The sequence below is a fragment of the Ischnura elegans genome, chromosome 6 (assembly GCF_921293095.1).
Source record: "Ischnura elegans chromosome 6, ioIscEleg1.1, whole genome shotgun sequence".
NCBI classification, from domain to species: Eukaryota; Metazoa; Arthropoda; class Insecta; order Odonata; family Coenagrionidae; genus Ischnura; species Ischnura elegans.
The window spans coordinates 33159390-33303568 of record NC_060251.1 but is presented as its reverse complement, the minus strand read 5'-3'; the positions used below and the strand labels follow the sequence as shown (position 1 = coordinate 33303568).

At 36.3% G+C, this 144179-nt stretch overlaps 5 protein-coding genes across 5 annotated transcripts; all 5 read right to left on the bottom strand.

Moving 5' to 3' along the window:
* Positions 1-16185: 16185 nt before the first annotated feature.
* On the bottom strand, positions 16186-36920 carry LOC124161328 (cuticle protein 7-like). The gene is made up of 4 exons (XM_046537641.1): positions 36881-36920; positions 24508-24704; positions 19851-19991; positions 16186-16845 (listed from the first exon to the last, which is right to left on the bottom strand). Exons 1-4 carry the CDS (start codon positions 36918-36920, stop codon positions 16582-16584), a joined length of 642 nt encoding a protein of 213 aa, XP_046393597.1. The 3' UTR covers positions 16186-16581.
* A 77-nt stretch (positions 36921-36997) lies between these two features.
* Positions 36998-42679, bottom strand: LOC124160312 (cuticle protein 19-like). The gene is made up of 3 exons (XM_046536142.1): positions 42621-42679; positions 41617-41787; positions 36998-37935 (listed from the first exon to the last, which is right to left on the bottom strand). The coding sequence occupies exons 2-3, from the start codon at positions 41785-41787 to the stop codon at positions 37687-37689; spliced, it is 420 nt and encodes a 139-aa protein (XP_046392098.1). The 5' UTR covers positions 42621-42679; the 3' UTR covers positions 36998-37686.
* A 47589-nt stretch (positions 42680-90268) lies between these two features.
* LOC124160299 (spidroin-1-like) lies at positions 90269-101841 on the bottom strand. Its single transcript, XM_046536130.1, has 4 exons — positions 101743-101841; positions 95202-96315; positions 92673-92959; positions 90269-90721 (listed from the first exon to the last, which is right to left on the bottom strand). Exons 2-4 carry the CDS (start codon positions 96313-96315, stop codon positions 90500-90502), a joined length of 1623 nt encoding a protein of 540 aa, XP_046392086.1. The 5' UTR covers positions 101743-101841; the 3' UTR covers positions 90269-90499.
* Positions 101842-113025: 11184 nt separating this feature from the next.
* On the bottom strand, positions 113026-119538 carry LOC124160297 (cuticle protein-like). Its single transcript, XM_046536127.1, has 3 exons — positions 119362-119538; positions 117896-118024; positions 113026-114198 (listed from the first exon to the last, which is right to left on the bottom strand). The coding sequence occupies exons 1-3, from the start codon at positions 119374-119376 to the stop codon at positions 113395-113397; spliced, it is 948 nt and encodes a 315-aa protein (XP_046392083.1). The 5' UTR covers positions 119377-119538; the 3' UTR covers positions 113026-113394.
* Positions 119539-130498: 10960 nt separating this feature from the next.
* Positions 130499-134743, bottom strand: LOC124160298 (cuticle protein 19-like). The gene is made up of 3 exons (XM_046536128.1): positions 134648-134743; positions 133241-133360; positions 130499-131439 (listed from the first exon to the last, which is right to left on the bottom strand). Exons 1-3 carry the CDS (start codon positions 134660-134662, stop codon positions 131206-131208), a joined length of 369 nt encoding a protein of 122 aa, XP_046392084.1. The 5' UTR covers positions 134663-134743; the 3' UTR covers positions 130499-131205.
* Positions 134744-144179: the final 9436 nt, after the last annotated feature.

The following is a 144179-nucleotide window of genomic DNA, read 5'->3' as shown; positions in this document are numbered from 1 at the left end:
CGGGGTGATTACCACCCTTTCGCCTATCAAACAGATCTTCGAGCAACTGGAATTGATTTGTGGCATTGATTTGAAGCGTGGCTTACGAGGTGTGGCAAGGTTGTTAAGTATTTCTCAGGCTCGTGAAAATTGGTCCGAGTGGAATCTCGGGGAAGTTGTTGAGTGGACGATATGGCGAAGTGGCTCCGGTAGTGGTTTAACGTTGCAGCTCCTACTTTCAGTTATTTATTGCGATGGCATTTTTGCTTTTATTTTAGATCCACAGCTATTTTGTTTCGGCCTATTTTTATCTCTCGCTTCTTTAAAGAGTAAACATTTTCATTGGAAATTTTAAAATTTCATTGCATTGCTAAAATTTAATTCATTAAATTAATTAATTAATTAATTAATTACTTAATTAATTTCATTGAAAAAGTAATATTCTATCGAAATATGAATTTTATTTATTATTCCGTTAATTTAAATGAAATTCAATAACATGTATCATTATTTATAATTCATTTTCTTTTTTCAATGATGTCTTGGCTACATGCATGCTGTGTGAAGTATTTATTGTTATGTCCACGACATGCCAAAGTAATTTATTCTAAAAGGAATTATTTCTCCGACATAATACTTCATTTCTATATCTGTTCATATCTTTCATTAAATTTAAAATATGCATGAAGATAATTATGAAATTGTTTGTTTCATCGTTTGTTAAAATCGACATGTAGGATTAAAATAAAAAATGAGTGTTCATACTTTGAGCTTCTAAAGGAAAATTGGATAAAATAATTTTTCTCCTAGATGAACTCGAGTAATTTGATGTGACGATGAGTAGTAGATTTGAGGAGCAAAAGATAACTAACCTCTAATTCCTTGCCATATTCTACTTTACAGCTTAAAGGTTATTGCTGTAAGATTCTTCTTTGTGTCTTAATGTATCAGGGTGGTGAATTTGGTGATTTAGCAGAACGATTGTGAGGCTAGTTCTAACATGAGCATTGTATTTTTAATTTTTATCATTTTTTCTTCAATGACGTAAACATATTTTGGTAAAATTTCATTCTTTTTTGTTTCTCATTTGACGTTCATTCCTCAAGGAGATAATCAACTTTATATAGCAAAGTCCAGAGGAAATCGTTTTATTTGGTTTATAAAACAGAAAGTCCTTCATTTTAATTTAAGTCGTGGGCATACATTGCCTGTTCAAAGACCATTTATTATACGTGGCCCTATGAAATTATTATTTTCAAAATATCTATTGCCAACCAAAGTAATTAACGTCTTCTTTTTGAGTTTATCAAGGATAAAAGTTAGTGACTTCTTTATTTCAGTGTTTATCACCTAGTAATTCAATCAAAAATCACTATAGAATTATTGGTTAAGAATTTTCATATGCAGTGTTTCTCCTTGTTGAACGTGCGATCTTCGATTACAGGCAATCATTTAATAGCCACAGCAATTGCGATCCCTCTCAGTTCCTTCCTCGGGGATCAACATTGACTTTTTGCGGTGTTGACCCCCCGAAGTGATAGCATGGCAACGACCTCTTGTTGAGGCTATTCACTGCTGAAGAAGTGTGCATCATATTTTGTTAATTAATTTATTAATCTACAAGTAGTCCCTAAACATATTTGGTCTCGGAGTTTTATCATGGGAACTTCTCCCGTATTGATTTTACCGCCTGAGGGAGCAACATTGATTTTTTCATTGAAGACTTCGTTAGATGCCGCGGGCTATTACTGCCTCAAACGTAATCGAATGTCTTATATTATATGCATCGATTGCTCCAGGGTCCCCCTTACCCTCAGGGAAATATATATGGCCGAATTGATCTCTCATAGCAATAGCTAAATTACACCCTCATGTTTGGGATAACCACTCAACATAATTTGCGTAGTTTAATTCTCATAGAGAGTGTAACTGGTATCAGTAGCTGCAAAAACTTTTGGCTTTGAATAATACAATTTTCCATTTTACGTTTACTGGATTTATATGTTTACAAAATATACCTATATAGTTTATAAAATATATTAACAACAACGGACCCTGTTAGATTTACAAGGTGTAGCCAATTGTAGGCCTTTAAGTAGAGAATTGTTTTTGGATGACTTTTGCTAATTTGTACGTTAAGACAGTGTTTCAATTAAATTAAAAAAGAAGAACTTTATGCTTTCACATTAGTATTTATTCACGACCATGGTTTCAACGTTAGACGTCATCATCAGGTCCTGACTGACCCGACGGTCAGGACGGTGAATAAATATTAATGTGAAAGCACAAAGTTCTTCTTTTTTAATTTAATTATGAATCGCCTTCACCAAGTTACCCCTCAAACAATCAATTTTAAACAGTGTTTCAAAATAATAACCTCCCGAGATGGTTTTGCCATAAAAATTTCTCGTTTTGGATAGTTACAGCAGAAGTTTTGTATTGTACACCCACCAGAAGATAAGCCGTATTCTAAGGATTCTTCTTTTGTAAGGTTTAACTCTCTTACTAAGGTTTAAGCATAAAATATGCAATATCGGATTAATATTTCTTTTTTCATTGTTATATTTGCTGTGAATACAATTCAAACAAATTTCTTGGTTTATTTTGCTCAGTTCATCATAACACTAGACCATCAATTTATCACTATATTAAATATATTACTATATTTTTATATATTATACTTATATTCCGACGGGTACTCATTTAAAATATTTCTCCTCCTGATTCAGCAGAATTTATGAATTTGAAGGAGTACATTACTTTGACAAAATTGCGCGATTAACGTAATGTAGGTACTTAAACAGACGCTTACTGTTTGCTCAAGAGCGCTTCTCATATGTCCCTCGAAGCATTGTTGCAGAAAATTCGTAGACCCTTTTCACGTAAATTTATTTCTCTCGGAATTTTCTGAAAACGATATTAGGTTTTTGAATTTCAAAAGAATATAAGCATGAATACCTTGATGTCTTTTTTGCTGTAGTAGTCATAAAGGGTTTCGCTAACTTGTGATTCCTGCCTGTATTACGCTTGCCACTTTGGATTTCAGCATATTCAATTTCAAAGGAAGTTATCAGACGGGGTTCCGTTATGAATTTTCGCGGTTTTATGTAGTGAAATATCTTTTAATAGACGCTCAACCGATGCTGGAGGGCCCTTCTCAATTCGTTCCCCGAGGCTATCTTTCTTGCGGCAGTGAATTCTCGCAGCGATGGCGTAACATTGCCCCGTTGTTTTGGCCGGTCACCGCAGGAGTGGTGCGTAATTGAACGGTCGAGAAACAGCTCGGCGACTTCGCTTTCTCCGTCGCCCATCGGAAGGGAAGGACGGCCTTAATCCACGGACACACTCACGCCTCGGCAAAAAATGCACCTTTCACCGCTCGGACCAAGAGAGGAAACACCGCCTCTCAGTCGCTGCGGTAACCGCAGATGTCGTGCAACTAGCAAGACTCCCACGCGGAGATTTGAATGCTTGGATGGTCAGTCGAATGACATCTGCATTTTTAAAGTTCTCCAGCTCTCATTTTATTCTGTCAGATTTTCCTTACACGTCTTCGGCTGCAGTTCTTTTTAGAAATAAATTATGTACACCTTTCAATCCTTACCTGCCATACAACTTCGGATCTTTCCTCGGGTTGTTCTGTTCCGTTGTCTGCTCTGTTGTTCAGTTCACGGTAGCTTCAGGGACAGGAGTTAAGCCTCAAGTTTTCATGCGATGGTATACGCGTGAAAGCACCAATCTTGAATTTATTTTATTTCATACATACTTTATTTGCCTTAATTTTATTTTGTTGCATTCACTCATAAGTGTTTTATTTATTCCACAGTTATTTCTCTGAAAAAAAATACTTACAATTATTTATCGATGGTAAGCCATTTATTATGCACTATTTTTTTCATGAGCTCAAGGATCCCTCATGGTGAATTGAAGGCCTAAATTTTGATGACACCTGCTATTTTCAAGCCCTCTATGCCTCATTTTATTCGGTCAGTTTTATCGTACAAAACTTTGAAGTTTTTGCTATCAAATAGTTAATCTACACTTTTCAATTTATGTCTGCTATCGAACTTTGAACCTTTATTCGTTTAGTTCCATTCAGTTGTAACGAGGGCTACAGGACCAGGAGATAATCCTCAAATTCTCGTGCTAAGGTTTAAGGATATTAGCAGTTACCTTGCACCTATTTCACTTATTTTCTTGTTATATAGGCTAAAAGTACAATGCAAAGAAAGAACTTCATTCTTTTTCCTTGTAATGTAGGACAATTTCATAGATTTGAAGGCTTAAATGGTCAATTGAACGACATATACATTTTCCCAGTCCTTTTTCTCTCATTCTATAGTCTCATATTTATCGTACACACCTTTAGTTACAATCTTTTAGCTAATAAATGATTTTTCCAACGCTTTTCTATACTTGTTTGCTGTTGAATTTCTAATCAATACTCGGGTAGTTTTGTTCAGTTGTCACGGAAGTTACGTGTCCAGGTTATCAGCCTCAAGTTCTCTTCCTTGGGTCAACACATAGAGACATAATATTCGATTAATTTTACTTGTTCCCTAGTTATATTGGTTGTGAATAAAATTCAATCAAACGTCTTGGTTTCGTTTCTTCGTGCTGGATGACTGCAGCAGCTAGAATATTTCTTATTCTGGCGACTGATGGTGATTTTAGATGGTTATGAGTTCAATTTATATTCCTTAACTGTGATAAAATGTGAGCATTTCCGTATTTTTACTTATCTGCAAAAAATTATTTACAATTATTTATCGAAGAAAGGATATTAATTATTCACTACTTGATTCTTAAGCAAACTGCAAAGGCTATCTCGAGTTGCTTCAATCCTCCAGTTTAGTCTTTAGGATTGGCCTGCAAACTCGTAGTTACTACTTTTTTAGTTAAGAAATGTGATCTTTATTTATCTGCGATTTTCAATCTTGGTCCACTATAGATTTTTATCTTCACTTGTCTAATTTGACTTGAAAGATAAAATTCTGGAGAACTGCAATAACGTCTTTTTATTTTAGATGAAATACTTTTTAATAAATTTAAGGAAATTGGTTGAAATTCAAATAGTGCCAAAAATGACACTGAATATTATTAATTTAACGCAAATCACTTTCATGTTACCAGTTGTACCTTTTCTAAATTTGACCCTTAAAACAAGCATCTTAAAACCAACATGCGTCCCCATCATATTTACGGATCATCTTATGATTCTTTGCAAACGGTGATAAATGAACCTGACTCCACATCTATTGAAAAATATATACTTTGTCCATCTCCTGTAGTTGTGGTGAATGGACACAGCAAAATCCACATACGATAGGCAATTTTTTAACCTCTCAAGCGAAGCCTGCCGTGTCCCGCATTGCTGAATTGACGTATTTGATTTGTAGGGCAACACAAATAACAAACCTGCCCCAACCGTTCAAATATCTCGCGTCAGATATGCGTCGTGGGATGTGAGTTGTAAGATCTCTCTTTTTCACAGCAAGCGTTGGATTTGAGAACTGCGCAAGCTATTACCCCCCCCCCCCCCCCAATGGACGCTTTAGGACGAATGGAAAATTATTTTATCCTTCGAAATTGTGAATGAGGACCGTCTATCAATACGTGAAGATTTATTTTCAAAAAATGTGCCTGGGGCATTGCAATGATGCATGACGCTGATTCCCCTCTTTGTAAATCCTTGTTGCAACGTGTGCGTTGGAAGTAAATGCAAATGAAGGCCGGATTCAAGAAACAAATATCAATAAATTATGTGTAGAAAGCACTTGGCGTGTGATTCCAGAGTCTTGACGTCAATAATTGTGGTGAGTGTTTTTAGCTATAAAGTGTCGTGGAATTTATCCAGAGTATCTATAAAATTACCCGTATAACCCTTTCTTAACAACCAGCTCATCGCTGATCACCAATTTTAAGTTTTTTTTAATGGAATGTTAACGAAATATTGGGCGTTTAATCACCATTTACGGGTGATCGGATCATCGGAAAATATTCTTTTGCTAACATTACGATACCTCCACTGCAAAAACGCTAAACAATCGCCCACCGAATAAAAACCACTCATTTAGTACTACTAGTGGCGGAGGTATTGATTACATTCTGCCCCAAAAAAAACATTGGATCATCGCCAAGCAAACTAATTGAGATCATGACACAATTGAATAATCAGCTACGATAAAATCTTTACATTCATCCTTCTACCATGATGATTCATTGCATATACAGTAGGAAATAATGTTAACTGGTTAATTACTACCCACCGTGAGGAGCGAATGACCAGGGAAAATTAGTGCGTATCATAGCAAAATTAGCTCGAAAACTAGCTTTGCGTTCGGTCAAATTTTAATTAACGTGTCAATTACCATAGAAATTTGGAACGCGAGGTGTCGCAGTCATTTTTTATGCAATTTCTTTCGTGTTCTGTTAGTTGAAAACGTGGCATGGCAAGAAATCTCGGGATAAAAGTTTACTTGGCTTTAAGAAGTATTAGAGAAGGAAACTACGAAAAAGAAAAAGAAAATACGATCTATAACTACATATTCATCCACGCGGTTCGTCAAAAACTGCTACGGGCGTACAGGCAGTGTTACCCAGATGTTAAACGACTTAGGCTGGAAAGTCTTAAGCTGTCGCTAGGCTTAGATTGCTAGAACAGTTTAGAGTAGATGTCTTTGAGAGAGACACGGAGAACCTAATAGCAGAGCCCCAATAAATTTCCAGGCCGACAGGAGCGATAACTTGTGAGAGATATTTTGCCGATCGGATGGATATGGTAATTCGTTTTTCACCGAACAATAAAGGACTTGAATAAATGCTGGTCGTAATTTCGTTGAAGCATTTCCTTTTTATATGTGTACACGGCTGGGGTCCTAACATCCCCTGCTACACGCAATTTAGGCGGCTTTCAGGGCAGCATGTAGATATAGGAGTAGAAAATTTATCAATACGGCGGGACTCTGATGAGTTGGATAGATTAGTGGCTTCCCACCCGATCGGTCCGGGTTCAAATCCCGGCGGTAATAGATATTTTTTTTAGAGACTGGTTGACCATGAGTGTTTTAGAGGGCATTTCAAGTGCAGCAATCCGTCCGTCGGAAGGGACGTTAAGCCGTGGTCCCCTTGGCGTCTTTAGTCGAGAGCAGGCTAATGCCGACGCCAGGTTTCACTTCCTTTTTTAATCTTCCTTCATGGGGCAAATAGTATTAGCTGCCGGTTGCCTCCTCCAAGTGCCATACCATACGATCAATGCGTGTGAGAGATATCTCCGCTGGATTTCAATGCCTGGTGTGCAGCAGTTAGCTCTGCAGACCCAGAAAAGAAAAACTGATTTCCAACAGTTTTGAACCTAATTTTAATCTAATCTGAATCCTTAAAATGTGATTTGACTCGGTCTTTACGCTGATTTCCACTGTTTTCCAGCAGACAGGAAAGTGATTTGAATCTCATTTCCATTGAAACAGGTTTGCAACGGTCTTCCACATGGGCTGTTTTTACACTGAATTCAATGTCATTTGAAACACTTTTCCTTATTTATTGATTTGAAATTGTTTTCCAAAATTGCTTTCCAACTGATACTTGAGTTGTAAATTAATTTGATATACTCCTGAAATGAGTATGTAGAAACCTTTCCTACACAGGTTTCGCTACTGCATTAATTGGATAATTAATGTTCTTGAGGTTTCAATTAGTATATTTATTTCAAAATCATGGTCAGAAATAAAAATAATGACGTAAATGAGGAAACATCCACTTCGCCGTCCTGCACAAATTCACAGGTAAAGTTATATGAAAATTAAATTTACAATACATAATCCACATTCAGTGTACATCATTTCACCCGTTGGAATTCATTATCATTATCACCAATGACGGCACATAAATTAAGCATGCAATTTTAAATAGCTAACACGGCTTCTTCTCTTTAAAAGCTAACTTCGCCTTTATTAAAATATAGCCGGCGTGGTGCTGCCAACAACCTACGAAAGATAGCAAACAAAAGATGCAACTCCGATACCCTGATAACCCGATTTTTTTCTAACTGGCATTAGCATATTTGCATTAGGCAATGTAGTCGATTTTTTGGTACAAGCTTAGAACAATCAGCGCTTGTAAAGATACTGTTTTTCATTCAGGAAAGACTTGCCTGAGCCTAGATAGAGTGGTAAGGGCAAACACTGCGAAATCAAGCCGCTTTTTCCGGACTTTTCTTATTTTTTCAAAACTTCTTTTATAAGATAATAATATTAATATTTTTCCAGTTTGAATTCTATAAGAAATGAATATTTAACGGCTTTTAAGCTAAAAACTCATTATAACAGACAATTCTTGCCAGCAATATGATTATTGTTTCGTCAAGATCATGTTTAAGGCTATATATTCGCAAAATTTTATATTCTGCAGCTTCACGGTGGCTTGTTTGCTGCGTCAACCCCTTAGCACCCTATTTTATATGTTATGCTATTTTATAGTACACATAAATCTTATTTTCATATTCTTCAACTGTCATTCCTTGAACGTAAGATTTGCAAATACATTAAATCAGGATAAATAGATCTTCATCGATTATAAATATGTTAGCTAGCATCTATGCAAAAGATAATGGCGACATGTGATATAACAGCGAATAAATTTGTTTATTCAATTTGCAAAAATAATTTGTTTAACTTATGTTTCGTGTAAGTCAACCAATTTTTTAATATCAGTGAGATTTTTTCGTATTGGCGCGGTTTCTTTATAAATTTCTGGCCATATAAAAACTAATATTAGTGAACGTTGGTGAACAATGCATCATTTCCTTGCTATCAGTATTCAGGTATTACGACTCTGGAATGCTAATTTGGACCATATATTCTGACATAAGGATTCGGTCTAATTTGATGATGTATATCAAGGTCAGTAAAAGTCTTTTACTGACCTTGATGTATATCAATGCACGCTAGCGCTGCCTCGTGAGAAATTGTTGCACTAACTTAGCAGATGTCGGAATACTTTTTCAACGCGCGCCTCGTTAGTTCCACATTTTCCCTGGTCATAGCGCCACCGTGTTCATGAGTTCCACTTACGTTTCAGTGCACATTGAGTGGTTGAGTTTCGAAAACGGCACGCAAATTGGGTCTCCTTCATATTAATTGGCGGCCAGCATCTAACCTTAGGAAACCTTTCTACGAATTGACACAAGTTTTACTCTCCGAAAATTTGTAGTCAACTTATCATTTGTGCAATATTTAAACATAAGTAGTATTTTTTTCTAACTACTGCATAACGATATTATAAATTTTAAAATGAGTTTTTTCATTCCTCGTGACCTCTATTTCCTTTTTATTTTGAATGGTTATCGGAGTGAAGGTATTTATGATGATTTAAATGAGAATTTTTGCCAACATTTCGCTATAATTATTAGTATTTTTATTATTATGTAACCGTTTCAGCTTAGAGAATTTTTAATTATTTTGGCTTACTATTTTCACTGCATTGTTATGGACTTACCTTTTCAATTCGCAATAAGTCCCATTTCATATACAAATCTTATTCTTTTCTTTTTCCTTTCCCGCTTACAAAGCATTTTCCCCTAAGTTCCTATTGAGGTTCCTCATCCGGCATCAATTGAGAATTGATCCCTACCTCGCTTCTTTTTGGAAAGCAAAAGCGTTACCATCCCTGCAAGATTGTTGCTATTAGGTAAACAAAAGAATGATTCAGTGAATTGATAAACTGTTGGCATTAATAAATTAAAATCGATAACTGATATGCTTTCAATTTCTCTGAACGAATTTACAACCAGGAGTGCGTAGAATTTTTCGAGCTGTATTCAACCGTGATTTAAATGATTTCGCGTGCGTATTAGTCAAATTTACTCCTTGCACCATTAAAAATAAATAACTAACCGAGGGCAGATTCTTAATCTCATTCGAGGGAAAGGACATGATGTGGAATCAGGTTGTCGGACACATGCTGTGCCGGAATGCTGGGAGAAAGGAAATCTCGGGTGAGACTCTGTGACGCAATCCGTTGGTACACATCCTAAGAGGAAGACTAGTGTGAGTGTGCGTTTGCGGATTTTTTGCCTGTAGTCTCCGCTTTTGCTGAAAGACTCGAGGAAGCTGCATTGCGATTGTGGTTTCACTTCGAGATTTCTCGCTTAGGAAACGCGGAACGCATGGTAATAGTTCATTTTTTTGCACCACATTTTGCTAATAATCCTTCGATAAAAGTGCACCTATCCTTATGAAGCGTGTAGTCACTATCCAATTCGTATTTTCGCATTATTAACCTTAAAATTTTACTATGCCTTAGATTCGTGGACCAGGCTATTCTAATCGGCTATTTTAAAGGTTGCTTGTAAAGATGCCAGGTTTTTATTTCCATTCGCTTGTTAAACCATGCATCAGGAAGCGGCCTGACTCGATAAAAATTGCCTTGTGAAACATGACATACGTGGGAGGAGGATAACTTAAACTTGGCCTTGAAAATTTCAATTTTTCTAAGCGATGGACCCTGTATGGAGATTATATTTTTATAGTCAATCTAAACAATTGCATTTTTATGGTTTTCCGGTTTGCGTCAAATTTGAATTTTATTAACCTCACATGCCTATCCTATCATTGTGTTGAAGATTTATATGGATAAATTAGAGTAGAGATTACATCCGACTAGGACAGGTATGTCAATATCACATCTTCTGGGTAGATATCTCTCCCTTAATTTAACCCCGGACAAGGTATCTAGCCAAGAACTCTTTCCACTCTCTTGCAATTCCCTTAAGTTGTGTGATTTTCCATTCGGGTATGAGATTTAAATTCCCCGGCGATTTTGCTAGAATATTATCTTCTTTAAGGAAGTGTTTTCCTGGTGATACAATGTAGAAGAATAGAAACCACTTTTCCCGTTTATTTTCTTTCTTTTCTTGAAATGGTAGATTACTATTCAGCCACCAGTTACAATTTAATTGAATCGTTTGTAAGAAAGAAAAAAATGAGGATAATGTGAAGCCATAATTATCGCTTTATTGGATGGAGAAATCCGCAGTACCAGTTTTTGCTTGTTCATTTGATTCTCTATCTTAAATTCAATAAGTTGCAATCGGTGACAATCTGGTTTACTTATGATAGTCATGTGTGATCCTATCTGCTTGGGTTAACTTCAGTGCCTGAGGAATATATTTTTTTGCGCCAAATGCTGTTTAATAAGTTGAATGGATAGATGCGTTACTTTTTCCCCTTATGAATTAAAGTGATAGGTATCACTTGAACATCTCTTTCTTTTCCTGTTATCTTCGCTTATTTTCAATGGATGTTTACATTGTATAACGTTTCATTTTTTTGCGCATTTAATTTCCCCATTCGTCGTCCTTTCTCCTTTTTCCACTCTTGCATGCCTAAGTATTGAACATTCTTGGATTGAGTCTTTCCAGCAAACGTCTCCCAGAATTATTATTTTTAATTGTTTGTGCTTGATATCGTGTTCAACAAACATTCATTACTTGAATTTATTCTGACGGAAATATTCTTCTTTACCTCATATTTAAACAAATGGTGCTAAAAATTTCAGGTTTTTATTACATTTTCCGCTTAATTTCATCCCTGAGTTTGATTTTGGCGCTAATAGTACTTATAAACTACTAAGTGTGCACAATATTTTTCTGAAGTATTATGTTTGGCAAGGATGTCAATCTTTGATGATTTTAAATAATTACCGTAGTTCCAGATTATGTATCAGTATGATTATTTTGGCAACTAATCCACTTGTTTCTTTTACGCATAAAAAATGAAAAACTTAATATTATCATGCATCTGAAAAGTGTGTAAATTTTGGCACCCTTTTTCTCAAAAAATATAATTTCCCTGATCGCTTGTTATGAATTTCAGTCAAATAACTTCGTGTCCGTAACCTGAGAGTTAATTTAAATAGATGTAAAAGCATTTAGGTCCTGGATAAATATAATCCTAAATAATCGCGTTTAATGAACCGAGCCCGATTGAGGAGATTGGTTGAAAGTCTCAATGTGCCAGACTAATTTCGGCTATAATAACGGTGAGGTTTTTAAAGTTGACTTACATACTCATGAAAAAACTTCTAAAATATATTTGGTATTTGATAGTTCTCATTATTTACTTATATAATTAGGCTTGAAATTTCAAACTTCCTGAAACGTTTCCGATATAATATTTTTTCTAGAATCTTGCATAATTGCATCATTCACTCTCCTTTGGATTTCAATAGTTATTAAGGAGAAGCTTGAGAAATAACTGCACACATTAAGGGAATATCATGCTTTTGATTACTCTTACTCCCTTATTGCCTTTATGGTTGAAATAAAGAGGTAATTTGATTTTGAAAAAATGTTATGACATTTATTATTCAATACAAATGAAGTTAAATTTGTACATACGTAGGTATGTATTAGAATGAATATATGTATTTTTTCTTGCATGAATCCTTTGCAATTTTTCATCATTATTGCTCTACAATCCTTTGATTTGTTGCACGTTGTTCTCCACTTATATCTTAGGTCAGGAAATCTTTTCATGATTACCCATGTGTTCTCATTTAGATCCTTTATAACTTGTATTGCTCATGCCAGGACTCGTTTTGATAATTTTCTCATTAGTGTCTTTCGAGGATAGATCTTTCCAGGATGTAAAGCTATATTTTTAAAAGAAACACTTGTCATTACCTTGTACCAAAAATTCAAATACATTGCCTTATGCAAGTTTTGTATGCCTAGTTATTTGCATTTACTTCAAATTTCCTTTTTCCTATTTGAACTTCATCTTTACTAAAAAAATTGATTCATTTTACCAGCACCATTCTTCTATTTCGCGATTAAATATTACTTCTATTCTTGACTTCCCTTCTGCTTTCAATGACCATGGCACGCTAATTGGTACTCATTTTTTGAGCGAGGAAGGACCTACTAAACCACTAGTTTTGAACGGAAAATTATATATTTCTAAACAGATAGAAACGGTATATGCTAAAAGTTGCTTAATTTAAATAATTTATTATTTTCAATCGTTTTGACAATTTATTTAATGTAAATTTTTCTTAGCGGTTGTATTGAAATGAATAATATTGATATTGCTCGTTAATTACCAAGTTATTGATTTTATGAGATGGGTATGAACGTATTCATTTATGACATATTTTTCTATCTTTCCAGGATTTACTTCAAAGTGCTATTCCACAACTGCAGCCTTAAAATCAGATGAAATCTGCCCTCTAAATCTACAGAATAGAGATTTAAGCGACTTTCTGGTGAGTGCACCAATATTACTTTCTTTCTTTTGAAACTTATAATTAGTACGTTCATTTACCAGCTTGCTACCTGGTCTTAAACCAGTTCCAAAGTGAGCAAGTGATATCAGTCGTTCAGGTTGTAATCGTTTGTAACTTCGTAGGCGGCGAAAGAATATTTTTATTATTCTCTACAAGATATAGTGTTTGATATAATTAAATTTTGATCATATCTCTTGTGGCCTTCTTTATTCACCTACTGGTGTGCTTTTATCTTTCGCTCTAGCATTGTTTAAAAATGTTCTCTGATTTAATTTAGAAGATTAACATCTTAATCACGGTAGAAAGTTTGCTAATTGCCTAATGCCACAATCGTAGGGCCACGATAAGGGACTGTTCTGTAGCTGTTGGTTCTCCTAGACTGTTATTAATTATTTAACAATTGGAGATTGGTATCTAACCTTATTCTTTCCGGCCTGAAAGCCCCTAATTCAATCGAAAGCCGGAAATCATCACTATGCGTTCATTAAAATATTAGATATGATGGTCGTAGTTGATACACATTTAATCAATATCGACTACCTACTTCCGCCATCGTCGGTCACTCTGAGAACCAGAATGAGACACTTCCGGTGTGACGTGAAAATCGAGTGCTAGACGTTTTCAGCCGTCTTCCTGATTCCTTCGAATATCTTGTACGTGCCACGGCGAAAGTGTAGAGCACGTAGAAAATTCGTATTCACGCAGTGAACTCCGAGGCATTTTACTACTTCATGCATGCGCTTTCTCTTGGTCACAAGATATGTCCCTCCGATGCAAAGTGCTTTTCATGCCGGGATCCCCAGAGGATATCCTGCAATGCCATCGAGAGTCACGATGCGGAAAGAAGGCATTCCACATCCTCACGTGCTTTGATGGAATAAAATGGTATGGTGACGTTTCTGTTCGCATTCTTGTTGGAATTCACGACGTTGATGAATGTACTTTCGCTCAAGATTCTGTCCGGTTTGTTGTGAAATCTTCGGTGGGAGATTCTATGCTGTAATTTTTTAATCAATGTTATAGCTTTTTTAGGAGTAGGATGTATTCGATACTTCCACTGCGTAAACGCTCAAAAATCGCCCACCGATTCAAATCCGCTCATCTAGATAGCCCTTATAGTAATAGATGAGCGGATTTGATTAGGTGGGCAATGTTTGAGCGTTTATGCAGTGGAGGTATCGTATTGAATGTAATCAAAATGGAAATATATAACCTTTGAAGGCGTTATTTACTCTTTGTTGTTTTTAAAGTTAGCTAGTTTTATTTTTAGCTGTAATGTACCCTTTTGTCTCCTGTTTAATCTCATAATTCCGTTTCAGAAATAGTAGGAGGTATATGTCATGTATATCTTGCTGTATTCCTCTCATAGCCTTCATTTCGTTCACAAAAGAGATTCATTAACTGGTGAGTGAGTATTTTGTTATTGGCAGGCATAGTAGGTGTACAGTTTCCTACTGCTCCCATTTCCCTGTTTCCCATCTTTTTTCACTTGCATAGTCTCTTTTTGTAGTGTATAATCTGAGGCGAATTTTTATGGTTTTCTTTTTGATTTGTTACGCATCAAGTAGAGTTTTATAGAAAATTTCTATTTTTGCACTCTGTAAAAACAGAAGTAATAGTCATGTAATTAACAGTACAAGTACACATAGGGCATAAGCGTTAGGTCATCTATAAGTAACAGATATTTAATGACAGCGCTTGGCACATGGCCAAATTTTCAATTCTATGGTTGTGCGAGTAATAGTATATCGCAGAAAAATTTGCCCTCGTCCAAGTAATTTTTCCAAAAGTATATTGTTTAGTTGGAGAGGTTTTTAGTTTCAATGGTGAGGTAGTGCACTTCGTTTCGGGTTGTAAGACCCCGTCAATATGAGGCTATTTGATGGATATAATTTCTTGATGTTTTCTTGGTTTTGATAAGCCATTGTTAATGGCCCTATTTAATTACATATAAAAACTCCATTTATTTTCCCGTTGATATACCAGCCAAGCATGATTGTGTGCTCCTTTTATCGCTATTAGAAACTTACTAGTAGGGTGGAGAGACAACCTTTTCTTTGGGATGAGCATTAACGGATTTTCATGGGAGAAGCCGATAGCATTAACAGTCTAATTTTACTGTTGATGATTAATAATGAGGCTTCATCCCAGCATAAACATATTGGTGGTAATAATGGTGAAAATGATCAAATTGAATGGTTTTTAGCCATCATTTTGAGATATAAGATTAAAATTCCTTAGAATTGCAGTTTTCAATTCATCTACTAAAATAAATTTACTATGCACAGCGAAGTTGAAGGATGCGCTTTTTTCATTGTTTGAGAAGATCCAAATATAAGTTGAAAAATTATAAGGCCCGGAGTACTAGTTGGAAATTTTACATGCTGTTAAATCGTTACATAAATATAGATACTCAGTTTGAAGTGGATAAAATTGAGAAAAACAATCCACTGAGGAAATGATGAGGTGAAGATGCTGCAGGAAATGGCTTGTTGTTTGCGAATTTGGCTAATTTCATTGGAGTAATGTGAGAATTGAGTTCCTTTCTAAGAGAAGTATTAAATCTGGGAAGAGAGGAAAGGGATGTAATAAATTTTGTTAGATTTATACATACCGGTAGAGGTTTTAAGAGGCCGCGTGTAGACATATGTCTATGGAGGCAATCCTCACTCGAACTAACTTCATACGAAACCTCACATGCACCCAGCCGAAAGGGCTTCAACACTGGTATACTATATGGAAAGGTGAAGAGCTTACCTTGTAGTATGCCATTGTTTTGTGACGATAATTATTCATTTATCTCCTAAGATTCATGGAACTGTGTGATCAGTGGCCCAAAAATTATCGAGTACGTCTCCACCCTCAACTGGAACATGATGATGAAAATCGTGGCTGGGAATATGAAAGATTTCGTGAAAGCTCTTTAAAGCGTAAAAATGATTTATTACGTCAAAAATTATCGGTAGGGTGATATAAGGAGGGTGCATTTCATTTATTACATATGTACATCAGTGCGACAGCGTATTCACAGAACGCGACTGCACATTAAAGCGAAGGGTGAGATCGGGAGGTCAGCAAAGCTTACGGGGTCCACCGCCGACGTCTCGGGGCAGCACCGAGTCCTATGACCTTCCTTAATAGGCGACGCACTCTCGACCTCAAGATCGCGTCCGTATTAAAAAAAAACAATTGACTGCCGGAGCGCGATACTTTCAGGCGAAGATGACCGTCGGAGTCGACTCGTACGGGGTCAGGAGGTCATTGCTTGGGGGTTCCAGAAACTTCCGGAAGAATGCGCTGGTGGTGATGGCGGGTTGTTCAGTAGTGGTGCACGGGTGCAGCGATGGCGTGTGCGATGGGCCGCACCACTTGCGGGTGCGCTGCGTGTCCGCTCCTGTGGACGACTGCGTTGAATCCGTTGTGGCCATCGGCTGTGTACTCAACAGTTCGGACTGTGCCGTCGGGTTCGTGGAGGCTGTAAGCTCCCTTGACAACATCTCCGTCCCTCTCCTCGTGCTGGCTCTTAATGTCTCCCGTGTGGTGATCCTGGACTCCGTACTCGAACTGGTACTTGGGGTGCGCCTGTAAGGATAAGCCTATGTGTTTAATAGTGCGTCCCACCTTCTTCATAACTCTTTATTTTGAACTGGACCTATCATCTTGGCGACATTATTTTTTATTTCGAAGTTTTTTTAATTCAACAACGATGACAATTTAAAATGACATTTCCATCAGGTGAGTACACTTTTAATTATTTTCCAAAAGTAAGTGAGTAATTGGAAAATATATATCGTAGGAATCACCTTCCATTTTATTGCACAATCATAATAAATTCAACCGATTTAGGCTTGATGTATTGGAAGATTAGCACAGGCGCGCAGCTAGGAAATAAGGCCAGGGGGCAGGGTTGGGCGCAACGAATGCTGGGGGGTATGGAATACCCGCCTTGATAATCGGGAGGTGCGGGGGCCCTCCCCCAGTAATTTTTTAAGATAAATACCTAGTTTAAAATAGTTTTACGGCTTTCTGAGGCATATTTTATTAATCCTTATACTCTTCTATAACTAATATTTATGCAATTAATCAAAATGGATTAAATTTAAAAAATTTTATGAGCCTTTGAGGGGAGTTTTATCCCCTAAAACTCCCCCTCGCTGCGCCAATGGATTGGCATATTAAAATAAATGGTCGTTGCATTTTTCCTCAGTTATTGAAATGCCATGTGAATAAATATTTATTCTATTTTATTATGTCATGTTCCCCTGTACTGTAATTTCTTATACCAGATAATGCATCTTTGAGTCGAAAAGAGCCGTACGCATTAAATAATTATTGAGACGTGGAAGTACCTTTTATTTCAATAGCAGAATCTTAATGACAAATTATCCCTTTGTGTAGTGTCCCTATGAATCAGTCTACCTTTTAGAGATCAATCTAAAGCATAAAATTACTGAAAATGATCTCAGGAAGGTAGATTCCAGGAAGGTTACTCGGGAATTCCACCGGGTCAGGCTATGCAACTCCATCTCGGCCGACGCGACGTTTCGATATACGCGTCGTCCATCGTCATCGAAACGTCGGTCAATATCGAGTTGGAAAACCTGACTTGGTGGAATTCCTCGAGTAACCTTCCACGATGTAAAATAACTTGTGAGCTTTTTCCTTTTTTAATCTCATGCACATCCGTGCTTAGTTTTCTTTAAGCATTGACTATGGCCCTAGAGCGGTGGAAAATATGAAACAAAAGCTTATCAATTAAAATGCTTACCTAGTTATTTTTTAACGTTGCACAGCAATTTTAGTATTTAAAAAATTAGGTTTTATAAAATTGCCCGATAAAGCTGATTTTTTTTCCTGTGGTTATAATATCGTAACGCGACATTTGAGTCTGCAGAACTAGCTCTAAGGTATCTTCAAGATGTTAATATTTAGGACAAAGTGAATGCTGATGGGATCATATGTTGAAGTTAGGACGTAATAAATCGAGGTTAAGTTAAGGGGTGCAGTGGAACTAGCCATTTAACAGGTACAATTTCGATAATTTGTTTATGTCCCTGTAAGACGAAAGTAGAAGGATTTGTGCTTGATGTATCCGAATCGATTTGAACATGCCTAAGTAAAACTATTATCAGATCGTTCAATAATTAGCCTTTTCCTCATCCTCAACCTTTGATTCAGATAAACCAAACTGATCGAGTCTTATTGTTACAGACTTTTGGCAAATATTCTGAAAATTCATATTTGTGGTGTCATTCCATTTTTCCCCCGACCTTAATTATATCCACTTCGTTGAATGTCCTTACGTGCCCATCTACACCAAAAGCATTTCCTCTTATACGAAATATTGTACTATTACTCTCAATATTTACCCCATATTGTTTTATTTATTTTGTGTGAATCTCGCTTTTACTTCGTTTGGAAGATATATGTTTTTAATGCAGAAAATTTCCGTTCAGAACTATCTTAATTTGTATAATATGCATAAACTATATTCTGTGAGATCTATGCAATCTATGAATTATTGTTTTGTGTTTCGCTTATCGCTACACATTTTACAATTGGGAACAGTTTGAAAGACCCTCAATTGTTATTTCATCTAATTTATGTTTAAATAGTAATGAAACCAATAAAGGCTCATTATTAGTGTAGGTCCCGCTGAAATGTGTTCATATTGACTTTGGCGTAGGAAAATAACATTGTTAATAACATTCTACTTTTCTGGGAAATGGGGAAAATATTCCTTGACATGGCGGGAAGGAGGGAAAATTTATAAGCCAAAAAAGTGAAGGTAGCGGGATTTTAAGGAATTTAAACTGGAAGGTGAAGGCTCAATAAAGACCATGACAGAGTCAAGTCTGTAGTCAATGAGTGGAGTTAGGATCATTGGCATCCTAATTAACGCGCAAAAAATGCATTCTTTCTTCCGCAGAGATTTCTGAAAATTTTTCTGGCTATGGTCTTGGACGGAGGAGAAAATGTTAAATTAACAGGGAAGAGAGGTAGGAACAGGATTCAGTTGTAGAGAGGTTTCATGCAAAAAGGAGGATTTGGGACAGGGAAGTACTATTGATATTTGTTACTTCCTGTCAAATTCTGTACTAGCAGATAGTTCCTTTTTGTATTGAAAACTATAATCCATCCCCTGGGAAATCCCGTTAATATGTTCACATAATTCACTGTAAACAACGCAAAAGGAGCAGTTTTGACATGAAGGGTGACAGAAAAGGTTAAGTCTTGTAATACACTCACTTAATGGGCTGTATGGTTTACCCCAGGTATAATTCTCTGCTCCGATAGAATAAATGAAATTATCATAATGATCATGCCCTTGCTCGCATAGGAATAAGATTATTTAACTTCAAAGACTTATAATTGAATCTATACATTTGTGTATTGCATCCTACGAATAACGTACTATGCAATCAAGGTAGAAATTGTATAGTATTGCATGTAGGTAGTCTGCGAATATCCATTTTAAGCTAACCTACATTCAGCGTCTGGGAAATATACGAGTTTTATGCATTCATATCAATTATTATACGTGCTATATATTTTAAATTGAGAGATGAGCAAGGGGCGCGACTTACGTAGTAGTCAACAGCGTGTGCGGCATGTCCGACGACTGCGGGGGCAACGGCGACGTGTCCTCCGTATCCGTATCCATGGTGCTGCGGGAAAGCGTGGCCGATGGCCAAAGCCATGGCGACGACGGCAAAGTGGGCGATCATCTGAAAGCAAGAAGACAAGTTTACAGTTAGGTACGAGCGCATTTCTTTCACCGAAAATGTTAGCGTCTAACACGATTTTCAAGTCCACTTGGCAGATAATTATAATGAAGACTTTTTTTAACAAGCATTTTGGGTTGGTATGCCTGTTTCTTCAATTATTTCATGGAATGGGATTTTCATGTAATTATACATATGTATTACTTTTGAGGTAAATGAGGAGGTTGATGGCTTCGTCAGATTTGAAGATGCATAAAAAGAGGCGGGCCCAAATACTTTCATGAATGGACATTTCATTTTTTGGAGCTCATAGCCTCAATGATTTTTGTCCCCGTATGAACAGGTTTACAAATGCAAAATAACAAAGATTTTCTCAAAGCACTCATTAGGTAAAACTCCTCTCGATTCATTATAATCACCAATAATGGTTTACTTTGACGATACTTTCACGCTCAGCCGCATTTATTTTGACTAACTATTTAGTGAGAACGTACTCAGTGTCTTCAGATGTGTGTAAAACCAAAATAGTGTGGGAAAAATTTAGGCATAAGTGGATGTTACACGAATTTATTGTGCGCAAACTAAAAGGATATAAACAAACTCTCCCTAAGGTCAATTTGTTTTCATATATTGTTTATGGAAAGATTATAGTCCATAGTTGGACTCTCAATTTATATCTAAAATGTGAATTAATTAATTTTCGCTTTCTAACCAAATATCATCGAAGCGTTATTGCATTAATTAATTTTTAAATTAATCAATACAGTAACGGGAATTAAAGACCGCTAATTTTCCAAAATTATATGTTTCAAAAGACCTGAAGTTATTTCGTTGGAATTTAATAGGAAAGTTCTTGGAGTATTTTTTTAGGACATGAATTAATTTTGAGAAAAGTAAAATAAATTCACTGAGGTGTGAAATTCCTTTTGCTCGTTCACCGTAACTAACTACTGTCACTTAGTGTTTCAAGCTGAGAATTTCTTCTGTGAAAGTGAGTGCGTTAAATTCTCTGCCAGAACGGACGTTACGAATGTTTCAAGTTGGAAAGAGTTGACTAGCACTTACAAACTCTATTCGCTAGTGTTGCTGATATGCAATAACAGGTATTATGCACCCTCATTGCGGATTGATAGCAATTATTTCACCATTTGACGCATTTTTTTAACATTTAGGCATTATCGTTTAGGTTCTAACGCTTTGCATACATACGATGGAAAAAGTTTGCTCCGTAAAAAGGTTTTAACAGGCTGTGTTCCTAAAATGAAATAGGTTATTTACTTATTAATTAAACCAGAATAATTGTTCTCTCAAGCAATAAGTATGTTTTAATATCCTCACCACCTAATTGAAATTCCCTTTTTGCAATTGAAATTGTTTCAGCATCACCTTATTGAAAATAATATAATTAACTGGAGGAGAATATTTTAACTACTGTAAGCATTTTTAGGTAGCCTTAATCCCAGAATGCTTAGTGTATATTATTGAATGCATGTAGAGTCAACTGTGTACATCCCCAATGCATACCTTCCAGAACTTAGTGAAGAATTTGGTTCGTTCGAGATACTTGATTCTGATGCTCCATATTCATAGTTTCTTTTACAGCAATAATATCATAAAAATCCAAACAAATATAACTCTCAAAGTAATGAGTAATACGTCTCTGTTTTCAAATCTGCTATAATACTTGTATACCCTCTTCTATGACCAACAAGAGGGGAAAAAGGCTAAACTTCTAAGAAACAATGATGAATTCCCCAATAACATGGAACAAATTAGTATTCTACGTGCTGTGGGTATTTCTTTTTCCTATGCAAGTTATGGGAGAAATCCTATACTACGGTTCTGGAATCCACAAGGGCTTCTACAACTATAATTCTTGTGTAAAGGCTGTTTAAAGGCATTATTTTTTTTGCTTGTGATTAAGTCCAGCAGTGAAATTGTAATTTCGTCGCATGCTTTATGCTGAAACAACATGAAGTAGATTGGACGTTTTGTATGCAAGACATCTCTGTCTGAAGTATGATGCTTTCATGTTCTAGGTGTGCATTTAGGGTTCAAAGTGTGACACAGAAGTCATGAGCATGTCGGAAATATAAGACTGTGGTCTGAGAAGGGTAGAAAAATGATTAAAATCGTGGTTGAACATGCGCACTTCTGCTGTGCTCGAGCCTCAAGGTGGGCTTATTGTCCGCCCTATACCCTGGGTGGCAAGCAATATCCCCGAATTTGCGCCTCTTGATATTTTATCAAGTGAATGAGAGGATTTGTAATGAGCGCTAAGGTTGTTTATATGTGCGCAGATGCTGAAAAAAAAAATTTTATTCACAATTATATTTTAAAAGTCGTTTTGGTTTAATGCGACTGAGTATTTAAAAACGAAATGAATAACGGTAAATCGACTTTTATCCAACAAATCGTCACCAAGCCTCGGGAAACTATCGTAGACATAAAAATCTTACGATTCTTAAAACCTTTGTTCGGTAGAAGCTAAAGTCGGTGATTAGATTTAGATTAGAACTTAGAATGCAAATTTTTAAGGTTATTTATTGAGTAATGATATTACGTAGCTAAAACCTATCTGTTCTGACGCACTACATCTACAATTATTAATAATGGAACAATTTCAAGTTTACATATCTATGAATGAATTCCATGATAAACGTCAAACAAATAAATAATTAAATGTTTCTCTATACCAGGGGACTCTAAAATTTTCTATTTAAGGACCACCTTATATATATATATTCCACGTTTATGCGGAACGAAGGAAAAAAAATATTACAGCACGGTCTTTTCATCTAATTATGTATATTCTCCGTTAATTCTGCACCTACAGTGATAAATGAGGTGTCATTTTAAACGCTGAATCAGTGGCTTTTAACAAAAATTTTAATCTCGTCTCAAATTTACTATTTCCGAGGAAGAAACGATTTTCGATTCCACATCGTCGAGATAGTAGAATTTTCAATTTCGAACTTCGGACTTGAGACTTCGGCATATGCATATTTGAAATCTCCATGAAAAAACAAGGTCAACCCTCTTTTCCACGTAACCCTCTTGGATTGTCCATAATTTAATTCAGAAAATTATCCTGCTCAAAAAAAATCACTGTCAACGTTTTGTGTGAAGCATGCGATTTACATTTTAGAAGTCGATTACTGGCTAGAGTTATACCGAGTTCCTACTTTCTTTTTTTTCTCTCGTACGGTATTTATGTTTTTCTTAAATAAACTCACAACAAAAAAGTTACAGACATTGCAAATTCCAATATTATCATTAAAGAAGTTATGTAAATTGCATTCCGTTATTCAATAACAGACATAATGATTGCTCCAACTGGTACCAAACTCACTTGCCTGTATTGTATTAATCTGTTTTGTATATTTTTGCAATAAAGCATGTACTTTGTATTATACCTTCTTCTGTATTTAAGACCACATAACACCTTTCCTTAACATACGTATTCCTTGATGGGGTGAAAGTGCGAAATTTTTGCATGGGTTACCCAGTAAAAGAAATGAAAAAATCGGAGACAATAATATAATACCCACAAAAAGTAGAGAAAAAACATTGAAAATTTAAAAATTTTTTGTTGGAAAAGGATCAGAGGTAACTTAATGGATTCTTGTCTTTAGTTTTATGCAACCGAATTAATGTGACCAATAATGTTGTCATTTTGACTTCAAAATTTCATTAAAATCAGGTCCCAGATTAGATGAGCCAATTGTAATAATTTTAAGAAAACACACCAGGCTTTGTTTGACGAGCTGAATGCAACTATGCGTCGGGCCGGATATGTCCCGCGGGCCATAGTTCAGAGACCCCTGCCCTAGACCGGCCGTGAGAACCACTGGCACAGCATATGGATTTGAGCTATTCTTATATTTGTCACAATGTTATTCTAGTGTGTCGTATTTACATACGTGGAATTGTTATAAAAATATTAAACTTCAGGTTAGCCTTGCCCATTTTAACTCTGCTAACCACGGTTTGAAGGATATCTGTCACTATCAAAGTAACTTGAAAGTCACAGATATATTTAATGGCCGTTGTATTTAATGATGTATCTTTTTATGTAGGTGATGGTAATCATAGCTAGTTCTGTTGTAATAGCTTTGCACATCTTGAAATTTCTATCATGTTTATTGGTTTGATTCCTTCCAATTCTACTTTGGTTAATTTTTTGAATAGCTTGAGTCATATGTTCTAATATTTAAAACAATATTAAGCCCTGGAGATGAGTTTAAATGTGCAAAGCTATAACAACAGTACCGGTTAATTTGATTACCATCTCCTGTATAAAAAAACAAGGAAACCCTGACGATTTACTTATGTTATGAAACTCGAGTCGCGTTTTTTTTTTCAAATATAATTTATTGAGCCTAGCAAAGACATTCCTTTCATTTTTAATTATTCTTTTCATTTAAAAACGATAAATAAATTCTACGAAGTTACGCCCGAAACAATAATATACCATTTTCTCCAGACAAATTTTCCAAACAACCCGCTGTCGACTCACCTTGTCCGGACTGACTTCTATGTCGAGAGCGTAGCCAATGTTACCGGTGTTCTTCTCGTGTATGGACTGACGAATGCACCCCGTGCGCTTGTTATATATAGTGCACCCCCTCTCGACGGTACATCGCCTCGGGTGACCACCACCACTACTGCCCGGTGAACGGGTGGGTCGAACCACGTGGAGGAAGACGTCGATCGCTAAGGAGTGGGGAGATAGGTGTCTTAGGAAATGATCGGAGAAGGGGAATTGTAGGGAGGAAGCAGAAGAAAGCGCCGAGGAGTCAAAGGGGTTGTTCAAAGGTATGAGGAAGAGGGCAGGGAGGAACATAGGCGGGGATAGTAGTGTCCACGACCTACGCAAGACTCGACACGAGTCTTTTCAGAACGGCGTTCATTCAAGTAAGACGAGTGCCCACGACAAAGAACATATTGTATGCAATTCCTCTGCGAGATAACGAATTTTCTCATGCATATAGCAAGCTTTTTCCACACTTTCCTTGTTACTTGTTTTTACTCTTTACTTCTACTTTGTCACTTGTCATCTAGTCCAGGTTAAATCTTGAAACTTTATTTAACCCAATTTTCGATTGACTATCGAGCTAGAATGTTCAGGATAACTCAAAACCAGATGCCAATACATTACTACAGTGGAACTTGGTTATAACGTCATCAAAGGGACCAGAAGATTTTTAACGTTATATCCGAGTGACGTAATAAAAAAAGCAGCCTTAAATCTGAGTGAAAGGACAAAGTAAAAACGCAAATGTTCTGCGATATACAACACTTTTTATTGAAATCTACTCGTATCTAATATTTATAATAAAAAAATCGTTAATAAAAAATGATATTCACAATTAAATATTTTACAGCCTAATAAAAATCTTACTTTACTGTCGAAAAAAATCTGTGATCTTCTTTTGAACGGTCCTTTCAGAAATATAAATTCTCTCCTGTCAACATACGCGATGCTCGCACGGAGGTAGGTAGTGATGTGACTGATGATCTACCGTAACTAACGAAACTAACAATACAATACAGTGTGCTTGTGTCAGTGACCTTGTAGAATGTAGGGGTGGGAAGGGATAAGACCCAGGTATGCGGGACAACCCCCGCTCCCTCCAGACACCAATTAAACAAAAGAGTTGCATCCCGTCACCAGCTCAACGTCCAGCTTGTGACCTGTTTCTACACATGGTTTCTATGAACTTTGGGATATAAAACAATCACACTACCGCTTTTGCAACCTAAGAATCGCAAAATTTTTGACACTATACCCGAGCGTCGCAATATTTGTTGACGATATAAACGGGTTTATTGCAACATAAAATGTTCAATTTTGGCTGGTCTGTATAAAATGTGACGTTAAACCCGAGTTGACGTTACAGCCGATGCCGTTATAACCAAGTTCGACTGTATAACAGTTTCAATATGATTTCAAATGTATTTCGATATTTATTCATAATTAAAAATTAAAAATGGAGATAAGTTCAAAAATTGAGCACTAAAATCCGATGGTAGCGCTGTGATCACTTAAAGGAACTAGAAAAATTGAGTGATAACTACAAAGTTCATGGGATAACTATTGATCAAACATTTACTTTTATTCTTTTAAGTTCACTATGACAATGTTTTTTTATAAACATTTATTTTTGTTTTGCATTATTCTTGTTTACGGCCTGTAAAATAGGGTGCACTTCGTAGACGAGGGGTGGGTCGCTTGGTTATTTTAATTTTTAATGGCATTGATAATGAAGGGATAAAAGGCGGTGATTAATCACCTTACTTTTTTCATGCAACAATTACACCAATTTTTTCCTCATTAACGTCTTCAAAACGGGAGTGTTCCTCATAGAAGATGCGCGGGGCACCCGGTATTTACATTTTTAATTAATGTGATAAGGAAACACACAACGGCGATAAAATCAACTCGCACAAGCAGTTCCTTCGTTTCTCTAATCTTAACCTTCCGGTACAGCTGCAGTAGTTACTGTTCATCTCGTTTGTACGGTTAGCAAGTAATCTGCTTATTCATGTTTTTAAAAGAATTCTTTTCCTAAAATCATCGCCCGAAAAAATGAGCAGTGCGTAATTCACGAGTGAGTAGTACATGATATTTTAGGGTTCATGCAATACGCACGTTTTTTATGCATTTACGCGAAATAATAGCCAAAGGACACTTTCAAAAACGCATCTTTACTTCTTGACGGGCCGTAATGTGTCGTTTTTTGCAAACAAACAAGCTATTATCTTCATATTTTTAGAGTAGACGACGCAGAGTAAGATGTGGTTTAGATTCAGGTAAATGACATCCTAGTCATGATTTACCTGCAACTCAAGTGCTCATTTTATCCTTGAGAAAATACTGAGATAAATAAGGTTAAGAATGGTATTAAATCGGTAATCGAGTCATCTCTGAGTAAAATATCCTTTTATCCAAGAAAGCAAGCGTTTTTAGGTACTCCTCGAAAAGTTTGAGAAGCAAACTCAAAGAACTTGCTTAAAAAGAAGCGTAAATTACGAAATATGTAACAAATTTTTATCTTCCGAATAGGTAGGAGAGATGGAAAGTATGATAAATGTGAAATCGTGTCCTGTCGTAAGCGGTGTGCTATCGAGCGTGACAATATTTTCATAATAAATAATGCTATTGCAAAATTACGAGTGAAAGAGGTCACACAGCTCTTCCTACGGAAATCGTTCCCAAATATTTCTGCGTTAATACCTAATGCAGCTATGTATCGTTAAGGAGAGCAATTAAAAATAGCAATTAAAGAAGCATCTATGTCAATCGAAATTCTTCCCTCATGGGTAGGTTAACTACTTGGGTATTTATTAACCTTTTTAGGCTTTTTTTCGAAAAGAAATACGAATAAATTTTAACTAATAGCTAAAAAAATACATTACCTACTCCCTTAATTGATTAGCCTAAAATTATCCCATGCGAAGAAATCTGAGGTAATTTCTAAGAGGCAATTCCATAATTAAAATCAGTAGTATTTTCTAGGTGGGTTCAATACACCCTTTTAATGGGTTCGACTGAGGAAATTCTTTGAATGAGTTAATTAAATTGCTTTAAAGTTTTTAATTTCACTTATGAAATAATCGAAATCGTTCAGTATGGGTTAATGTTCCCAAGTTCTTTTTTTTATGGCATTCTGAAGGCTGAGTGAATTTTGTCATTCCCCATTCCCACGCTTTATAACGGGAATGACGTTAGAAAATAATCTTTATTTTTGGTCAGTTTTATTCATCCATTTCACAGCAAGCCAAATTTTTACCACGGGGTAGTCCTTATTTGTTCTTAAAAAGAGGGTAAGTATCATATTTAGTGGGAAAATATCATATTTAGAGGTAAAATATCATATTTAGAGGGAAGATCAAAGTAAATAAAAATGATCAGAATTATTACCCCTGCTAATCTGGGAATCTCAAGCTATTTTATCCTAATTTTAAACCGTTTAACCAAGATCTATTTTTCATCTCTTTTATTACTCTAGCATAAATGTAAAATGAGATTACATGAGATATCTAACATTTAACTGGTAATTAGAGTTGAGCACGCAATATTGAAGAAAATATGCTGGGAAACCACGCCTGAAACATTCACGCCTGGGATATTGTGAGTTCTCGTCTTCCTTCGTCAAAAGACACCATTAGTAATTTACGTGCCACCTAAAATTTCAGTAAGAATGTACGTTTAGCGATACATCAATGTGACGAAAAGTCTTTGTTAAGGGATATACTGCATGTTTCATCTATTTAGGAAAATAAATGCAGGTCCTCTTCATTCAGTGTCGACGCCGGTTTGGATGAATAAATTAATGTTGACAAGCACGAGAATGGAGGAAAAAAACGATTTATTTTATATGAAAACCTATGAATAGTCATAAATTTCCACTAGTAGCGTACTATTTAAAAATGAAGTCTTGTCGTTAGGTGAAACGTTAGAGTTTGGTCCTCAAACTAATTACGCAAAATGCAACTTATTTTGGCCCATATGACCCCAAAACACTCTTCTGTCGTCCATAAACACATTTAAAAAAATCCATTCCTGTCACATTTAACCGGGCTACAAAAAACGAAGGCTGGCGCCGTAACGGTATTAAGTGTATGCTGCGGAGTGCAAACGCGGAACGCTCGTATTGCAAATTGTCTAATGTTGCATAGCGTATATTTACGCCGAATCTCACAATCGCCCCATTAGGGCTCAGCAAAATGACGTTTTACTGTTGCAGTATAATGCTCTTTGTGTCGTACGTCGGTATTGAAAGTAGAGCCCCGTCGGCGCGTATGGTGCAAGAGTGGGTTAGGAGGTTTGAAGTGGGAGGATACATGACACTGTGGCCAGGCGGAAGGCTACAGGGCTTATGCAGTCCCTACAGGTGGGTGTGTTGTGGGGCAGTGGTTTCCCCCCACTGTGAGGAGAAAAATCGCATCGTCGTCGGGTGGGTTAGTAGACACTGGAGAAAGGACTTGGGCGTGTGATGTAAGAAATTATCCACGCGCATGACTTCCCCTTGGCTCTCAAACGGCCTCCCTTTCTTCCACCTCAGTCCCTCCATACTTTTGTCGAAATAGTGAGAGGGAGGTTAAGAGACAATTGTGGAGGTTGGGTGGGTTTTCAAGTTCTAGGCTGTTGTTTTTTCATCATCTCGCTTTCATTTCATGCCTCAACCAGTGAAAATGCTTTTTTTGAGACTCAACGTCATTTTCCGAGATATACTCATGTCAAATAAGTTTGGAGGCCTACCAAAGGTTTTTTAGTTACTTTTATAATTGGTGGTTAAGTGTTGCCTTTGCTTTAGGAATGTATAAAAAAATAGGTCAACTTGGATGAGATGTTCTGACAGAGAGAGGATGAAAAATGGTTTGAATTGAGCACTTACTCATGATGGATATCTTGAGTTTCTTTTATTTTTTTGAGATAAGTTAAGGCTGTCTTTAATTCTAAAATTTTCTTTTACTTGCCATGGTTTTATACCTTAAAATCCAAAATTTTTCTTTTTAATAAGACATTAAATTTTCCTTAAAAATGAAATATTTTCTTTTCGTGGAATTTTTCTTTTTTGTATGAATGGTGATGCTATCTCAGGACTATCGCAGCAACAGCGTTACTTTCTCTTTACACTGAAAAAAGGAAACTTTATGGTGAACAAATATAGAATAATTGCATTTTTGTATGAATCAATACTATCTCATCAGCCTCTTCATTATTTTGCGACTGTGGAGCAAATTGGTTTTCATTGACAAGTAACGTATCTCGCGAATATATTTGATGGTGTACTTGGATAACGCAGCTCAATATATTTCGCTTGCTTCTGCTTTCAGCTTAGTAGGCATTCAAATTAAAACATCAGTTGTAATGCATAAGCATCATTATTTTATAAATATATGTTACATGCACATATTCTATTATTTATCCTCTTGACGATTCCAAATATATTTTACAAAATATTTTTTTCGATTAGGTGATCTTCGATTTTCAACATCTATATTTTGTTGCAAAGCGAGTCCTAAGCTTTTAAAATGAATGGAGGGAAATGAATTTATAATTAGGCTTCTTGAAGATCTTTCCCCGAAGACGATTGTCCTTTAGTACAATTTTCACCTTCTCTAAAATACCTGATTAGGAATTCAAATTACTCAAAATTGAGGAAATTTGATGCAATAGGTATTTGTGTAACTACCTACGACAGGATTTCAGTTGAATACAACACCATAGTGGGCCCATAACAGCAACCCGCTTTGCCGTATTCTCCGTTGTAAATAATTAGAAAATATAAGGAAATCGTTCATGGAAATGGTCGAGCGTAGTTTTCCTCTAATTTGTAACGGACGTGGGCTATTCCCTGCTACTACTGTAGAGAATTGATGCGTTTATTTCCTGGTTGGGGCGTTTACTTCAGATCATATCGACGGATAAAATTAGAAACAAGGAAGTACACCGTTGTATGGATTAGGAGAAAACAAAGCGGCTTTTCTCTGTGAAATAAGATCCAGTGGAATAGCCCAAACTTTGGGGCAAAACGAATTTGTAATTAGCATCATAGAAGGGAAAGTCCAAGGAGGAAGTTTTACAGATGAATGAAGTCTTACATTCTTATGAATGATGCAAGCGATTATATGACTCAAAATAACTTCTATCGTCTAAAATAGTTTGTCTGTACAATTGCAAGCAGAGGAAGGGTCAAACCCCCTATGAAATTTTTGTTTAAGGCAACCCTTTTCCCCCGAATTATTTTCTGTTCGAGACCTACTGGATATAAAAGCAGGCAGTGGATAAGACCCAATTTTACCCTTAAGGAGAATTCAAATCTTATTATTATTAATTAAAGGAATATAAGGATTATTTCGTTAGTTAATTCGTATTTACTTTGAATTTTATTAAGTATAAAATAAAATAAACATTTGTAGCAATTGCAATTGTAAATAAATGTTGAGTTTTTAGGCTTCATCTACTTTCGAAAGATTATTCTATCTGTGCCATTGCCCGTACGTGTGTAAGTGATTCCAAAGCGGTCCATTGAACTTCATTTAAATGGAAGTGGTTATGCAACTTGGCTGACATTAAGAGTTTGCTTCTAATAGGGCACGGCTTGATTGACTCGTTCATTTTTCTAATGCGAAGGAGTAGCTAGGTTTATTTTTTTATATCAAGACTGGAAATAGCGATTTCATACCAACTTCAATCCCCATGTCTGGCTTTCACTAGCTTAAGTCATTCACTTATTAGCAGTAGACTTTCTATGAATGATACATGGATTGTTTGGATGAATTGATTACCTGAAAATCAATTTATTTGGGATCGTTGATACTCTGTAGCATTTAATATTAGTTGTCTTTAGCTGAATTTCACCACTTTTTATGTTGTTTTACGAGTGACTTTTAATACAGGATATTATGGGTCAATTCACCCAAATTCGACCAGGTGTCTGCCCCTTGGGTCACCGGTTTCGACCAAATTTGGCAAATTTCTTCTATTTTAATAGAAAACTAATATCTTAAAGTCTTTCCGTAATTCATGCAACGGTTTACAAGGCATTGCAACGTTGTGAAACTGCAATTTTACGAAAGACGTCATTAGACGCCATACCATCAGAAATAATGAAGATAATAAAGCACTCCATAATTTATTTTAATGGTATTGAAGTGAAAAAGAATTTCAATGAATTGTTTCGGAAACTAATACGCTTTATTTTGTTTATATTGAATCTTTCATTATGAAGAATATCACAGATTTTCAACGAATTACGCCGGATTTTCTAACGTTTTATTAAAGATAATTAGTTTGCTATTTCATAGAAGTTAAAGAAATTACTAAAGTTGATTAAAAATTACAATTTTCAAATCTATTTTTGACGGTGCATCGCTTTTTCTCATTTCATCCTACTATCCCATTGTCCTCGAAATGGCGCAAGCAGTCGTAATGCACATAGGTAGGTATTCAAGATGCTCACGTAGCGGGTGTAATGTTTCCCAGTGGCTAGAATTGTGGTATGCGTAATAGAATGAAATAAGCGTAAAACAAGATGAAGTATGCGTATCTTAAATTCCAGGAAAGAAGAAAGCTCTATTTTATTATGTGGAGAGAAAGTAGTACGCAAAAAAAGAAAAAAAAACACAACTCCATATCTCCTAATAGGCAAAGAGCTCCCACTGATTACATTAATGCCCCGTAGTATTACCTAAGCTGCATAAGATTTTCATATTGAATATCTCCCTATGCTTGAGTACTTTTAACCCATTTCTGTGCCTGCAACAAAGTAACTTTCTTCATGAATAAATTGCGAAAATTCTGTGTTGAAATCGGGTAAGTATAAATATCAAAAGTGTGCATTAAAACGACATTACTTTTTGATAATATTAATAATGTCGTCTTTATTTCACAAGTGAATTTAGGAATAGATAGTCCTCTCTTACAATTAACTTGTTAGACAATCACTTACATCCATGCCCTGCATGGTGGTTAAACCACCCAGGTGGGATTCGAACCCGCGGCCTCAAGGTTAGCAGTCGGGGACTTGACCCCGGTGACACCGAGGCCGGCGAACTGAAAATTATAATTGTACGGCGAATTATGACTGTATAAAGGTCCTACATTCTTATATTTGAATTTATTATATGTAAGCTCTGTCTTTTCAGCCAATTTTACCTAATTGTACCGTTTCTGTCCTCGTCAGTTTCTCCTTAGCTATATGCCTACTTCTTTTAGCACTGAAAAACATAAAGTACTCCTTTTTTTTAGACCTGTGAATTCAGGAAATTCTTTGTTCAATTATAATCCCTGAGAATTTAAAACGACCTCATATCATAGTAATAGCCCAAATAATTTCCCGAAGTATTTTCTACTTATGTCTGCTTTTACCATATTTATTTGGTAAAGGCTGCCACTATATTGCCCATTATGCTTTAACAGATCATTGAGTACTTCCTGATGCTAATGATACCAATTTCCAAAATAAATGAAAAACTTCTGTGCACTATTTTTATTTCAATACTTGGATCCTGTGCACATCGATATTTGGATATTGATATCTTTAGTTGTAAAACATTAATTTTTAAGTGGTCATGTAAAATCGCCTGATAGTCAAAATTTTCCTGGCGAAAACATTGCTTATCGGTACAATATATCAAAGATTGAGACACAGTTCACTTCCTTTGTGGAAACTGGGCAAACGAAAATAAAGTATCATCGGATCAATCGCTTAAAAACGTCATTCCATTACGTCACATTTCTGCGTCCGTGTATTCTCCTGTGTTGAAGTACTTATGATCATTTAATTTTATTTTATTTCATGTTGGGATGTTTATGAAACGCTTTATTTCTTAGTGGTAAACACTTGTCATGCCGTGAGCCATAGAAAAGCTGTACGATTTATCTAAACTTGACATTGGGCAAGTTATTGCAGAGATTTGCTTTAAGTTGTACTTTCTGACTAATTGTCGTTTCTGCGGTTACACTGGCAGTAAAATTTGTGGCGAATCATTACTGAAAAATGATTTAGTTTCATCGTATAAACTGTATATATTCATTATTACAGATTCAGTGAGTGCACAATATTTTTATAAATTATCTTCTTAGGGAAGATTTCATCTAGTTTGGAAATTCACTTAGGTAGGCTTTTATTAGGACAATGTTATATTACTCTGTCGTGGAAAGTTTTCAGTTTTATAAGCTCAGAAAGAAATATTTTCATTATGTGGTGATTGTAAAGATGCAGATATATTTCAATTTTTTCTGCATCGGCCGTGCTGCATTTTGCTCGGTTTGGTGAGATATATACATTAACCTTTTTAAACTTTTATCTTTGTGCTTGAGCATGTATTTAATTATCCTATTTGCCAATCAATTCATTGCTATATTCTTTGGAACATAAATTGTCTTTGGTTGTAATTTTATTTCATTTTTTGTCTCCTTGGAAGCATCTATTTCTGGGGATTCAGCTGAAAAGAGGCTTTGAAGTTCTAATCACACGTGTACGGACAGAGTAGGTTTTCTTCTGGCAGAGGCAGATTCATCGAAGACTAAGCTATCCATTTATATGATACACTGTCAATATGAAAGAGAATTTCAAAAGCCTTCTATTTCTTTTTGTGGTACCCCTTATATTTGGTATTTAATGAATTCTAAATGATGGGAACCTTGCATTATCATCACTATCCTTTTAAAATGGGTAGTTTTTCATAGTCATTCTAATATTACATGTTGTTATCATCCTAGTTCAGTGATGTCTTTCATATAATATACCATAAATTTGAAAATGTTTGTTAATATTTATCCTCATACTAACTTCAAAATACATTAATCTCCAAGTGAAAGTACTCATGCCAGGAAATTCCCTTGAGAATTTGAGATAGCTTTTCCCTTAGTTTTTCATTCCTCATGGTTCGCCGATTTTGCCTGAACTTTTCTCTTTATTTTCACATATTATATCTCAGCTGTAAACAATCGCGGCATTATATTCTCTACTTAGGCTTTAAGAGAAAAGAACGAATTTATTTTTTCCAAACGAAAATTAAAATACATTTTCTTCAGTTTCGACTCTGCTTCCGGCGGAAATGGCAATACCCAGGAACGCCTCAAGGGCTTACAGTCATCGAGAACTTTCCTTAATATCTCCTTATAGTTTCCTCCGAGTTGATTTTTTTACCTCCCAAAATGACCGAAGCAAAAACAGGGTTGAAAAGATTTCTTAACGATCCATCTATGTCCTCCCTACGATGTGATATTGCAGAAAAGCTACCAGCAGCATTTGAGATGATAATAGATTAGAGAGGAATGGATCAGTTTGAATGGAGTATTTTTATATTCCAGTACTTTGGGAGTTGTAAGGACGACTAAGACATATTTTGAAAGTGATTTTAACATTTTTTAAATGAAAATGATGGTTGTAAATTCAAAATGAGGGTAAAATCGTTTATCTATGAACATAATAGTGATAATATAAAGACTGCAGCTCCCAGACAGAATGGTAACAAAACAGAGGAATGGTAGTCACATGAAAGGTATGGATAGAATTGTTCAGTCAGCATTGGTGAAACTCTGATCAAGTCAAATAAGAGCTATATTTTTGTTCTTAAAGCTTGGAGATAATAGAGGAATGCGGATTAACGACTTTAGTTTCACGTTTAGATTATGATGAGCCTTTCGTCCTGTACGTATTAATTTTCTCTTCGGTTTTTTCTTAGGGGAAAAGGCTAAGGAAGATGTACCTTATATGTAAAGCTTGATGTTGGAGTCAAGCGAAAATGATTTTAATAAAATATGGAAGTAAGGGTCCTAATGGATTCAGCTTAGGGACAACAAATTTGTTGGGACATGAAGAATCTAAGAAAGGCTAAACCACTTAAATCCGTGCGCTATACGGGCACCAGGAATTGGAATTCTGTGGAGAACTATTTCCAGTAAAGAAATACATTTCTTACGCGAGTAATCAAGTGTAGGACAATGTCAGTTGATAGATGTTTACTGAATATAAAATATTCGGGACATGAACCTTTCTAATTGTTGGTGACACTAAGATCATTTGGTTTTTAGCAATGACTAAAAGAATAAAATTAAAAGTGAAGGGAATGAATCGCAACAGTTTTTGATTGAAAAATTTGACAATGTATATCAATGGCAAATAAAGGAAGCAACTATATATGAAATTTATATATTTTTATAATAATTTTCAAATTCAGTTATGGAAAACAAAACTTATTTACTTTTGAAATTGATATATTATTTTTATTTATGCATCCGCAATAGGAACGAGTCGTGCTGCGGAAGTTGATTATTTGAACAAAAAGTTTAGATTTTGATAATTAATTTAACGCCTCATCAAGTAATATGATCACTTAGCTTGAAAAAGCCAAGCGCTTCATGATCAACTTTACCCTTAAATCCGTGTTTGTATTACAAGAACAGTATTTGCTGAACAAGGTCTTTCGAAGGTCTGAGTGAATTTCTATTTTGGGGTGGCCATGCCATCGCTGTGGGAAAATTCCGGAAGCGTTTTCGAATTCATTAATCTTCGTCTGAATTTATTTTCTGCAATTATATCCTCTCGTTTCGTTACCTTATCCATTGGATAACATATGCAAGCGTCACTGCAAGCATTGGAATCAATCAAATTTCTTTAAAAATTTTCATTGCAGTAGATTTTGGCATAAAAATATATAAAAAGAATAATGGACAATTATTGCCATTATAGGTACTGCGTTGTTCATTTTATGCACTTCGTGTGAATGAACTGTTGTAAAAGAAGCCCTAAACCCGCTGGATTCTAACTATTAGAGTTAATGTTTATTTTTCCTAGGAGTTTTATTCGAGGATAGTATTTTTTATTCACTATGCATAGTTGTAGTACGCTCTGAATAAAAACGCCATAGATAGATTTCTTGAAAAATGAACTGTAAATAACCTGAAATTCAAGATTATAATAATCAAGCTCCGTTTAATGTAGTGAGAATGAAGAGACCTAGGTAAAATCTTGATGAAAAAAATTACATTGGATTAAAATTTGATTTTCTCTGTGAGAATTTTAAAGTTATCGAGTTATATTTGTCAGTTAAAGCCAGATGGAATGATTAAGGCCAAGATCTCTCTCCATGTCGGATCAAAATATTAATTTGCAGAAGATTTAGATGCCTGCTACTGAATTTTCATTCCCGTTTCGAATCATATTTACCCCATATAATGTTTGCTATTCCTTCTTCCAATTGCATTTTTTTACTCTTCGATTCCACATCATACTTGTAACTTTATGATCATGAATTAAGTGAAATACCTTTCGTGAATAATGGCTGTGAAGAGCTATCCGCTGCTTAAATATTTTCACGTTAAACTTTGGCACAACTAATCTTAAAGCCTTAAAATCACTAACACTTACATTTCAAGGGTAGCTGCCTCCTCCTGATGGCTTTATCCATCTTCGTTTTGATTTTTTGGGAATAGAATTGCAAGTCGTACATTCACTCCTGGATGATTGAAATGATAGAAAGGATAGTTTAAGTACTTATGAGAACTTTATTTGTACAGTAGAGCTTTCAGCTCATTCATGAAATGCATTATATACAGTGATGCATTCTTCAAGAAGACAGGACACCCTGTGAAGTAATTGGTTGGATGGGTGTATCTAGTCATCATGAAACACGGCGATCTGGCTGGTAGCCACTTGACGGTCGACGCTCGAGGGGTGAGCATCCCGAGTTGTCCAGTGAAAGTTCCGCACCGGAAAGATGACATCTTGCGGATTACGTCGACACTATCGCGCGCGCAGTCGACTGCAGACGACAGTCCACTCGGGTGAAAGAATTTACAAGATGTTGAGAGCTTTAATGGATGGGGAATGTAGATTGTCTTTTTATGGGGCGATATCAACACTTCCTGACGTGGTGGGATGTGATACAATGCGCCCTCGTTATAACGAGACCCCTGCTACAACGAGAGTTGGCTTATGCACGACAAGTACCCCGTATATCAAGTTTTCACCCGATTTAGCGAGGATGTGCTCAGAATAGTGATATTTTGAATGTTGTGGCTCGAAATTGCGAGAATAAGTTGCAGCGAAAGTTCGTTACAGTGAGTGATATTTTAAGAAACAGCTCTCGTTATGACGAGGATGCACTGTATTTGAATATAACACGTCTTGAATGGGTTCATGCGTGGCCCGGGTTGAATTTTCGTCGGCTGTTCTTAGTAGTGGTTGTAGATGGGCTGCTGGTGGACAACCTGGGGATGTGCGGCGTGTCCGCTCTTGTGGACGACTGCGTTGAATCCGTTGTGGTCGTCGGCGGTGTATTCGACGGTACGGACGGTGCCGTCGGGTTCGTGAAGGCTGTAGGATCCCCTTACGACATCACCGTCACGTTCCTCGTGCTGGTTCTTGATGTCTCCGGTATGGTGGTCGGCAACGGCGTATTCGAATTGGTATTTGGGGTGGGCCTGGAACAGAGAAAGAATGTTGGTCAAAATAAATTATTCATCAATTCAAGTGATATTATTTGCTGCCTCAGTGACGGCGGACTGTGGTCTACACCTGCTCACAGAAGAAGTCACAGGTTTGAATCTCTCCACCATTGGGGGGCGACGATATTAATAGTATTTCAACTTGTTTATTGATTTTGGTCTATGTTTTTATTACATTATTTATCGAGGTTTAAGAAGTCGTTTTTTTTTCATTTAATTATTACCATGCCATCGAAACCAGCGCATATTGGATTTTTACATCCGGTATGGAAAAGAAAACAATTATAGGTGCACAAACACCTAACCTAGCAGGACTCGAATTCGCGACCTGTTGTATAGTAGTCGAAGATATAACCCCACCGCCACGAAGGCCGGCAGGCCATGTTCATTAAATGGTAATAAGTTACATTGAAGGAGACTGCTGCGGCACCAAACTCGAAAATTTCTCTTAGCTGGTGGAACTTTCAGATAACGAGTCCATGGGGAAAGGTAATAAAAAATGATACTTTGAAAACCAGGTTTTATATATTAATACCCCATTTGTTAAATTACACTTCCTAAATTTCAAATGAATAACCAATGCTCATCTTATGAAGTATAAAGAAAAAATAAAGCATGATTTCGATAGACCCAATATCTCATTTTCGTTTAAACAATACATTTGATTAAGAGCTAAATAAAAATGTAATATTTGTTCAACCGATTTGAGCTTAAAACACTTTAATAGAACTGCTGAGTTTTCTTTCGTATTCGATGCATCAGGGTGAATATTTCCTACAAAACAAGGCTGTCGCTCTTTGAATCTCCAGCTTTAGAGAAAATTAGTCAAAAATCGTGGATAAGGTATTCGGTTTTCATGACTTTCGTGAGTTTTTATTTTATTTATTGATGTTGCTATAGGTCGCCTATTTGTAACTTATGAAAAACCATGAAAATTTGAACTTTACCCGTGTTTACGGTATTGAAATCAAATTATTTCTAATATCTAGGATTAAATGTTACCCCAAAAATTATTCAACACCATGCAAAAAAATTCTTCGAAGTTCTTACCTTTAACTCCGTAAAAGATGTATTCGAAATAGAGATGAAAATTCGCAGTAAGAAACTATTGAGATCCGGCTTTTTTGTTTCTATGCTCAGTAATGTCTCTTTAAACCTTTTTTATGCATTAAACTGGAGATAGTTCAAAGGATTACGATTTATATTCACTTTGAGAATTATTTTATTCAGCTTAGTATTGTCTGATAGCAAGTTTTTTGTTTTAAATCTTGCTTTGAAAATTCCATACTTGTTGCAGTTATAACAAGCTCATGCATTTATTTTTCAAATATCTTTCACTGTCTTACTATCTGGTTGGAACAGCAAAAACGTAAAGTTATGTTCTAATAACTAAACTTCATTATAATTCAAACAATTAATAATCAAAAATCATTGTAAAGTCATTGTAAAATGTCCTCTTTAAAAATAATAATTTTTATTGAGCTCTTATTATTGGTGTTTGGAGTGAATTCTCAATAATATGTGAAAACATTCTGGATTCATAAGGTACTCGCAGCATTTCCTAAGCAGAGAATATGTGGTAATGTGCTTACATTAGTTATTTTACCGGAATTATTCTTGCTAGGTACAGTGTAACTGAGCCTTAATGGAAGATTTCTCAATTGCTGTTCGCAAATTGTCAATGGTTTCATTGCTTCCTTTGTGACTTATTGCAATTGGAGATGAGGTAAACATGCTAAGAATGCGCGGGCTAATATCCTCTCATATCGCCAGTGTGAAATATTTCGCGAGGACACGTTCGAGAAAGATGAACTGGAAATGAAAGCTGTGAAGACAGGCAGCAGGTGTTTGATGCCCAAGTGGTCCACTTCACGAGAGATTCTTTCGAGCCAATGAGAAGGCTTAGCTTTAACCTTGCTTGCTGCCGTGAACTTAGTCATCTGCGACGGAATTTTCACTGTAACCGGGGACGCAGCCTGAGCTGAGGAAATTGAAGGAGAGAGTGAACGAATTGCTCCTTTCCCGTGCATATTGATTGGGGACACGACGAGAGAGTAAACTGAATTTATGACGCATTTCCTACCATGCGTCGTGCTCTCTATTCCGCCTCGACGAGTTTGATGGCTGTTATTATGGTATTTCAATACGTTTTTCCGATTTGGTGTTGTAAGACTCCGCCCGTAAGAAACGCTTCGTCCTTTCCAAGAACGCTTGGTCCGTGACTTCGAAATTTCAGCCTTAACGATAGGTTTTTTGATGGGTACGATTCATTGAATTCTTTGAATATGAATTGTTTTCATTCATCCTTGACCAATAAAGGGAAATCATGTCCGTAGGTATACCATCTACACAGTCCTTTCTCTTTCTTGAATTTTCAATTTAGTTCTAAATGCTAGTGATACCTTTTCTATTAATAAGACACAAAACTCCCTCTAAACCAGTCATTTACCTTGACAAACTATTTGTTTAAAATAGGATAAATTTGAAATTTTTAGGGTATTTTTAAGGGATGAATCCCTGCCAACATTTGCCTATATATTTACACAGGCGTTTCTTCTACTCTTTTCTTTTACATTTCACATATAATTATAGCTAACTATAATACATTACATTTTAGATACGGTTGTAGTTAAGGATAGATTAGAAATTTTGGTGAAATGTGGTACATTTCCTATTCGCTTGTTAGTTAAAGATGGTGGATTGAATTTTGCGAAATTAACACTTTTAAATAAGAGAAATAAGGGCTGTAATTTGAAAGGTGCGTACTCTTCATTTACAGGATGTCCAGTCCATCATTTTAAAGTTGATTTATTTTGAAACTCTGATTGTCATTGAATTAGCCAACGCAATAATGACGTTTTTAGAGATCGCCAAAGAAAAGGATGCTATAATTGTCATAGCCTACTCATGTAGAACTGAAGCTGTCACTTGGTAAATGGAGAATCATGATTCTACGTGAAAAAAACATTATTGAGTTTTGGCATTACTTTTCTTTCTGATTTTTGTCTCACATACTTATCCTTTCATTGATGTTAGTACGCCTTCATTTTCGTTTAATGCACCAAGCTTACGCATATAGTATCCCGAACGAAAAGTTTTAGAAATAAATATTAAGATGTAATAAATATTTGCGGTTTTATGAAAGACAACTGAACCATTATAGAGTTATTATAATATCCTGGGGTACTACTGAAGCAATGATTGGAAGGTACACCGAACTTTAAGGACAACATTGCGTATATTTTTAATATGATACTAGGTACCTCTTCTTTATAAAGAACTGAGTCAGAGGAAACGAAAGGCCGTACTTTTGATGTAATTATCTGTTTTGAAAATTAAATCGTCCAGAATCTAATTGAAGTGCAGGTTAAACAAATTAGCATCTAACACTATTTCCTCAATTTTCGTAGAAAGTCGCTTTTCCCTTTCAATTCTTTAACCAGCAAAAATGCTATTGATTCTGTTTTATAAAAACAATTTTTATTTTTTTAACAATCACTTTAAAGTGTAAATCTATCGAGTAAGAATCCCAGCTATATCAATTGCGTGTCTATTAAATATATTTTATAAAATGAAAAATTAATTCTCCGTGTACCTAGCTTGAGGAAATAGGGTCAAAATGCGCTACTATATGCCGTGTATAGCAAGGTTACTCACATAGTAGTCAACAGCGTGTGCGGCTTGAGGTGCAGCGACCACAGCGGCGTGTCCTCCATAAGCGGCCTGGCCGTATCCAGCATAGCCTCCGTAGCCGGCGTATCCTCCGTATCCGTGCTGAGCGCTGGCGATGGCCAAGGCCATGGCGACAATAGCGAAGTGGGCGATCATCTGTGAAGTGGATAGAATAGAGCACTGAAAAAACGTTTCATTTGGACCATTTTGGTATGTTTTATCTATAAACTCTCTCCTCCTGACGTATCTCTACTGTTTTGACCTGATTTTGACATTTATTTAGAGTATGTTAGTATTTTAAAATTTTATTGGGATATTAATTTTTCTTTACATCTAGGTCTCTGATAGTAGGAGCCTTATGGAATGGTAAAAGAAATTAGGTTTAAGGTTGTAATTCTGTGATTTTTACGAAACATTTAAATAAATTGAGGGTGAATCGTTACATTTCTAAGTCATTTGGTTATTCAACCACAAGGTTCTATTGGATTCGTTTGACTAGAGCTGGCCAGGTCTTAAGTCACTGGCGTGTAGATTTCGCACATTCATTTCCCTGGTCCCCCTCGCGATTCAAGGAAAAAATTAGGGGTATTCTAAGATTCCCATAGTTGAACCAAGACCCTTTCACAAAGAAGTTGATACAAAATTATTGTGAATTGCAACAGTCTACAATATAAAAGGTCATGATTACTATCCTTGTTTAAACTTTAATGAAATTGAGAGTATTTTTTCACATGGCAATTGTACCGAGGATGATGATAAAAATGCTTGTGCTCTTTGTGTTTATGCTTATATAATTTTGAGCCAATTTATACATTTTCTATTTTGTTTAAAAATTAATCCTTTAGGAACGTATTAGTTTTAAATAAATACGCTGCGTGTGCTTAAAATACTTTCACTTACAACCGTGTAAGTATAGTTCCTAAAATAGGACTTCTCCGTAAAGTGAATTAGCACCTGCTAAATTCTCGCTATTCGCATCCAAGCCTCACCTTTAAATGGCTGTTAGCAGTCCGCTTTCCTTGTGAACACTCCTGGAAACAACTCAAGACTGACTATATCCCATCTGTCGTCCTCTTCCTTTATATATACACACGGACCAGAGAAACGCCTCTTCCTTCCCACCCCTCTACCCATCATGAATGGCATTGCGACGAGCGAAAAAAAAAGAGAAACAAAACAAAAGCGACTCCCGGCCTCATAAATGAACGGAACATTTGGGCACTGAAAGATTTCGGTGGGTTTTGGTGGGGAATATTAGGGGGGGTGTTGAGTTGGGGGAAAAATCTTTCCCCCACTCCTTTTTCCCTGTTCCTGACTGGAGAGAACCGGAGTTTGGAGGGGTGGGGATCGATGCCAGATCAGTCCTCTCCCGAGAGCTACGTGGTCACGGTGGGCGGGTCCAGTCATTCTGGAGCGACTAGTGGAGGAGAAGGGAACCAAGGAGCACGGAAGCATTGTTATACGAGTGGTTCCTAATAAAAAGAAAAGGTCTTCGCGTTTTTTTGGGTAATTTCGCAGCCGGTGGGAGTTCCTTACAGGTTTTGGTGTGGGGGGAAGTTCCCTGCTCCACAGGTTGCGACACCATGCGTGAGTTTGTGTGTACTAAAATTTTTCCGAACGTTGCGACCGCGCGTAGGTGGTTATGTTTTGGTGCGAGCCATCGGAACCGGGTATCATAAAACTGTTAGAGTTTATCTTCTAATTAAAAGGATTTTTGCGATGTAATCTAACACTTATGAAACTAATTATTGTAACTAATCGATTCTTCTGCTCATAAATGTTCTTTGGTCTCTGCGCTGGATGTCTCGCAATTGATCTCCAGAAGAATCCCTGGGACAAACCCGGATAAATCAGTTGGGCATCTACACGATAAAGTACTGAATATTTTGTTTATTTTTCATTGACAAGCTTTGCCCCTACGTATAGCTGGTTATGTTTTGATGCGAGTCACAGAGGCTGCTTCTCATCAAAATCAGAATTTATTTTTTTTGTTTCCTTTGCAGTAAAAGGATTGCTATGATATAATTATGTTCATGTGAAACTACTTATTATAATTAATATCGATTCTTGCACTCAAAACTGTTCTTTGGTCTCTGCGTTAGATGTCTCGCAATTGGCCTCCAGAAGAACCCCTGTTTCAAACCCACATAAGCCATTTGGGCACCTACACTCTAAATATTTTGAAGTAGCAGTTTACCAATTGCCCTTAATGCGCTGAAAATTTTGTCATTCCTTTTAAATTTTCTTTATTGAATTTTTTATATCAATAACATTACAAAAAACAAGAAAATGTAGTCTAAGTTTAGGATGTAGCGAAATTGTCCTTAAAATTGTACATTTCCGCAGGTTGCGGCACAATGTATGATTTTATGTGCTTTGACATTTTAACCATTTTGATGCATAGGTGAAGTTTTTTTCTGTGTAAATCACCAGGATCGGCTATGATGAAGCTGTTGAAACTTCCTCAAGTGTTATGCAGTTGTAATGAGGTTTACGAAACAGGTGTTACAGGGTTAAAAGCAGAAGAATTATTTAATATTCAAATACTAGCTGACAGGATAATTTACAGGACACCTGCGTCTAACCACACTTCGGGTTGTTTAACAAACAATGTTTATCGGTGATGGTGATAAAGCTCAGGGTTGTGGCCGCCGAGTGTATTTGAAATCATTTATTCCGCATGAATCTTTTATTCAAAATCGGATTAAACCTTACGACGCTTGCGCCATTTATATCTTCTGGTTGCAAATTTGTCTATTATGTCTCCTGTTTCCAAAATTCTTTGATTTTTAGAATATTTTTCACCCATAAAAAAACGAAAATATAATTCGATTTTGTGCGTAGCGTAGCAGCTCTTGATACTTAAGTATTACTCAGCAGAAGAAGAAAATAACCGCAAGCTTTGGTTTATTTTGCGACCAGTGTGAGTCCTATTCTGGTTCCTGGTGGTTTTCCCGTCTCCATCCCGGCTGGTTGCGACACAATGTCTGAGTGAGTGTGTGACGAATATTTTTTCCCCGTTGTGACACATTTAAGGCAATGTTTTGGCGAGATTCTCAGACCCTTGCTTCTCATCAAGCTCATAGAGCTATCCCAAGAACGATAAAGTTGCAGTCTTATGTGACTAACACTTCCAACTCTTCTAATTAACCGATTAGAATGCTCATGGGTTTGGCGTAGTCGCCAAGTATACTTAAGCTTACCCGATGAACCTTTCGTAAAACCGCAGGCAAATGCTTCTGAGACTTTGAAATTAAATCATCTCAAGGTGTATATTTCTCTTTTTTGTACCTAAGCTGAGAATTTCGCTTATTTTTTATTCCTTTTCTGGTATTCAAAAATTTTAGGTATGAAAATTTTTATACTGACAATGAGAAGAATATTTTTAATAAAAAGATAATTTCAGTTTGTTCCACGAAACTCTTAACTCACAATTTAATAAATTTTTGACATTACGGGAAGATTATCGTTTTTTTAATAATTTTGCATTCGCACTGTAATTACTGCCGTTGCAACGCGCTAGGAATAATGTTCTAGGTAGGATCGCATTTTACGGTTCACATCAGGAATCAAGAGTTTTGAATTTCCACAAGGTTGATAAACTTGCAAGCTTATTCTGCTAGAACCTTTCTCTACTCATTAACTTGTTGAAATACTCATGGATGTGGCAGTGTCGCCAAATAGATGTGAACTGGCGTACTACCCGAATTATGTTAGATCTGGATTTAAATCCTCCTTTAACTTCCTTTTCAAATTTCCTCATGTGGCGATATTTTCCTTTACATACTTAATTTCGGAATTGTACTGAAATTCAATTTTGTCTAAACGTCTCTATTCTTTGTTTCATTATTTAGAGCATAGGTATTTTGAGCTTAAGAAACCACTTTCAATTTTACACGTCCTTAAATATTATTGGGAGCAAAATAGGAATTTAATCCTAATACTTGTCTCATAAATAACAGAAAATAACTAATTCATGATTTCAAATGGGGATAATCACTAACTATTGACGTATTTATATGGTGCTCAAAGTTCTAGGCCACGAACCTGGTGGTTCTGGGTTCAAATCCAGGTAAAGCTATACATCTCACGCGCTTGTCTTTTTACCATCCACATTTTCCTATACTCCTGAGCTGCAACATAATATGACTCTCAAAAATGAGCGAAAAAAGGTATTTTTCCCAAAAGATATATTTTCTGTGTGCTTTGGATATAGTGCACCAGAGATCTTCTAATTTTCTTTCCTCGATATATTGAAATATCATGAAAAGGAGATATTTATGGATAGACCGATCAGAAGAAAGACCAATGGTGGCCAAGAAAAAAGAGAAGGGAATGCCCTCATCGGTAGGACAACCTGGTAAATCTGTAGGTCAGTTGAAAACTGGTTCAAATCTGAATGACTATAATAGCGCCATCCTATACTATAGCGAAAAATTCTTACCTATGTCGCACACGGAATATGGAATATGTAGGAAGACGGGAAGTTATCCAGTCAAGGGAATTTTTCCGAGGTTTCTTCTCAGGTCGGTACTAGTATATGTTTTGCTAGTTGTATGAAAACCCTAACATAATGTTACTTCATTTATGTGAAAACGAAGAATAGGCATAGAATATTAAAATTAATAAAGTATTTTCCACTTTAGTAATTTATCCTCGACCATGATTTTAACTACTCCATGTAGTTTTTACGATCATACATATGACACCTCATTCTCGAAAATATGATGGTTACTGAAGTATTAACGTTGAATGTACAAAGTACATTTTCATTTTGTGGTTCCATAATGTAAAGCCTCAAGTGATAAATAACGGAATCTGAAGATTTTTATGGAATGATTCGTACAGATATATATTTTATCATAACCGCAAACAGCAAAATTGTATGGTCGCTGAATCTTGGTGAATTGAGTTAACATAAAGTTTACATATTTACCCAAGTAACGCAAGGGTGGTCTCAGCTACTTCATATCAATCGTGGGGGACGCATTTCAGAAATAGTTTTTCTAGAGCTCCTAATAAATTAGGATTCATTTGGCGTGTTTTGGGGGGTTGCCAGGGCTAAAACCTCAAGGACAGTTTTACCTTGAACTCGTCAGGCCCAAACTCTAATGCGCCGCAAGCATATAGGTTGCGGTGGAGGAAGATATGTTTAATATTATTATTACGTTTTTATAATAATTTATAATATAATATAATAAGATTAATACGCAAAAAAGTACCGCCTAAGCGATTTAACAAAAACTGCAAATAAGGAGCTGAGAATGTAACAGCTCAACCAAAAATTAAGTTTGGAAATTGAACATTGTCTCGCCTGGCAAAGATTGCTTGAACAATTGAAAACAGAATTCTTTCAGTGGGATACAGAGAATATTTAACCACTCTTCATTATTTTACATGGTTAGAATTGGGTAATTCAGATATTGTTGGCTAAGTTCTAACAACACGTATCTCAAAATTTGGCCGGTATGAGTTAATGGAACTAATACTGTTAATATAAAATAAAATACAAGCAAAAAAACACTATGTTTATAAATGTATGCTTCTTTTTCAGTATTTTTGGTTTTCATTTTCAATAAGAATTATATAGATACAATTTAAAAAATGAATTTTTTTGCTCTCCTAAAAAATTGCTAGTTTTGAGATACGTGTTGTTAGAACTTAGCCATCGAAATATAGCCACACTCATATCGAGGAGGCTATCTAGGCGAGTATTTACGTAGGATTAAATGATATTTACCGATTTTCCACCTTCTTTGGCAGTAACGGGAGTAAAAACTACTATAAAATTAAAATGTTGACTTCCTCTACCCCAATCAGAAAGACTTCTGCCACCATTGATTGCAAATGTTTAATATTCCACTCACTTCAGACGCCTTGCAAGTAAAATTCGTCGTTTTTCGGTGGGCCAATAACCATGTCAAGGTTCACACGAACTTGCATGGAGAAAATTGAAATATTTTTGTGTGCATGCAACTCTGTGCTCTCATATATTCCCACGGTATTCCGCAGCCTACGCTATTTGCACATCCCACGCAGACAATACGGATGCGTTTTTCCCAGGCCATTGTGATCTTGCTCGAGATCGCACAAAGAAATGGTATCATTTATGTTTAGAGGTAGTCTTCGCGCTTCGGAGAAAAATTTGAACGAATTTAAGAAGAGATTGTGAAATTCTTTTGTGTGAGCATGTTTCATCAGATAACCGCCAAACTATACCGCCAATTATATTTTCAGGATGACCGCCTAAATTTATTTATTTATTTTATACATCAGCAACAGTATATACACATATTATATTTTTACAATAGGGTGGTTTTACAGTGGTATTGGCGAGGCTTGGACGTGGACAGCAGCAGAGAAGTCAAGAGTGGAAGCATTCGAAATGTGGTGCTACCGAAGAATGATGAAGATAAAATGGATTTACCGTGTGAGTAATCAGGAAGTGCTAAGGAGAGTAGGAGAAAAGAGAAGCCTCCTAAAAACATTAAGCAGAAGAAGGGGCAACTTAGTTGGCCACATTTTGAGGCACGATGGTCTGATGAAGACAATCGTTGAAGGACAAGTGGAAGGGAAAAAGGGCAAGGGACGGCCCCGAATGAGTTATATCGGACAGGTTATAAAGAATGTAAAAGAGAATAAATATGTAGATATGAAGAGATTAGCGGATAGGAGAGAGAAATGGAGAGCTGCGTCAAACCAATCTTAGGATTGTTGACTAATGATGATGATTGGCTCCGAAGAAATTTTTAAAAATCATTAAAAGTAAAAACAGTAGCCACCATAAAACAATATTAGAAATATTAATAGTATCTCCGTAATTCTTTGAGCTTATTTAAACGTGAGCTTTGACCGAGTATCAGCAATACGATTATGCAATATTACCCATTTAGAATTTAACTATTTATGAAGCTTTATAATAACACATTTACGTCCAACCTTAATTATTTAATTTCCTTAAAAATCCATAGTATTAAATAAAATTTCGAAAAGGCTGGATAACCTAACCAAAAAAAACGCTTTCTTAGTAACAGCATAGTTGAATCACAAATTTTTACGTTGCAATGGCTCACTAACTAAGAATTAACGTCCCATATTTATGGACAAAAAATGCTTAAAATTGTCTCCTCTTCCTCCTCCGGTAGTATTGCAGATTCCTCATGAAATACTTTACATTTTTGCTGCGTAATTATATTCGGAGTTGGCCAAAAACTGATCTGGGGGAAAAATATTTCCACATCAAGACCAAAGTGCCATACCCGTTACCACGAAGAGATACAGGTTTTACCAGGAGAGTTCCAAATTTGGGCTTCTTGTCCCGTCGTGGCCGGAAAAGAGCTTATATGTGTCACAATTATCAAGGTGGGTTTTTTAAAAGAAATTTTAGAAATTTGGCATTGTAATAAGTAGATGATCAAATGCCTACGATCGATTTTACCTATATACGATATGGGCCATTAGCATTTGTTTATTTACGCCTTATAATGTAACATTACAACTTTTGTGTTCATTTGTCTGTATTTTCGTTATGAGGGGCGCACATTTTGCCAATATTTACAAACCGCAAATATTTTATTGATTAATTGCTACATGTTACGCAGGCTTTTTTCATTATGCGTTGATGAAAAAAAAATCCCTACAATACTTCCTTAATCCATTATAAATAGTTGCCGCATCACTTTTGAACAAATTATTCTTTTATTTGGACCCCTTTTTCGTGTCATAAACTTATAATGACTTCACGGATAATCTAAGAGAGGTTGTTAAGTGTTTATGGAGTACAGATTTAGCCAAAATAAGCTTCAGTAATGGATTTGTAGTATGTAATTAATAGTTTTAAGGATAGGGTTTGAATACCAGGCAAAAAGAAGCCTATTAGAAATACTACTGTAATTAATGGATCTTGTCCATTTCTTCATTTTGCCAATTAAGTCAAATATTGCATTAAAAATACAGCAATTCGTAAGAAGCGATATTACAAAAAATAACGAAATTCTCTATTTTTATTTTGCTTTCTTCTACCAAAGTAAATTGAAAACAGCTCGGTATCTATATATGCCGCCTATTTCACTTACAGTGAAAAATATTTTCTACTGTGCTGGTTTAAATATGCTCAGGATTTAGCGATTCATATTTTAATGCTTTTCAAATGTTCTCTGTTGAATAACAGTTGGCAGTTGAATATTTGTTCATTAGGTCAAAAACGCAGATACGTATTGTAAAAATGACTTGGCTAATGTTTTACCAGATATATATTTAGTTTTAGGGTAAAGATGAATTTCCTTACAAAAGCATATAGTATTGAGCGAATTATTGCTCAGAAAATGACTAAAATTGAATTTATTCTAGGTAAAATGTGAAATTATAAATCTGTCATACTGTTATTAATTGTGAAATACCTGTTTTAAGCAAATTATGAAGCATATTTGACGAAAGAAATTAAATATTAGCTGTATAAAGACATTTTTGATTTTTCGGTACGGATGACTTCATCTGTCATCACTTGATACCCTCCGATTACTCCCCATCCCTGTTATCATATATGAGTGAATGTCTAAATAATTCAAGGAATCGTAAGAGTGTAAGCAAAGGACAAGACATGCCTAGTTCCTCATCAAGGTTTACTATGATTGATTACGTACGATATATATCAAACTATGCAGAAGTGCAGTTACGACAAATACGTGTATTTCGATTGCATGCCTTGTCGTAAATGTAAATTTTAACACCTGGTAATAAAATTTTGTGGGTGTGCATGAGCGAACGGTGAAGGGCCTTGCGTGAGTTTTAAGAATGCCCCAATTTGTGACATTAGAAATCTATCCTTGCCGCTTTATTTTTCTCTTTTAGAAAGCAATGTCATTTTGGAATTCACTCGGCTATTACCTCAGGCTTATGATTTCGATCGGCACCTATATAAACCTCGAAAATTTGTGTTGAAGGAACATTACTTAATCGTATCAATAAAAAAATTTGCAAAATTTGTTTTTTATGCGCAATCATTCATCATTAATCAAGTATTGGTTTTGTGTCAAGTATTACCTATTGCGTCACTTGAAATGAAAATTAACGGTTTTTGGCTTATTTTGTCTTGCTTCCTTGCGTCAGTTATTGCATATCGTGGCATGTGTCCGGTTTTAGCTGTTTTTTCTTACTACATCCGTTCCGTTAGTATACCTGTAGGTCAGCTTTCTTGGTGATAATAATAGGTAGCCGCCAACTATGCCGTTCGGAAAGTGATTTAGCATTTTCAGTTTAAGGTAGCATTGTTGCAGACGCCATGAGACTAAAATCTATAAATTTTAAATTGATAATTTCTAAAAATTCAAATTTTCCCATAAGTTTTTAATTGCTAAGATACACCTCTAGGTTTGATTTTGAATTTGATAATGGTAAGGATTTGAATGCTGCGCTTTAAAATAACTGTGTAATTAACTCAGTATAAATCGTCAAATGCTATATTTTGACTGTACTATACCAATAATATTTATACTATTCATTTTTAGCCATATCGGAAAATTTGCGAAAAATGAAATTGTACTTCTAATGCATACCGTGTAGTACCCCTTCAATTTATTCATATCGTCGTTATTTTGATAGTGTTAACCTTTGAAAAGGAATCTGAGTAAACGAAGTTGAGGTATTGAGTTGAAATTTTAAGTGGTTGAGGTATTGAGCTCAACTCTAAAGAAAACTAATTAATTTTGGTACGGAAAACCTTAGAGAATCTTATAACTTAAATCGTGCAAATACGCTTCTTAAATTATTTTCACTATCAACTTGCTTATCGTACTCGGACATTGAATACTTGAATACGATGTGCCTTAAAGTGTGTATACACACACTTCGGCAAGTATAAAACTTTCTTTTAAATGGAGATATTGAGGAAGGTAGGCGTATGTTTTAGAGAGTGTGATTGATAGCTTATCTCATTTATACCATTGAAAATGGTAGTGAGGTGAAGTGGAGAGAAACCCAGCGTCGGTATTGGACGACTACAGGGTCCCGAGTGGAACACGAATTGACGGCCCATCCGACGCATGGATTTCTGTGCTTGTAGGGCCCTACCAAAAGGACCCAAGCAGAAATCGGGCAATCTCGGAAAAATCTCTACCACAAACGAGACTTAGACTCGGGTCCACGGTATTGGTGGCCAGACTAAAAACCACCGCAATAATTTGAATACCCACAAGGGAAATAACCGGTCCCTTACTTGAAATGCGTGAATACTACTCTCCATTGTCTAAATTCGAGGTTGCCCCTACCTTCAACTTTCCGTTCCAACGTTTTAGTTGAATCACAATCACAATCATAATTCACTCAAGATTTCGGAATCTTATGATGTCACGAAGTATGACTGACCTACTACAATTCAAGAGTTTGAACATTCTCAAACAGTTTATGTACTTTAGAATTAAGGGCAACAAGGAACTATTGTTAGTTTGCCTGCACTCAGTTTTTAGTGTCAGCTATTCAGGAATGATTCATTTTCATTTTGTAGACCATATGTCACGAAATGAACTTCTAGGTGAAGATTCGCAAATCATTGTGTTGATAATAATCGAAATAAATGGAAAAAAGGCTCTTTTGTAGGTCGGCATGATTCTTATTGCCTTTTCACGTGTTCAATGTCCTTTATGGGTGTAACAAATATATTACCAGCTTTCATTTTGCCAGCTCATTAGTGTAACGGAGTGTCTTTAGTCAATATCAAGCATATAGGATTATTCTGTTGACAAATCCGGCTTTGGTTTCACCTGATCGTGAGTAATAACGCGCTCTTCTACATTCTGAGTTGTCAGAAAAAATGTTTTTTAAATAACATAATTTACCTTAACTGTGTTTTAGCGGTGAGAGGAAGGGGTTTACGGTCTCATTGCGTGGAACTCATTAGAGGAGTGGTTATCATTCATGAATGATATATGTCATTTCAATTAATAAGACAGGAAGTTCTTTTGAAAAGAATAACTGGCCTTTTTAAAGATCTATCATTATCCGCTTATCACAAATACCATAAAATATACTGCTTCATTTTTAGGCTCAAAACCTTATAAGAATCCTATTTTTGTTATTCATTCAAACAAGGGCAATTATCCGTGCCGTAGCTCTTATACCTCTTTGATACATAACCCAATCACTGAACACAGACAACATAAATATCTAGCCCGTAAAAACCCATTCATTTACAAGCTTACTCTACTCTACCGTGCTTCTATCCAATTCAGCGTAATGCATCTGCTCTTAACCACGTGGCCCATACAATACTTTACAGTAGAAAAAAGCGCATCATCTGGTAATGCTGGAGCAGTAAGTGGCAGCTTTCTCTTCTTGGCTTCTTCCATTAATTAACAGTAGGCCACCAACCATTTTTTTGTCGCACCTTCCGGGCGTTTAGGATGGAATTCGAAAGAAGCCTTTTGAGCCAATTAGTTCCAAAATCCTCCTCTTCCGCATAATGTTTGATGCCGCACATTATCAAATTTAACGGTTATCAACTTTAATTCTCGTTTGAAGAGCAGTCCCTACAAAAAAAGTCGAAAATCGTTGTTAGCCGCTCAATAAAACTGGCAGGATAATATTTTTTTCGTTCTTCCAGGGCAATATGAATGTGCTTGTTTGAGTTCTGCATGATGGGTTTCTTGCCTCCACTTGTCATAAATATTTTATTTTAACATATATGAGGCGATTAAAGGCCTCGTTGAAAACGAGAAATGATCCTAAAATAGGGTGAATAGATAGAGTGAGAGGGCTATGATATAAATTTTTAGAATTACATTCCTCTTGCATTAATAGAATATGCCTCCCAAGAATTATTTTCACCTACATCAAATTAATGTCCCAAAAACGACTGAAAAATCTTTTAATGGCACACAAATTTTAACTGAATATGTATGTACCCTAATGCTTGAATTTTTTACTCATTATTGGTGGCGAAAAAACTATTTTGAAAATTGGAATTGAACGCCAAATATTTATGAATTTACTTCTGCTTTATTTTTAAATTGTTCGAAATAAAATGTTGAGCGAAGAACCTAATATGAAAACCTAAGAAAGAGCGAAGAACCTAAGAAAGAAATGATCCTAAAATAGGGTGAATAGATAGAGTGAGAGGGCTATGATATAAATTTTTAGAATTACATTCCTCTTGCATTAATAGAATATGCCTCCCAAGAATTATTTTCACCTACATCAAATTAATGTCCCAAAAACGACTGAAAAATCTTTTAATGGCACACAAATTTTAACTGAATATGTATGTACCCTAATGCTTGAATTTTTTACTCATTATTGGTGGCGAAAAAACTATTTTGAAAATTGGAATTGAACGCCAAATATTTATGAATTTACTTCTGCTTTATTTTTAAATTGTTCGAAATAAAATGTTGAGCGAAGAACCGAAGGTAATGACGATCTGAAAGAAAATGAACGGATAAAAATTACCTATAGCTCACCCTACGTTTCCTGATATTTGCCCCCTTCCTTGAACTTTGAATTTATGTATTGCAATGAAATTTAAACGAATATTTTTAATTGAAAGGTTTTCGTTTAGTTAGCTATTTCATGGAAAAAATTTATAATCCATATTTTCCCCTTTTATGTAATTACATGAAGTTGGTGTCGCACATATAGGTATAAACTTTGAGAGAAATGCAGCTTGCTACTAGCTAATGTCTTAGACTAATTTATGATTACAAAACCTGTAAAATAGTACCATTAAAAGCCAATGGGAATGAACTCCTTAGGAATAAAATTTTAATCTTTTCGTGGACATATAAATCATTCACCATTCATTTAATATTTGCCATTTAATTTATAATGCACATTTATAATGTTGAATAGCTAATATCAAAATCATTTAACATTTCATCAGCAGCTTCGATATGAAAGTATGGAAACTGAGGGAGAGAATAATATCGTGTGAGATGTTTACTCATGATTATTTTTTTGCTGGAAGCGCTCGGCACAGTTGACCTTTCTCATCGCACCCGTGCAATGCTGTTATATTTTCAAAGGAGGTTTTAACCGAATAAAATCTGGTAAACATGTTGAACTTGAATTGGATGTTCACACTCGGAAAGACGGCCTTGCACTTGTTGCTTGCTTATATGGATTTATCTTGATTTTTCATTTCATTCATTTGTATTGAAATTACCCGCCATTCCCTATTCAACTGAAGTCGTTGTTTATTAGAAAAAGTCATTGTAATGGATGACTCTAGCTTCAGAAATGGAAAACTTTCTACGCGAAAGAACTTATGCTACCTAAATATTTCTAATTTCGAACATGCTGGAGTATTAGACAATTGGAAGAGAGTAGTCTTAGCTTCTAGTTAGTCTTCGCTACTAGTCTCCTAGGATAATTCTTTATCAGGGTATAGGTACACTACAAAATGCTGGGGTCAGTAAAGTCACTTCGTCAAACCGCAAAATTGCTTCTATTTGATGGAAATATTGTAGATATTTTTTTATAATATCGTGTCGGGAAATAGGCATGTAATACTATAAAAATGGGGGACCTCTAGTATTAACATTGAGTGGCTGTCAAAGGTTGATAGTTAGATGCATCAATCAAAAAAAAAATCTTTCATTTTACCAGCTTGGTGATTCCAAGTTCCATTGTTGTTCGTTAGGTAGCTGTGTTGAGTAAAATTATTTGTTCCACAATTACTGCTCCCTTTGTTGATTGATTTTTAAATATATTATTTATATTTTTGGATATTGTCCAAATTATTCAATTTATAAGTAATGGTGAAGGTAAAAACTTCTTTGCTTGTCTGGCTAAGTTATTGTATGTTTATCTTGTGCTTACATTGGTCCCTCGATGCTTGATTATAGTCCTGCGGGTATCCAATGAATCCGTAGGATGGTAGTTAGGAAAGGTTGACCTTCTTCATGACATTCATGAAGAAGGTCAACCTTTCTCTGCTCTGTTTTCCATTTTATAAAATCAATGTATAAAATCCAATTCAAGTTCAGCAAGTTTACCAAATTTTATTTGGTTGAAACTTCCTTTGAAAATATCGCAGCATTTCCTCCGAAAGTAGCAGTGATGCGATTAGTAAGGTCAATGTAGGTCGATCTCGCATATACATGACCCATAAACAGGCAAGACTTACGCGAACATTAGCATATGATTAAATTTTTACAAGTATGTTTGGCGTATTTAAGTAGTAGTATTATCATCTTTGAGCGAATCTTTTCTCTATCACTATGCTTCCGATCTCAGAGAGTGAACTGCAGCTGGCATCCACCTCTACTAGCAATTTTACTGACCTCGAGTTTTCCAAGGTAGTTTTGTGGGGGTAATTACGCAAACCTAGAGGGGAATGGCCACACTTCAGCGTGTCATCGACAATCGATTAAGAGGTGCGACACCTACCGCGCGATACGGCTTGGAAGGGAGTTCTCCCTTTCCCTTGCATATTCCTCGAGGCTCAGCATTTCGTAACGAGGCTGAGGAGTACGCGCTCGGGCAGTCGTTCAAATCCCTTTCGGATGCGGAGCTCGGGCAGGTTTAGAGTAATAGACCCCATACTGAACTAAATAAGGAAATGCGATTTCGGAATGGTGAGAAGTTAGGCATTTTATTTATAACTTCCAAGAGGATTGTTTATAAAAATGATCGTATGTTTGATGTATTAGTTAACCCCCTATTAAATGTAAGCACAAGAATCCCAAACCCGGGTATACCTCAGGAAGTATATTTCCTGCCATGGACCCGAGCCCCACCAGAGCTCGAGCAGTCGTCTTTGATTCCGTAAAACAATATTCCGTTCACTTTTCTCTTGAGCTTCTTAGTCTTCTTGTATGGAAAGTGCTGCCGTTTAGCAGTTCCTAAACCTAAGTACTTCTAAATGTACTGGATTTTTTAAATAAACTATCAAAAACCCTGATTTTCACATAACCTGCGCATGAAAATACTACGTGCTCCAAGTGGTTAAATAACTTTTGCATATTAAATATTTCATGTAATTAAAATTGGAAACTCTCCAGAATTTTTTCTTGCAATCAACGCACTATATATAATTATCTTTCCTGAACTATCATCAGATAAATTGTCATACGTATTTTACTGTATCGAAAGATTACGGGAAAAATGGAAAGGACTGAGATAAGTAGTTTAGTACATGTCCTGTAATAAATTATATAATTTCAGACGTGGAAGGGTTAACTAATTGGTAAGTGAATTTAGTGTAGACCTGCGTCTAGCCAGCCTATAAATGTCATAATTTGATCCGGGAAAAAATGCAATAAATCTGATGGTGTCTTCAGTTGTAGTGTGAGCTTCGAACCAAAACCTGGCTGTCCCTAAAATGGCAATATATGTCCTCGTATTAATTATTGTGAGTAAATGCAGGCGGAAACGTAAAACGTAGCCGCGCATTTAATGTATTCCTGAATCGTTACACTACGCTGCAAAAGCAATGCATATTTTATTCAGCCACATTTTACGCCCACACGCCTCATGGTGATGATTCCTCATGATGATGATTCCCACTTAATTGTCTCCTACATAAGATACGATAGTCTAATGAAGACCATCGCCGAAGGACAAACAGGAAAGAGAAACAGTAGAGGAATGTCGTGGATTAATGTTTGGATTAGGTTATGAGTACCTACTGTAAAACGTAGGAGTTATGTATAAATTAAGGAGCATGCTAGCGGACCGTGGGGTTCTGTGTTAAAATCATATGCGGAATCTTTATACTTCCGTTATCAGAAATCTGCGATGCACAAGATAATCTGAGGAAAGAAACGCGTGAATGCCCTTGCGCTGAAAGCGTGATGTCACACGCCTGTGCCGTTTAGCAGTATGGGGTGAGGTCTACCACCACGCACCAAAAATAACCTCGGAATTCTTTCAATCGAAAGACGATAACTGTAGGAGAATAGTGAGGAATGCCAACTCAAATCAGTCTACAGATTATAAACTTAGGATGATAAGTACAAAAGTGTCTATTACGATTCTTTCTACTAGGCGACAATCTCCGTCACTACTTTTAGAACCCCTCACTATGTCTCCCACACCCTTTGCTCCAGTGCAGACGTGACATAACACGCGCCACGGCCGCCCGGTGTGAGGGAGTTCCACAGGAAATAAGTAGGGCGGTCCCTTTCATTAGTGCCCGAGGCGCTGGAGGAGTGACCGGCAGTGAACGGTCCGCTTCGCCGGGAGAGAGAGAGTGTGGGGGTCGGACTAAGAAAAAAATGAAGAAACTGGAGTAGTAGTAGCAGCGGCGGCCGGAGTCTTGCCTGCTGTTCTAAATATTCTCTCTCTCTCTGCCTTCCTGTTCCATGTCATAACCCAAACAAGGCTCTTTTCGTCCCACTGCGGTGGGAAAATAAAGAAGTGTGCCGTTATGCAAGGGCTGTTTTCTTAGGGGATGAGGCGCCGTAGGCAAGGAAGCGTTGCGCGCGAAGATTAGCCCCTATTCGAGTGTTTCCTCGTTGCGTCCGTATATTGTTTTCAGATATGGTCATTCTACTTTTGTCTTCATCCTGTTTTTGTTAAGATAAACTTATATTCCAGGAGAACCATCCAAATTAAAATGTTCTTAAAGGGGTCTTTCCTTCGTTCCCGAAATTAAGATGGAATGTTATAATTTGTAGGAGAAAGATTGTTTTTACGAATCATGTCTTCTCCATTCAGTCGTACCCGCATTGTTTCTATATACGGTTATTCTACTTTTGCCTTCTGCTTTTTTGTTAAGATAAACTTATACTCGGGGAGAAAGTCTAAAATAAAATTTTATTAATGGGATCTTTTCACTCTGATCCTAAGTTATTATGGAATAATATAACTTGGTAGAGAAAAGTAATCATGTCGAAAAAATACCATACCCATTCAGCCAGTTTTGATTGTAAAATTAGTAAGTTAATGCCCAGTTTTGATAAGTTGGTGACGTTATTAGGCATCCGGCTCAGTTACCAGGTGGGGTAGAATTTTTCACGTAAAAAAGGAATCGCTCACAAGAGTGTTAACAGCGATAAACTAAGTGAGTTCCACATGAGAGGCCGAGAAGCAGCAAAGAAGCAGTGATCATCTTCGGCATATGTTCGTTGCGTTATCAGCTTATTTGCGAGAGGGTAAAGATCGTCGAGTAGTAGGCAAAAGTTGGAAAGTTACAGCCCTATCTATTTAAGCGCAATCGCATTTGGAAATAAGTAGAAAATGACGAATGAGCCCATTGATCCAGGGAATGTATTTTACAGATTCTTGAGTGGCAACAAGTTTTCCTGCTCGTCTCAATTAATCTTAAAATGTGCTTTTATTGCACATACCTACTTTCTTAGACTTGAATTGTATTTTTCACGTGGTTTTTGTAGCGTATTTCCTTAAATGTTGGAGTCATCATCATTAGTCAACAATCCTAAGATTGGTTTGACGCAGCTCTCCATTTCTCTCTCCTATCCGCTAATCTCTTCATAGCTTAAAATGTGCTTTTATTGCACATACCTACTTTCTTAGACTTGAATTGTATTTTTCACGTGGTTTTTGTATTTATTCTCTTTTACATCCTTTATAACCTGTCCTATATAACTCATTCGGGGCCGTCCCTTGCCCTTTCTCCCTTCCACTTGTCCTTCGATGATTGTCTTCATCAGACCATCGTGCCTCAAAATGTGGCCAACTAAGTTGTCCCTTCTTCTGCTTAATGTTTTTAGGAGGCTTCTCTTTTCTCCTACTCTCCTTAGCACTTCCTGGTTACTCACACGGTCAATCCATTTTATCTTCATCATTCTTCGATAGCACCACATTTCGAATGCTTCCACTCTTGACTTCTCTGCTGCTGTCAACGTCCAAGCCTCGCTTCCATAGAGAAACATACTCCATATGTAGCATCTGATGAATTGTTTCCTTACTTCTATGCTGGTATTTTCAGCTGTAAGAAGTGTAGTAGCTAAATTGGTGAAGTTTTTGGCTGCTGATCGAAGGATCTCCAGGTCATGTGTCAGGTGAAGGCGTCGAGCACCCCAAATCAAAATCCTAGAAACAGGAATTTGTCCCCATCAGTACGTTAATTTTACACACCAAGTCTGGGGTGAGCTCTATTCTTACTCTACAGAGCAAATCCCCGGGAGGGACGGTGCTCTACAATGTCTGCGGTGTGTTCCTACCTATTTTTTTTTCTTGAACATTAAGGCTTGTTGTAATTATTTTGTGCGTTATTTTTTTATGGCATTGTAAGAATAATCGAATGTACTCATACATTCATACCCGCACTCATGACATTGATGACCAAGAACATTTTTCACTCCTTCCCATTTCGTGTTTAACGCATGGAAAAAATAGTAAAGATAACGCGTAGTAAAGTTTGAGGTAGTTTTGGTACTTTATGGAAAAAGAATTTTTAGTATTGATCACTGCTCTTTTGTGGACCTTAATTTTGTGCACCTAGTTGTTTATCGATGTAGGACAACTCCAAAAGACAATTTTAACTTTCCAAGTTCTCATAGTAATAAAAGTAATGTGGGCATCCTAGGATTTTCCCTTGCTTCATTTTTATTTTATCTTGGACAGGAATTTGACCTACGTATGATATTTAAAACATTTTTGTCATAAATATATGTTTAGCTTTATATGAAGATGGATTTATCCCAGCGGGACAGGTGTTACTAATTGATCCAAAAACTCGGATGCTCACGACGCATACTTCACTGCATAAAGCTTTTTAGGTCTAACTTGATTTTAAAAGAGTATAAAGCAAATATATGTTTTTGATGTTAATTACTGGAAAAGACGTAATTTAAAGGCGAAGCAGCAATTTTAACAACATTTTATGAAATGCAATAGTTCATCATATACATTTTTCCGCATTAAATGCGTGTCCAATATTATGACTACAGATATAAACTTTTACGATGGATCTTAGGAATGAAGCCATTTCTTTTAGTTTTTCTGTATAATTTTACCATCACTTTATTCTGCGAGCGTATTATGACGGATAGACGTTTAATCTTTTTTTGTTCATCCGATAAATTCGTTTATGTGGAGTTTAGTTCATCAGATCTCACATTTTGTGCGAAATTAACACTTTTACTACCGATTTTCTGAACCAGTTTTCGGGGTGCTGAAGATGAGATCAGGTAAAAGGTCTAGCCTGCGGAACCTTCCTCTGTGCGGCCGTGCGTGGCTGTTACGGCTGTTTGCCTTTCATCCTCCCGCAACTCTTTTATTTTTTCTTCCCATCGTTCCGCGTCTTGATTGCCTATCCTTTCCCAACGAAAAGGCCGAACGTCCTCGCCGAAGGCGATGTTCGCACCCACGAACTTCGCCACGGCTTCTTTTTTAAAAAGGCGTGATTCTTCACCACCTGCTTTCCATCGTCATATCAATCGCCTTCGGCGTCCATTTTGAAAGTCTTAAGCTTCCTATCAATCGCTTTTTCAACAGTTTTATACATCAGTTTTTTGATGACTCTAATTTATGACCTGACAGGCTCTCGTTGATGAATTGTTGGCAGGTGATCATTAGCCGATTTTTGCCGTGTGTTTCAATCCGTCTCACATAGTAGTATTTATGGCGTCTAAGACTCAATAAAGCGTATTTAGTGCGCCAGAATGGGATTTACTTCTATTTCTGGATTCGAAAGAAATGTGAATGTTATGTTTTTGCCGTTTATTTTCACTCGTTACCCGTCATTAGAGCGACTTCTATTGTAACCTTTCTAAATTCAACGATTACGCTATTGCCTGCAGATTGCTAAGTGTCTGTGTGTGATACATAATTGTGCCTATTGGAACACCGATTGGCCTAAAGGCTTCTCAATCATACTAACGGCTAAGTTTTTAGACTCCTTCTCTACTTTATTGTCGTAAATTTTAAACGGTAACCTATAGTTAGAGTAGTTCCTTTTGCAATAATCTCGAAATTACACCTTTTCACAATTCCTCGTTAGTAAATGGGAGGCAATAAATGGTTTAATATGGTGCCTTCGTTTACGCTAATGCCTACTTTTATTGGATGGATTTACTGGTATATGGATATTGGATGGATACTGGTTCTAGATGACAAATGACTTAATGAAAATCTTCCATTTACGCATTGCTGTTATTTTCATGATATCTCTTTCAGGTAGAAATGGTTCATTTATATCCATCGCTAAAAACTTACCCCAAACGAGAATATTTTTGTGGTAGAGTTATTTGATTTTAAGCACGCTCTTCGTCATTAGTTACATTGCATGGCAAGATTTGTGGTCTATACTGTACAAGCTATTTTACGTCTTCTTTCATCGTTTTTCTTTCATTGATGTACTTCTTAAATCCTCAATTTAATTTAAATTGTAAGAGGTGCTCATATTGTTTAGTTTTAGGTGTAAACACCAATTCAAGTGATGATTTTATTTCCATTTAAATTATTTTTTGTACCCAGAGGGAAATTCTATAGTAGCCAAAAATAGGCCCGGAGATGATAGGAATCGAACTAGTTTCCTCAGGAAACTAATGTGTAGCCGAATACGAAGATATCATGCTCTTAAGAAGAAGAAAACGAGAAGAGATAAATCATGCTCTTGAGACATCTTTTAGGTACATAAAGAAGTCATAACCCTTTCATCAAGTACATTTGTATACACTGTACGGGCGATGCTGAATCCATGAGAAATTGTGCTAAATAATTTTTATGAATGAATGATAGCCATTCGAACTAGTTCCGTCTTGTTGAAACTCGTATTTTGATATTCTCCTTTAGCGTTTTGCAATCGAAAGTCATTGAAGTTAAAATAAATGAACAATAACTTATTATTATCAACGTTATATGGATCATTTTCGTGATTGAGATTATAGATTCAATTTTTAAACGCATCAAATCCTAAAAACGAAGTTATTAATATCTATCAATACCATACGTGCTATAATACGTGCTACATGTACTGTCATATATTTACTTCGTGAGTGTTTCTAACTTTCATTTGGCTATCAGCATTTTGTGCAAGTACACTTATAGCCAATAGCTTTAAATGCCACCGCACACAAAAAAAACAAATGCTGCTCTCTGGAGGTAAACGAACATTGTCAGGAGAATTCTTGGCTGACGTTCTGCTAATAGGCTGACTTGACAGGATTGACTCTTACAAAGCTTTTATCTAAAATTCTCGGGAATCATTTTTAAAACTAAAATGATGTTTCTTTTTCAAATAAACATTAAGCTGATTTCATTTTTACTTGCATTGGATGATAGGATAGACCTGCAGGTAATGGAAATCTAGTTTAAACTACTATTAGCTTAGAATACTGAACGCTATACTTTCCAATCTTCATTCAACTTACTGTCGTTAGAGGCCAAAAACTAGAATATGGTAAAAAAATTAATGGACAGCCAATGAATATTCTATGTATCTGGAACTACTCATCAGCGTGTAATAACTCCTGCTTTGAATTTCTACGTCGAAGAATCTGTGGAGCTCGGAAATCATTTTCTGAAACTGGATTTCGTGCTTCCATTTTTGATCATTAAAAGTACTGTGACGACCAAAGTGCCTCCCTTCGGAATGCATAAGGAGTTCTGAAAGTCATTCAATAATAATTGATGGTCAGCAACAGGTTTCTTATGGTTTAAGTGGAACTGCTTCGCGACTGGACGACGTATATAATACATGAAATGTTCTGGTATTTCCGCTTTGGCAATGAAGTAAGGCAACATAAGATTTAACCGTGTTCTTAAGCATAGGAAAAAATTTCTCCTCGAATGATGCCATGCTTGCGGAAAAAACTGCAACTTTATCACCTGGATACAATAAATTACGTTATTATCTAATATCATCCTTATATTTCTAACGCATAAAGCATTCGAAATGTGGTGCTACCGAAGAATGATGAAGATAAAATGGATTGACCGTGTGAGTAACGAGGAAGTGCTAAGAAGAGTGGGAGAAAAGAGAAACCTCCTAAAAACCTTATGCAGAAGAAAGGACAACTTAGTTGGCCACATTTTGAGGCACGATGGTCTGATGAAGACAATCCTTGAAGGACAAGTGGAAGGGAAAAAGGGCAAGGGAGGGCCCCGAATGAGTTATATAGGACAGGTTAGGATGTAAAGGAGAGGAAATATGTAGCTATGAAAAGATTAGCGGATAGGAGAGCTGCGTCAAACCAATATTAGGATTGTTGACTAATGATGATTATGAAATAAATTATACTATCTCATTTTCTTAAAGCGAAAATTTATTTCCGTCATTGCTTTTTTTGATTGGAGATAATGAAAGGCACATATAATTATTTGAACCAATCCTATCATATATTGTTCGAACGAAGTTCATTGGAAATTCATTAATTACACTTAATGCATGCTATAAAATATTTGGCACTCTCATTTGATGAAATACACGAATTAGAAATTCTGTAATCAGACGTGCTGGTTCTAAGGAAAGACCTCATAAGGATAAAAGAATCATAATTTTGCATTAATGTGACCATCGATATTCTATTCAAAGTGTGCTTCCATTTGTTTAACTGAAATCGTGCCCGTCCAGCATTTGGGAGATGCTGCTTTGATATTTTTATCAAATATAAATTTTCCGTGCTCTCGTTTGTTTTATTTTTTAGGAACTGTCAAATGTATTTATCGATTGAGGCATTATTGCATCGTTTTAGCCAAAGGAGCCGAGATAAATGACGTTTATATCTTGAGCAAATACTTTTAAAAAATTTCGTCACCATGCTCAAACATAATTTAATAAGGAGTTTCAAGCTTCAGCAGTGACGAAACTTACCTGTTCTATGAATACGATCGTATTCTCGTATTAGAAATATTTATCTGCGTGATTTATAAAATGTATTTACAAAAATTAAATTGCTTGAACTAGCTGGTTCACAGCATTAAACTAATTGTAAGAATATAAAAATTATACTCCAGGAACATAAAAACATTATTCAAAAGTTGCCACCCACTCGCTACCTACTATAACCCGATTTAAGTTTTCAATTTATTTGCATGCCATTGTGATTGAGCTCACATTTTTAGATTTTGTCAAAATCATTCCAAAGCACAGGGACTTTTATTCTGTACTTATGCTTTCTGAACCTTAGTATATTGACCATTTATTTGATCAAATACAATTACGATGAAGAGAAGTTCTTTATTATTGATTATTGCGCATCTTTTTACATTATTCGTCATTTTAGAGAAAAAAACAGAATTTTGTTTTCATAGGTGGCTTTATTGGAGGGACTTTGGGGCACGTGCCCCCCCCCCTCAGACGGTTAAAAAATAGATTTTAAATACGGTTATCATTTAGGTCGTTTTATATTGTGTCTTAAGGAGCCTCAATCGTTTAATTTAAAATTATTAACTTTCAAATAAAAATATAGCCAATAATTTCTACTGTAATTATTGTATTATTTTTTTAATGTCAAATATTTGAAAACATATCAGACCCTTGTGCTCTCCCCAGAAAAAATTCTGGATTCGCCCCTGGTTGTTTACTTCTAAGGATTCAATTAAAAATAAAAGGTCTGAAATTAGGAAGGTTTTATCTCTGAAATATTTAAATTTATTCCCCTTTTACAAATATTTGCAGCTACGGCGAAAGAAAATAGAAATTTACTGTGTTACTAAGTAAAGGGAAAGCTACCCTGTGAGGAATAATAATTAAAAATAATGATAATGATATTGATTGCTATATAAACATCTTTAAATAACTAAAAAAACATAACTGAGCTTTAGTTGACACCAGAGTCTTCTGTTAGTTCGTTGCATTACCTTCAGAAAAGAATACTACTACTCTGTATACTATTTAATAAAATGCCGTTCACTTCAACAATTTTTCAAACCATTTGTGATGGTGTTGATGCAATATTCCCATTTTAAACGATAATCAATTTTTACTACAAGGTATTTCTTTTTCTCATCTCATTCCAGTTGAAACGGTCGCAAAATCTCATGTTATTACAATTAGAAGAATATTACACAGCATTAAATTCCATGAGGAATCGATTGCGTAAATTGAAATATGTTATTTTTTATTTCTCGATTAGTTTCAATCTATTGATGTAGCCAGTGATGGTCCAGATTTTAGGAAGTAATCAGAATTTCAATGATATCATTGATTTTGCTTGCATGTAATTTATATTTTTTCTTGCAGACGTGAATTAACCTGTCGAAGAGAACATTGCCATCGAAGCAGGAGTCGGTTTTCGCGTCCGCTCTTCGTTTTTAAATATACCGCCTCCCACCCGGAATGAGAAATTTCTTCGTCACTTTTAGCACCAGTCTCAACTTTTCCCCGCGAGATGGGAGCTGGTGCTACGTATTTTCACTATGTGTGTGCCTGCTATGTAAATTGCCTTGTGGACTGAACAAAATTATTTTCTTTCGATTTTAATTAAAAATAAATAAATGTTACAAAGGATAAAAGTTGTAGTTGACCAAACAAAATCGTTTTAATCTGAATTAAGGGGATACAAGCGGAGACAGTAGACAATCTGTAAAAATGAGCAAAACTATATATATTTTAAATATACTTCTCATTCCTACGAAAACTTAAATATTATTTGCCAACCTGTTTTGGTTTCTCACAGGCATATATTTCAAAATACTATTCTAGGGAATCTTTGCATGTGTCCACTGCGCATCTGAAGAAACACTTCTATATTTCATATTTATTTCGTTTGGATAGAATCTCAATTTTTGTAATAGGAATTATTTTACTTCCGTGGAGAACATCAAACCAAATTTGAAGTAATCTAAGTTGAATTTAAAGGTTTTTCATTATCTTGACACCTTTGATTTGGATTGAAGCGAGAGAGATTATAAATGAATCGGTAAGTTAATTTGTTGGAGAAAATTTTTTCTCAAAGCTATTGCGTAAAAATGACTTCAAATTGTATAGCTAGCTTCAATTCCTCTCATGTTGTTATGTTTTGTGTATTTTTTTCAAAATCTCATTGATATGGTGTTTAAAGTCATATTTTCATTGCTTCTCTTCGTAATTTCAAAATTATTATAAAACTTTTACGCTGCTTAAGCATTCATATATAATCAGAAAACGCAAATACCAGTTCTTCACATCTAATACTATAAGCACGAAAAACATAGAGGCATGGTATAGTCTCGTTATTTTTATTTTGACTCTCTCAGTCTTTCAAGCAACAGCTTCATATAATTAATATATGTTAAATGCAAAAACTAAAATTCAATAAAGTCCGTTACCTGGATATCTATACTCGAATGATAAAAATACATATAAATTCAGAGGTAAGGAAAGAAAGGGATAGGAACATGGAATAGAAAAAGGACGAGGACAATGGTGCTGTGGTAGATGGAAAAAGAGAACTTAAAGTTTTTTCATTATCTTGACACCTTTGATTTGGATTGAAGCGAGAGAGATTATAAATTAATCGGTAAGTTCATTTGTTGGAGTAAATTTTTAAATTAAAGAGGGAGTTTTCTGTGTATAAACCCCCGCCGAAATCATGGTAAATATAGTCGTCCTGGTAGAGCACCTGGCCGGCAACCAGGAGGTTCTGGGTTCGAGTCCCAGTCAGGCCGCAATTTTACCCTCTGATTTCTGGTTTTTACATCTACCACAGCACCATTGTCCTCGTCCTTTTCTATTCCATGTTACTATCCCTTTCTTGCCTTACCTCTGAATTTATATGTATGTTTGCGCTTAAGGTGCCGTGTGAATGAATGAAGTAGCGAATAATAAAAATTGTATACGTGAAGACAGTGGCGTAACTATGGGGGAACGAGGGGAAAGATAGCCCCCCCTCCCCCCCCCAAAGCCTTATACAAAAAAATTATTTTTTAACTTGCCAATTTTTGGCGTAAAATAACTGCATCTGCTTAAATTAAATTTTAATTGATAAAATGATGTAAAATGCATTTCCAGACATCTAATTTTTCAAAAATACTCCCGGAAACCTTTGCCTGGGGACCCCCTCCCATTTCCCTCCATCCCCCAAAAGCATGTTACTAGTTACGCCACTGCGTGAATAAATCATCAGAGCACGGTCTAGGGTGAGTTATTGTCACAATCCTCGATGCAGATGTAAGTTACAAGTATATCCTGTTCCATAGGCAATACAAAATAGAGTAACTTGTAGGAAAGTTGATGGCATCGTCAAAAACATTCCATTTTTCAATTGAAAATAAATTTTTCTTACATTTTGATCCCTTAGAAATCAAAAATTGTGGCTGGATGGTTCGTCTCTCCTGTTATTTTTTATTTGACAGAAAATCGGTAATCAATTTATCAATCCTCTTCTCATTTTGTCTGCAGTTATTTGCTTTTTTTTTGGTAAAATAGCTTTCTCAAACCTAATTTGGTGTAATATCGTGATGCATGTAGTAAGCAAATTTTCCAAGGTATTTTCTCGCTTATCATGCATTGCCGTGATGCTGATATCCTTAGGCAAAGGTTTGGAGTTTTTGTTGCTAATTAAAAATTACATTCATTAGGATATCGACTTTATTTTTCGACTGATATTTGCAAAATCTAACCTTCAGTTAATGTATCTGCCGTATCTTGGCGCAGCAAGAGGACTTAGTACAGGAGAAAATATTCATTTTTGAGAATGGCATTAGAAAGTTCGAAAAAATAACTTAAAAGACAAAATCGTAATCCTACAATTCAAAATTTCCCCGATACAATTAATTATTACGATTTATAATCATAGAATAAGAATATAAAAGAGGGTATACACTCTGGACACTCTTTCCGTCGAAGGTACTAAGAATTAAGAGCTAAGTTGGTAATTTTCTGCAACATTCAACTTTTAATATGGAGTTGAAGTAAGAGCTTATGAAATTACTGACAGAACTTTTTTGCACTCTACATATTAGTGCTGATATTCCACTTAGATATATTCGTTGGTCTTAAAATTTGTTGTCTTTTTGTTTAGTTTATTTTTTTAGTTTTTTAAATCATTATCTCATGGATCATTGGCTTAAATATGTATTGCGTTTAATAGTCATTCATATTTCCAGAGTTTGTCATTGAATGATCCATGTATTTGCCCCCACGATAAGCCATTGCTATTTTTTTCACAGGCCTATTTTCCCGCGGATGCTGATCAATGGCAAATAATCAGATCCGACTAGCAGCTCCGTGATAACAAATCGTGCAACTCCTCCAGTATACTTTAGAGGCCAACGCTTGAAGTTACAAGGTAAGAAAGAACATCCATCCTATTAGGGGTGAATGTTAGGTTTATTTTCAGACCAGAACTTGTTTACCGTCGAAATTTTGGTTGCCGAGGTTCATTTAGTTGAAATAGTGTGCGGTAGATAGTAGATAAGGAATTTAGGACGAAGGGAAAATGAACTGGTGACTCGATAAGTTCACGACACATAAATGGCTTAAATGGAATTGATTATGCGTCTTTTGCGGGTCACACGTATCTTGGTGAGTATTTCTCTGTTTTCTTGTCTCTGTAATCCGTTTGCATTTCTAACACACCGTTGGCTTTAATCACTCAACTTGCTCAGTCACTCAAATTGCGTATCTCTGAGTTCTTATTTGACACCAAATTTGAGGATTTGTTTATTTTCTAGCTCTTAAGTCGCATGAATTGTGTTTTTTAAGCTTTTAATGTGTAACTATTGTTCTTTTCCCCTTTTTTACTGCCTTCTTCGTGTCTATTGTAAATTGTTTCAACTACGGTGCGTAAAATGCTCTGGCAAAAAACTTTGGATACTTTCGTCCCTCATATACCCTTGGAGAATATATGATTGGTAGGAGGGATTTAAATACCGCTTCAGGTCAAACTTGGCACCCTTAAAATCCCATTTTATTTATTCCGGGTGTCCCGATAGCTTAGCGCTTACCTCACATGTCTTTGGTTGCCGTGTAACTCTTGAAGGTCAACAGATTGGGAGTACGGGAATGCTACTCCACCATTGACTTAGTAACCCTCGAAAACGAGGCTCCACACATGTTCTTCAATGTGTCCCTGTATGCTCTACTTGTGATCTTAAAGTTGACCATCTTTTTGGTCTAACAAGGTTCACGAGAGTTCTCACTCGGGAAGAACATTAGAGGAAAACGGACATAGTAGTAAAGAAATCATGAAGAGAATTTCCTCAGCTAAGGAGGCGTTCATGAATAGTAAAGGACTGATAAGAGTATCAATATGTAACATTTTGAAGAAAATATTGGTTAAAAGTCTGATTCAGATGGTATCGGTTTGCGTTGCTGAAAGATGGATGCTGAGAAAGGAGGACTAGAAGCATTCGAAATGTGGGTGTGGTGGATAATGGAGAAGGTGAAGTGGAAGGGAAGAAAGAGGTGTGATAAAGTGATTGACCGGTGGTAGAGGAAAGAGAACTCTTCGGTGAGATGTACAAAGGATGGAGGGTTTGAATTGCACGAGTATTGTGCGGAAAGGTACATTAATGAAGAGTAGAGGAGTTATGAAAAAAATCAAAGAGAGCAGGCCCTAATATGATTTTAAGATGGAAGTCCAAGATGGGACTGGAGGTAGCAGGAGTGACTATCAAATGTTAAATGTAAACCTAACTTAACCGTAGAGTACTTCGATAAAGGTTTAGGTTATGAGTTTTACAAAGAAACGTGATTTTACTGTTTACAGAAATGTCCAGAAATGAAATAAATGACACTTCGAAAGAGAAATCAAGAGTTGATGATTGCGCGTTCCGGGTTCCACAGCCACGATTGTTGTTTATGCGTGATATAAGTTTTGAAAGCCTTTGTTTGTTTGAAGAAAGTTTGCTTTCGTCTTCAGGTCGAAGGTGAGAAGCCAAGATTATTCCTCGCCGTCCTTCCGCTGAGCGTTGATTGGTCAGCTCAATCCTCCGCTCGTGCTTATTGGGTAGTCACGGCCTCTCTTTACACTATCGGTCTTACGGATTTCTAAGTCTTCCCTGATCTGCCAAAGACCATGGCTACCCTTACTGCACGCGTGAAAGAGTATGCTGGCCATCAACGCTCAGTGGAAGAACGACCACTGCTATATAAGGCGGCGAAAAATCAAAGCTTCTCACCTTCGACCTGAAGATGCAGCAGGAGGGCTTTCGAAATTGTTGTCCGTCGTAAACAATAAACGCGGCCAAGAACCCGGAACCGTGCATTAACTATGAGCAACGCCGCAGAAACATATGATAAATTAATAAATTTTTCGATCCCAATGCATTAAACGTTTAAATGCAGAGGAAAAATCTAGACTTGGACGCATATTATGAATTCAATCTCTCTGTGGAAAAGTGGACTTATTTCAATGTATTACTTATGTATCAGTGAAGTAGGTATTGAGTGGACTTCGGGCAGGGTGAGCCTCTTGTTGCTTACCGGAAAAAAAACGATGAAAACAGATACATACATTTTCGGATTGCCACTTTTTCATGGCTACGGGCCCAATGTTTGAGTTACCATGGCTTTTTACGCATGGAGACAGATCAAAATATATAAGTCATTGATGATTTTTTTCCGGGATAGTTCCGCATCGACTCATTTTTGGTGGTCAGTAGTTTCGGGTGCGTTACAGCTCCCGTCTTCGGGTCCAGACGGGAACCGGAACGCGTCCAAAACTGTCGTCCACCAGAAATGAGTCAGCGTGGAATTAACCCGGAAAAAATCGTCCATTTAGTCACCGCGGAAGCCTCCGTGACTATTTAACTTATTGTTTAACACTTGACAAAATTCATAAACGGTATGGTTATATTAACGACTGGATAATATTTCACGCGTTACGCTATGCAAAAATTACTCTTTGCAGACCAATGTTGCCTAAATTATGCAGACTATACTTTTGCCTGTGTAGACGATGCAAATTTCTACATATAAATATGGCAAAAAATTTTATATGTTCGCAAAGATTATTCAATTATAGTCTAAGTGATTCCAAATAAGTAGATGCAGTTTTTAACTTCATCTGCCGCCTACGTGCTAAACATCACCTGTGACATTATTCACACGGTATTCTAATAACAATGTAATAGCGATGCCAAATATTCACCCTTCGTTAAATCAAGTAACAGAAATGACTGAGAATTTGAGGAAAATCATTATTGTATTGTATTTTCTGTGTCACAACAACAAGAGAACAATTGATATGAAGGGTATGAGAATGAGTATGATTCATAGGTCGTACCAAGTTGGGGGAGTGCTTTGCGTAGATTTTAGGCTGGGAGCACAGTATTCCATGGTAACGGGTTGATGCTGAATAACTCATTTATGGGAGGATGTGGTAATTACTCCCTGATTAGATCCGATCGATGCAGATATATCATAAATTGGCCTGAGGATAGAATGTAACTGGAAATGTGGCTGGGTTTGATTGGAAAGGAGGATCGACTTAATACGTAACGATAAGAAAACAAATTCTGAATATTAAATGAATCAAGCAAATCATAGAACTGTTACGGATGATTTAAAAGCCATACTGAATCAGTTAATTATCATATTGATCAACCACTGCTGCTCAATATAAAGTTATATCCTACTTCCAAATATTGAGAGCTTCAGCTTTAATATATGGGCATTGGATAGCACTGCATGAGTTATATAATGCATCATTAAATATGAATATCAATTGATTTTTTTATCAACTGATAGTGTCTTAAAAATTCGCGCTACACGCCTTTTTGGGTGGCTTGCGTCATAGAATGTAGATTTCGTTTATTCCTTACGATTGCTAAAATATGTCCCTTTCTTGCTGGCGATGGTTTTCACTTATAATTTTGTTAGGTAAGGAAAACAATTTAATTGAACATTCACACTCAATGGTGCGTCAGGTAGTACGACTCACTTTCAAAAGTTTTAGGACTAATTTTATGGTGCCACCCTTTTTATGGTGGTCCCTTGTCGAGGGAATTTAGTTTCCCTTACTCCTTATATTGCCCTTGGTTACGCACCCTCAATATTTTGTTTGTCGTGAAGATATATGCTCTCAATTGGAGAAGTTACTTAGTTATTGCAAAATTAACATTCTCTTTCATTTAATGCTGGATTAAATAACTATTTTGTGTTCATTTACCACGTACTTGCCCTGGTTTTCACTTTTGCATATAAGAAGCCTGCATGGCAAGGATTTGCGGTGGCCTGATGGAGAACGCATGCTGCTGGTAGAATTAGTTCTGAGGGATTGGATCTCTGTCGTAGGTTACTTGAATTATAATATTATCAGTTCATTCTGTATTTACCTAGAGGTCTATAAGCATCATAAATTTTTTGCAGTAGCTATATAAACTTTGTGTACGTTTTTTTTTATTTTGGAATTGGGCATTAAATGTTATCAGTTGGGCAAGAATTGTCGGTCTCGGTGGCGGCGGGGACAAGTGCTCGCTTGCCACACGGAAGGACGCGGGTTCGGGTCCCGTCTAGATAGGTTGCCCATTCCAGGACATGGCTGTGTGTGATCGTCTGTTCTTAATTGTTTAAAAACCTCATTGTGCTGTTTTCAGAGGTAATTGAGATCAATAGAAAGTAAAAAAATAAAAATAATGCAACTTTTTTTAGAGATTGTTACAATTTGATGGTAAAGGATTTGCAAAAAAAGGGTAAACCGGGGATAAAGAGTGGATAAAAATTCCGCTTCGGTGTTAACTCACGTGTTTAAGACCAGCACCAAAGGATCGTACACATTATTTTTTAATTGGTAATTTATTATTTTGTTTAAGTTTCAGTTGGCTTTAAATATTTTCTGTAATGAAATCTTTGCTCACCACCCCCTTCGTGAGGGAGATGTTCATGAATTTCATGTCCATGAATTCAGTGATAAGAATACATACCTTCATCAGTTACGGCAACGGCGCTAATCGACAATCCAAATATTACGTCCGCATTGCTGCTGTGGGAGTAGACGTCCAGTTGTTTCTTCATAAACTCAGATTTTTACTCATTCAGCAGGCCAAGTGTTTTTGTCACATGTCTGTGCTTCTAGCGCTAGAGCTTACACATGATCTGAACACTGGATTATTTCGGTTTACGTAAAGGTCAAGAGCGGAGATTGGACTCCACGTTACCTTTTCTGGTGCACAATACCAGAGTATTTGATTTACTTAGTGGCCATTCCATTAAAAAAACTCTTCTATCAAAAAATAATGATTAAGAATTACGATATGTCAGGTTTTCATTGAAATTCTATTGTAAAGTATAAAAAAATGTTTAATTATGAGTATTTAATTTGAAAACGGCATATTCATTCTAATATACTATGTTATTCTAATTGTTGTCGGTTGATGTTTAGTTTAGGTTCCAATGCTTTTCTATTTGCATTTTAATTCTAGATTTTCATTCAAATTATTCATTCTGATGGATGAATAGGGATTACTCAGACATCTTTTACATCTTTGTTTTGCTTCTACTTAAGAAATTTTTGGCTATTTTATTGGAGCACTTCTATCAACTACATCGGAAAAGTTTTTTTAAGTTCTAAGGTTACTCATAACAGCTTGAAAACATGAAAATTTCAATTTAAAATCGTTTTGTTTACTACCGAACTAATTATTCACCTAATTTTGTAATCAAATAGCTATCCTACTTCTCAATTTACTATCCAAACTTTTGTCTTTTCATTGGGTGTAATCGTGGTTTTAGTGATTGCAAATGTTTGGTTAGACTCCAATACAGCCGAATTCGCGACTGGTTGTACAGCCTTTATGTGCAGCAACCTTTTGTCGCTCTGCAGTGGATAAAAGAAAGTAGTCCTGCCAAAAATGCTGCCGTCATTTTCTTACCTGGCAAATTGGAAATGTGAGAAGCAGGTTCTTATTCAAGAACGAGTTTTTAATCCAGTTTCAAGTGGAAATCGAAGAAGTTTAAGCTGTTTCCTGCTTTTTTAATTGGCTCACCATTTGAAGGCTCACTCAAACTACGGAGTGGAGAAAGTGAAATCATTTTTCGTGATATTTCATTCCCAAGGGACGATCGAGATCACGTCACCTCACAAGCTTGGAATGAAATTATTGCATTCTGGTTTAGGTAATTTCTTTAAAAAGAGGAGAAATACCACTAGAATCAGGCGCATAAATTCAGTAGATGCCGTAGGTATCGGAATATATATTGTTATTTGTTATAGGTTGCGGTCCAAGGCTAATAATCCACCCAAATCTCAAATAATGGTTGTTTTTAAATAATCGACCGGACTGTTTTCAAGGTTAACTATAGGTAATGATTCAAGATTATAGTTTCTACAAAGCAGTTGTATTACAGTTTTTTATCCATATTTAAGTTTCATAGCTCAATCACCATCATCTTTAAATAAATATTACCAAAACTGTGGATAGTTTATTCACATAATTCAACTTTAGAGTCTCAGCACAGTTAAATAAAGTGAAATCAGTTCTTCTTCAGTCTTTTAAATAATTTAGTCATATCTCAATTGATAAAAGATTAAAGAATCTTAATGAGATATTCACATCCATGTCAACAATGACTAAGGGATTATAAATATTGACTAGCAATATGTAGAAAGACTCAGCAGAAAAATTTAATACCAATAGCTAAAATTCAGTTATTGGTTTATATTCTTCGTTTATTTACAGAGAATATGGCAATAAAATATTTAATGCACGGTTGAGTTTTTTGTAATAAATGATTAAGGTTTATCGTTTTGTTAAGTGAAAATTTGGCATTCTTATGATGATATCAAAAATGCCCCAAAAAATAATGAAATTACTTATTTTATGTTCTTAGAAAACGTGCATTAGTATGACTTATATTTTTCCAGGCAACTTTTAAATCCTTTTCTTCATTAAAATCATTATTTTATTTTGCTATAGTACAGATTTTAAGAAATAGAACCCGCGGGAAAACTTTTTTTCTGAATGGCAATGGCTATTGATTATTCATTTCATTGAGGCTTCCCATATTCCTCTCTGATCAATGAAAAAAATCTGGGCGTATTGATATGTACATAATGAAAATGATGTGACAATAACACAAGGGTGGTAATAAATGACATATACACACGGACTGTTTTTGGGATTAGAGTTGATCTCTATGGAATTTGATTACACTTTCACTTTCCTGAAGGCTGACCCCAAGGAAGGAAGCTTCAAGCCATTCCCTTTTCTTTGGATGTTTCAATTCAGTAACATTGACGATAATTCCATCGGTACCAACTCATATTCCCTCTAATGTTGGAACTTATAATTTGGAGTAGGAGGCTTCGACGTACTTAGTGTCAGCCACGACTGGCAGTGGTGCCGAAGCTAGAGGAATCGCGACTTTCGCAGGCTGGAACAGGAGAGCTGATTTCTGATAACCGTAACCGTCGACTCCACCGTAGACGCTAGGGCCTACGCTGGACACGGCGTATCCAGAGTCGATCACCCCGCCTGCGTGGACTCCGCCGAAACCTTCGATCTTCTTGGGGTACGCTACAATTTCGTCCTTCAGCGGCTCCACGTACTCCACGTGAGGATGTTCCTTACTCCTCAAAACCTTCTTCTGAATCGAGTAGTTGATTTCATGGGCCTTGTTCTGCAAAAATTCCCCAACTCCCAATGCGGCCCTTCCGACTTGTCTAGCGATCGCTGCGCTGGCTTGGGACAGGGCGTGTCCCGTATTTTGGAAAGACTTGCTGGCACCCTCCCTGATTATGTGCACCTTGTTGCCCAAGAACTCTCCCAGGATGCCGAACAGCGTCTTGGTCGTGTAGGTGGTATCGGATATCGTTCCACTGATGCCCTTCTTGACATGGACAGCTGTTCTGCTTAGGTGGTCCGAGAGATCAGAGCCGGCTACTTGCACGGTGTGGACAGCACTTCCAACTGTCTCCCCCACGCTCTTGGCTGCAGAGCTGATGGTGTCCGAAATACCGGCGTGAATGGACTTGATTGCCGAGACGGATCCGCTGACCGCGCTGCCAACGGTGTGAGCCACGTGCTTCACTGCGCCACCATCGTCGTGGTACCCATACCCACCGTGGTCATAGGCGTATACATTCTTTCCGGCTTCATATTGGTACCCCTTGAATGGGTCAGGAATAGGAGCGTAGAAGCTCTTGGCACCCTCCGCGTAGTATCCCTGGAATGGGTCGTGCGTTCCGGACGTGAGGTGAGAGATCTTGCCGCCAATGTGGTCGGAAACGGATGAGATGGCGTCCTTGACTGCGTGGACTTTGTTATCGACGTGGTGGCCAATGCTGGAGGCGATGTGTTCCACGCCACTGGAAATAGAGGGATAGTCATGGCCGCTAGCGTACAGTTTGGTGTCCAGATGTCCCACGCCTACTCCAGGCGGGGGCGGGAAGTACTCCTTGTAGTGGAACCGGTGCGAGTAGTCATCTCCGTAGAGGTTTGGAGGCGGATGGGATGGGTAAATGTATTGTCCATAGTTGCCGGTGGGATAGGCGTGGCTCACTGCTATGCCCAATGCGAGAAGTGTCCACAGCGGTCTCATCTGTGGAGTGACAGGGTCGGAGGGGGCAGAGGGTGAGAAAGTAGGTCACATGAGCAGGTTCAAACGAGAAAGGTATATGAGCCAAATTTTCTCTCGTAAATTTTATTTTTTTGAGGAACGGATCCCCTCACGCTTCATGCACATGGTCTGGCGCAATTTCTGAGTAAATCATGTTACTTTCTGTTCTTATTAATACCCAGTCAGGGGAGAAAGTTTGGCATTCTTTAAGCAATTAATTCTCGTCTAAAATGTGGTTCATTCAGTTTGTGAATAATGCATTATCTTTTCTCAATTCTCAATCAATAATTCAGATCAAATGTCTAGCATGAATCACGGATCATTAATAATTATTTTTCTTCATAATGAATCATTTCTTGGAGTATAGTTTGAACCTACGCATCACCAAGACGTTATTCATTACTATGCATTAAGCTATTAATTCTCCTCAAACATTTACTTCATTCAGTGCATGACTAAAATATTATCTATTCTCAAATAACATTTTAGATTGAAGTGTCTAGCTATACTAGCTAGTGATAAATTATGCATTATACATAATTATTTTTCTTAATAATGAATAACTTCTTGGAGAATAGGTCAGACCTTATTCTCCCAGACTCCAAGACGTTATTAATTATTCTATGATTGAGGTCAAGAAAAAGAAATTGCTTACTTTAATTGCAATCGTCCTCAAATTTTACATTATCTTTCAATGAAAATTTTGGTAATATTATGAAAGTTATTTGTTGGCTTTATCATCTACCAAAAACAAAGTAATTCATATTCCCCTGCCCTTTATTCCAGCCTTATTTTTGCATCTAAATGGATGAAAACAATTTAAAATCAATAAAAACACGATAGAAACACTTTGAACATCGAGCACTCTCTGTGTGTACAGAAATATTTAAATATTGCAAACATTAATTTTGAGTTGATTCTGTAAAGAAATATCGCAAACTACTGACATAATTACAATTAACAATGTCATCATTTATAAGATGTAACTGCATTGTTCTAGAATTTTTGCACGATTGGCTTTAGGCATTCGTAAAATGCTTTTGTGACTCGGTCGAAACAAATTCATTGCCCGGAAATGATCATGCGTTTTTGTGACATTCCAGGAATTCTGTTTACCTCATGATCTGCTCCAATATTGAGGTCTCATCAGTTGATCATAACATAATGACACTGCATCTTTTTTCTATGCATACAATTTTACAGATTCTACCGATGCTCCGTACTGCTCTTCTCTATCCAGTACTTGTTTAATATTAACAATTAACTTCATTACTACATCGTTTCCCTCATTTATGTAAAATATATAAAATAAAAAATATTTTCAACATAAAACATTGAACATATTTTAGCTTTTTCAGGTCGATTAAATCAGTATTTTTATTTAAATATTTCTAAAAATTAGTGCAAAAAGATTGTTATTCCTTGTTATTGATTGCAATTTTTTAGCGATATATTTTTAGTTTTGATCAAGTCATAGGAACTTTCTATTTCAGTTAATATGGTGCATCTTACATTATATTACATTTAACAATGCATCTTATAATAAGCTTACATTTTCTACTAATAGAAATTAGGATACTGCTCTATGAACTGTTACGACTCAACATATATTTAATTATAATTAATTATGTCCGGTGAATATTGCAATGGGGGCTACAAACGATTATATTTTTTTCGTTGATGCTAGATTTTATGTAAACATCAATAATTTGAAGCCTATGAAGAGTAAATACAGTTGTTGATAGCATTTCATTACTATTATTATTAACCATACTGATCTTCGTGAGCACCTATACATGATTGCTATTTTTTAATCTATTGAACATTAAAAATTATTCATTTGTCATTTTTCCCATGAATCTCTTTTTTCATGATTAAGATTGAAGGAATCATGATTTTCATGTTTGCTTGGTATTCTATCATTACATATCTGTATATTAGGTTTTCGAGAGCTATAGTGTTTAAGAGGAAATTCTTATGAATGTGGTAGACCTCAATAAACATCAATTCAATATTAAGTCAAAAATTGCTGGTATTTGCATTCAGGCTTAAGGGATAATTATCTATATTAGTCATTTGGGCACTTTTTAAACACAACAGATGTCTGATACAGACTGTCAGCAGTAAGAGCCAATGTTAGTTAACTATGTGTTTTGGAGGATATTAGTTATTTTAATTTTACCTGTTGAATTTAAGTGGCATTGATTTTAGCTGTTGAAAGTACGGAAGTTGATCATGAAGTAACAGGATTATACAAGACTTTGGATGCCCAAACACAATGCTTAACAAAGATTAACATCTCTTATACTTTATCACTATTAAAATTACTTTCGAGGATGCTTTGTTTTCATTTTAATTTGTTAATTTTTATTAAATTTAAATTTACAACATTTATTAATTGTTAATTATTAATTATTTCTTTATAAAATAAGTATCAATTAATAAATAATGAAAGCCCCAAGATGTTTTGGTATACTTTATTAATTAATTTGAAAGTACTACGTCTTTGGAAGTAAAATGCTTTATTCTACACAGCAAGTTCCGCGGTATTCATTATCTTCAAGTACTGCCGCTCATTTTTTGAATGACCTAGTTGGTTCATCAATGCTTTCAGTACGAATTGTTTAAGGATATGAAAAAAGATAGTTATGCTGAATTATTTTAATTTCCATTTGCCTAGGGCGTATGGCAAAGTAACGCTATCTGGTAACCCGGTAACTACGACGTAATTGGGTTTCCAGCTAATTAACTACGTCCATATAATATTGCCGGTGCATTACATTTGATTCTTAGATTTTGGTTCAGTTTAAATTCGTATAAAGCCCACCAAATTGCTCAATCTTGATACTTTGCCCGTATTCCATCTTTATAGCACGCTAATTAACGTTCATTTATAACACTTTCCCTGAGCCCCCAAATCCTCCTTTTCTGTGTATCTAACCCCCAAAAATTTAAATTTGTTTCTATAAAGGAACGAGACGGTACTGCCAAGACGTCCCATGGTAGCTACGCCACTGCTTGAAACTACTGTCTTGCTCAATTATTTCACTTCGCGATACGTAGTACAATGTAGGTACTCCCCAATTTTCGTCCGAATATTCCACTGTGCTTGTCCGCAAATAGGAGCCGGAGTATCGCATCGCGTAGGCACTAGATCACACTTAAGGTCACACTATTCCGTGGTCGATGAACCTACCTTGGTGGCTGGATCCGCTCCTCCTTCTGTTAGGGAAATAATCCTGTCCGCGCGTCGATGCAGCCTCCGCTGGTGTTACAATGGCACGCCTTTGGAATCGAATGGTGTTTGTCGAAGCGTCCACTCACCCTTTATATACTTCCGTGTGCTGGGTTCGTTGGAGAGTTCATCGGAGGGGACCTCGCGGGATAAGACAACATAAAAAAATTTCGGGCGAGAAGAGATACCTCTGTTGGAGACGTGCTTGGACCGGTGTGGCCACGAATTCGGGTGTGACGTGGGAGAGGGGTGGTAAGACCGGGTGGTTCGGTCACTGGAGCACCGCCCTCCCCACAAAGGAGCAGGCGATGAGAGTGAAAGGAAGGCGCATCTGGTCTAACAGGATTATTCGGCCGGAGGAACTCGGGGAGTCTTGAATTTGGACCCCCGGGACAAAAGTGGTGATTGTGCAGGCAGGCTTCCGATTGACGTCATGAACGCACTGCGAGCGAAAACGAGTGACGATAATTTTTTTTCGCCTTCCTTTCGATATTTTGTTATTTTTTCATCGGCATTGGCACCGCATTGGCTATCTCCAGATATTCTGAATGTGCTTCATGAATTTTTTTATGTAAAGGCTTAACCGCAATAAAATTCATTGTCTGAGCCTAATACTTGTAAGTTTGCCTTGTTTTTCATAATTTATTAATTTGGTCGCGGATTCTTTAAGTTAATCTTCTAAAACCTTGAAAAATATGTGAAGATTTAACTTAATGGCTTATACTATGGATGAAAACACTATGGGAAAAAATTATTTGTGCAAATTGCTTATCTTTTAAAGTTAAAATTTTATGATGCAGTCTGTGCTAGCATAAATGTTATTTAGGCAAACATTATGACAGTATTTTCATTAAATATTTTATCGTTATCTTAGATATCTTGGCATGTGCTGCTAGCGTTGGAAAAAATCAATGATTTGCCGTTGTAAATTCTGTAAAAAGATTGGTAAATATGGAAATCAGCGATGTAAGGGCAAAATTGCTCTATGATAATGCTTACATCTCCTTACGTAAAGGCGTATCTGAAGGCAGACGGCTAAAGAAGCGGTGGGGCTAGCACTTTTTTCAGGATTATTTTGGCTGAGGAAAGCAAGAGTATAAAATTACAATCTACGGGGCATAATTTTGATGACAAATGACTAGGCAGAGGATGATGGAAAAATGGGGCCTTTTGATTGACGTTATGAAATCATAGCCAACGAATCCAAGTGATATATGTGCTAAATTCTTGTTATAGATATTTTGTTATTATTAGGCATTCTTGTGTGGATTTGCGAAGTAAGAGGGTGAGGGTGAATTCTTTACAAATTTCGAGCTTATTTTTTATTGTGATAGATTTCATTAAATATAAGTCATTCAATTCAATTATAAGCTTCAAACTTTTATCGAAGGGTTTATAAAAGTAAAATTACTCGTTGGCGACTAAATCCAGCATAAAACACAATGATTACAGTTCAAACTAACGCAAAGAGTAAAGCGGTTTGGCGTTGCCATCCGGCGTCATGTAAGTATAATGAAAGGAGTCAGTGTAACGATAATTGTTTACCGGAAACAAGGTGTTTTTTTTATTTTATACCTTAATATTATCTTGAATGCCTGGTAAATAACGATAAATATTTCGTGATTTCTTATGCAGCAAAAATCAATTCCACAAATAGGCAATCATTACCTCTGTAGTGAAACAAAAATTCTGCTGTTTCCTTTTTTAAAAGTATTGGAGCTTGATCATGATGATAATAATTATATTATTCATATAAATAGGGTGTCTTTCTTACTACATTGTACTTTGTACGTAAAGGTTTTGATGAAGACGGTCATTCCTAGTGACAAGAAATGTTCGTGCTAAATTTTGACTTTTTGGCTGTTTTGGCAATTTGAAACTTGTTTCTACTATCCTGTAGAGAATTCATACTGATTCCACGGATTCTATGGATTTATGAACCATTTTTATGTACTTGTACTGGCTACAAACTGCAGGAATAGCAATTTTAACGAAAATGGCAGTTGTACCGTTCCCTTCACCTTATTAACGACCCTCTATAGTTTTCCATGCCATATCAATGTATTTGTTAAAAATGTGTATTTTACGGTTCCATTGAATCATTCAATTCCTTTATATTTTTATTCTTATGTAACTCTTTCTTACCCAGAGCTGTTTCTGGGAGAAATAAAATTTCAAGATATTTCATTTTGAAAACTTGAAAATTTTTCACTCAATGATAGTTATCCTAGCAGATTAATATTCCGTCATTAAAATAACACTACAAAATAATATTTAGTTTAGATATCTCCTAATTAGAGCTGAAAGTTTAAACATTTTTGATGTTGCTTAGAAACAACATTGGGTTACAAAGGTTTAATGGGTGCAGTCTTTTATGTGTGATAAATGTTTTAAACATAATAATTAGGAAGTTTCACTAGGATAAGGATACGATGCCTTTTTATATGAGGAATTTCTAGAAGAAATATTTCAGTTTGCAAAGAGTTTCTTGTGTCTCCCTTTGTGCCTTGCAGTATAAGGTTTTGTTTGTGAACACAATTAGCTTGTGAGGCTTGAATACAAATCAAAATATCTTGGTCAAAGTTGCGATAAAGTAATTGTTTAAGGGCTTATAGAATGCGATTTTGGAAATATCTGCAATTTACTTGCAGGGGTCGATCTCTCTCATACTAATCCTTGAACACTGAAACTCATCATAGAGAAGTGTACTAAAAAGTTTTAATGGAGATTAAATATCGCTTCAAGTATTTCTTCTTTTGGTAAAATAGATTAATAACATTTTATAGGGGATGCTGAGAAAGTTATAACTATTGAATTTTAGCCATAAAGGTCTCCAAAACCGGTCAAAATCAGCGGATGTGCCTGCATTGATCAAGCTAATTTCTATGGAATCTCTTTTTGGACAGCTGAAGGCTCCTTTGCTGTTCCAGTAAATGTTAGAGAGAGGCATAATGGGAAGGCGTGTCATAATGACCCCGAAAATTCACAGCACCGGTTTGGCGAAAGCTTTTTCCCTAAGGCAATGGGCCCTATGTAATTCTACCAAATGCCCACAGGTTATCAAGAGGCTGCGGTCACGTATCCCAGTGAATCTAAAGAGGGTTTGCCGCCACTTTCAGTGCAGCTCGAGCGGGTTCTTGTGTTATAAGATGAAGATACTGAATGCACTTTGCAGCAAAACTGTGGGTTTTCACCAATCATCGTCAATTCCGCCTTCTTTCTCTTTAAATAAAGTCGAAAAAAGCATAGAACCCATTTTCACCCTTACCCATTTCCGTTATATACCCTTGTGTATAGTTTCCATTATATTAACTTGCGAAAATAAGTTTTTTGTACGCATTATCACCACGTAAAATATTAGCGATCAAAAATCCGCGCGCTGACGTTATTTCAAATTGACCTTTGTCGAGGCTCAAAGACAGTGAAATTTCTTTTACAACCAATTGAAAGTGAAAGCAGTTTTATAAATTATCATTTTATAAAATATTTTTACAAACCTCCGTTTCATTGCCTTTGTACATTTAAAAAATTGTCCTTTACCTATGCTTTTTCAACAATGTGATGTAAAATTTGGCAAAATAGTTTGACAACACAACGTATTTTAAAGTAACAACCTGTTCCTGCGGAACTAGTAGGGTTAAAACCAAGGCGTTTGAGACCTTTTGGACTTGAATATTCTATTTCTTTTAATTTATGCTTTGATTAAGATCAGAAATCTGCTTTGAAGTAGTAAATGATAGATGTTTCCTCGTAGCGGTAGTATTTTGTTTTAGGGTGCCTCGACAACTAAGGTCATTTGCACCGATGTTTCCTCGTGTCTATCAGTAACCTAAAAGTGAGATTTTGTTTTTCTGTGCAGGATAAAAACTTTAATTAGAGGCTGGAAGTCGCAGTAAACAACTATAAGTTGCACTATATATATCCCGCTTGCACTTGTACGCAAGACGTGTCTTTTCTCGTCTTACTGATCTAAGTACCAGGTTTATTTTTTAAAATTCACTTTTAATAAGCAGTAGATGAGAAATGACTGAGTTTATGATACAGTATGGTTGTTGAAATTCAGGATTCATGCAGCATATATTTTTTAGGAATGCTAATGCAAAAATCTTGTATCATTATCAGTTTAGTAGATAAATTGACTCTAACCACCAGTTTTAAATGGAAGAAGACGAGAGCGCAAGATATCAGCTGTTGCCCAGTTTCACGTGGGACACACGGAGAAAGATTTCGGCAGGATTTATGAAAGTCCACCCTGTTCTTACCTCTTGCTTTTAAAACCGGGTGTGACCTATTGCGTCAATCGTTACGTACCTGTTTCTTCGCAATTGATTCAGGAAGGCCAGAATGGTTTACTTCAAGCGGGTCAGGTCATTGCATTTTGGTGGACTTCCTGTTAGCGCTTAAAATAGTGCATGATCATGTTCTTTTATTCCAAATTGTTCTAAAAATAGTCTTCCTTTTTGCTAACTAGCCAACATTTTATCGCTGAGTTTTTTTGAGTGTGGTTGAATGTATTTAGGAAAAACGGATAACTTACTATAGCCATAAGGAAATAGACTACCTTTTGTGTCTATCAGTTGGGCATCCATAAATTTATTTATATATGTGTAGACTTAATATCAACTTAATAGACATATGAGACGTGACTAATGAGCTAACATCTATTCTGGCGCAAATGTCGACTGAGTAGTTTGAATTTTATTGCATCAAGTTAATTTAACCAGGTTAATTTTTTTCCTTTCCGATATAATGCTCCAATATTGGTTATCAATCAAGCTGCAATGGACAATTAAATACAGAAAAAAGTGGTAGAAAATTGTGTTATCTGGGAGAAGAAATTTGTATTAGTCAACAATCATAATCAAAATTGCAATTTGTAGATTTCCCCGCCAAAAATTGCGAACTGACTCAAGTTTAGGATCACAATTGCCTTGATTGCTAAGAAATAGTGAAGTCAATCCTCAATAAATAATCAGCTAAAAGCTCTGAATTTGTTCGTATTCCTTGAGTTGAACAATATATGCATGTCAATTTGAGTTGAAGAAAACACAATTCCTTGAGAATTTCAATAGGATTATCTTCAATAAAATTTAATATTTTGACTCTAAAAAAAATTCCATTATCTCTAAAACTGAGCTATCATTTTATGTTCATGATTAACTTCTTATATCAAGGAGTCCAAACAGCTGATTTGGCCTATTTAAATGTGCTGAAAGAACTCATAATTTGTAAAAATTCCATAATAATAACCCCGATCATGGTAAATGTTTTATTCACTGCGGAATGTTCACAATATGTAGGAACTTGCCGGTGACTGCGTTATGATGCGCCTCCGGCTCTAATAATTTTCCTCCATAGCGATGTGTGATAGCGTAAATATACTTATAAATTTGATCTGAATTATAATAATTGGAGCAAGTAATGATTTCATAAAATTATTTTAGAGGGAAATTAACTTTTCAGATGGCATTAACGAGAAGAAGCATGCAAGGACAATTAAAATTCGTCGCTGGAATGTACGTAGAACCGCTCCCGTATGATGTCGGTCCATTGCTCCGAGTCGGTGCCTGAATCAGCAATATTTTCGTTGTTGCCAGAGGGAAAACCAGTATTTTCATCGAGGAAGGCCGTGTGTCCGAATTTTAGGTTACGTGGTGAGGTAAGGATCACGTATCTGGTGAGGGAAAGGTGGTAACCTACTGTCGGCTGTAGTCAGATCGGCATTCTAGCAGACCATGAGAGGGATAAAAGATTGTGTGAAATATGTTCTCCGTATAAAGCCCTATAAGGAAGCATGTATATCATAAGTCAGCTCTTCAATGGACGCAGCTCTGCAATGAGCTCTCCTATATGTAAACCTTGTCATATATAAGTTTACTAGCAGTCCACCCGGCGTTTCTCGGGAAGGATAGTATCAAGACAAGAGTGAAACTTTGTACTTGGATTTCAAGATCATATTAGATGTTTTGTCTCTTAGAGAGTGTCATTATGTGTATAGAATGTCCAACCGCAGGTGTATGGCGTGACGTAACAATCAGCTATGAGAAAACAACTCATGGGACGGGTAGGAAACAACTAGAAGTTGCAGTGCGGGGTTTGGTAGTATAAAATGCACGTACGTACTAACTTTGGTTTAACTTTGGATGCAATCCAAGCAGCCGCATGAAAACGTATAGCGGGCAGAAAAGCATGCATCCTCTTTTATATATATGGATATAGATACGCTATTTTGACATCCTTGATGAATTTTATCTCGGCGCCATTCGAGGCCTTTATTAACCATTCTTGCCGTCGTTTTGTTGTTCACCTACTGGGTTTATTGAACCATCATGGTTCAAGATGTAATCAAATCTGCTATCACATCGTCCTTTTAGGTTTACGGAAGACTTATCTTAATTTTCACTCTCATTGGCACTTCCTGATTACTCACTCTGTTTATCTGTATCATCTTCATAATTTATCCACATCACCATATGAGTTACTACATACTGGAGAAACACACCGGAAGTGGTTTAATGGGTTTTTCATAGTGTGTGAAGAAGTAGGATAAATTCCTAATAAGAAACAAACAATGCAATATATGGATTACATAAGTCTTAGTAGCACACCATGAGACGCCATATTAACCCGGTGTGGGTGTGATTCTACCAAATATAGGATTTTCTCAAGAATTCTTTGAGCAATTTGAATACCTTAAACAGCCTCTTTGTTGACAAAGACGAATGATTAAAATAATACGGATCAAAAGGGTGAGTAAACAGGAACTTATGGCGAGAAAGAAATGACAACCGGTCTATTTTTAGTTTTTACCCGAAAACAATTATGTTTAATTCTTAACTAATAAGCGGCTTTAGGGCTATGAAGTCCCTCGTTCATTAAATTGGTGTACGTACGCATAGCCCTTGCCCTGGATAGTGCACACCCCATCTAACAGGGATCAAAACTCGCAATCTCTGAAACACAGCACTTCCAATCTAAATAACCTGCCTAATATATTTCTGGATTTAATCTACGAATTTACTCAATTATAATAATATCGATACCCATATCTATTATTACTTCAGATCTCTGTGAATTTTTACCAGTTTTTTTTTTTTCATTTTAAAATATTTTTTCTGACCATCTATGTACCATGTGTGCCAATTCGATTTGCTAAATGCTCTTGAAAATCAGAATGTCAAGAAAATTGGAATATACCGGCATCTCCTCCAACATTGCTCCAGATTGAGAAGCGAGCTTACCCTCTTGAAGCGTTTAAGTCCTTGTAAAATTCCTCATCATGGAGTATGTGAAGGTAATGCCCCTATGTAATTTTAAACATAATTTTATAACAATAAGCTGGTATAACTACATTTCACGAATGTAACTAAATTTGCTTGAGTGCGAGAGCTAACTTCGATTAAGCGATAAACTGAAGTAAAATTCAAAATACGAGGGCTGATTCTCTTCAACCTGCGAAAAATTATTTCATTGCTAAACATTGAGCACATTTGTAGTGTCCTTTACAGTGGCGCAACGAGGGGGGGGGGGGTTTTAGGGGATAAAACCCCCCCAGAGCTCAGACAAATTTTTAAGTTTAATCCATTTTACTTAATTTGATTGATATTACTAATAGAAAAGTGTAAGGATTAATAAAATATCCCTCAGAAAGCCGTAAAACTCATCATATTCAACCATTTATCTTAAAATTCCGCAATCTCGCACCTACCGCTTATCCTGGTGGGTATACAATACCCCCACACACCCTAGTATTAGTTGCACCTAAACCCCCCCAACCTTAATTCCTGCACCCCTGGTCCTTTAGACATAATGGCCTCGGTGGTTGGGCTGCATCAGCGCTGAGGTGACGGGCGTTGTCATGGATCAGAACAGTTCCAGTAGTCAGCGTGTCTCCTCTTTTGTTGTGAATGAGAATGGGCGTAATGTTTCACACACCAGCCACAGAGCAAAATTCTCTTTCATCAGCATGAAGTTCAATACATGTCAATGCTGTAGCCATTCGGAAGGTTTTCTAGCTGTCACTCCATAGTGCACACTTGGCGGGAGATTCAATTGAGGCAGTGTTGTTAATGAGACTGCTACTAAGCTTAAACTAAAAACCTACAGCCAGAAATGACTTGAACGTGTGGTGCGGAGGATGCGCACTTGCCATATCCGCTCAGTATCTACCTGTCGCTTGTATGGTGGCGAGAGAAAAACCGCCCTCTTAAATAATCGATGATACACCCCGCATGGGATAGCGACGAATTTGGTACTAATGCATTTTTGAGCTAGTAGTTTATTCAATTTTATTTGATTCTATAGAATATGGCTGGATACTCGGCGAAGAAGCTCCAAGAAATACTGCCCAGTGCAAGAACTGCAGGAAGAGTAGGATTAAAATAAGGTACGAAGTAAAATCCCTTGGCCTTCAACGCCGATAAATAAATGATATTCTTCAATATTAATCATAGAGTCACCAATTTCCCTTTTATTCCATAATTAGGCTCATTATTGGTGCATATAATTCTAATGAATATCTTTTTATATATGGCTGATGTACATGGATTCCGATTACGTTAAACTTTATTATTTCACCATGCTGCGTGCGTACCTTCTGCATTGGAGCGAGGCCTAACATTCTGAAACTGAATCCACTGTAATTTCGAGTCAATAATAACAGTCAAGTATTAATAATTAATTTTCAGTATTTATTAAAATCACAACAATACAAAAATATGATGGCAATGTACAATATGAGAGGTAAACAATATGGTGGCGTTTCAACAAGACATCTGCGCTTTGCAATGCAGATGAACATGAAAAATAACCTTTGTAGGCGATGGAAACAGTCTGTGTTTCTCAAGGTATCAAATTAGTAAAAGGTGGTGCGATACAGAGGGATAATTAATTTGAGGAATTCTGAAATAACTAGAAACATTCTCTTCACCGTGTAAGAAAAAAGTAGGTGAATATTGGTGATTGATAATGGTTATCTGAACGCTTACATTGGTTAGATTATATACTTGTTAATAAAGGCGCAGTGGGAAATTAGGGTTGAGCAGGTACAATGTGTTTTAAATATAAGGGAAATTTTAAAGCAAATAGGGGTAGACTAGGGAGATAATGTAATGGAGATAATACTCGGTAATGATAAAGACAGCATGGAATGTCAGTTTTTCCTTGAATCATGTCAAATTGCACATGACCAACGCATTGCCTCATGTTCAGAACGCAAATTTGATGTTGCATTTCCCCTGAGGCGACATACATTAGGCTGTCATAACCTTCGGTTCATTAATCCCAAAAGGGCTGATTAATATATACACATATAGTCCATTTCAAATAATTTTTTGACTTAGTGGTATCTGAAATGTTTGGAGCAAATGGAAAAGGTATTCCATCTTGATTTAATTCCGAAAAACCCATTAAAACACCGTTCATGGAGCAATTAATGAATATCATGCCACGTACTGGTACAATCTGTATCAATTTAGGTTGAGAATATCGAGAGACTAGAAGACTTGGGTATTTGCTTCGACTGCGTGAGCAATCAAAAACAGTAATCTCTATGAAGGGCATGGGGAGCATCATCTAAGAACTGCACTATATTTCCAGTGAAATGCACCAGTGCAAACGATAAATTTTGAGAGCTATATTGTCGGACAGATTATTATGGAAATTCACATTTCCTTCGAAAAATGAATGGTGTCATTGCACCTTCCGGCTCAAAATCATAGTGAGATGATTTTGAGGGTGGCATGTAGATTAAACCGAAAATTGAAGCTTGTACTTGGTGGATGGGCCCCATATTGCCGATGAAGAATACTTCGTTGCTTTCACAATTTATTAATAAATTACTACTGGTTTCGTCTGATATGCCATTATCAAGTGCATAAATACTCTAATCCTTACTTACATTAATAGTACTTATGTACTTATTAATAGCGTAAAATCCGAAACCGGTAGTACTTTTTAAATAAAGTGTGGTATAACGAAGATTTTTAATTCCTAATAGGTAGCATGCAGATTTCCATCACAGTCTTCTGACGACCTGGAAGGTGTTATGTAGTTTTTCCATTCCTTTTTAATAATCCTAAAAATCTCAGATTTACCTTTCAGTCGCGAAATGTATCTGAAATGGACTAACAACGATCGAATCTATACGAGATGCTAATAACAAATTTTCTCGCTCGGCCCGTGGAAAGCGGTGGATTGGGAGTGGGCTGAAACATTCCTCTCGGCTATTTCCAGCGGAGAGACGTTAATGACCTTGCTTCCCCGCCTGCTGATTCACCGTTGTTGCTTCATTTCTTTTTTCTCTCGCTTTATTTACTGCTTGGATGCTTGGAGCGACCCCTCGTCTCGACAACGGCGTTGAACCCAGAGTTCTTGCTCGCCCTGTAGCGGACGACCCGGATGGTGCCATCGGGTTCTACGAGGCTGTAGAAACCCCTGGTTCCATCTTTATCCCGCACCTCGTGGTGCTTCTTGAAGTCTCCGGTCTTGTGATCTTCCACTCCGTAGCGGAAGAGGTAGTAGGCAGGGGCCTGTTGAAGCCGAAATCAGTGTCGATATAGAAAAAAAAGAGAAAGATTAGTTTACAATTGAGTGACTCTTCATTTAAAAAACTGTTTATAATTAGTGGTTATTCCATATATTCAGTATATTTTATTATTTTTTTCTTCTAATGACCTCCATATTTAATTTTGATTGTGTGTCTTGAATCTTGGCTTTTTAGGGAATATGACATAGCGATGGATATAAGATTTACAAGGTGATATTAATGTAAAAGATGGCATTAGACAAATAATTGGAAGTCAAAACTGTACTTATTTAAAATACCATCATTATCAGTTTACTGATTGACGACCTTTGCTTTGTCGGAGATCTCATTAGAATGAATTAATTGCTACATTTAGTGGACATCGTTTCTTTACCACCTAAGATTGCTGAATTGAAGGGTAGTAAAAGATCAGTGTAGAGCTCTCTGGAGTACTCTCTTCTTTCTAAGTACGGTTTACTAATTCTAGGGCAATATCTATTGAATTTACTCATATGTTTCTTTATTTCGAATGCGTCTATAAGGAATTTTGTCTAGTAAGACATTCTCTAGTGAGAATTATGTGGCTGTCTACATCAATATCAGGGCCTTGGGTGGTATGGTCCACAATCACTGATCTCTTGGATCCCAGTTGAATCTTAGGTCTATACTCTTAAATCTTCATCCGTATCGTCCTCTACCATCTCTTGGCTACTTGTCAGACAGGTTGATGGATTCACAACATCCATTTGGATCGATATTAGGGTAGAGATATTTGATTCAAAAGAGGATCCCAAATGGCCGTAAAATTTGACATTGACATTTGACACCACCAGGAATAAACAAAAAACACTTCATCAGAATGCCCTGAGGCATTTTAGGATAGAAATATTATTTCGTCACGTTTTCGAGACAGTTTGTCCATAAGCGTTTCAATTATTCGGGATTCGGAATTTATCTATGTAAATGGGATAAAATGCGCACTTTTCACCTTCATTAAAGCTCAAATTCTTCGAGAGGGTACTATTTGACAGCAAAGGCATTGTTGAGCTTCGTGATTTAGCGTGTTTTCGTTGATTTCCTGTCATGAATATACCACCCCCAGTTTTACATTGTATTAAACATATTACTAATGCGTTTAATGCAGTTTTCCCCATTAACCTCAAATAACAAATCGTATGTAAAAAAAAGAGTGAATACCCTTCCTTAATCATTAAATATTTCATGTGAAATTCTGTAACTAGAGTCAGTTTTCACAATTTCCTTCTTGGTGTGAAGTTGTGCCTGATAATTCTATTTTTAAATGTTAAAAATCTCTCTTTAAAGGGGATAGCTGAATAAGAGGGTGAAATTCCCCCCTCCGGGATTTTTTCTGTACTATAGGCATGCAATTTGGGATCAAATAGGACTAACCTCCCCACACAAGGGCCGGCTAGCTCGAAAACACGATTTCACTGTTTTTTAGATATCTCGGACTAGAAAGCATCTTGTGACATTTGAAAGCTTTTTGATAGAGTAGATTTACCTTTTTCACAAGAATTTTCAGCGAGACAAGGAAAACTGCCGTCAATTTGAAAATTTCTGACGATTTTTAAAATATTTTTGAGATGGCCACAAAGAAAAAATCTTTTCCGGTGGCATTTTTAAATACCTTTCGGCTGGTGAATTGGAAAAAAATTTTCAAGTGTTGGAACATAGCGAAAAAAAATTAGGCATAGCGATTGTAAGGCACTATGTTTTGCTGTTTTTAAATGTCCTTGCCCTAAATAACACCCGTTACATGCCATCTTATATTAGTTATTACATACATTATTAGAAGATAGTCCTTTTTGATCCCAAATAGTATGCCCTTAGTACGGGAAAAATGCCAGAAGGGGGACTTTTCACCCTCTTATTCAGCTATGCCCTTTATTCCTCATGTTACCCGAGAAATCTTGAGATTTTTCACTAGTACTTACGTAGAATTCCCTCTTGAACTCTCCCATGCCTGCTTCGCCGAGACCTAGATCAAATCCTCCCTTTTTGCCGCCGTTTTTCCCACCGAAGAATTCAGAGAAGAATCGACTTCCTTTCCCTCCACCTCCTGCGCCCATTCCTTCTGCACCACCTCCTTCATTCCCTGCCATCATCTCGGCTTGCTCTTCCTGCATCATCCCTCCTTGCATCTGCTCCATGCCTCCTTTCCCAGCCGCTGCCATGCCTTCACCCATTTCTGCCATGCCCTGTTCTATCTGCATCATGCCACCTTTCGTGCGAATTGAGAGGAAAATAATTTATCAATCCAAGAAGGACCACAATTATTTGACTCAAGTATTCATGAAAGTCAAAACGAAGGCAAAAAATTTAATTAGGACTAATTAACGTCTAACAGACACCATTTTGGAATGGTTAAACAAAATGCATTAAAGTAGAATTAACTTTTTAAGCTACAATGAATCATTCGTTGAATACTGAATCTAATAAATGGACAACAAATTTATACAATATAATAATGGAGATATTTGTATTAAATAAACGGATGAATAATATTATTTTGACGTATCTTACAGTTTTTCTTTGTATATTGATAAATTATATCAAATTGATTACAATGAAAAAATTGTAGCAATAAGACGCTGATTCAAAATTTATTCCTCTAGAAAGTTTTTAGTTTGAATTGTAAACGTACCTGAAAATTTTTCGCGGGATATCACGAAGTTCTTCCTATTAACGTATTGTAACTCAAGTCGTCGCGTGGGGACGACCAGACTCCAAAAACAATAAAATATCGAAATTCATTCCATAAGTGTGGCAAAACATAATCCTATTGGTGGATATTTCAGAATCGTATAATAATAAGATGCAAGGAATATAAGTTCCATATGAAAATACGATGTGGTGAAAGAACAGAAAAGGCCTAGCGTCTGGTAACTCAGGGAACTGACCAACAATGGAGGGTTAAGCTTCAACAATGAATGTTTTGAGTCAGGACTTTGCGACTCACCTTTGGGATATTTACTCCATGCAGTACCTAACTTATGTTCAAATGCTTGAAATCCGAGGTCAGTTTGCTAAGATTATTTTATTTCATCTGCGTTTCAGTGATTTAAGCTTAGTTTTTTCTTTATAATGATGATTGAAGTTAGCATAAAAACCTAATTCGCCGACAGGTGGCCCATTATCGATCTCAGTACATCCTCTGGGATAGAATATTCATTCATAAATATAGATTGTTATTTGCAAGAGACAACCATATATTCACTGAAAATGCAAAAGCTATCCTTTTGTGCTCTCGTAAAACGTCCATAGATTTGGAAAACTACGACCAATCGTATTTTTCCGTTTTTCATATCGAAATACTCGTTTAAAAATCAGGCCATTGAATGAAAAATTTCGGATCATACAGACGGGGCTACATCCAACATTTACCTTTATCTCCAACATTTGAATTTTACCCCAGGAAAATTTCCGGGGTATAAATTGTCATCGGTTAATGTAGACAAGAGTTTACTTCAATTTACACCGTAAAATTCTAATTTTTGTGATTTTTTTGCAAGCAATGCGCTAGGAAGTAGTCGTATATTTTCGATACTAAGTTTTGAACAAGTAATATATCCGGAAATACCGGTTGAGTAAGAAAAAGGTCGCCATATTTAAAGAATCCAGCGACAGCATGAGCCGGTAGAGTAACAGACGAAAGTGGGACCATTTTTTTACTTAACATATCACCTTATATTTTTTATCTTCAACCGGGATAACTTTTATGAATCTTTGTGTAAAATACAGTGAGATTAACTTTTTCTCTATTTCAAATAGACAGATAGGAATTACTGTCGAGTAATTCTACCATATTCCTCCTATTATACTGAAAATATCATCGAGAGCAGTGGTGTAACTAGGAATATACTTAGGCGGAGGGTAATTGGGGACTTGGGGGAGGGGGGGTGTCGCACCGTCGCAGTGCGACACCCGGTGACTCCTGAGTCACCGGTCGGTATTCAAACCCATGATATTAATAAATGATCTTAAACTTTAAGCAGATGCAGTTATTATAATCAAAACTAGACAAAAGTTTCAAATATTTTTAACATTTCCCTGAGGCTCTGGGGGAAATCCATCCTCCTCATCTCTCCCTCATAGTTACGCCATTGATCGAGAAACTAAGTCCAACTAAGAATGTCCATCACCTCCAGAAGCCAGCAGTGGCGCCGGCTGCATGGGGCCTGAGGGGGCCCGAGCCCCCTCAAAAATTCGTCATGGGCGTGAGGAAAAAATGTGTCAGGCTTGTCGATTTTCCCCAGAGTATCCAGATATCGAAATTCGAGTTATCAGGGTTCTAATGTTAATCATATGACTCCTCTAAAATGCTTAAAAACTTTAAACTCACTACTTATAAAATTTCCCGGGGCAAGATCCCCGGCTTGGGCCCCCCCAATATTTTTTGTAAGTCGGCGTCCCTGGAAGCCAGAGTACCTTTCGACAAAGCGCATATTTATTTCGTGCCTTACCTCCTTCATTTTGCGCCATTCCTCCTTCCATCTGGACCATGCCTCCTTTCCTTCCCGCCTCGACGTAGGGCTCCCTCACGTAGTAGCGATGTTTTCCCCTCATCATCCTGCCCATCTGTTTGGCCATTATATTCCCTCCTTGCTGCTCCGCCATCATTCCAGCGCCTCCCATCATCTGCTCCTGACCGGCTCCCTCCTCCATCATCATACCTCCAGCATTGCCTTGCATCTCTTCCATCATCATGCCCTCGGCACCACCTTGCATTTGTTCCATGTTTCCTCCTCCCATCGCAGGCATAGCTCCTCCTGCTTGTTCACCACCTGCACCGGCCGCTTCCTTGCGCATGGAGTAGGAATAGGACTGCCTCCCTTTACTCCTGTAACCGAACCTCAGTCCTCCGAACCCCTTTTTACTGAGCTGGGTCTTCAAACCGTATCCGCCGAACTTGATCGGACTGGCCACCGTGTGCAGGACGTAGACGTACTCGGGTTCGTATCCCTCCTCCTCCCCTTCTCCCGCACCTTCCTCGCCTCCCCCTTGATTGGCTGTTTCTCCCTCACCACCCTGATTTCCGGCTTGCATCCCGTTAGCTTCACCACCAGCCATCATCCCTGCATTTCCCTCTTCCATCCCCCCTCCCATTCCTCCTTGCATTTCTTCTTGCATATTACCTTGCATCTCTTCTTGCATGTTTCCTTGCATCATTACTTGCATTCCCCCGGCTTCACCACCACCTCCAGCCTCCTTTCCATTACCGTGGGACATGTACGAGTAGCTCCCGCGATATTTTTGGCCGCCGCGGTAGGGTTTTCCGCCCATAGCGCCTCCGTTGTTTCCTTCCCCTTGGTTTTGCTGTTCCCCTTCGGCAGCCATCATCATAACAGCAGCTTCCATCGCTTGAGCTCCCTCACCGGCTGCTTCGGCCATCTTGGCTGGGGCCACGGGTTCGTCGTCATACTCCTTGTAGGGAGCGGCTTCGTGGTAGTTGATGTACTGCGAATACGATGAGGCTACTTTCTTGTTTTCTCGAGCGCGGTAGTAACTCCCAGGGTATGCGGCTATGACTTGGTTGAGGCATATCGCCACCAGGGCAAACGAAAGTAGCCTGATCATCTGTGGGGGAATGGTTTAGATTTTATGTTAATGCAGTGTGAGGAAAAAAGGTTTGCGGTTATAGTGTAACTTGTTATGTCTAGCATTTTATTCTTCAAAATCGTCAATAAATTGAGCATTTTTGCTATTTAAATTTTAAAACACTGTGTGAACTAAGCATTGCCGCCAATTTATAGTGCCGATGAAAAAAGCAAATGATGATGCATTAAACATGAAAGCATTAAAGTATAGCAAACACAACAGACCTGTGAGAAACCAAAATGGCGGCTGTTGACTTTATTGCGTCACCCGTAAGAAACAAAGATGCTTATCAAATACCAGTTTATTATATGAATGAGTTGTGAGCATGAGTATATAAGAAAAATGAATTCACTATGACATTAATGTGGAAGAAAAAATAACGTTTAACTATTGGTATTATGAATAAAAATTTACTTAATTCAACCAAAACTTTAAAAAGGGTGATGCCTCCAATTCTCATGAAGAATACCCGAAGGCAATGAATTGAGTTTTAATGGATCATTATCTTTCAGTATTTATAAAATGTTTTTCCTCCCCTTCAATCTTCTAATAATAAGCAAAATGCTTCATGATTTAAATTTGATGCGAACCACATATTTATAATTCGCCACGTGCACAACATTTTTTTTCAAAAAGTATTCAACTTTTAACTCAATGAAGTAAGGTATATTAAGGATGGGTTTGGAAAATCTTGACCTAATTCGACAAATATTCGAACGATGAATTACCTCACTGTAGGGACTGGGTACTGATCTGCGTGAGTCACGGGTACCGTTCATTCCATAGTTTAAGAATATTTTCGTGGATTTAATGCTTCATGAGGGTATAGTTGAGCTGCTTACGGACTAGTAGTATTTCCGTAATGCATCGAAGGGCTCAGGAAGGTCCAGATCCCCTAAGTTTATATATGTTATTCATATGAAGCACATATTTTTCATAATCAATAGAAATTGGTATCGGACGGCTTGAAATGATTTTAAAAGCTATCTTTTCATCATCCATTCTTCCAGCGATTCAACTGTAAGGCTGGTTTGGGGAAATGAGGGCTCATCTCAGCTCAAATTAATAAACAGGTGCAGAAAAGATTCCTCGAGTTTCACACCGGGTCAGGTCCTCCATATCTACTTCCAACGTTTAAATGAGCAACTCACCCATCGTCTTCAGGGATTCAGGAATCCAATATCATTTCCTCCAGTCTTCAGGGTATATATACCAAAATCCGAGGAGGAGGGCGGTTCAGCTTCTCCTGATTGGCTGCTAGTTCCCTCGGATTTTGAAGAGGTGGTCCCATGTATAGCTTAAGTTGTAGCCAGAGCCTCTATTGATCGTGTTGACGTTTTGTCGACTCCAAATGGATTCCTTCACAAAGCGATTCGCTAGTATCCGCTGAGATCGCATAGTGAAGGGTTTCATTGGAAAACGTTGGAAGGATGCATGGAGCACCTGACCCGGTGCGAAACCCGAGATATTGGAACTTCAATTGTTCACCGGGAATATACTATATATTACACAATTAAAAGATGTGTTGAATTCTTTCAGTTGGGTATTATGGGTGTCCATTTGCAACTCCGTGCATGATTTACCCTAATAATTACGAAGGATCGTTATATCAGTAGCCCCGCATGCTACCAGCTAGGCTAGCCACATACCTCAACTGTTACTAGCAGTCCTAATTTATGCAATTCTTTTTTCTGGGCAGCCACATTTATTTTTTTTCAGGGTGATTCTGGTTGTAGGATATACATAGGACAGAGAACTTTCAGGTGGTTTTCAAACAGTCGGTACTGTCTGAAAAAATAGGGTAATCGTTTAAAACAAAAAAAGTATGCAAATCCTAGGTTTGAATCTTATCCGCCGAGAATCCATTTCTGCAGAAATGATTCTCTAGAACTGATATTGAATCTTTCTGTTTCCATCCAATGTCCTGTTCTCTAATATACTTATTCAGTATTTTTGGCTCTTGTTGATACTTTAAAGTAATTATAGTTCCTGTGACGTGCCATTTAAGCGCCTATATGAAGCAACATGTATGTGGCTCCATAACTACTCTCACTGGAATTTCATCAGATTAATGAATTAGTAGCCACTATATTGTATTGGTTTGTCGTATAAAAAATCGTTGCAAATAATTGACCGTAGGGTTTCATAGTAGTCGCAGTAAACAATGCACTTTCTATGATATTTCAGCTCTTCTGTTAGACATCTCATTCATGCGAATTATCATGGGAATATGCGTAATACTGTTATTCTGTTTTAGCATTAAATCACCCCATCGGTCACGCGTCCTCTGAGTATCCCAAAATAACGCCTTCCTTCCATTGAGTTCATTTTAATGGGCGTAAAAAATTGCTATTTTTTCTCCTGCCGTTTATTATTCATGATGTTTAGATAATTAAAATGATTTTTATAATTTATTCAAATGCAAGTATTTTAAGTGGCATATCAAGATCTTCTTAGTCTGAATTCAGAAAAACCTATTTAAAATTTTATAGTAGTGGCTAAAGGGTCTTTCCAGCTAAGTTTCGGATCAGTTTTTTCCTAGGTGTAAATAATTCTCTTTAAGCCATGAATCCGGCGCTTGACCACATGTACCTATCCTCTTGTCTGTTCTAAGTGAGAAAAAAAGGAAGTGAGGAAGTTATTTCGATTCGACTTCCGGAGATTCCTTTCTATTCTAAACATGATGGCTCGGTGAAAGCTTGCTTTTTCTGGACGATTGATTCTTGAATGGAGTAAAAAACAGTTTATACTTTGAAATCGAGTGATATCTGCCTCACTGATGTTGTCATCACCGATTCTAACCACGCGACATTCTTTCAAATGCATAACACCTTTCCCTCCTTTACAATTTCCCTTCCTCATCCGCGTTCCCCTTTTAAAGTCGCCTTCAAGAAATAGGAGATAATTGCATCCCCGCATTTAGTGGCTAATTACTTACGAGGAATTGATAGCACTGTCTTTCTACGGCAAAAAATTTAAAATAGGATCGGAAATTGTGCAAAGAGATGTTTCTTTTACGGGCATAAGGCTGTGAAATTTGAATAGGTATACCTTCTAAGACTCTAGACCAGGTTGTTTCTTAAATTTAATTTTAGAGTTATTAATAGTAAAAATGGTTCACAAATAGGCGCAAATAATAACTGTCAAATATATTCTTTGCTTCACTTTGAATTAGTGCGTAGCCCATTATTGTCTTGACTAGTTGAACCTTTTCGAATCTTTTATGAGAAATAAAAATCGATCTGAGGTGGCAAATATTTCGTGTGATATTCAAATCTAATATGATTGGAGAAGTAGGAAAAAATGGAACCTAAGTCATGAAATGCTTACTATAATTGCTAATAATTAATAAAATATTTTGCATTGACGGTTCAGGGATCTACTTATTATAGCAGGAATCTCTTGAATGGGGCTTTGCCATTTTTTTCCTATTCCTGTTAAAATACGTAGATTTGATCTAATTTGGTCTATCTCTATTTAAACATGGCTTTTAAAGTGCATCTTCGAATGACTAACAAATTTACATAAAATAATAAAGACAAATGCATAAAATATTTTCAGAGTATAGTACTAGTTAGTAAAATATTAGGTCTAGAATCATTCTTTCTAAAGATTAGTATGTATTTAGTTAAAATTATACGAAATGAAATTGCAGATAATCTCGAGTATAAACTTCAATATAATTTTCAAAAAGATGCATACTCCTTGCCGAGATTTTCATATCTCTCAGATATCGTATATTTGTTTCATGAAGCGTAAATTTCTGCACTGCAGAAAAAACTTTTTATTTACTATTACAGGATAAAAAGGTAACATAAGCTCCCTCAGGAGTTGTGTTTCTGTTATAATTGTAAAAGAGCGTCATCGGTTTTGATGATTTACCCTTACCATTTACTATCAACTTTCCCTCAGGATTTGGGCAACATTCTTACTAATTCTTTCATAAGTGTGAATATTTTGGCTCGGTAAAATTTTCCATAGTATTGCGGTCGGAATATTTTGCGTTTGTATTTCCTTTCTTATCTTTCGTTTCTCTTATAAGTACGCCTCCTGACTGCTTCTTGTGCGATAAAAGTTAAAACTGGAGATCATTGGTTCACGACTCAGACGTGCTATACCTTTCAGAGATAAAAAGTGCTCATATATTGTCCGGAGATAAAGAGATGGTTCTACAGTGTAATTTGCTAGTACTAATGCTTTAGACGGACGGATTTTGGACACGTGTTTCTTTATTTTTTTCTTTGTATCCAGGGATGCATAAGAACTCTTGCGTTATGATCGCATGTACATGAGTATCGCAGCCAGAATGGGAATGAGTGAATCTATTTTCACGTAAATAAAACTACATTTTTTGATATCTCCTTCATTTATTATTATTGATATCACCCTCTACCAAAAAACATTGCTTGGAGTAAGTTGCTGCTTAAATGGCACGGGCAACATTGATGTAGGCCTTACTTATAGTCTTCTGAAGTAGACCTTTGGGTGGATTATCGCGTCGAAATACTTGAAGATCCAGAAAAAAATGTCGAATTTCTATTGTCTGGACCAAAATCCAGCTGTATGTATGTCTTTTTAGCGAGCGAAAAAATTTTATTGATATTCGAAATTGATCTTTTTTCAGCATGAGGAGATATAATTACATTCTACTAGACTTTGATTAAGGCAATAAAAATAGAAACCTGGGCGTGAAATTCTCAAAATTCTGTGCAGATTGTTATTTGAGATTCTTATCGAACGATTTTTACGTCGCATTTATTAATTAGCAATATTTTCTTTCAATATAAAAACAAGTCAAATATTTATTCATTATATTCAGTACATCCGAAATCACTTTATGCATAACTTTGGAATGACCTAGGGTATTTATGGTTATTTTCTGAATTAAATTTGCTTCCGATAACTGTGGTAGGTAGTGGAATGAGCGACGTAGTGTGTACGTTACCGGTATTACGCAGGCTAATCCAGATCTCCATATGATATATGCTTTATATTTTTACTATTATTCAGGGTAAATTTTTACTCTGCTCACTCGTCCCCAAGTATACTATGTTTAGACGACTAGTCTTCCATGAAATATCGAATGCACTAAGTCTCTGCTATTCATCTTCTTGAAGATGACAGAAAAAAATTAAGCTGGTACTTACTGTAATGCTAATGTTATCAAAATATTTCATGGCAGGTTAAGCTTGATTTTTTTCAAGATTCCTAAATTTTGGTCATTATATTATTTAAATGATTTGAAGTACGCTCTAGGTTTTTAGGAAACGCACCATTGGTTGAATAGTTAAACTCGAGATTAACCCAACTACTGGCAAGTTTAGCTTATCCTCAGATTATAAATTAAAGTGAATATATTCAGTTTATCTTGCGTAGTTATGGCAAAACAATAAGTAGCTTCCTTACCTCAGTGATGATAGCTTAATCCAGATCCTCTTTGGAAGGTGTGAGTCTTTCCCCTGCTCAACCACGGGGATGTTTCACTTGAAAGATCTAGTGGGTAAATGCGATGGATGAGATTCGAAACGGAGATCTTATATACCCACCAATTGAACCATGCGTACATACGCACATGCTCAGTCTTTACTCGCTGCCAAACCAGCCCCCGCATAAGAGCGCGTACCCCTTGGTAATGGGGGATGAGAAAACTTCAACCCCCCCACTCCAACGCACTCGTGAAGCTATGGGGGAGTGCATTGGCGGGAATAGAGTTTGGAGAAAGGGTTGTGGATATGACATGCTTAAGCGTTGCAGTTGGGTTTGGTGGGGTGGGGAGACGGAAGGGTTTTCTCCGTGGAGGGAAATGCCTTGATTCATTGGTCCTTCCTATACTGACGTCATTTTTTTTGCAGCCTCCTGCGTGCGAGATGTGTGCGCACCGTCCAATTTCCGCTTTTTTATGTGCAAGTGAGTGCTGTCACAAAAATTTCATTTTGTGTCGTTGGTAACGTTGGCACGTGCAACTTCTTTAATGTGTAGCAGGTGCCAGGGCAAGTGCACCTCTTTTAAATGTACAGTTATAAGTGTGAAAAGAAAGTAAATCACGAATCTTCGAAGATTATATAATTATATTTTTTTCATACGAGGCCTTTTTTATTTCTCATTCCTTTTTCATTCTCACTGATTTGGCTGATATAAAATCATAACTCCTGGTTTTATTATTTCGTGCTAACAATCCTATGCTCGTCTTTAATATTGTTGCAAAAGTATCTCCTACTGGATTATAAAAATGTACCTCGAAGTTAGTTTAGTTATTGAAAAATTCTTTATGATTCAAAGAGCTGAAAAATATAAAATATTTATTAAAAACTTTGCTACGTGGTGTTACTCAGAATATCCGGATGATGAATTCTTAATTAAAAACGCAATTTATTTTTTTTAATATTCTGAATAAATTTAGCGCCTTTTCAAATCTAAAAATCTCCCTTATCGTAAGTAAACATTCCCTTATTGATGCTAAACCTCAGCCATTGATAATCATAACAGTTGTGGCTCTGCACTTTTCAGCCTTGATCCTGTTAAAAATTAGGTTTAATATTATTTAATGGTAATATAATTTGTATTGCCTCTAAAGGCAATTAGGGGATCATAATAAAAAATCTAAGTCATTCTTGTTTTGCTACCAGATTTAGCATAGCCTGAAAGCAAACTTTCAAGTAGTTTTTTCGCGATATTATCCTGCTTGTAATACATATGATATTGTTATTATATTCGAGGAAATAATTAAAACTCAACCCGGGATAAGAGATAATGTGGACATAGTTATCGATATCGATATTTAAAGTTCTCGTTACAAACAAAGAATTAGAGGTCATTTATGAGAAAAGAAATTATCCTTATTGTTTAATATTAAAGTGTTGTTTGCTATAATTAAAGCTTGGAATACTAGAATCGAATATTGTTTATGGTCGCAGAAATTTCATTCCATTTTGAAACAATTTTAGAGTAACTAAAGCAATAATTATGAAATCCAAGTATTCCACATTCACTCATTTTAATATTTCTTTCGTTTATTTTCTCTATTATAAATATGTTATGTGTAATATTGGTGTTTCTCTATTATCCATATACGACAATTTATTGGCCTTTTAGGAAACATTTGAGGAATATTTGAAGACGAGGAGAATGCGTGGGCTAAATTCGCATTTATGCGTTAGTATGCCTCCTCATGTCTTCGCTTCCAAAAATTATGAAAAAGCTTTAGGCAATGAATGCTTCTTCTTTCAAATTTGCACCAATATCAACCATTGGAAATCTACAGGTATACCATTTTATACCAAATACCATTTTTCAGGATGCTGAGATTACAATTAATTATTTGAATAATTTTGGAAATATTTGATAGTCTCAATTACTTATTTACCTTTTTTATTTTCCTTACTCGGGTAATGAGTCATAGCCATTTTACTTTTTTCGACTGTTCATCTCTTTTTAAAAGTATTGGGAATAATTATCGCAGTTACTTATGCCTATATGTCTGATGTACCGCTCTCACTTTACGTGCCATAGACGTAATATTACGTCCTGCTCATCCTTCTGAGGATTGCCATGGACGTAATATTACGTCTTTCCATTTAATTGGCTTTGCACGCGTGAAGCAGTAATATTTCGCCCATGGTACTTTTCCAGTTTACAGGCTTAGTGGTTCTGTTTTTTCAAAAATCAACTGCTCGATGGAAAAAGAGTTCACTTTATGTCTTGAGGACGAAAAGTCCTCCGTAGCTACCGGCATCCTTATCTTAGGCCACTTGTGTGAATATTCTTTGGGCCAATGGACCGTTCGTTGAGAGTGCATAGACCCTTTTTGTTATCCAGGATTTTTAATGCTTTGCTTGGAAAAATGCTTTTTTTTATGATTTCCATGCTTTAAATAGTTCAAATTGAGCATATTAAAAAAATTATTATTCATATTATGGCGGTACATCATATGTTGCAACTTTTTTTATTTTCAACAACAGTAGGTTTTCATTGTTAAATTATATATTTAAAAATTAGCAATAAATGTTATTCGATTCATTCATAAAGAAGAGCAAAGTCCATTTTTATTGAAATGCACATCGATATAAATATATTTTTGATGCTAATGTTTTAAAAAAATTTACGAATATAGTAAAAATGGCTGGATTTTTCAGTAGGGCTTTAAATTTAGCAGCCGGCACTCAAAGTGTTAAAAGTTAGGGTTGATTTAGGACCTTATTTTAACCCTTTTGAGGGTACATTTTGATACGATGTAATCTTCATTAAACGGTAAAATATTGATTACCAATGAAGTAAATATTATCTAATGAGTAGTTACTGTTGATTTGCTTGGGTTCTTAGACACTTGTCTTGCGGAGATCCTTATGGTCTAGAGACTAGAGAGTCAACAAGGAAATCCCTGTGACAAAATTTTGTTACAATGTCTTGGCGAGGGTGAAGGAGATGCAAATTTATTCGACGAATAATTCAATTGATGTCTTGATGATATAAATATTGTATCTTCGTGAAAAGAGATGGCTTTCTAAAGTACAATTTTTTTAAAATTTGATCCACATTTTCTTACTTTATTTCGTGCGACCTCAACCTATTCAACGCTGCTGAGTCATTTTCAGGAGGAATATTTCCTATTAAAAATGACACGAAATTGTTGAAACCGATATGCACAAAATAAAGCTGTGTGGAGTAAACAAAATTATCAATATATTTTCTAATACCAAATACCATAATCAAGTTCCAAAAAGTTTGGTCTCAAACAATTGAGAGTATCATTTTATTTAATATGAAGTCCTAGATCGACTAGTCCTTAATCCTCCATTAAGCACTTGTCGTGGCTGTTGATCTGCTATTCCGAGATCCGGGTTAAAATTGTGATTAAATTTAATGTTTTTCACATAGTGCCCATTTTAGCCCTTCGTTTTTTAAATAAAATAATTCGACACAAAATACATAAATATGACACTTATGACTGTTTTTTTACTGAATTTAAATGGATCTTTTTCAGCTTGGAAGCATTGTTTAATTTCTCTAGATGCTAAAGGATGCGTAGGCTAGCAAAGATATATTTGTCACATTTTAAAATATAATTTGAATTTTCAACAGAATGAGTGATTGCGTTTGATCCTCAGGGTAAAAATAATATCCGCATTATTTTATCTATGATTATGATTTTATCAATCTTAAATTATAAATTAGATTATGATTTTATCTATCTATTAAGATGTTTTTATCTTACACGGAATTGTTATATTCTTATGTTAGTCGTAATTGTAAGGGATTCATTAAAAGGTTTCGTTCATTTATTTTCATCGCCCCGAAAACAGCATACTTAACCCTTTAACAGCGGAGTTTTTTTTCGGAGTTTTATTTTGTTTTTCCGTTAAAAACTGCTTAATCACTGCCCTAGCATTCAGATAAACACTTAGTTTTAAAATTCTGATGATTCGTTCTTGCTTGAGGGGGTGTGCCCATATGGGCACGCTAGCCGTTCTGGCCACCGGTCTGCATTCTGCAGAAAAATCGCTCGTACCATCATAATTCTAATTTTTATTGCGTATTACGCTATATATTTTTGCATTTATATATAAAACTTATTTTATTTGGCAATTTGAAGTAATTTCAAATCACTTTACTTTATTGTTTCGGTTAAAAAACTTTTTTAGCCGTCCAAAGAACTTAACAGTATAAAAATCAGTTTTGAAAAGAGGTATTGAATGAAAACACCTGTTATCAATGGATTTATAAACAAAATTAGTCCTATATTGCTGGTAGAGTCCTTGAATACTATAAATTTGGTTTTCAATAGCCGAGTCAGAATTTTATTGGAGGCAAAGACCCACGTCGCACTAAGTAGGTACATTTTGAGCGCGCGCGGGAAGAATATTCTTTATAAGAACATCGGCGTCTATCAAACGGGACAAATTTGTTATCACTGCCATCATACCTTATCAAATCAGACTTTCTATGATTGGTTGCACTTGATAGGGAATGTTAAACACGGCCAACAGGTCTGGGAAAGGTACATCTTCGTTACAAAAACACTTGTGCAATCTCTCGCCTAAAGGCTTACTGCGGAACCAGAATTTTCCGTACAGATCCAGGCATTTATAATGACAGCATCAAGGAGATAGCTTCATGTGGACCATCACCATTTTTTTCCTCTGATAGCATTCCTGTACCTGTTGATATTGTGATCCGTGAGATCAGTTCCGCCCATCTATATATTGTAGCTAGAGAACACTGCAGGCTGCGTAACTTGTACCATTTTTGAGGTAACACTAGGGAATCTCGTGACCTATTGAGAGGGTGTACGCATTGGCAAGATGACATGACAGTCACCACCGAATAGTCATTCTATCTAACAACAACTATATTCCCTTTTTTCTCCCGTGCGAAAGTATGGGAGCAGCGGGGCTGCTTAGCGAGCTGTTTTTTCGATCAATAGTAGTCTTTTTCTCAGAACTGTTCCAGTACCCACATATCCTTGAGATTTTAACTGACTTAAAAGGTAAGGTAAGCTAGTTACAAAATTGTCATAATAAATGGAAAACGTAAGATTTATTGCTTGCTCTAGTAAATTGTCCAACTCGATAAGCAAATAGGAAGAGCATTTATCTACGAATTCACGGTAGTTATTTTTTTTTCTTCGACACTCAGTCCCTGCTATATGCTGGAATCCACCAAGTAATCTTGAGGAGTATTCAAGTATCATACCTTAAAGCCGAAATTTATAGGTACACCCCGAATGAACGGTTTGCAGCCATGATTGCCAAAATATTTTATCATGGATTCATCGTATTTTAGCTCGGGGGTTGGAATATAGTTTTCTGAACAAACGCGCTTTATCATATTTATGAATGGCTTAAGCGTGCACATTTTGCCGCTGTTATCTTAGTGATTATTATCTGCACAGTGATAAACCCTCATTATATTTTGCAACCTTGCGAATGGTATTATACACCAGAGTGTTTCGGAGGTCATCGCCACTCTCCCAAAAATACTCTTCCTGCAGACAGCAAATACCACTCATTGTTAGAATAGAATAGAACAGAGAAAAATAAATTTCTTCCGTCATGAACATTTCGGCAACCTCAACAAGGGATTTACCGGGAAATGCAGCGAAATTCATTTCGAGGAATATAATCATAGCGGATGACAAGTCATCTCGTGCCTATGCGTATGTCTTGGTCATTTTTATGTTTCCTCCATCCTGTTCGGGACAAAACTGATTGAGCTTGTAATGGTTTCTTGTTAACTTTCGCCTTGATTGTATCCCTGCGACTAACAACCAGGAATTTGGCTTAGTTGGAAAATTTGGCCACGTTCAATGTGGTCGATTTGATCAAGGTTCAATCTACTTTTTATTGTTTCAAAGTTTTATACGCGGTGCTAAGCGCTTCATAATGAGCTTCATCATTGTATTTATCAAACATCCTTTCCCCTTCCACCATGCCCCTGATTGTTGGGTATGTATACCGGTGGTAGAAAATAACCCTATCATTCTTCATACTAGAGAGTTGAGCAAAGTAAAACGCACGCACAATGAATAAAAGTGTTAAATAGTATAAAGTGTATTTTTTGTACCAAAAATTAATCGAAGTATTCCAAAAAATACAGAAAAAAATATTGAAGTCGTTAAAATCGGATGACATAAGAAAATAATGAAAGGTTGACAAAAACTTAGCGTTTTATATCGAAATTATTTGATAACAGCCCCAATAACAACGATTGTAGCGAAGGACACCCGCCAAAAAAGACACCCCCGGTTACCGGCTAGCGTGCCCATATGGGATCACCCAAAAATAAATTCAAATTCCTTGTCTAATATGAAAGATATCACAATTCTGGCGAAAGAAACCGAAGCTGACAACATTCATTATAAGGATAAGAATAAATAGTTAGCCGAGAATCAAAAATAAAAAGGAAAAAAATCGCATTTGCTGAAGACACTTCGCCATTTTTCCTCTTTTTCCGCCTCGAACCGAGTGAGTAAGAATACCTATCATACCACAGTCAACTGATGGTGTAAATGCTGGTCGTAAGCTCACTAACCGAATAAAGTGATACATTGTAATCATTTTTGGCGAAGACAGAATACTCTATAATTTTTGGTCGGAATTTATAAGCAATTATAAAAACCATTGCAGCTGTGCCCATATGGGCACTCTAGCCATTCATGGGTTAACGCCATTACAGCAAGGGTTCTAACAGAGAGCATTTCCGGGCGATAGCAAAAAATCAAGCTCTGGATATAGATTACTTACCGAGGCGGAAACCGAATACGTGGCTTTCGGTTTAGGAGGCAAGGACTTAACCCCGACGCCTTCGAGGCCGGTAAATATTCGTACTATTAAAATAATGTGGTACTCAGGATTAATTTAACGTATTTTCGACCTGAATTGCAGTTAATTCTTAGACTCGTTTTTGGGAATACGTAACTAATTTTTACTATGAAATAGGACGTACTGAAGTACAGGTCACATGGTTTCTTTACATTTCTGAAGTTTTTGAGAATATATGGGAAAGGTAGAGTATGGTAAAACAGCAGAGGCCGCAAACAGCTAAAAATTTGGGGTAGATTGATATCCAGGTTCATAATAGCAAATTATCGCAAACTCACTCACTGCAAAGGCCACTAATGTGCTAGTTGACACATTCGCACCAACAAATTCCCGCTATCTCTTTCTGTCCGTCACTTCGTGTTCTGAAACTCCAGCCTTCTCTAAATCAGATTTTATTTGGCCCCACCATCTCTTTCTTAGTCTCCCTTTCACTATCCGTTCATCCGGGTGTGCTTTTAGTACTTTCTTCATCTTATTCCTACCTCCTTTTTTTAGCATATGGCTAAATCATCGTATTATTTTGCCCCTAATTGCACCAATAATATGGATACCCCAGTAAAGTTCTCTAATCTCCTTATTGAATTTTCTTTTCCACCTCCCTTGATCATTTGTGGGTCCATGCCCCTACTTTATGTATCACATTTTTTGTCGGCAGTATTGAAATAAATGGTACATTTTCCGTAAAAAAGGATGTTATGATCTTCCAAGGTATGGTATTTGGAGAACGCCGAAAAAAACAGGCATTACATGATACACATACGTACCTACTTAAAATTTGTACTGAGATAAAGGGTATGGTATTTAGAGGAGACGACCGACAGCTTCTACCAAATGCGCCATGAGGGAAGGATAGTTAAGGAAGGGTGGAGAGAAACCCAGTGTCGGTATTACCCTGCTTTTAACGAAAGGCGCCAAAGGGACCATGGCTTAATGTCCCATCCGACGGACGGAGTCCTGCCCTGGAAATGCTCTCCACTAAACATTCAAGCATGGATCGGGCGGTCTCTGAAAAATCTTTGCAACCGCCGAGATTTGAACCGAAGGCCGTGGGGTGGAAAGCCAACACCATAGCCACCACACCAACGCCATCCTTTTTTAAACTTCCAAAAACGGTCGCGCACCAGAGGGAGTAATGTGTTGAATCCTTCGGGTCCATCTATCATACTTGTCATGTGCAATACATCGGCTGTGTTTAAAATAAAAGAAATTTTTACCGTATACAAGGATATATTTTTTATCTCCCATAAATGGTCGTGTACGTGAGGGAGTAAGGCGTTAAAACATTTCCTGCTCCTAAATCTTTGGGTGACCTCACGCTTCGGAACAACTTCTTAACGGGAGAGTATCTTTACTCAAGATCAAGAATCTTGGCAACGTTTTAAGTTTCAGCGTGATGCAGTCTTTCTCCCCGTTGGATGCGAGATGTATCAAGGATATTTATTTCCACTTGCAAGTGGATTACTCAACGAAACCCGCTGGGCACCACGCATTAGATGATTGAGGATTATCGAATCCGCGTGGAACTGCTTTGTTCCGCTTATGACATATTTGAATGCTGTTACGTGATATTGCGTTAGTGGATTCAGGAAAGCAGCCCCTCATGTTAGGCCTTCTCCGAGCCACGCATGTTCTGAGGCGAGTGTTTCATTTTTTATCTAGGTTTCCTGGTGTCCTGATTGTATGTACTCAGAAACGCCTTCGATCGGAAACTAATGTTCGGTTGTAGAGCCGTCGCGAGCCAGTTTATGATAATGCTTCGTCTCACTTAAAATTATTGAGTCTATTTAATTGGAGGCGGGAAGGAATACGTAGCAATACTGACTTTCACTGTGAAAAATGGGGCCAGAATTGTTTTCTTGAAAACCGTCTGTTTCTGAAGATTGGAATCCATCGGAATTTATCGGAATGCATTTAAGGATCGCAGCTTATTTATAAGCTTTTTCACATTGCTATTCAAGCTTGCAAGTATGAGACGGCTGCCTCCTTTGTATTATGTATTGGTTATGTGGTATGATTGAATGATGTATGATGATACTTGAAATACTCAACTTTACTTTTACTTTTTACACGACGTGGCACACTAACAAACTGCAATACATAGATACATAGCTATCAATCCGTACCCTGTTACTAAAGTAAATACTAAAAGGTAATAACCATTTATGAAATCTTATTTGATTCTCCAATATTATCTAACATTATCAACCCAAAATTTCAGTTATTTGCTGATGATGTTCCCTAACTTTCCTGTTAATTATTGTTCATCAATTATTTTTGAGGCATTATGAGTAGGTAAATAAATTATCACTAAAGTCAGCTATTATTCAATCAACTCTACTCTGATTAATAAGTAATGAAACTATATATTTACGCTAAAACATCAGCTAAAAATTATTATTTTCTGTGGAATATACACAATTTTCAGTAATTATTGTCATATTAAGTGAATTGTAAAAACCCACGAATTTGTGGACTTTATTTTATAATTATCTCGTTGAATAATGGATATTTATGACAGTAAAATTCATAGTCATGGCTGCTGGGAGTAGATAAAAATTATTTTCATAATTTGGTACTTATGGTTTCTAATTTTTTAAATTAATACAATCATTTTGAAGCGATTTTTTGTTTACCTGACAGACAAAATAATAAGGCCCATTGCGATAATACGATTATGAGCACGAATTTTGCATTTAATTCAAACCAGTGAGAATGATTTTATTTGTAATTTTTTCTATTTCTACTTGCAGTTGCTGAGATTCTGTAAAGCATAAATGTTTATGCGACGTTTCTTTAACAAACGAGTGTTGTCGAACTTCAAAATGTCACCTTGTCAAATTTTTCCGATAAATTTCAATGTACTGGCGAGTAACAGTATCATCGAGACCAACGTATTTCCAGGCATTGGTATCGACTTCCACCTGTTTTTCCTTAAGCCAAAGTATTGAATTTTGTCATTCATCTATCCTTTTTACAGATATTACCTTTATTTTCGTATTTCAAATGCATTTTCTCGGTAAACAGATGCTAAATATTATATACTTGTTAAATTGCAAGCCTTCGCCATGCGCTGGTACATTATAAATTTAATGCCACCTAATCAGGCCCCGTCGGAAAGAATTTTTGCCTACTTTCTTGGTAATATTAACTTTTATTTTCAAAATATGAAATATACACCTCACCCCATCATCACCGTAAGGTATACTCAAACTTTGCACTCTTATGGGCACATTGCATGCCAAATCAATTCGTATAATCTCGAGAACTAAAGTAATTATGAGTAATTTTTTACCACTTTATTTTTTATGTTTCCATTTATTTACGCAGCCTTTTATGGTTCGAAAATATTCATAGATGTTTAAATACCCTAAAAAATATTAAGGTCTCTTTCCTGAAGCTTTCTGCAGTCAGAGTTTTATTGCTGCCATCCATTTGATTTGTGTTAAGCACTTAGTGAGTGTCTTTTTTACGCGTGGATAGCTCACGCGCACTTAATGGGAGTGATCCAAGTGTCTAACTGGTTTTACTATCCTTGTGAATGGCAGTCTTTTCCACCCATGCATTTGATCATTAGCTCCTAATGTGTCACTCCCAAACCGGAATTTCCGTACATTGAAAAAGTTTCATAATTTTGCAGATATTCCGGAATAGATTACGTTATGTGTCACTTGAAGAAAGATATAGAATGACTGTCATAGTGCCGGAATAAGGTTTGATAATCCTTTCACTGTGCAGGGATATCGTATTCAATACGTCATTGATGCTCGTAGGCGTATTTTACTAAATATATATAGAAAAAAATCTCCTGTCCTTTTTCACATAATCTCTTAAATTATATTCAAGCTATAATTTTATTCCATATTTTTATTCGCCAATTTGGCCTGACACAGTTTATCAGAAGAAGAGGAATTGTGCATGTAGTAATACCAGAGTCATCATAAATTCATTTAAGAATTGTTAGTTCTTTAAATTTTTCTTTCCTAGCCGCAGTCAGTACAAAATGATCCATAATTATGCTGGGTGAAGCTTGAAGCGACGATGCTTCTAGCTATTTCATTTCCTGCCAGGTTAGTGGCAATTTGTCAGGTTTGCCTGATTCCTATGTTCTCATATCGGATACAAACGATTTTAATGGAATTTTTCTCTCTTTTTCCATTAAAAGTAAATTAATTTGACACACACCCTGCGAATTATGCTCAAACCTGATTAATGTATGGAGAAAATATAATAAGGAACCTACTTATCAATCAAAATAATTATGTTCTTGAGAATTAGAGGTATGATTGAAACTCGCATAATTTAAGTAATAAAAAAGATAAGCAACTTTATTGAACATATATAAGCAACATACTTAAACATTCAGTAACTTCATCCAGGAATTTTCCTGGACGGACTAGTAGACAAATAAACAACAGCGAAAATTGTATTTGAATTTTCCTTTCCATCAAGGAGTCCTCACGTATAGGCTGCATCATCGCTCCTGTTTTTCTGTTAGTTTCCTGTAATACCCGTAACTTCTTAATTTGCTTTGAAAATTTATTCACCCGCTTTAAATATGTGTGTCACAACTTCACCAGTGCTTTTACGTGAAAGCTATAATTTCATTTTGATGCACCACAGGTGACACATTAGATTGCATATGGAGGAAAATTTAAGATGAAAATAAAACCCTAATTGCTGATTTAAGGGGTAGTGAGGAAGCGCGATGCCCATAGCTTAGAAAATGGCTTTTCTCCTTGATTCAATATATATTATTCTTCTTCTCGGAGGTGTATCTTTGGCTGTCAAAGTTTACAGGCACGTAATATCCATTTCCATCATCTTGCTTGGCTTGTTCATCATTCGTGTGCTTGGAATTTTCTTCGTTTTCACCGCTCTCCTCTTTTGCGTATTCGATTTGCTCGACTTGGCTTGCGAGCTCGTTTATTTTGTCAGCGTCCACTGAATTTTCAGCCTTGATTTCCTGCTCTGGTTGGTAGGATGAAGCTTGGTGTGGTTCAGCCTGGTATGATTCAGTCTGGTATGCCTGGGCCTGGTGTGTTCCTGTCTGATGTTCTACGGCTTGGTGAGTTGCGGTTTGCGGCAGGGAATGGTACCGTGCGATTGGCTGGGACACAATGTGACGTACGACACTCTGGTGTGACGAGCTGTGCAATGGTGCAGGCTGGTACGTGACGGCCGGCTGCTGTTCATACTGGACCAGTTGGCTTCCGTAATCGGCTTGCGCCTCCGTTGCACCTTCGGCACCAGACTCTGCATGAATACCCTGTTCTTCAACATTAGCCTGCGCCAAGTGTCCCCCGTCGTACGCTTGTTGATGAGATATCACTGTTTGGGGATGGTAAGCCTTTCCTTGCCTCTTCACGACAGCGTTGAAGCCGGTGTGCTTGTCAGCAGTGTATTCCACGGTTCTGATTGTGCCGTCAGGTTCGTGAATCGTGTAAGATCCCTTTACTACATCTCCATCTCTGCTCTCCCACTGTTTCTTGACGTCGCCAGTGTGCGGGTCGTGTACTGCATAGTCGAACTGGTATTTGGGATGTGCCTGTGGAAAAGTAAGTACATGTGATTACTCAGGTAAATAGTGCGGCTAATGTTCTCTAGTACAATTATTCTAGTAGTAACATGGTTCTATTGAACTCAGAATGAGCATAAATTTTATCTATTTTTTTAAGGTCGCGGGTTCGAGTCCCGCCTGGCTTCTTTTCCCTAGTCCAGGGTATGGTTTTTGTGTACGTTTACTTGATAAATTTGCTAACCCGGTATAAATAGGCCAATAAGAGTTGAATCGGTTGGTTTGAGAATATAATAAAATAAAAAATATCGGTATTTGATTGAATACCACCGCTCATCTATGAATTCAAATGAGTTAGTATTTAACCAGAAGGATAGGTGTATTCTATAATCAGGCCGAGTATTATTTTAGCATTTATCTGGGGAATAGTGTAACCACAGGAATATATGGGGTCTCGGGAGCGTATCTATGAACGTGCCAAATCCCAATGCTCGAATACACATAGAAACTTGTAGGCGAAAAGAGAAATCCTTTTTTAATCCTTGTGAGAAAACGATACGTTTAATTGGCCACATTATGAGAGATGATTGCCTGACGGAAGCAACAATCAAAGGCTAAGTGAACGGTAAGAAAGATACAATGTGTCCTTGTATCAGATACCAGTAGACAGATTTTCCATTAAAAAGGAAAGGAAAAGGTCAATGTTAATAATGAAACGATTTTCTCGACATTAATGACAAGGGATCTGGATCAAACTAATTTAAATATGCTGATCGATGAGGATGATTCACATTCATTTTATCTGGTTTGGAGTATAATTTTGTGAGTTTTCATGATAAGTAGCGTTTTGGTATTGCTGATTTATACGGGGAAAATGATGTTATTGATGGAAGAAATAAATTTATATACTTTAACAAATAAATCTTGGACTTACACCGGGGAGCAATTTGACCTTCAACTACTTATGATTTCTTCATTTGAATGCGTAAAAGCAAGATAATTGTTTAGACTCATTTTAGCCTTAGAATTTCCAAGCTTTTTGCTATTAACTGCTTCAAATAATTGCATTTAAGCAGGAAAAATGCATAAGTAATGATAATTATCTCGCTGATTTTATCAGGAAATATTGGTAAAAAATTAGCGAGATACAAAATTACGAGTGGATCGCCTAAGAAAATAAGTTTAATGGAAATAAATTTTCAGAGTGAGCGTTCATTGGCTGAGCTGAATTTTCCTTCCGTGTCCAGACCTCTCGCTAACATGAACACGATTGCTTGGTTTTACATAAACTTGAAATGTCTTTAAGGTGTAACTCGTTTCATTATAACCAAATTTTAGCGAAATCCATATCAAATTTTGGAAGGAATGTGTTTTTAAATTAAATTGACTTCCGGATGAAACTCGTATTAGAAAGACGCTTTTGTTCCTTTCATTCATACATTTGATTGAAAACAGAAGATATAAAAATCTCATGCGATTGCAATTGTTGAAATGAAAGCGCTACAGCATCTGCATTGAATGTAATTAATATTGATAGATAAAGTACGTTTCCAACCTGAGATGAATTTTTAAAATTATTTTCATTTTTAAGTAAATTAATCCTCTGAAACTGGTATTTCAATCGCCTTTGTGCCCGGTTTAAAATTTTTCCCGGAAGAGAACGGCAAATTGTCATTTCACTACCCATATGAGTAATTAACATAATAAATGAATTCCATTGTATTCCCAAATTATTATTTATTACTTGATTCTCATACTCTTAACTCAATAGCTTTTAAGCTATTGAATAAAGAATATAAATGCTTTTTTCTTAACACTAGATGAGCCGTGATTGTATGGCTACCTAGAAGGACCATTACCCGTTATTTTTACTTTTCGTGATTACTTTAAATATTTCTTCATTTGATGTTTAAATTAATTGATAACTTCATAACAATACAACTGACTATTTTTTTACAAATCGTTTCACCATAAAAAATTTTCAAATGAACAGCGTTCACATCGCTCCTGCTTCCAAAACCCTGTTCTACTCCTCGGTATGGCAGTAACGTAGCTTATTTCCGTTAAAAATGTGATAAGGAGTGTTAAATGCTTTTATGTGCTAACTAAAACATCATAATTGCTAAAAGTAATATATTGCAGTGATTTCCCAAAATAAAAGCGCGTTACTTCTAAAGGTAAAATACTTATAAACGCCTAACTAGTCATTATGACGGGCGGGATTTTAAAGTAGACAAATGGTATAACGTTACTTCTATTTGAAAGCATTAAATTATATTTTAACAGAATACGTACCATAAAAAATAAATAAAAGTTAGAGAAACAAAAAGAGGACAGAAAAAATATCATAGGAAACATCATTAACTTAGTAGAGATTACCCGTCAAAATGACGGATCCACATTAAAATGTCTCATCTAAACCGACGAAAACCTTGGTGTTCATTTAGCGAACTTCAATCGTTTGATTAGGATTTTCATATTTATTTCTTCCTAATGCTATGAATTATTTAGTCATTTATTGTATTACCTATTAATTTGTTCAATCTGCGTGTCATTAATCAGGTGCTTGTATGACTGGTGTTGATTTCATACAGTTAGTAGCAGATTGAAATGGACATTTAATTGGCCAAACTCCAAGCCGCGTGATGTATTTCCGATTAGACCTGCTTGACTGGTCACTCACCTTATTCCGTATCGCCTCTCCTTCCACAAAGTCTTGTTACTGGTAAATTAGATTATCTCATCCTTTCTATATTAACGTCATGTATCATTCAGAAATATATCGTAGCTATTCTAGGTATCCATAAACCTTCTAAATATAGTAATTGTGTAATTTATCATCACGATAAATTTATAAAAAACTCTTATACCTTTTGCTTTATTCCAAAAAGTGTGCAGTGTATGCAAAACGGTTTTTCATTGATCAGGTGAGCATGAATGTACTTTAAAAGGATGCTCAAATTTCTGGCTTTATTCTTGTAATTGAAGCCTGAATTTTGCTAAATGGATTAATATTATATTTAATGAGGCAAGATCTATATACGAGGCCATATTTTTTGGAAGATTATTAAATTTCCCTTGTCTGATTCTTGGACGGAGTGAATGAATAATGCGGTATCATTGACGGTCGATATGCATAACTAAAGAAGAAAAAAGGTGAATAAGTGAATTTCTATACATAGAGCTTATTAAACTTTTCTGATGTGAGTATTAATTCCTAACACCTCCCAGTAGGTTTATTTAGTTCCTAAAATTAATGTTCAAGTTATCATAACAGCTTTGATCGAAAAAAATTAAAATTTGATTTTAACTTCAATATTTTAAATTTTGTCAGAGAGACCTATCGGTTAGAACTATGTCTTTTAAAATACATAGTGGCTATAGAATCAGATTTTACTCTCATTTTTGACTGATTTATATTGAGTAGATTTGAATCAAATACAGATTAATTTCAATATTTCTGTATATTCAATCAAAACTTGAAGCCTGGACATGGTGAAAGGGCTCCATATTATCAATATTGATATATTGATAACATGTGTGCATATGAAATGTACTTGTGGGTAATTTCTTCGCACAATAATTATTATTATATTTCCCAGCCTTTACTAAGCAGGACCCTCAGGATGTCGGGAATTTGAATGCTCTCACATTCTAAGTGAAAATTATTCGTACGAAATGTTGGTTTTCACTTGCTTGCCTATCTGTTTTCAGGAGTCATACTCACATAGTAGTCGACGACGTAACCGTATCCGTGCTGCGTGCCCGACGGTCCAGTGATTCCATCCGCAGGCGTCAAAGGATATGCTTGGATGTGATCTCCCGCCAGGACCCAGCCGGCGAGAAGAGTAAGGATCTGAACAATAGTGAATAGAGAGAGAGTGAGCGTTAGTACCATTGTTGCGTGACGGCTCGAATGAACCCTCATACAATGGGAGAAATTTCTTTGACGCTCTTGAAATCTAAGGCCTTTACTTTCCAATTGGCCTCCGACGGGGCATCTTAATTACCTCCGAAGAATGTAGCGGATTTCGCAAAAGAAATTTATATTCACGGTGAAATTGATTCGATAGTGACGCTCACTGCCTCCTTAAAATCTCCACACAGACTCTTATCATTGCATACATTAATGACCGGTGAAGCCCTCCGTAAATCTTTAGAGGCATTGTACATATTTTTGTTTCAATGGTTGTTTTTTATGTTTAACTATAGGATTTAATTTCTATTGAATAATTACTGAAGATTCAGGGAATAATTTGACTCTTTTGCATCATTATTTTAAACTGGAATTCAATACTGGCATTTAGAAATATTTGATTGTCCGTCATAGAGATATTACGCTTTCGAATTTATTGTCACCTTGGCATTTCGGGCAGATCATTTAGTTTGTACTATATGCCAGTTCAGGACAAGTTCAGAACATGAAAATTGTTGAAATCTTACTTGTGAACGTGCTTTAAATTTTTTAGTTAAATAACTGTTTTCAACCGGATAATTCCAGGATTGGATGGATTCCAAGACAATGAATGTCAGCGTTTCCATTACTTTTTCTCTTAATTATTTAATTATATTCAAAAGCATGTTTAAGATCATTTATTATGCTGCTACAATCTTTAAAGTGACTCCATATCGTCCGTAAAATAACTGTCGAAATTATTTTGGGTAGTCTGTGGAAAACTCAAGCTTGGGTTAGTACCAAATAGCAGTTGGACAACAAACTATTTGGGTTTTTAAAAAATATGATCTTGCTCAGCTCAAAATAAGTTCAGATGATCCGCATAATTGCTCTCTCTATTTTTTTATTAGCCATATGTGCTTGACTTCTAATACTTTGGAATGTCTCGTCTAAGTGTGAAGCAATTTTATGCCTCTAACCGGTCATGAAATTTAAAAAAATCCTTATGCTCTCAAACACATTTACCGTCTGAAAACACGTCACTAAAATGGAGAACGCTCAATACGGTTTATCAGCCCCGAATGCGGAAGTAAACCAATGCGCCCGGCTTTGCGCCTAGCCTCTACTGTGCCACGCCAAGTAACAAGTCGGGAAATTTGTACAAACTTCTCTTGAGCGCCTAGATGAACGTAAGTGAAGTGAGATGCCGGTAGGTGTTTGTCAAATGGGGAAAAAATACGTGTAGCCCTGATAAATAGGACGAAAGTTTTGAACGGGATTAAAAGCAGCAACCGTACCTTGCTATAGTCCATTGCGCCTTTCTTTTTTTTACGTCACCGACTCCTGGCTTATTTTTTATAGGCGTTGGTTTATCCCGCTTGCACCCTCGTTGATCCTGGCTCGATAATGATGTAGATGGCGGATGTGATGCTTCCTTTGTTTCCGTCCACTAGCACCCAGAGATGTTGCTCTCCCTCACGGGTTTCTGAGTCGACTGATGATGCTCCCTTGCCGTGCACAGCTTTTTATACATCCCCTCGTTCTCTTGGGGGTTAACGGATCTTCTTTGATGGTGTAGGTGGGGCGTTGTTGTCTTGGGGTGTCTGGGGAAGAGGAAGGCATGGGGGAATTGGAGGGGGTGGCCCAGTGGAAAAGATGCGGCGCTTGGCGAGGCGTGGGTGGGAATTCGGAAGAATCAACACGGTGGAAATTGGTTCGACGGATGGGCGGGGATGAATCTCAGCTTTCCACCTTATTATCTCTTTATAATTGAGAGGGAAACCCTGAAAAAAAAATTTTTTGGTGACCCAATATCGTGCATTGCTTTCTTTGCAATTTTAGCAAGCAATAGGTTAAAGTCCTTGCCTACAGCAAAAAATTACTATAGCGTTTTTGAGCGCTGTTCAATTGTTTTAATAATCTTTAAGTATCTAACGCGATTATTTTAGAAAAAAGTCGCGAACAGAGCGTATAAAATTGCTCATAATTTTTAAGTATTTAAAAAATCAACATTATGTTTCGCTAGATTTATGTTATATTTCTTTTTGAAATACAGAGGTTTGAAAAGATTAGCTGATGCAAAAATTGTGTGGAGAGCTGCGTTAAACCAATCTTAGGATTGTTGATCAGTGATGATGATGCTATATTTTGTATTAAGTATATTTAAGTAGTTACACTGGCAGTGTGCATTTCTCTAACGGTATATTATATTATGTTTTTACCAGTGCGATTCTTGTCACATAATTCAGCTCATAACACACCAAGTGAGAATTAATTATATTTACTAAATCTATCTCAATGAAACCCCTGGCATTTGGCTTCCGGATGTTTATTGTAAGGCGATGCTTCAGATTTTATAATCTTCTAAAATGAAATTAACCTCCAAAAACCTGCCAGATACCCAGTGTTGTAATTGGAAAAAAAATTAGGCGGTACTTACCAGTAAATTCCAACAGCTGAACATATATTATACATCAGGCCGCGAAGGTATTTATCGGGTAAGCTTATATCGAGTTAGGATTTTAGGAGGTACACCGTACCGGCCCAACTACAGCACTGCAGATACCTCTCCAAGATGTTATCTAAATTCTCTAATGTCACTCTTATGGTTTCTCCATCCTTGGAAATTATTTTTTAAGCAAATGCCCTGACTTTGTTGCCCAAATTTCTGATCGCAAGTCATCATTTTCCGTTTGAATTCTTCCTATCACTCGTGGTGGAAAATAAGTTCGGAATTAGAATCTGAGAGGGACTTCTTCACTTTTCTGTCTCGAGAAAGTTGAGAGAAAATACTTTTACATGGGTTATGGTTGTTCATTGACTAGTGAGAAAAGGGACTTAAGAAGTTCAAAACGTCTTGTTAATGAATTCATGAGGCATTATAACGTGAGAACATTTGCTATAGTTATATAGACCAAGGATGAAATTCGTTATAACCCATGCGCTTGACTACGCTCAGAGTTACTTGTTTCATGCAGTGCTTTGCTAGAGAATTTGTGAGAGAGGTTGTTGGAGAATTGGGTTTACTCACATGTGGCATTTTTATGCTGACTTCTGCGTTTCTTTCTCGAAGTAACCCTAAACAATTAATGATAATTTGTAAAGGTCATTTTGTGATTGGCACAATGCACTGATTTCATTCATCTCTAGATAATACTAGAAAAAAGAAGGATAGTGTGGGAATACAGTACCTAGTAGCTTGTGCTGCGTGAGACTACATTGAGGCCGTAATGAAGTTTTCACCGTAATTTTTAGACGCCGTTGTGATCGTATTCATGAAATTGAGTCTCTATGGTAAGAGCATAGAGTAAGTATATACCATGCTTACTCTATGCTCTTACTTAAAGACAGCCAACGACTATTTAGAGGAGCTGAAACTTTTTCAGTACACTAATAAAAATTATATTTTCTGCATTATTCATTCATATTCTCCCAAGATGATAATGATCTTAATCTACTACAGAATTACTTAAATGACTATTTTTAGTAGTAACCACTTTGGTTTATATTCTACGAGCGTGCTGCGCCCCCTCCCAGCGGGCTTCCCCCGCTCTTTTCAATGCAGGTCCACAGAGGGATAGGCGCGTTTCTAATTTTTAAATGTAGAAAAAAAGGCAGAGTCTTATGCACAAATTTAATTGGAATTTTCATGTACAATTTGAGGTCAGAGGACCTCTTTAAACACGACATTAGAAGTAATTACACTATCCTCTGTTAAACGCACATGAAGACTCATACTTACGTATCAACAGGAGACTTGAATGTGGAATCAGCCGCATTTTGATAAAATTTATTTAAAGAATGCGAGATATTGTTGCAAATGAACAAATGTATCATTTTGTGCACCGTTAACGTCAGGAATATTTACGTTTTTGTTTTTTTTTTTATTTTTTTTTATTTTTTAAAAACCAATTTTAGGAAACAATAGCAATATTTAGGAAGTAAGATATGCCGTTGCATGTTCTCTGATAAATTCTGTGCATTTTGGTACCTCATTTGTAGAGTTTGGTTGCGTATAAGTTGAGAAAAAGGTATCTATACAGTAGAAATAATATAGAAGATTCACCCATCAGTAAGTATGTGGGATAATGTCACTTCTTAAGACTCCAACGGCTGTGGAAGTCAAATTTCCCATAAAAATTTATATTGAGCGTGTTGGCCAAACTCACCGCTCGTCATTAGCTCAAATACAGGTATTCAATACCAATTATTATATTTGCTCTTCTAGAAATAACTCATTCATAGATATGAGGCAGCTATGAATACAATGAATGCTTAATAATCTCTTCTTATCTATGACATCTTAAAGCCTCTGGCTCGCCATTCATTTCGTTTTCCAGATCAAGAATCAAACTGATTCTGTTTCAATTATCACTGTTGCTTTGTTTCTATTATTCTACGGCTGCTGTTTCAAGCACTCATCAGTTCAAGAGTATTTACTACTGACAAATAAGATTTTCTGGGCGTCTAAGAGCTATATTTACATGATATTCTCCTATGAAATCGTGCAACAAATGACATTAATATATAGAATTAACTTCGTTCGCCAGTAATATAAGTACGCGACGATTGCATCTACGGTGTTTATGATTTTTTCGGGCGATTTATCTTTATGCTGACTTTGCTTAGTTTTTGTGACTTTCTTGAACACTCTCAGTATGCTATGTTATTTTGTTGCAAATCTTAACATCAACCAAGATTCATTCCATTCATCGATACATTACTTTATTAATTCATGTAAATATTTTTCATGGTTCCATTTTAATCAATGTCCCTTTCTTTTCCGTCCTTAAACATCTTTGTGAATCTTTACTATCACGCAAATTGCTTCATCATCGTACACTGGATACTTTTTTTCTGCTTTCTGCTGCTTTGGAGGAATGCTTAATTTAAAATGTTTCTGTAAACTCGCTTTCCGATAAGCTAACAACCGGAAATTTCAGGATAACTCAGATATAGATAATAGTGCAATATTAAAATATTTTTATAATGATAGAAACTGCATCTCGAATTTTAATCAACATTTAAAGTTAAATAAAGAGATAAGTTTTGAAAAATTGCCATCAATATCTGACGGTGGCGGTGCAATTATTAAAACAAAAATAATTGTATATAAAAGCATAGCAGTAAATTTGTTTGTCTCGATTTTTTTAACTGTCACAAGTAAAACTTTATTTTTTATAAAAATATATTTTTACATTTTCATAACTACCTGCTTATTCCTTGCCAACTATTTTCATTGTTAATGTAACTAATGAGCAGTGCATCTTAAAATTTTGTTGGTTAATTACAACCCATAGAGATAAATTTACCCACTGTGGCACATGAAATGCAAGATGCTGGTAAAAGCTAAAAATTTAATGTAATTTATGTTCAAGTTTTATCTTAACTTGAAATAACTTAAGCGTCCGTAACTCGCCGTAAATTACACACAGTCACGGAACTGCCTAGATTTTTAATGGGAATTAATTAAAACAAATCTCACTGTCATTATTATTCCCTTAGAGAAATTATTCAAGGAGTCCATGATTTATGTCCTCAAATCAGCTTATTCTATAGTCATCAAGATAAATTTCATCTTGATAGGCGGCCCTTCCTTAGTTTCTCTCCCTGCTTTATTATTTACGCATTAATCATGAGCATATGCATTAACTTCCTTCCGTCAAACCTTTGGGTATTATTTCCACCGCTGAGCGCTCAAATTTTAGCAGTGGCCCAATTAAAATTCTGCTCCAATATTTAATCTACTTGACGCTCACCTAAAGCCAGAGATCCTTAACAGTGAACTTGGGCGGGCGGCGCGCCGCGACGGTATCGACTATTTCTGGAGGCGGTAGACAAGCATTGTGCAATCATACTGACATTTAGAGCGTGAACCACTTTTATAATTGGAGTTCTTATTCTCTGAAGTCTTTCCAACCATATTTGACTGTTCTTAAACGGTAAAATTGGAGTACTTTCCTTTCAAGTATATTTTATGCCATTCCAAGATATTTATAAAATATCTAAGGTGGAATAAATATCTGAATTATGATTCAAGATGTCAATGATAAGCATAATTCCTTCATAATATTGAAAATATTGGTGAAGATAGTTAAAGATTACGTAATATATGTTCAAATACAACACGAAAGCAAAACGAATGTTTTTCCAAAACTTGTTACCATGCATGATCGATTTAATTGAATAACCCTATTCTATCGCTTAGATGGATGGAAAAAATTATCTATTTGCTCTGTTTTATTTCAATATGAAGTATTTTATTATCCATTATATTGAATAATTATTCACTTAATTGTTCCTGTTTCCTAATTCAGCCAACGATTTTCCAAATTAATTTTTCCCTTCCAAATCGAATTACGTGGAAAATATTGACTTGCGTGCTTAGACGGATTTACCCAAACTTATCTGATTCCTAATATGAATGCAGCAAAATATTTCGCCAAAATCGCGGCTTGCTCGCGTCTTCCAGCCTATGCAAAAAATAATTAAAGACAGCTTAGGGAGAAGACTCATAAATAAGGGTCCTTTCAAAGATGAGACGGATGGTAGAGGTATTAGCCTCAACAGTAGGAATGTTAGAGAGATTTAAATATATGATTATTTGTGTGTGGTGGAATATAGAATGGCTAAGCAAAATGGCAATCTGCAGTAGAAATATAATTTGCCTTTATATGATTTATCTTGGAGTGTGTCATGTGTTATATAGTGCATGTATTCTGGGAAAATGATATTCAAGAATTGGATGGATGAGGCAGATACTTTGTTGAGATCTAATATGTGATATGAAGTGAAACGCTTTGCACCTTCCACATAAAAATGTATTCAACTACAGTCGACATGTTTCGCTGCACTGCAGCATTAACAAGACTAAACCAAGAAATTAACCATGCCAATATATACACAAAATGCACACTCGCAAACATTTGAGAAATTGGGGGTGGAAGGTGGGGTGGAAAGGAGGGTTGGGAATTTTAACATGTCGACTGTAGTTTAATAAATTTTTGTGTGGAAAGTGCAAAGTGTTTCGCTTCATATCTCAGTATTGGTATTCAAGAACTGAAATACTTGAGAACAGAGATAAATTCATATGCATCTATGAAGACAAATACGTATTTTCCACAATAAATGCTTCGTTAGTACTCGATTATCTTCATGAATTCATATATTTGTGTTGGGATTAAAAATATTGCGCTGCTGCTCGGTTATCTAGTTCCTAGCTGGGTTATCTAGTTCTAGATCCAGGCATTCGATAACTCTCTAGTTGCTTTGAAATATCCGTTCAGCATTAAATTTAACCATATTAAAAAAATATTATTGAATACGCAAACCGTGATAATTTTAACACCAAAATTTTTTCTCGGTGAACAATGGCGAACTCCTGGATCTTTCACCGGGTAAAATTCTCCGTAACTCCTTCCAAGGCTTCAATAAGCGAGCCGCCTATCGTCCTCAGGGATTCAGGAATCCAATGAAAATTCCATTTGGAGATCTGGTTTGGACATTATTTACCGCGCCTAAGAGCGGTAAATCTCTCACTGTCATCTGATTGGCTTCCTGTCCCTGCGGATTTCCAAGAGGTGGTCCCATATTCTGCTTTTTTTGTAGCATCTGTCTTTTTTGATTATATTGTCTTCCTGCCTGATCTGAATATATTATTTCACTTAGCAATCACAGTACCATGAAGTAGGCACACGAGCTTCGTATTTTTACAGTGAATATGGTCACGATGGACGCTGAGCTTCGCCTCTCGCAGGATATACACAGGTGAATAGTAACACCGCATCAAATCTTAATATAGTCTATATGCCGTAGGGTGGTGTACGGGCCCGCCATCTACCTGAGTCGGTCCTTTCCTCCCTCCGGCGATCGCGACTCAGATGCTGGCGGGCCCATGTGCCACCCTACGGTATAAAGACTAATCTACATCTACAAAATACCCTGCGAGCCAACTCTAGGGTGTTTGGCAGGGGTTGATGATTCACCAGCATGCAACTGGACTCCCACACGCACAGCACACGGTCCAGCTAGCAAAAGGAATGTTAGTCTCCGTAAGATATGGTTAATTTCGTTAGGAAAGACACTGCTCTTGAATTTATCTAAAAGGTTAAGTCTACATTTCAACCTATGGTCTGACATAGATTCCCATCCGAGTGTATTTAAGGAGTCAGTTACACTAACAAGACTATCTCAACGACCTTTCACGTTCCGGTAGCTCTTCTTTGCACGCGTTCTAACTCTGTTATTAAGCCTTTTTCATGAGGATCCCAAACACTGGCAGCGTATTCTAAATGGGGTCTAATTTCTGATAAAAAGTAGCTAATTTCTCTCACTGTGTCGTCGCACTTTCCTAATATTCTTTCAACAAAACCCATTTTACGATTATCTTGACCTATTATTTCCCGAACACGTTTATTCTAATAAGTGTAATATATTGCTCTTGGTTGTTATCGAATGGATTTCAACTCCACTGTATTTTTAAATTGATGTCGGGTATGGTCTACTTTAAATTAGTAATTTTATCCTCGCTCACTCAGTGATTTAATTTCAAAGTTGGTTTGGTTAGGTCATGGTAGAATTCACCCCGGACTAAATCATTGGCGTGTGAAACTCACACTTTCAGGGCAGGGAGGCCAGTTACTTTCCTGGGCCACCTCGTGCTTCGAGGATATATTTTCGGGCTGTCCGAATGCTTCAGCCCGGGTTTGAACCCGCATTTCCTAGATCAGCAGCCATTGGCTCCCCAATTTTAGCCTAAGGAAAATGAAAATATAATTTTTTCATAATTATTTTGATTTTATTTTATCTTCACCGACATTCAGGTCTGTAACAAAAATTTATTTCCTAACATTCCACTGCTACTACCTTCCAGAGATCGGGTCATTTCGTTGTCTTGTTGCTGATGAAAGTACTTTGATAACCAACATTATGCTAATTGAGTATTCGTTCACCTGAGGCTAAAATTGGCTAACAAGGAATTTTTTCGCACGTCGAATATTTCTAATTGACTATCCGTTGCTTTCTTTCTCCATAACCCATGACGCATTCATATCCATTATCTGATTTGGTTTGCTTCTTAGAACGTGAGTAATCTAATGACTCCAAAATATTGAAATTATCTTGCTCATTTCCGCATTCTTTTCTAATTCTCGAAAATCTAATCAATAGCAAACATCTATCTCGCGGAAGTTACTTAATTTCATTTATTTGATTTCTAATACCAATGAAAATCAGTTATTTATAGAAATATATATCTTTACAAGGAGAAGCCGTAGTAATTATCTCTCAAGAGTAATTTCATCAGATAAAAAGTAAACCCGATTTGGACGAATTCAATTTACTTTATATCCAATTAGTCGGACAAATGCGCATGAGATACCAGATTCAAGTCTCGAATTTACAGATTCTGTCAATTTTTCGGTATAAATCCAAATTAATGCATTGGTAAAGTTACTAATATGCGATAAATCATTATCTGTGCTGTACAATGTACATAGCTTTAACTTGACGCAATCAATTAATGTTGGCGTCTGCTCATCTCCAGCCCTACCCCTTTCAATTCTCAAACATTCTTGCATGTATATAATTAGCCTTACGACCTTGTCTATCCTTCCTTCACGGCTCATTAAGCCTTATTTAATGTCTCTTTGATTGAAGTAGCAATCTACGGCTTTTTTGTGTAAACTCACGCCGTCTCACAATCAGTTCATTCACTTTCTGCGTGACAGAGCCTATAACCACTTTTTTCTGAATTCAATGTCGGTGGATAACACAGTATCCGTATGCCACTTTTATCCCAAATGCTGTTTTGATCACTGCAGTTGAATATTTCCTCCTTCAGTGGACCATATATGAGGTTCCTTGCTTTTCTGGTAATTGGCAAATCCTTACGTGGCTGTCAGTTCAAAATTCAAATTCTTTTAGGGTATCATTTAATACATTTATTTCACCTGCCAGGGCGATGTTGTTACTCCAACTTCAAAATGTATTTTTGCTTTTATTTAAAACGATTTCGTTAGAAAGGAAAAAATAAAGAAAAACAGGGCAACTTAAGGTCAAATTTTCTAACTATATCCTAATTATGTCATTTCACTGGGGTTGATGAAGCGAAAAATAGTGTTGTTTTTTTGTCAATGCGTTTTCAAACTTCAGAGTTTAAACATTTTTGATTAGAAAGCACGTTGGGGTTATTGCTTGTGAATCTTTATGCTTAGGGGCAGAAAGGGAACATATTGTTTCATTTGATTAAATTTATATGGGAGAGTATTCACTATCACTCTTAAATTTTTATCTAGCTAAAACTACGCTGCTAGGTAATGTATCTAGTAGATATTTCCGTAATTAAACCCTTTGGGAATTCATTACTTATCTCCTATTTGATTCTAAAACGTATTTTCAAACATGAGTAAACAAATCATTTGGTATTACATGTCAATTTACACTAAGGATGATTCGATTGAAAATTACATTATGCATTGAGTAATATTTTGGGCTATACAATAGATCTCATGAAACAAAAACGGAAAAATTAGTCATACGATATATACTGTCTCATTATTTTACTTTGCATATAATTCGGAAAGTTTTTACGATAATTGAGCGCTTTTGATATACATAATACATGTAAATCCTTTGAAAAAAACATTCATTGAGAAATTTAATCACCGTACTCTTGCATCAAGTATCTGCTACTCAATTTCAAAGTTTGGTAGTTTATTTTTGTACTTTATACGTAAAGCTGAACTTTGGAAAGCATTTGAAGAAAGTAATGCTTTATTTCATTTTTTTTTTCATTTCTATCATATGTAATACTGAATAATATCAATATTAATGTCGTCAAATCAAATAATTGAACTGTCTTCAAGATATGAATATAAATTATGGCATGAATATGAATGGGTCATGGTAAAGTGACTGCGAATAGGTATAGGTAAGGCGATGATGTTCTAAAATCATTGCGATACGGTAGAAAAGAGAATGATACGGAGAATTCTGTTCGCGACTGTTGTAAATTACCTTTATTTCATTAATTTATTATTATTCGAGTTTTTGATGGCTAATGGGTGCAGCTTCTATTTAGATTTAAAAAAATTATATGGAAGTCGGAACACGGTATGAATAAATAAGCCGGTGCAATACTATTTGAAAGAGGTAAACAGCTTTAAAGGGTCAGTATGAGGATAACACTAAGATATCACAATGCTACCTTCCGATATGGAGAAAATGAACCATCTTCTGACATTAGGGGTTTTGAAGTAGTGAAATGATTATATCTAATGAGAAAAAGGTGAAACTTAAGTATTATGATTATCTGAGGATATAATGTTTAAATGATAGGAGATATGAAGTTAATTATCAATTCAGTTATTCTTCTAGGGCCCTACACCAGGTTAATTCAGTGGCTTTGGCCGACGTTTCGGAAAACGACTTGTCCTCCACTCTCTAGGCATGTTACCGTCTGGATGTCCAATTTCACACCGAATCGAATTGACCGTTTGCCGAGTGCAACAATAAGGCGCAAGTGTCTTCCGTTTGTATGATGGTATTTTTAAGTTCTTTCCTTACCTAATTCATGCAATTGATTACAGGTATCCGACTATTGCTAGGATGAAAGCCAGTATCATGATTGAAATATTTTGGATTGAGGCGGATCTCAATGGCTTCCTCGTTCGATTATGTGGTCCCAGTGGTGTTGTGAGCAGCAAAATATTTACATAAACTCAACTTGATTCATCGGTTTCATAAATTTATGTAATTAGATTCAAATATCGAATCAAATAAATATTTTTCTTGGTGAATATTATCCACCAGAAAAAAATTATAGTCGTTTGTTTTTTATCTTTGCCTTATTCAGACATCATGGAGAAGCTATTAGCAAACTATTTGCAGCACATATATTTTAACCAGTAAAATTTTTATGTTTCCTGGAGGATCCTCAACTACTTGTCCTAACGATCATATAAGATGTTTAATGTCCGTGACGAAAGGTTTTCTCCATAGAAAATATTTTGACTTAGAACGAATTCTTATCAGAGCTGCCTCTGTGCATGATATAGTTTGCGTTCTTGCGTGATACACTTTCAGATTACTACAGTTCTTGATTCTTTTGATTTATTTTATAATTTATTAGATATTTTTAAGAATTGCATTACAATGGCTTCTTCATTTTTCTTGTTACTCCCAAATTCTGTGGTTAATTTCTAAGATTTCTTACCTAGCTAAAGTTGTATTATTTATTGATAACCACATTTTTATAATGAGAAAATATAAATTATATTGTAACGTATGAAGCTAATTTTGAAAAATTTGAATTTTTGTTGTGCAGTGCAATAGATTTTTAATTCTATGTAAAACCAAAAATATATAATATAATTGAGGCAAAAATGCCAATTAATAAATGAAAAAAGGCTAAAGGATTTAAATAAAGAAATAAGATAAGGTAATAACATTTTAATGGAGATGGTATGGTACATAGGAAATTAATACATTTTTCCTCACTCCCACCGATGATGACTTAGAGTAGATGACATAATTGAGTTGGAGTTGGTGATGAGGGACATTTTTATTTCTTAACTTTTCATTATCTGAGTATCACAAAAAAATCACTGTACTTAACCATTTCAGAGTTAACAGGTATATTCCAGTGATTTTCAGAGCTATTCTATTATTGCGTCTTGAGTCAAACATGCTGAGTTTTGTGAACAAGCAGCTTACAACGTTGAAATTCATGCGTTAAATCTGGGTTATTCGGATCTTCAATTGCATATTTATTTCAACGTGAAAATGAAAATATCGCATCTAAGTAATGTCAACAGTTTAAAAAATGATTATCTGTCCAATTCTAAGGCAGTGTGTAATATAATAAGTAATGTATACATTAAAATGCTGGATTTGTAAATTATTTTCCTTCGTTCAAATGCGATATCATCTATTTTTTCGTTGAAATCTACATTTAGGGATAGAAAATACTTCCCATAACTATTCTGCTGAAATATGTTTAAAATATTATGAGGTGATTGATAGGAGCTTTTATGAAATGATGAAGGAATGAACAGTTTTGACGCGTATTATACTAGTGATGCGGTCACATATCCAGATTTGAGGAACATTATGATGAGTGCCTGGTGATTCCGTCGTTAGCATCAGTGATGGAGCCCGGAGTGGTGGTCGTGGGAAGCGACGCCGGATCTGTGCACGACTGCGTTGAATCCGTTGTGCTTGTCAGCTGTGTACTCGACCGTGCGAACGGTGCCGTCTGATTCGTGGAGGCTGTAGGATCCCTTCACAACATCTCCATCTCTCTCCTCCCATTGGTTCTTGATATCTCCAGTGTGAGGGTCGTTCACTCCGTAGTTATACTGGTACTTGGGATAAGCCTAAAGGAAAAGAAATGAAGCAACAGCTGTAATAACTTTGTAGTGAAATAAGTATTTAGATAAAACAACCTTTCAGATCATTTGCGTTTAGGGAACGTTAGCTAAGAAAACTCTGGTTAGTAATATGGCTCCAGCAGTACCCTGTTCAAAACAATTGGCACCGAAGAACCCGTGACTCAACGTCCCATCCGACGGACGGATGTGTTGAATTAGAAGTGCCCTCTACATTTAAATCAAGAAGGTTTCTGGCGGCCTGAAAATTTTATTCTCCCGCAGGAACTTGAACCGTTCTCGCAGGATTGACAGAAAATTCCCTAATCCCCTCACCAATCTGATTTCCTGCAATTATTTTAATTACTTTGAGCCACATAGAGGGTTAATATTTTCTAGGAACCATATAACTGTTTCTAAGTTTCTTATGAATTCACTATAGATATTCAACCTTCCAATGACTGGATAAATAACCTTGGGTTTTCAGAGGAAAATATTTTTGAAGCTAAATATGCACGTAATTACATAAATTCCCATGAATTCCAAATTTGTGGCCGGTGCTTGAGCAATGTATACACAAAATATTAAAATATCCCCACCCCGCCCTTCGTACTATGCAAATATATCCATCTATTTATATCGGCTCCGGCGATAAAAAATAATAATTTAACGTGAGAGCATTTTAAAATATTTTCCCTTTGATTATGATAAAGTGAATAAAAGATTTACATTATGATTTTAGATTATCGTTGCACAAATACTGATTCTGATTACAAGTAAAATGCAGGACATTTGAGTAGGAAGTGTTTAAGGCTATTCCAGAATATTTATGTCATTATTCCCATGAATATGTCGCATTATACAATGACATATTTTTTTCACTTTCTCCCTCTTTTTAAATTAGTGAACATTTCATGAAGGTCGGAAATAACTTGTGAATAACTTCTAAATCATCGCTATAAATCATACAAAAGTAATATAAATTCCATTCCGTACAAAATTGTCTACTGTTGAATGGAGAATCGTTGAAATATCTCCAAAGTGCTATTCACCATGATTTTGTTATAGTATCGAATGGTATTTTAAGGAGGCAACCGACATTTAATATCATTTGCGCCATGTGGAAAAGGGTAGGGGAAGGAGGGTGTAGAGAAACTCAGCGTCGGCATTGGCCTTCTTTTATGGTAAGGGGCCAGGGGGACCACGGCTTTACATTCCATCCGACGGACGGAGCCTGTTACTTGAAGAGTCCTCCATGCAGTGCTCAAACAGGAATTGGGGGACCTCTGAAAATTCTCTGCCAACGCCAGGATTCAATACGGGCTGTGTAGTTATTAACCTAGTCACCACAGCAATCCAATCTCCCATGAAAACTGTGAATGACACTCTTGGCTGAATAAGCAAATGTGCGATTTTGATATTATGTCATTGCCATTAAGTGAAGAAAATAATTTTTTCGAAGTTTTCTGGGGCCTTTGAACGCCTTCCTGGGTTTTATAAGGCCTCTTCTCTTCGATCGTTACGAATGCATAGCAAATGCTGAATGAATCCCCGTAATTATTTTGTTACGTCTTACGTTAGCGAGTCAAATTTGGAAAATGAAAGTTTTAGAAATTTTAGGCAGGCAAAAAATTTTGAAAATGTTTGTTAGTTCATGAATAAAATTAAAAAAACTCTTGGTGAAGACAAAAAGAAGAGATAGTTGTGATGAAATTTGTAACGATTCATAGAATTAACGCAATATTTAAGTTGATTTCCCAGGATTTGGCCAAATTGCCTTCATTCGGACTAGTCGACAGTGCATACTCACGTAATAGTCAACGGCATGTCCATGGTCTTCACCACCTCCGTATCCTGCGGCAAATCCTGGCTCGGGGAAAGCGTGGCAGACGGCAGTTGCGACGGCAACGACCGCGATCAGGGCGAAGATCTGCACAATAGGGGTGCGGGAGAAAGCGTGATTAGCCTCATTTCACAACAATTCTAGGCGATCATTTGGCGTTGATGAGGAAGGTTGCGCCGCTGATTATTACAATTAAGATAAATTATGTGAGACAATGGATCCCATTAGAACTCCACGATCCTTTTCCGCAATGCGAAATATTTTCTAGGAGAATTCCGCATCTTTAAGTTCTATGAAGAGTCATTTTCCGCTTTGAAGTTGCAAGAGGCCGATTGATTGCTACTTTGAGGAGTCTTTCGTTATAGAAACTATAGAAATTGAAAATCCGGTGTAGCTCTTATTTTTAGTTATATTTACCACTGCTATACATCAAGGAATTTTAGAATCTGGTTGGTTTACGGTACATTTTCTCGCATATTTTTTCCCTATCGCTGCGGTGTTATGTTTTGCGTTTTTCTAACTTCGTACTGCCTGGTTAATTTAGCTCTTCCACTGCCTTTTGTTGCAAATATTCGCACAATATGTACAGATATTTTATAAATAATTTTTGCAGAAAATTTTTATGACACGTTGTAGGTATAAATACGTGATAAAATATTTTAATATTGCATCTTACATAACTGTAAAGGGGCTATTTAATTAATTTTTATATTAAAATAAGGACTTAATTTTATGTAAAAGTGATTGCTTGCATTAAATGTGCCGAGAAAATGCATTTTTATTTCCCATGCTGCACGAAAAAGACTGAATTCGTATTATGTGGCCTCAAATATGCTTCTTCCTAGGTAAATAGTCGTGTAAAAACTTTTAATGCAGGTGAGCTAGAAATTTAAGTTTTTTTCATCGTATTTTGATCAAAACTTGTCTCAATCTTGACCTCATGAATTAATTTGAGTATCTCACTTTCCCTGCAGTATTGGGCCAACGTTCAGATTGGCCTGCTGTGATGCGCTATCGTTAGAATAGTACCTCTAAATTAGACTTGGAAATACGAGCGAAATAAATGTAGAAATAACTACTCCTAATTAGACTCCAGAAAATGAAGACGGTTCCCTTTCATCCAAAATTCCGATTATATCGTTTATCTCTGAACAATTTCATCAGTTACTAGGAGTTATATTGGGTGGGGATAGATTTTCAAACTAAATAAGCCTCAATTTTTTTATGTGACTCGTCGAATCTGTGGTAGACACGGAGTGATAGAATAAATCCCCAAGTTGATTGGCTATAACATGGACAACGATTTCAAGTAGTCCCAAACTTAATGACGCAGCGAATACAATCACGATATCCAAATCATGGAATAAGATTCACCTTGACGGAAGCCATTTCGAGCAGCAGATGAAATCCTTTTGGAGCTGGAGTACGAATTGCAGATGAAGCACTGACTTCCTACTTGCTTGCACGAACTGTTGCTATTCCACTTGTGATGCTCCCACAGATCCACCAAGGCTTTATATAGGTATACTTCCCACTTGCTGTGGCTGCTTGAATTTCCTCCCCTCCACCGCCTTCGACGCTGTGCCATATGATCACAGAAGGGTGAAACGACCGCTGGTGGAAGGGTTGTTGTTGCGGTGTCGGAAATAGGGTGAGAGTAAGAGTTGGAGAAATAATGACCACGCGGACGTATAGGTCTTCTTCCTCGATGAGGGAAAGGAGAGCGTTCGGCCATCTCTATGGCTGAGGGAACTTTTGCGAAATATATGAAAAATGAGAGTGGTCAATTTAACGCTGCAATAAAGCTCGCTTCTTTTTTTTACGATACGCCCTTTGGAGACCCAAACGCTAGGTGGTGGTTTTCACTTTCAAAGGTCTTCGTTAGAGATCGGAAGTAATTCTCTCTTTCTTTGTCAGCATTATGATTTTCTATATCCAATATGCCCTGAAGTATATGAATTCCACTTCTTAAGGGCAACCAATCATTGAGTTGCAGCAGGTGCGGAGATTCATGTAACTCTTTTATCCGCAGTAGTTGTCAGATGGGACGCTTAATTTATGGCTGTACTTGAAATAATTGCCGAGAAAGCCCATTGTTCTGGATGCTCATCTTCGAAACAATGGTCTATTTCGAGCTTCTAATGGCTTGAAAACATCTAGCATTACTATTTTTTGGTAAGTTTTTCCACAATCCAGCTATACAGCGGTCAACCTATTTAATCATTGATATTCATTCTGAATTTGAATGATTTACCGAATTATTTTCACGTGTAAATACTGCATCAAAGGTTGTGATTAATATATATCCACTGCTATTGTATATATTGCAATAATTATGTATAAATATCCACTACCTTTATATTTACGGTTATGAAATATTTGCCGTTCTCATAGAACCTTGTAATTCTGCATAAAATAGATTGATGACTCCTACTTTACTCCATACTATCGATTTATATGCATCACATGGTCTTCACTGTTGAAGTGTCTAACGTAGTCATTGAACGTGCCAAATTTTTGTAGTTTTCCCTCACTTTTCAGGGAATGTTTTCTTTTATTCCTCATTTTTATTTTTAAATCGCATAAAATTTATTTCTTAAGTCCACTTCATTCCGCAAAATATTTTATTTATCTCAAAATCTTGCGTCTTCCTTGATTTAGAAAATACTTAACAAATTGCAATTAGAGGATAACTACGTGTGGTTTGCATTGGGGATGCATATTACTAGATTATCTAGGTACGTAATATTAAAGCTCTAAAAAGTATAGACCCTAGTTCAGCTGTCTTTATTGCGTCTTTCTTTGAAGTAGGTCTTTTCATTGTTAGAACATAACCATTAACCTCTGTGCGTGGGAATTGAGCCAAATATTTATTCCTCCCGAATTATATACTTTATGTTTCGTTACGTTATTTTTAATATTAAATTTAAATATGCACTTATTTATATTTTTAAAAGTAGCAGATATTCCAACACTTCCATTATGTGTCAAAATGTAAGCATTGGATTATAATAAATTTCTCGTTTTTATCTTTGAAATATATCCAATATAATCTTAGGAAAATATCAATCTACTCTGTTGAGTAAATTGATATTTTCCTAAGATTATATTGGATTATCTGATCATTATGGTCTGGTTGTGACATTTTATATAAATCTCACTTTGAGGAGGCTGCATTAAGATTCAAATGCCTGCAAAAGAAATATTGAATGTTTCTTTTTCTGCAAACAAAATTTTCCGCGTCATTGTAGTTGAATATCGTCATACAAGGGTTTATATTTTACTTAATTTAGTAAACGCTGTGAAGGAGCTCAATTGTATGTGTTTTGCATGAGAGATAGGCATCCACTTAAAATGCTGTCCCTGTGCATAATGGGACTGAAATTACTTGGAATTAATTTTTGGTGAGCTGGCGTGGGAAAACGGAAACAAGCACTCCTAGAAGGTGCTTCCTGTTATGCGATGCAATTATTGTTCTAGATATTATTCCTATCAATCAAACGCGGATGTATATTCTTTGAGCTTCAGACACGTTTTCATTAAAAATTGAATTTATAATGAGAAAGTTAAGGAAACATGATTAGAACAGCAGATATCGACGGCATTGTTGAGGAAGTAACTATCTTCTGCGGTAATGCCCAAAATAGTCATGATTTTCAGTTCCGGTTCTGTGAGGCACTGCGTTGAAGCCATCGTGTTTATCCACCGTGTAGGTACTCAAATACACGGATCATGCTTTCTGCTATAGCTTCCTTTTTTTTACTAATCCACATGCCTTAACTTCCCAGTGGCTCTACTAATGTCCAGTTATCGAATCGTTTACGACATAGTTGCGCTGATACATCAAATAGTAAAAATGCAAAATTTGTAAAATGTAAAATTTATATTTTTGATGGAATACTGGGAATGAAATTTTCCGCCAGTTCAAGTATTGTTTGAAACTTCATTGACGGTGAATTGGACGAGAGGTCTTTTGGGGACTTTTGACTTCATTCAATCGTGAATATCGTGTTTTCTTGACTGGAATATTTGGGGTAACAATTCTTGGTAAACGAAGCAATTATTTTCTTCTTAACGTAAGTCATGCTAAAGTCTATCTATGGAGGACTAGTGGAAGGGAAAAAGAGCAAGGGACGGCCCCGAATGAGTTGCATAGGACAGGTTATAAAGGATGTAAAAGAGAAGAAATTCGTCGCTGTAAAAAGGCTGGCGGATAGGAGAGAGAAATGGAGAGCTGCGTCAAACCAACCTTAGGATTGTTGACTAATGATGATGATGAACGTAATTTAATGAGGATATAAGCGTTTAAAACGCTTTTAAGAAGGCGTTTCGTCGTTAAATTTAAAATATTCATGCTTAGTTGGCCCCTATGTCTACAAGAAAGTCACCAACATGTTTTAGGATTATCTTGGAATTCAGTTGCAAGAAATCAGTTTCGGAAATGTTTACAAATCTACAGCCTGACCCGTGTTTGCTCGATCAAAAGTACTATTGCATTAATTTAAAGTGCATCAATTTTATTTTATCGAGTTTGCTAACAGCTTCCTGCAAGGCTGTTGATCTCAGAACCATCGCATGCTTTTGATCTGCATTAACTTCTTGAAAATCTCTGTGTAACATGAGAGAGACTGCCATAGTCTGAGGATGAACCAACTGCTGTGGCGTGAAAACCTACCGTATGTACGCCTAGCTTTTACGCCTGGTTCTACTACTATCTAGCGTATATACGAATGCATTTGTACGAATTAGTTTAAAATTTAGGGTAATATTTGTCTTTAATAAGAAAGGATATCTTGATAATTCTTTATCGATATAGTTTATGGTCTCTCGTATATCATCTATAGCATAATCACAAAGTAAATACTCCTTTTTGAATTGGGTATTTGATGGATTCTGTCTTTAATTTATCATGATAATTTTACTAGATATTTCGTCAAATACAACAAGTCTTAATATTTTACTGGAGTAGTGTGTTCTGTAAAATGAGCGGAAATTTTATTTTTAATGTATTACTATCAATCAATGGCGTAGCCACGGGGGGTTCTCAGGGCTACAACCCCCTTTGAGCTTTTAAAAGCACTGCCTGCCTATTTTAATAAATACTCATACATAATTTCTGTTTTTGAATCCTAAAATTCATGTTTTCTACATCAAAAATCCCAAAATTTTCCGGGGAAGGACCCCATGGCTCTGGGTGGTTTTCCATGCACCCCGAAAGGGCCCCGAAGTCTCCGGTGAAACCCCCCAATTTCAAAAGCCTGACTATGCCAGTGCAAAAAATGCTCCATTGATCATTCCCTTGAACAGTTTTTACATCTTAGTCAAGCTATAAAATCGTGATCGAAGAATACTTATAGATTATTTTGCAGCAGTAGCAATCTTGATATTGCACATTATTTTAAAATGTTTTTATAAAGTCACTTTATCGCCTGTTAGCTTGACCTTCTGGGAAAAATTTTGTATCTGGAATTTAGCCAACTTCCCGGATAGCTATGGACATAAAATATCCAGTACGGATTAGAACCAGTTGAAAATACACTTTTGCGCTATTTTTAGTTCTTCAAAGGCAGTATTAGCCGCCATATTTGGCAATTGGGCTACAGCTTACATTTTAACTATTTAATTCTTCGTCATTAAAGAGATTTCTCTCCTTAGTAACGAATAACGCGTCTGATTACGGACCAGAAGATTCCAGGTTTGAACCATATGTACATTAATGTTTTTGACAACTTGGCATTGCACATCTTCCATAGTTTAAGGCTTTTTAATTTTTCACATTTTTATATGGAAGTCTTTTGTAGCCCTTTTACCTCTTTAGAAGCACTCTTTTTAAATTAAATTGAGAAAAAATATATAAATTGGCTTAAAAATAATCTAAGAAACCACTATATAGCTTGAACTAAAAAGTTGAAAAATTTAAAAAATATTTTAGACCTTCATTTTGCTGGAAAATTAACGTCGGCCTAAGGTCCCAATTTAAATTTTACCAATGAAAAACGGGGTTCACATTCGCTTTACGCTTGTTATTAGAGTCATATAAATCCATGATAATATCCTTCGTATTATCATGGCATTTTAGTTCCACTGTTATAATTAATATTTACAGTGAATGATTTTAATTTTTTATCTGAAACTTAGGCATACCATATTTTTTGGTTTTTTAATATATTTATTATATTATTGAATAATCCGCGTTTTATCTCATGAAATGTGGTGGCATTATTACACTAGCGAATGACCGCGAAGAAAAGCCTCAGTCATGAATTATTTACGAGATATCAGTTTGCGGAAATATATTTTGATGATACTTCCAGGCGGGAATCGTGAGAGATCCAACACCATCTACAGCATTTGATGTGTAATCGTCTCGATACCCGCCCACATATACGAGGCGGGGGTGAGGTTCCAGTAGCGCTGATTCCATCTCAGTTTTTTGTAACCTTGCCGCTGCGGAAAAGCCAGTCTGCCCGGTGTTAGGTAAACAAACTTTCATTTGGTGGGGAGAATGTGGAAGCAGATATGAATTGGAGTAGTTGAGTACGTGCGTTGAATATTGGTGCGTGATCCCAATTTCTACGATTTTTTATGTTTTCTCAGAAATGAATTATTAAACCGTTTCCATATACGAGGAACTGTCCGAACATTGTTGCTAAATATTTAGCAAAAAGTGATTTAATCCTTATATGTAGCGAGCCTGATGTCATTAAAATCGAATGCTTTGTTTGCCGCTATCTTCATTTTTCAGAAGTAGTCACAGTGGCTTTTCGCATAGAGTTTAAGAATGTTGTAGTCCTTTTACCTCTTTAGAAGCACTCTTTTTAAATTAAATTGAGAAAAAATATATAAATTGGCTTAAAAATAATCTAAGACACCACTATATTGCTTGAACTAAAAAGTTGAAAAAATTAAAAGTTTTTTATTCATAACAGTGTCATCCGATTTTTTGCAAAACGTAATCTTAGATTAAAATTCATTTAGAATTTAGAGTGTGGTGCCTGTTCTGTTGATTAAGCTCTTGATAATTGTTTCTTCTTACGTCAAATGAAGATGTCACCCCTGCTACGAAACTCATCCTTGCGGTTGTTACGCAGGGATTGTTTCACTTGACGGAGCATTATGCTGCACCACTGATTGGTAATAACGGAAGAATATAATCTTATTCTTTGAACTCCTTCTCATAAAACGGATTGAAAAAGAATCCGAGATTGATACTTTTTACTGTGAATCTATGCTAGGCAAAATATCTCTTCATTAGTTGTTCTATGTAGGGATCAATCCAGCGTGGAAATAAGTTGCAACGCCTGTTATACTTTTCCCTCGCCCCATTAGTTGTTATCCATAAACCATCTACAGTAGAGAATAAGAATGTGAGCGTGTGATTTTTAACAAAAGGGCAATTGATTAACGGTATAATAATGAATAAAAACTTTTGGGCTATGTCGCCGCGTCAATGCTTAGGTTGCCGCAGCCTTTCCCGACCAATGCTGGTCGCTTTCTCAAGGAACTCTGAAGATTTGGGAATTTAAAATTTTTATATATATAGGTATATGTGTCAGGTGGTGGAGGGAGGGGAGTGGGAGGTTGGAGGAGTGGGTTGTTGATTGTATTTTCTCACTACGGGTTGCCAAGTACGGCTAATTTTAATGCCGGTGTCTCTGTTGAAATTGGTCTTTTCTTCTTTAGATATTTCATCTCTGTTTCTCTGACAAGTCTCTGTTTAAAATCTTTTACTTTGGCAAGGATTTTGGCCTCCTGGAGGTCGATTGTGTGGCCGAGCGCTGCGTGTTCGGCTACCGCGGGCATTGCTGACTGCCCCAGTCGAATCGCTCTCTCGTGCTCATCTTGGCGTGTTTGAATGATGAGGAGAGTTACACATGATGAGGAGCGATTCTCCTATATCGGATTTTATCATTGCTTTTTAACACCAGTGCTTCTCAATTTCCTAAATTCTAATATAGATTAAATGGCTGTGGATCCTAAGGAATCAGCCGACCATGTTCTTTTGAATTTCCTTGGGTATAAATATAGGTCTGTTATATCACCGTCAAATCGTTGCGAGATTTAACACTGAAGGTTCTCGCAGCAGTCTTTTTCTTTGCCCCGGGATTCCAAAAAAAAATATTCTTCTACCTCCAATCAAGTTTTTTGCTGTAGTGATTCATGCTTTCTGTATTTTGTCGGCATCAAAGTGACTATGTCAAATTCCAGGTAACATGCTCACACTTGCTGTTTCCTTCCGCTAAAATTCATGAAACTGTTACAATGCAACAGTTCTAAGAATGATTTCGCACTCCGAAGAAGGAATTTCCCCATCATTTCATGCGTTCGCAAAAATGGTAGCTACAGTTGTCTTGATTTCACCACGATACCCCTCGAAATCTTGTTATGTGGCGATGAGGGAGAACCAGCGAATGAGTCTTTCGGGTGGCTATTCATGACTGCATCTCTAATATTTTCCTGGAAGACATTCCGATGAAAAAAATGAAAATAATGAACATACAGTGGATGAAACATACACTAAACTACGACTATGGAGTGATCAATGTGGAAAGGCTTTGATCGCATTGAAAACTATTCATCATCTCTATTTTGGAGCTTCTTCTCCATTAAAAATATTTGTCATGTATAAGGCCACCGTCTTATAACTACAACTGTTGTGGCCCTCCATTAAATACACCTCATGTAGCTCTGAACATATTGAATATGATGCTATAAATCAGTGTTAGACAGACTTTGGACAGTGAATATTTTAGAAAGTAATGAAATTATACATTAAATTCATATCACATTTTAATTTTTGCTGAGAAATATTACAACTTTACCTTAGATACCATTATTCATAGTTAAATTGTAGTCTATACAACACCCTCAGCCCCCTTTTGCCCATTAAAAAAACAGATGGCGTCTTTGTGCGTCATGATTAATTTTTGTGATAGTAATTTTGAAGATATTTCAGCATTTTCATTATTGCTCTCTTTTCATTGCGTTTCCGTAGCTAAAACTACTTTCAAATTCATTTACTATTTCAAATGCATATTTATTTATTATTTCCATGGTTTAGATTTGGATTTTCCAGGTGCAACCAAAAGCTTATGCGCATAGGGTTTAAGTGTGAAGTCTACCATGCTGCAAGATTTTTAATAAAATCATTCCATTTATTCCAGTTATAGGTTTAGAAGTGCTGCATTAGACTCCTTTCTTTAAACTTCCTGTTGCTACATGGAAAATGAGTCTATCTGCTTCTAATTTTTTGTACTAATTGAGTACGTTAACGTTGTCGTGGTCATTTATCATTTATTTTTAGAATGTAAGAAAGACTTGCGGGATTATTTTAATTATGCTAAAGCCAACTCATTGTACGGCTCAATATAAAAGACCAGTTGCACGTTATCTCAAATTTAATTTCGGAAGCGTACCAAGTTTCATTGGGTTCAATAATTTTTGTTTTTCTTGTCCAGATTAAATTGAAACAAAGCTCTCAGAGGCATTATATGCTATCAATATGGGGAGTTAGTAAAATTTTCTGCCTGGGTTCTGAGTGTATTAACATACATTGATAAAGATTTTTTTCTTCATGCTCATCGGCAAAATCAATTGCATTAACGTTTCCATTTATTTTTTTTATTTTGTATTTATTTTGTAGGCTTTATTGTAGCACTGGAGTTAAATTCAAATTCTTGGTTTGTCGACTTTTGCTATTTTTATTTAGGAAGTAATGAGTTTAATGATATTGAAAAGTTTTCTGTCATGACTGTGAAAACAAAACCAAAGTATTATAGTAAATTAGTTATCAAATTATAGGTAAGGAATTATGTCTAAAACTACTTTTATAGCTTCTATTTGATCGATAATATCCGAGAGATTAGTCTTTCTCCTATCCTTCATAGATATCGGAGGAAACCTCTTCTAGCCATGCTATAATTTCCTACAAAAAAATTGAAAGCATGCATGTTAGCGTGTTTACTCATGCAGGAAATAAAATTCTCATTTCTCAGCTCACATTTGAACTGAGTGGATTAATGTACAGATCTGGAGCAGTTCATGTCACATTGCGGCAAAACGTTCGTCCTCCCTAAGTGAATGGATTTACACCTACGACTTTATTCATCTGAACATTTTCTCAATAGGGCAACGGGAAGGCGTGATAGTCTGACATGATTTGAGCTGCATTTCATCGAGAACGTGGCGAAAACCGTAGCGCGGTTGTCAGCGTCAAGATGCTGAGAGAACTAGCTGAAGTATCCCATTCCATTCAAGGTAGCACGAAAGTACGAGGGACTTTCATTCATTCTCTATTACGGTGGATATTGGGGCCACCTTTCAGAAAAAAATATGCTTATTGATTTATTATTCACACTGGAAGGATATATTGGGAATTTTGCATCTCCTATAGGTACCTACCAATTTTTTACCTACCAATAAGTGACCTTTAACTATGACTAGTGGTTCACCTTCAAAATTTACTGTTTCAAAAATTTAATTTTTATGGTGTAGACTTGAGGGGATATTCTCTGTTAAATATTGCACTTTATAAATGTTACTATACTGTGTGAAAAAAGCTATGACTCAATGATCTTCACTTTCAGGAGTAAAATGTGTTAACTTCTTATAGTTATATCTATCCTCTATGCATAGCCAATAACGAACTTAGTTGAAAGAATTTTTGATTCCTATATGAGAGACATAAGAGAGGTTTTGCAAGTATTATGCGGGTTTTAGGTTTCTGTATCATTTTTTTGCGATCATATATGAAAGTTACTATAGCAAAACGTTTCCTTACGTGGCACAAAGTCTGGGAATATTTTATTGGCGAAGAAAATTTCGATTTTTTTCCGTGGTGTGATGATCCTTTCTTATCTGTCTAATGCAGCTTCGTAGTGACTTGTGTCAGCAAATACGTCCGAGT

Bases quoted from the DNA above. Each gene is read 5' to 3' on its own strand.
- LOC124160312 (XM_046536142.1), bottom strand. From the start codon at position 41,787: ATGATCGCCCACTTCGCTATTGTCGCCATGGCCTTGGCCATCGCCAGC. The intron at 37,936-41,616 runs GTGAGTAACCTT...TCTCTGTTCCAG, and splicing joins CACACGCTGTTGACTACTAT to GCCCACCCCAAATACCAATT.
- LOC124160299 (XM_046536130.1), bottom strand. From the start codon at position 96,315: ATGATCAGGCTACTTTCGTTTGCCCTGGTGGCGATATGCCTCAACCAA. The intron at 92,960-95,201 runs GTAAGGCACGAA...TTCGCACGAAAG, and splicing joins AATGGCGCAAAATGAAGGAG to GTGGCATGATGCAGATAGAA. The intron at 90,722-92,672 runs GTAAGTACTAGT...CGGCTTCAACAG, and splicing joins AGTTCAAGAGGGAATTCTAC to GCCCCTGCCTACTACCTCTT.
- LOC124161328 (XM_046537641.1), bottom strand. From the start codon at position 36,920: ATGGATAAAGCCATCAGGAGGAGGCAGCTACCCTTGAAAT. The intron at 19,992-24,507 runs GTGAGTCGACAG...TCTTGCTTTCAG, and splicing joins TAGAAGTCAGTCCGGACAAG to ATGATCGCCCACTTTGCCGT. The intron at 16,846-19,850 runs GTAAGTCGCGCC...TTATCCTTACAG, and splicing joins CACACGCTGTTGACTACTAC to GCGCACCCCAAGTACCAGTT.
- LOC124160298 (XM_046536128.1), bottom strand. The intron at 131,440-133,240 runs GTGAGTATGCAC...CTTTTCCTTTAG, and splicing joins GACATGCCGTTGACTATTAC to GCTTATCCCAAGTACCAGTA.
- LOC124160297 (XM_046536127.1), bottom strand. The intron at 114,199-117,895 runs GTGAGTATGACT...ACTTTTCCACAG, and splicing joins GTTACGTCGTCGACTACTAT to GCACATCCCAAATACCAGTT.